The following is a 144,179-nucleotide window of genomic DNA, read 5'->3' on the forward strand; positions in this document are numbered from 1 at the left end:
CAGACCTATCATGGAATAGCAAGCCACTATTCTCAATTTTTTTTTAATATATATTTTGACATTTACAAAAAAAAGCAACATGCATTGGCTATATTGGGCATATGAGCCATGTAGTTATTTGTTTCCTGTTCAAAATTCCCTTCTATAATATGCAATGTCTTATATAAACCCTTTATATACTCTTTAGACTTTTGATGAATTGGCCAATTGAAGGCCATTTCAATTTCATTTACTGAACACTTTGAGTGGATGGATACCAGAAACATTTCTATAGTCTGCACAGGATAGCTTTCCATTAAACTTTAATGGAACTGGATACTTTAAAGTATTGGTAGAAAGCTCTTTTCTGTATAAGCCACTGAGAGGTTTTAATTCCATTGCTCCCTCTCTTGCTCTCAACCACTTTCCTCTCTTGTGTTTCCACCCACTTTCTCCATCCTGGATATCATCCCTTTGAAAAATTTGGTGAAATAAAAGCAAACAATAGCTGCCAAGATTGCTTGAAGCTGTGTGTTCGTGAGTAAGTCAGAGATGGAGAGATAGAGAGAAGGAGAGAGTGTGGGGGGAGAGGGTTGACTGGGTTACAGTGTTGTAGGCGTCTTCTAATATCAAAGCGTTGACTTCATTCTAAGTATAGCGCTCCCATCTAACCCAGTGACATGACAAATGTTGCTGGATTTCAGGCGCTGGACAGTGCAACAAATAAATGTATCTCTATAGGTGTTGCAACTTAAAAGAACTCACGATCGATTGAACTAACACAAGGTCTTTGATTCACCGGTGCAGCCATCTTCTGGGGAAGAAGAGGGGGGGAAAGGAGGAAAAAATAAGTTTGAGCAGCACAAGTTGAAGGTCATGTTTACTAATGGACAGGAGGGGGGAAAAAGCCAGGCACAAACAGTCGGTGTACACAGGGGCAGCACAATATTGAGTCTTGCTGAGTCTTTTGATTGTGATATGAATTGCGATACTCGTACACAGCGTTTTGTAAAATTATGTTTGTAGACTGGGAAGATGCTTGGCATTAGCGTAATTTGAGTAAAGCTGGAGAATTCCTCTGGCATGCAACTTGATTTTTAGGTCAAGGGATTCTGTGCAGCTTCCATATACCTTGTTTAGGAGGCGGTCTGCAACACCTTACCTCTGATGAGAAATTACAGCCCAGAACATATGGCAGATGTGCCTCTTCATATAATATTCTGGCAGGATGGTCTTTCAACACCTATAACTCGACTTACAAAGATCCATGAACATGCCAAAATATTTGAAAAGGATAAAATGCTTGACCCTAATTTTGCCATGTTTTTATTGGCCATATAAGGCTAATGCACTTTGACATAAGTCTTTATTGAGAGAACTTGTCTTTTTGGATGCAACTATTCCCATTTTTTGTTTAATTTTTGGTGAAAAACGATAGCCTTTTCTAATTTGGAAATTGCAATAGTCAGTGTTGCAGCTTCTTTTTCTTATTTTTTTTATTCAATTAAATGTTCGGCCCCAGTGCACACAAAGGCTTCTCCTCTAAGATTTTAGTTGAAGAACTTTTTCCCTGATGGCTCTATAAGTTTGAATGAGAGTCTGTCAAGAGCAGGAATGACTGAGCTGTCTGCCAATACCACAGATTACACCATACATCAGAAAACATTCTGATTTCTGACAAACCATCAGCAAGAAAAATGCATGTAATGGCCACAAAATAAATGCCAAACAACCCGGCTGACCTCGACCCGTTTGCTCCTCCCTGCCGATAACAGATGGTCAAGGTGAACGCGATGCACTTCAACAAAAGAAGCAATAAACAAGATTGATGAAATTGCATGGCAGTAGTGTTATATACGTATGTCTTGTAAGCCCCAAAAATGGTGTAGGAAAGAAACTAACTTGTTGTTCTGAAGGCCACAATGACCAGTAAATCCCCAAACTCTCTCACTTTAACTACTTTACGAGCAAACTATGTTTTAGAATAGATTAGGAAATGAACACCAGCCACCTGCCAATTGCTGCTTAATCTTTGGCTGGAGCAGGTAATTTAAGTCTATTTTATCAGGGACTTTGGCAGGTAACCAGACATCATTTAGAGATCTCATTCTACTCTAAAAAAAAAAAAAAAAAAATCTATTTGGCTGGTGAAAAGGTGGCAGGTGGATGTTGAGACTTACCAGCTATTGTGACCTGCAGACAAAAAAAAAAGATTTGTTTCCATCCCAATTTGTAATCCCGTATGCTATTTGACCAGATCGATAAAGGCTGAGGAGTATACCGTATCTGGGATAGCAGATCTATAAGAATCAACTCTTTATAGTTCCCAGCTGCGGGTCCAGAGGCTAGATAGATGGTAATAGAGTCATTTAACCTAATGGTGACCCCAGTATGGGATTAAAAGTAGGGCTCAGGGGACATTGTGATAATCAGAGTTTTAGTCCCGGTCAGTAGCAGTGTAAACATCTGCTGTATATTTAGTGAGTAGGAGACTGTGTGTGTGTGTGTGTGTGTGTGTGTGTGTGTGTGTGTGCACTAATGTCTAACTTTAATACCAACCATCACATAAAGCTGGGTAGAGTCTGGGTAGAGTGGATGTATAGAAAATTGGAGTTTTACTTCTACAAACATTTCTCAGAGGCAGAGCAGCTCTGGAGGCAGAAATAATCTCATTGGTTGAGGTAAAAGTTTGATGGGCGGAGGCAAAGAACCACAGTTTTTCTGAGTCTAACTAGCTTACCTAGATAGCTATAAGCTAGTATGGTTCGGATGGTCAGCAAGGCTAACTAGTTAACATTTTTTGGCTTGTGACCACTTAAAATGAGGTGATATCTACTCACAACCCCTGTCACAAGCGTGCAGAATTCAGTTGATTGATAGAGGTTGTTTCATTTGATTCATTATCAGAGGAGGCCTAGAGGCTGAAAACTATTCAGTAACTCATTAGAAAAAAAAGCAAAAATTAGAGAAAAAGCAGAACCTAGACAACTTAGAATGACTAGATCACGAGGCAAATTCAGGTCAGGCAGTCAGTCACGTAACGCTTAGTGAGATGATGCGCTTCGTCAGATGGCCTCTAGAGGGCGGTTTTGACTGTGAGATGCAGTGTTTCCCATACAGAGGCACAAAATCAAATCAAAAGTTGCTTACTGTATAGAAATGGATCTAAATCGATCTCTAATGCGCCTGATGTGCTCATCACGTCATGTCTGTAATTTGGAGAAGCACAGACAGCAGACCAGCAGCATTGAACTCAATCCACAGAGTCTCCGGTGTGAAAACAAAAGTGAAACTTAACATTCCACAACTCGTCTTCGCTGCCCTGCAAACTTTAATGGAAGGTGACTTAAACGTTACCTTGTGGTATTTAATTAACGTTAGTGGAATTAGGTAATTTAACCGTGTCGCAGTGCTTCAGTGCATAGAATTGAACACACATGCGCCGTGGGTCTGTAGGATCTGTGCTTCATAATATTAGCTTCCTCCTCTCTGACTCCTTGCCTTTTTCACTGGGCTTCAGTCTAACATGAAAAATGTTTCTATACCTAAACCTCAAGTCTGTCGATGTAGGTGTGTGCTCTACATTATTCCCCGGTCTGTCCACCAGTCTAAATATAGACCTGGAGCGGTGTGTTGATTTGATGTCTGGGCCCTAGGTGTGTTCAACCCCTGGGTCACTGTCCTCTATCATGTCAACAACAAGACCAGCCACCAAAGGAGCCAACTCCATGTAATCAACTCTACAGGGATCAGCTTTGGGAATTCTGCAAAACCCTTTCTGTTGTCTCTTTCTCCTCCTTTTCTTCTTCTCTCTTTCCATCTAGCTGAGTCTGTTTGTCTCTGTCTCTTCCTCTCTCTTTCTCCATCTCACTTGCTCTACCCCCCTGCCCCATCCACACACACACACACACATTCACACACAGAGAAACACACACACAAGCACAGACACAGTGTGTTGTCACTTGCACTGACACACTGCACTCATGAACACAAACAAATCACACCTTTGTCCAGTACACACTGAGCTTTGAGGGGCTCCAGCCTGAGGCATTGATGTTTTGAACTAGTTAAGTCTGTTAAATATACAAAAATAAAATAAATAAACCTCTATACCCATCTGTGGCATGGCTCGCTTATGTATTTACTTACTTAATTGGAGCTCCAGCTGACACTGTTGGTCTCTCATGCTGTCAATACAATGCTGGAGTCAAGATGAGTCATAGGTTTCCCATTCACTGTCATTAAATATGGATGCGTTCCATCAGCACTCACAGCACACAACACACGCACTGTGGCCGGGATCTAACAGAGATAGAACGAAAGCCCGCTAAAGTGAAAGCTGTCTGGTTGGGGTGTATCGTAGGCTTCGGCAGCAGAGGGCAGGGAGGCTGAGATTCTTTAACGAGGAGATTTGGAGGCTCTGAACACCTCCGGAGGCTCCTGTCAGAGCTTGGTAAAGAAGAGGAAGGAGTGGAGAGAGGAGGGGGGGGTTCAAGTCAAGACTCCAGGATGATAATGATCTTCTTCAAGGTGAGAGAGGAGGGGTAGGAAGGGAGGGGTTGGGGGTGAGTGGGGAAGGGGGGGGGGCAATACATCAAAGATAAAGACATGAGGAAGAGCAGTGGTCCCGGAGAAAGATGGGAGGGAGAGTATTACACCCACATCCAGAGAGGAAACAGTGACGGCTGGAGTAGAGAGAGACTGAATGAAGGGAGGTAAACTGTCCGAAGGCGTTACTGCAGACCTACCGAGGTGCCAGGTAGTAGAAAAGCAAAGCTAACTGGCCTAAGAATCAGTATTACCCAGTCACTATTTAGTGTGCATGGATTTGAAACTAAAAACACACCCATGAATTACAAATTCATGACCTGAAAATGGGAATTCAATACAGCAATATAAATGCTCAAATCTTGCTTGATTAAAATCGTTAGATGTTGTTGGTTCCCGTGTGTGATGAATGAGATGGAATGGAGATGGTCTGCTGCTGCACTGGGACACATGTCCAGACAGGGGTGTGGCAAGGATTTCAAGATCACAAATTACTATTTTGAGGTTGCAAATGTGTAAATTGTTGAAATATACAGTATATATTTTTCCAAACTGTGAATAAATTGTAAGGCTGTGTGCATGAAATTATATGTTTTCTGTACTGCGGTATACAACACTGAACTTCAGGCTACCTACTACTTGCTGATGATACTCTATGGGGCCAGTATCACCTGTAGGAGAAGAAGAGGACATTGATCCTGAGGTGGCAACATGTGGACCGCTTAATGTACACATAGGAAAGAGAGTGCAACAACGCATTTTGCTCACACTGCAAAACAAGAGAAAAATTCTGCCAATGAGGTGCAATGCAGTTCCACTTGTTTCAGGAATTGAATGGAAGATTAAATAGAAATGAGTCTCAGTATCTTGAAACAAGTCAGAAAAAGGCAGATCACTGCAGTACTACCAAGAAAATTAAAAATGATTCTACAAAATTTGTGAAACAAGTTGATTTGCATTGGAAACAAGTGAAATTATTTAACTCCACTGGCAGATTCTTTCACTTGTTTTAAGATTTTAAGATCTTTAGGACTCAATAATAGACTAAATGAGATCGAGATTTTTTGCAGTGCAGGGTGTAAAGTTACCATCAGCCACCAGCCAAATGCCTGTAAACTTCAGCTGTGACTGTATCTTTGTCCACTCTAGCAGCCACTTTGGCAGGTAGCTAACCATTATTTGGAGTCCTATTCTATTCTCAGTGGATGGTGAGAACATGGCCTGTCAAATTTAGGACGAACCAGCCACTGTGACTAGTTAGTTTCCCCTTCTTGCATGAAATTAAAAAACAAATTAAGGAAATAGTGAGAATAATTTCTTCTGTCTTAACTCTGTAATCTTGGACAGATGCACACATCATCAAGCATGGATATTAGTCAGAGCCTGCAAGATTTTATTCTAAAACGCAGCAGGAATCCCTTCTCTGTGCATGAGGTCTGCTGTGAGGATTTTTGCAATCGTATCATCCTGGGCAGAGCGGCTGTGAGGAGTCTGCAGACTGCTGCCCAGATATCCATTTCAGATTCAGTCAGGTGTTGCGGCAGTGACACCTCTAGTTGCTCTTAAAGATTGCAATCAGTGACCTCTGATTTGGGTAGCCCAGTTGTCACGCTGTGCCGTCTTGATGTATGGCGGGCAGTGGCAGTACCTGGGGCCCTGGAGAGGGAGATGGAAAAGGTGGAGGAGAGGAGGAGGAGGAGGAGAGGGGGGGCAAAGACGGGACAGTTTCAGCGGAGTTGACTCTAGCTATTCCGCTGAGCCATCTTTTTCGTTACATAAATAAAACAGCAATGCTTTTAAAGGAGTGGTTGGAGGAGGGGGTTCATCCACGATCATGGCCTCAGTGAACAGTCTGTTATTTCTGTCATTTTCCTGAATACATGGTGGCTACTTAGCAGTTCAGTTTCCTTTTTTTCAGCTCTGGCTTCAGCCACATAAAACGATTAGTACAGTGGAGTAACTTGTGCCACCGATGTGCATGTTAAATAACTATTTTGGTAAGTTTTCTTAGCAGTTTCTGGAGTCATACTGAGGGAAGATGCAGCAGAAGTAACTTGAATGATTCTCATGAATGCCATTGCATCTGGCTTTACAGTGATTGCTTATGCATGAGCAGTTTCTCCATGTTGTTTGATAAAGTGTGCATTAGTGACTGAAGATGCCCTGTGCACAGCGGTGCTCTTCTCAGGTGCTTAGAGAGCAGGAATAATTATTCATACAACGTGCAAAGTTTTCCACTGCACACTGAGACCGGTTCCATTCCTTACATATTTCTGTAGAACAACAAGAAATACACTTTAGAGTGAACAATGTTGTTAGCCTTCATGCTTCATCCAGCTTGCTCATCATCATCACAGTGTACCAGCATTTTCCTGTGTGGATGGGAGCTATCCTGCCTAAAAAGAACAGAATTTGTTTTGGTTTTGATGCAGCGGTCCATTGTCACATAGTCTGAATGCTTTTCACCCTGCTGAAAAATAAAAATCTATCTAGTTCTTCAACCTCAAGGTTCTTTTACTGTCTCATAGCCAGGCTGGTGGAATTTGTTTCATTACAGATGAATAATCAATGTGACATGGACAACACAGAATGAACATAAATACAATGGGTAGACAAAGCAAAGTGCAACAGTGTCATACCTATAATATACTGTGCATTCAGCTTCACAGAATCATATGGAAGTGTATATTCAAGTTACGTTACAGGACACAATATATAACCATGAGACTATAGTGTCAATGGAAGTGGGAGTTGGACGGTGGCTTGCTAATGGTAAGAGCCCAGGATTTATACAGCTAGGGGGAAACAGTAGCGTGATTTTTTGTTTTTAACATGGGTAAGCGTGTTAAAGACGTGCAGTTCGTCATCTAGCTGCAGCCCTAATAGTTATTGATTACAGGAACATACAGTATATGGATGGATTTTGGCATACTGAATTGAGCGTTTGCTTGCAGGAAAGCAATTACAGAGGTAATTGTTTTTTTCACATCTTGGTCTTGGTGGTTAAGTCGTGTTTCTCTATTGATTTATTAACTATACCAGTATAGTCTATTAACACTGTAGAGAGTAATAGCAAAAATAGAAATAGCACTATAATTGTACTATGTGAATTTTAATTTACTAGAATACATCTGAACTTTGAGGAGTGATCTTGATGCCTTCTCTGTCTGTAGATAATCTTTACAGAAGTATTTGGGTAATACAAACACAGATGAGAACAGTAATGTGATTCTGATTCAGTGATTTGATGTGACAAAGCCTCTACAAATGTCGTCTAAACATTACAACCTACAGCGGCAACACAGCAGCATATTATAGAAGTCACCCTCCATGTATTTATCCTGCATCAAGATAAGATGATATAGATATAGACTGAAAAGCCTGGATATTTTGGCCACATTTAGGAAATCAAAATGCTGTTTAAACTAGCAGTGTATATTCAATGTAGCCATTATAGAAGTCTCCCTTCATGTATTTATCCTGCAGTTGTACTGCAGATGATTATCTCTTAAATACAGTAGAACCAAATTCAAAACTTTAAACAAAACACTAGTGTCTCTCAACCAATTAGTTAAAAGATGGTTCCTTGCAAAAAGGAGTCCCAAGGAGTTCCAAGGCACTCTTCAAGCACTCTTCATTAAACAACAACTCCAAACCAAAGAGCGGCTTCAGCAAATGCCCTCACACACACCAAAACCCATTAGAAACACTTTCTATCCTCTCTTCTTTCAATTACCATTCCTTGCAACTTCCAGTGGCAGAAACGAGAGCAAAACCTGATATTTCCAAAGTTCCGCTTGGGGACAGAGCCAAAGTGCAGCAGTAATTCAATAAGCATGCTGTAAAAAGTGACACTTCCTCAATGTCTGTATCTGTAGAACTCTTTGATTCTTGTCTGTGTTTTTGATCGCAAAGACCTGGACTCGTGTGTGCACCGCCTTCTGCCATTGCGTTGCTCTTTTCGACAAATGGATTTAATCAAATTCATCACTTGCCCCCAATCGATACAGCGCATGTGAGTGCTCTTGCTCTGCCATGTATTTCCATCATGGTGGGGACTTGACCTGCAAATTATATGACCAGTTCATCGCAATTAATAACCGGCAATGGCTCCTCGCTGTGGAACCTGGCCAGGCACTTAGCCATCTACGGGGCCCGTGTCGCCAGAAACATTTGTCACAAACAAGGTCATCGCGTAGTAAAATAAACTGTGACAAGTCCGCTCCTCCATATCTCACTACCAACAAAATTAAAATTTACACCAGCTACCAGCAAAATTCTAGTAAATTTTGACTAAAAGCCACATTGACAGATAAGCAGCCGCTGTTGAAAAAGAATATCTCCAACTTGCAAAATAATGAAAGTGGATGGTGAATTTTGGAGTATATTAAAAAAAGTTTCCTACCCTGCAATCCCTAGTCTACCCCACACCACCCAAGTCAGCCAATGTCCAACGCTTTCCACAGTACCTTTCGGTCGTATGTTCTTCCATGAATAATGTTGACAAAAGCGGCATTATACTGAAGCACTCCAGAGGGAGTCTTCCTGTTGATGGGTCTATTACAATACTGTTACCTCTCCCTGAAGGGGTGTTTACTCAGTTTGTAATGGGATTTCGCAGAAAGGTCCGCATTGTCATCGGTCTGTGTTATAAATGATCATACCCTGTTGATTTTTCCTCTACCTGACGACTCTAAAAATGAAAATTTTAAGATTACACAGGGGGAAAAAAAGGTAGATTGGGTCATATTTGGTGATTAAGCTGCGGTAATGCAAAGCACATAAAAAGGGGGAGACCGTGCAGAATTGAATGAAAATCATGTCAGTGCTCCACCTCCGTTCTGTTTTGCCATGGGGAGAAGCATTATTACACATAAATTCAAATCTTAGCCATTCCTCCCTGGTCTGACTGACTGGATTGTAGCTGCCTGTAGCAGCAGGCTGACTCTTTTCCATTCAGCTGGCGTGAAGGTCATAGCTGTTCGGAGCGTTGAATGTGTGACAAACTCTCAGCTGCAGGAAAACACTTGGGCATGCTTTTTTCACTATTGTTAAATCACACTCTTCCATCAAGTGTGCTATATCAGTGTGTTAATTGAATTAGCAGGGGTTATGACATGCAAGATAAGAACACTTGAAATGGGAAGCACCCATTACATCGCCTGCTTTCACTATACTGTGAAAATAAAAAAGAGAATGCAAAAACCTCTCTTAGATGAATAGAGATTGAAGATGCATCTGAAAATTAAGTGGTGGTATATATATATATATCTCTACATGATGATTATCCTGAGGAGAATTGCAAATTTACCTCAGTAAAACAGCGGAGGAAAGTGAAATGTGTTTGTCAAAAATGTTTATGGATGAGATAACTGGATGTTTGGAGTGGAGTGATTACCTGCCAATCACATACAGTGGGCAGGCAGATTGCTTTCCAGTGTGTCTGGCTCACAGTAATGTTAGCCGCTCCAAAGCAATTGGGGCATATGAAAACCCTACAGGACGCCTGTCTGGCTTATCCAAGACTGTAACAATCCTGTCAGTGGATCTAGATGCAACTTTATGGAAGAGTTCCAAAATCTATAGAATTTTCCCCTTTGGATCCCTAAAGGACTTTTTTGACTAAGACACATGGGCTGGGTTATTTTGAGAAGAGTAATGGAAGCCATTGTCTAATTAATGCTGACACTCCCCTGTGTAGACATGTACTGTATGGGTACTTGGGGGTGTAGGAGACTCAGTGTGTGTGTGTGTGTGTGTGTGTGTGTGCATGCGTGTGTTTATGCGTTTGTGTGTGTGTGTGTGTGTGTGTGTGTGTGTGTGTGTGTGTGTGTGTGCTCATGTGTGCTAGTGTGTGCTCCTTTGACGACACTGACCTTCATATCCCCTGGGCATGCCAGCAGCCATTTATCTTTTATTCATTCTGCCATTTGTGACCAAGGCAGCGTCTCTGGCACTGATGCTTGTCAAAACAGACCCTGTCCCATGATGTGCGGCATGCTGCAGCCCAAATGGCTCGCTCTGTAACAGGTGATGCAGGGTCCGGGGTAGGAATTTAACTTTTTTGCTCCCATTCCCAAAAATCAGAGGTGGTAGAAGTACACAAATTCCTTACTCAAGTAAAAGTGCAAATACTCATCTAAAAATATACTCTGGTAAAAGTTGAAGTACTATTTCAAATCCTTTACTCAAGTCAAAGTATAAAAGTACATGGTCTTGAATTTAATTAAAGTATAAACATAAAAGTCATCCTCTAAAAAGGCATTTCTAATGTTCTAAGCAGAGTTCGTCCGTTCCTCTGAATCCCAGATGTGAAAGAGTCTGCACCTCAAATCACTAACGCTGATTCTAGCACAGCTGAATTCACTAATGTTAATTCTCTCCTCTCTTGCTGCTCCTCTCTTCTTTGTGTTGCTTCTCTCTCTGTCCCTTTCCCTCCTTTCTGTTGGTGTCGCTTTGGTGTGCAAGCAGCCAATCGCATTTGGCACTCAATCAGCTGCTTCCGGGATGGAAGCTGTCTGATGAAAAAAAAATCAGTTGATGATTTCCCGAGACTATCGAGTCTGTTTTAAAAAATGTAGTGAGTAGAAAGTATAGATTTTTCTTTTGAAATGTAGTGAGTAAAAGTAAAAAGTGAAAGAAAAACTTGACTAAAGTACAGATACTTGAAAATCTTTCTTAATTACAGCAACAAAGTATTTTTACTTTGTTACTTCCCACCTCTGCCAAAAATGCGAGTCACTTTCACACAACGGCCAACTAGATTTTGGGAATCAAATACAACCTCCAACTGATTGCTGGTTACCTGCCAAAGTGGCAGGTAGTGAAGACAAGCTTACCAGCCACTGATGTTCACACCCCACTAGTTTCAGAAAGCCTCAGCCTGAGCCTACAGCTCAAACATCTGTCATGAACTCAGTTTGTCTGCTGCTGACAGAGGCGCCTGCACAAAAACACACAAGTGAAAGCATCTTTCCAAACTTCCTCACCTGTGTTTACTTCTCTCCACTCTGGCTGTGTAAGGGTTTAGTTATTCCAGCAGTTATCAGAGAGTTAGTAGCTATCAGAAAGCAAAGTACAAGAGGAGATTTTCTGGTTAGATGCCATTTCTACATCCCAGAAACAACTGAGAGCTGTTGAACACACAACAAGATAAGGCTGAAAACATTTGTGCCCATGTCTCCAATTCTGCCCCAGAGAAATGACCAGAACAACAATAATAATAATAATAATAATAATAATAATAATAATCTTTATTTATAGAGCACTTTTCAAAATCCACATTATGAATTGCTTCACAAAGGCAGCAAAATAAAACAGACAAGTCATAAAATCAGGTTTTAAAAGAAAACAGATAAAAACAATTTGGTGTATAAAAACCAATGCAGTGTAGGAAAAGATAAGAATAGGAAAAGAAAAACATTTTAAAGGAAATAAAAGACAGTTCAAAGGAAATTAAAACTCAAGTAAAATCAGGAAACAACATCCCAATATTCTCAGTAATCCTCTGTATCTTGAAGAAAGAGGAAAAGCTCTAAGAAAACTGCACAGCTACCTACTGTACACCAGGGTTTCAACTAGAAAAAGACTAACGACTGTGTAGCAGCTCACACCTTTGTCTGTCACAACACTTTCCATTACAATGCCGCTAAAAAAAAAAAAAAAAAAAGAAGTGTCTGCGCCCTGAGACATTACAAGGTCACACAGAATTGAGATGAAAATGAAAAAATTATTTGATAGCATCCCTGGAAGCCCTGTGAGTTCTCAATCACAGTGTCGGGGGGGGGAGAGGGGGGGTAGACTCTTCTTTTTGTCGCTCAGCCTCTCATACCCAATTGACTTCGCTGAGCGTCTCATTTAAACGCTCGCTGATTGCTCAAGTTGTTTCGCTAAAGGAACGCTGGGAGAAATTTACGAGACAAAAATGAGATCTTAGGCGCCCGATAATGAGATGTCATCAGTTTCGGGGGGTCGCTCTGATATATCCAAACTAAACTAGTCATCAGCCCTCAGCGAGCGCCCGGTTGTACTGCGTGGAGATCTCATTACGACACTCACTAACTCATTCTCAGCTGATTGTCCCCAGCAAAGTTCATTTGTCTCGCGGAAGACTCCGTGCAACATTTATTTTTTCCATATTTTCCCAGAGTAGGTGATAACACTGTAAACTGTGGCGGAGATGTCACCGCTCGCTCTCCCCCGAGATTGAGGAGCAGATCTCAGAGAACAACAAAGTTTTTCCTGTGGGCCGGGTTGACATCAGCTAATATAACCGTTATTAAGGCGAGAAACACTTCCAGATCTAACGATGAGAAGTTGATGTGACATGTGTCAACCGCTAGTTCTAGTCATTATTTTCTCTTTGCCTCGACTCTACTCTGCTGCACCTTTCATGTAGTTGACTCTTTTGATCTGCAGCCTTTGATGGTGGATTGTAAATACAACACCGTCATGTTTTCTGTTGCTGTCAGGGGTAGTGCTTGACACCTGTGTGATGGATTTGCTCGTCAGTTGCTTTGTGTTGACAGGGATGCGGCTTTTTTTTTCGGTTGAGGCAGTGAAAGGCTGCAAGATTGTCATTGTTCGCGCTCCCCTCGGGAAAATAATCCTTACCATTTGTTATTGTGATGCAGACAATCACAGACACGCTCAGATTTTGGTCTTGCCATGTGCGAGCGGAAACTCATTGTTTAATAATGCGAGTCTTCATGGGGATTCTAGTTTTTTCAGGTACTAATTGGCTGAGATTTTAAAACATTTTTTCCAATTTAATTCCCGCTGACAGGAAATCATAAGTGCAATGCCTTAATCATGTGCTGTTTTCAGCACCAGGGATTTATTTAGGTATTTAGGAAGTATCTGTTTTTAGACATCTTGTTAACATATAAATGATATTTTCTGTAATCCAAACAAAGCCCAATCACTCTGGTTTCCCAGCAGCTCCTAGTGCCTGTCGTCAGTTTATGGTAAATATTCTCTCCCTCCTCCTAAGCATTCATTCTCCTCTTTTCTTTTCCAGATGATAATTGCAGATTGAGTGACTACCGCAGGCTGAAAACCAAGATTCTGGATCTGCATGACAAAAGATACATGGGGTCTAACATCTATGGGGGCCACAAGGACAACATGGCCGCCAGAAAGCAACTGGTTGACATGATGTTCAAGCGCTTCGACGCGGATGACAGTGGTCATGTGGACGGCAGCGAGCTTTCACAGGTAAGAATACAGAACACAAGATGAGTTTTGTTTCAAAATTAGATATTCCCCACTTGAAAAATGTGACACAGACTCTAATCAATCAGCTGCTGACATGAAAGAAAAATACAGTAATCCAATCTTGACTAAATCTAACATTGATGTTATGAGCTATTTTGAGCATGTTACTTACAAAATAGTATGATGTTAGAGGATGAAATTATTTGTATTTTTTTTTTTAATATTGAGCAGTTATCGTTAGGTAACAATCTTTTTCAGAATGGATGTATAGCATTATGCAGTGAAACCCTACTTCAAGATATTATGCAGCACCTCTCTAAGAGTCTCTGAGAGAGCTATTTTTCCTACTTATCCAGAGTCAGATGAACTTGTAGATGCCATTTTTATGTCTCTTTGTGCAGTTTGAAGGAATGGGAACGGTTAGCTTAGCTCATTTGCTGGAAGTCTACAGGATTAAGTAGCAGTTCAGCTCAAAAGTAGGGGAATAGACCTGCTCAGTATATTACGGCTCAAATACATATGGCTCTGAGACATACTAGTCTTCCTTAAAGTCAGACATGACAGTCTGTGGTAATTTTCGATCGTAAAGAGACTTCCCACTTGGGCGCAGGGAAGAGGCCCCAGTTTCCGACTAGTAATTACAAGTTGGACGGATGTTTAAATGCATTTTTCCTATTTTTTTCCCAGTTCCCAGTTGTCTTCATCGTACCATAAAAGAAGTCTGGCCGGAAATGATAAAGCTGATAGGTTGATATAATCTCATTTCTTTATCATTAGTCGACTTTATAAACACATAAATTACAATGTATAGCTTTTTTATACCAGCCATCCATCTTTGGAGAAGTTAAAAGGTCTATTTCCCTACTTTTGAGAGGAGCTGCTACTTGATCCTGTTGACTTCCAGCAGTTGAGCTTCCCATTTCTTCCCATTCCCATTCCTTCAAACTGCACGCAGACATAAAAAAGTCATCCTTGAGTTCATCTGAGTCTTGTTAAGTAGGAAAAATAGCCAATACCCCCGAAAACCGAACTATCCCTTTAAATATCCATCGAACATTTGACTTGAAATGAACCAACCCATCTGTGTACTCAGGTGTTTAAACTAGACATTTTGATGTCTGTCATATTTGTCCCTTTTCCTCCTCTTTACCCTTTCCTCTTGTAGCTGCTGTGTGTGGCGCTAGTTAAATCTTTTGAAAAGCAATATGGGTCACAGGAGTCTTGTGCTCATGGGAGATTGCAGCCTTTGACCGGTGCTGCCAAGAGGCATGGTCGTAAAAAAGAGCTTTTTGTGGCTGCCATGTGGAAGGAAGATATTCTGTGCATAACAAATAAATGTCTCCCAGTACCTGAGGATTGATTTAATATAGAATGCATTTGAATGATTGAAAGGGTAAGCAGCCCTTGGTGGTTTTATAACCACGCTGTAGTTTGCTGTCCTTGGGTCAGTTTCCTGCTGATCCAGTTTGATATCCAATCCATTTAGGAGTCACACTAGTTCGTCTTTGTCTGCCCCCTCTCCTCCAACGGGGACCACTCTTTTGATTAATTTGATTTGATTTGATTATTTGGAGTTCAAAGCATCCTAAATAATGCCTCTCAAAACTATTGATGTTATTTTGCTATATTTTCATATTATTTACATATTTTTACATGCAGAGCAGCGCCCTGTGCCAGCATGGGAGAAATCAATGCTTAGTGAGTGAAATGCATAATCACCAAACCATGTTGTGCTGTATTTCTTGGAATAATGCTGTCAATATGCTCTGAATATGAATTTGAATATGCCCTTTAAACTTATTGAATATTAGTCTAGGCAGATTTTCAAACCTCTTGGTGATACTCGGAGCCATCTATTCTATTCCAAGCCAAGCTGTACCAGTGGACGCCTCCCCAGGTGTTTGAATGCCACAAGCTGGTCACTAATAATTAACATCCAGATGGAGAAGCTCTTTTCAGGGGTTCCTCAAGGGCTGCTTTTAGCCCTCTTCCCCTTTTTATCCTTGACACATATGGGGATGTTGGCACGTTCCATACAGCACCAACTACACAAGACAAACTCTCTGAGGAAAGAAGAGAAGGGAGCATTACGACTCATGAAATAAAATATCAATGGCTTCTAAGTTGCTCTTAGGTAACAGGATTCTCACTGGAATCCACAAAGCAAAAGGACAAATGCATGATTCATCTTCTAATAAAAATCCCAACCACGGCAAATGTTCAATATTCTCTGCGGTTTGTTTGACTTTTCAGATGCATATTGCTGTTGACAAACACAGTGTGTCTGCAAGAATGATGTTGTTCAGAAATGGAGAAAAGAGTGCTACAATAATGTTCTGACTTGATTAGTTTCTGACTTGGTTGACTTGTAGCTGTAAAATAAGGTTTTTGGATCTTTGTCAACCCATCATAACTCACAATACAGGTCTGTTTTGCTCCAGTGATTGGAAACATCACAAATGTACACAAACATTTACTGCTGAGCTGCTGCTAGTCCTTGTATCGAAAGCTCACACAATAAATTTCAGAGTGAAATAACTTCATCAATCTAATAAAACATTGTATAAACAAAGCTGGTAATGGGTTGACAGGGTCTCAACAGTGGGGCGCCTGATTGTAATTATGGATTGGGTCTTTTATGTTAGTGTATTAATTGTTCTGACTGCAGCATTTCAGAATATAATTTATGAGTAATTCATTGCGCAGAAAAATACAATTTCCCTTTCTCTCCAGAGGATGTGAGCTGTGGTTGATAAAGGTCTAGAGGCAATAATGGTCCAGATTCACTAAGACTGCATTGCGAGGGCAATCTACACTTTTTTTGCACCTCAGTTCAGGGTCAGGACAAAATTGTGAGTGAAGCCTTATTTTTATTTTTTTACTTTTTACTGAAATCTAACAACACTGATTTGTACAGAATGTGGGTTTACGGAGAGGCATGGAGGGACATTTTTAAACCTAAGTGCTAAAATTCAAAACCGCAGTCAATTGACAGCAGCTTGGCCTTTCTTGTGTTAAAGATGAGCAGTGATGTAGATCTGTCTACAGGAGCTCTGCACTCTAGCTCTGCACTGCACCCTTCAACATCCAATTAATCAATGCATTAGATGTTGACAAAGGTTTGAGGACAATTACACACTATACACAGAAAAATACAGAAGGAAGAAATAAATGCAGGTAGACTGGGAGTAAAGAGTTTTACATTGGCAAAAGAAAGTCGAGTCCACATCGAGCAGTGGCCTAGACCAAGGCAAGTCTGAATGAAAATGTAATTGACAAATTCTGGAGCCATTTGCAGTGGGCAGTCAAGTCAGAGAACAGAACAGTTATTTGGCCTTACCTTGTTTGTGCACTTTATTTTGTAATTTCAATTTTTTCCAATCAAAAGAACCTAGTTTGAACTCTCATCCTTTTAGAATCACATGGAAAAGATCACATGTAACAATGTTCTCTTTTCTAAAAACTCAACAACTTTTACTCTGAGTGCATATTAAATTAGCTAGATTTTACTTTTACTTAAGTAGATTTTTACACCAGTGCTTTTCCCTGTACTTAAGTCAAATATGAGCAAAGTAACAGTACTTCTACTTGAGCAGGACATTCTAGTGCTCTTTCCACCGCTGACTGTTATGCAGTGGGACAATCATAGTGTAACCGTTAATTGTGATATAGATGTTCTATCTGATTGACCAGGCAATGTCCCATTGCCTCTGTAAATGAAGCGTTGATTCGACACCGGCAGAAGCTGCGTTCCAAACAAACATTACAGCTGTTTTTTTTCCATCAATGATGCGTCTCAGTTCATTTAGCTCAAAGTGTTCAGTGAAAGCCAGTGAGCGCGTCCGCCTGTTAGCCCTCTTTTAACGCGGCCGAAATTTCACTCGCCGCTGCAGAAAAGTGACTGCAAGAATTCTAAAGTAACCAGAGGAATGGAAAGTTTGCGTGCGGCGAATAAGGCCGTGTCATGAAACATTTAAGAAATAGGGTTTAAGCATCAAAGCCTGTGATTCAAAGACCACTTATAAATCTCTCAAAGGCCACCTACGTTAACCCGAATCAAAGCCAGCCAGAAGGAGGAACCAAGGCGGAAAGAAAATTTTTGAGTTTCAATAAGTTTTGCCCCTGTGAAAAGTGAATTAAGTATTAGGAGTTCACTGTATGCTACAAAGTTGAGATTTAATGATTAAACTTTATCTTAAACTTCTTAAGTTTAGTTTTAGTTTTGTTTTAGTTCGGATGCAGATACTGTATGAATTATAAAACACTGGAAGAAGAGAGAGGAAAAAATATGAATTTGTGCAGACAAGATTAAACAAATCATGATACCAAAGACACACAGGAATTGGATAACAGTGATTCTATTGTACAAGCCACAGTTTTGTATTTGTAATATTTCCAGGATAGACACTAAAGATATGCCATTATCGGTGACTCCTAAAGTTTGGGTAAGTCCCCTGGGAAAGGAAATGCACTGATCCAAGGAAGGAGACATGATGCAGAAAGCTGTCCCATGTGATCAGCTTTCTGACAGCTGATCTAGTGTGATGGATGTTTAACTGCCAGGGCCATGTAGAGGGTGTTGCGACAGATCATGTTTCAGCAGAATGATGATAAAGGCTGCACAGTGTTTGTGGCCTTTTCAACATTTATTGTGACAAAGTTCTTGCGGCAATAAATGGGGAACAGGCAGCGAGTACTGTGTGGGTTTTACCAACTTTCTTCTGCTTCTGCTTCAACTTAGAACTTAGATCTAAACCATACAAAGTATAACAACATGGTCTCCTTTGAAAAAGTGTGTTTTATTATTTTGGATAATGCTGTTTCCTTGAGAGCCATTACACAGCAGCCCAATCATGTTAAAGTTTTTAGTTCTGATTCATTCCCCACTTTTTTTGTTTTTATTGCTTAATATTTTATTGGTCGTTATGTAAACTTGTTTTATAAACTGTAAAGCACTCCAACTGTGTGAAAAGTGTTACAAATAAAGTTTGCTATTATGATATTTTTATTTGCTTAGTTCAATCACTTCTGCAGTACGGTTCAAGCAGAGACTTTTGCCGCTTCCGAGGATGAGTTACTCCCTTCTACTGAGAAAGAGATGTTTCTTTTCATGCAGCACTCAAAGTGAAAACACTGGCATACATTTTTGAAGAATAATTGGCATTTTATATTGTTTTATTCATTACAAAATGTATCTTAGATTTTGTTTTTTCTTTATGGTTTGGAGTCATCAGCGCAAGTCTTTGCTTCATTATAGTTTTGTTGTTTTGCTTCTTTCATTTGATAGCTCTTTGGCAAGCGCTCTACAAATCTAGTTATTTTCGTTATCATTATTATTACCCAGCTTGAAGACATGTACAAATTTGCTTGAGCACACAAGTCAGGATGATGAAAAGAAACGGCAACCATACAAGCAATTTGTATTCTGCTGCTTCCACATGTACAGTACTTCACAAGTCGTCTGTGTACCATCTTCAACATCTAGCAGTACTGACAAAACCCTCAAGTGAAAATCAAATGCAGTCATAACAAAAAATCATATGACTGAACATCTATGCATTCTCACATTGAAGGTCATCAAGCAAGAAGGCCTGTCCAAGGACACCTCCGAGTGCAGCCTGTTTGACCTCCTGAAGTACAGCGATGTCGATGACGACGAGCACCTGACAAAAGAGGAGTTCTACACGGCTTTCGGTGAGTTTGAAGTTTGTTATGGAAGCAGAAGGCTTTGTGTCACATGTCATGAAACATCTTTCCGTACTGTAAAACTACAAACACTGTGTCCATGAAAAAGAGTGAACTGCACCACTTTAGAGTTTAGACCTTAAGTTTTTATGTGTTATGTTCTTGCCCGCATTTCACATTCACATGGATACGGACCAAGGAGTTGCTACTTTCTATTCATTCTCTAGGCTCAATGAGTATCTTTTGTATCTCCTGGTATGGTTTATTTTGATTAAACACTGTGATGAAGATATCCACATAATTTGTTCAACAGTTCATTATAATTTAATTTGAACAGTAATATGGCACATGAGATGAAACTGCAACAAAAACAAAATCTGTTCATGACAGGATTCATTTATATATATATATATTTTTTTTTTTTCAATCCTTACATTCTGTTGGATGCTTCTGTAGAAAATGCCCATGCTCCTCTCCCTCCAGCTTATGTTTTAATAGCATAAAGTGTAGGCCATCTCTGCCATAAACGTGTGAACCTTATGGGCTCCATAAAAATAAATGACATCTAATTAAGTTTGGATTGCATATAACTTTGAAATCTGGAGAGCAACTAATTTAATCATAATCATAACATCTGAACTCTCAATCTGTTGCATTTCTTCGAAAACATGGGCTATTACAAGTTATGATGATGGTAAACTTGGCATAGTGTTATTTGACTTTGATATCTGTCCAAAGGTTTATTCATTGAGAACTCAAGATTGTTGCCAACTGTGTTGTAGGTTGTGAAAAGTTTGGTCTACTGAGGGTAGACGGATAAACAAGGGTTTCACTATGGAGTCTGTGCCAAATGAACCAGGTCACGAGGCAAATACTGAGATAGCTTCAAACCAAATCCCAATTCATTTGGCAACATAATGATGACAGGTGCTCTGCCCTATCTCAGTAACACTAACACATGCGTGCCAGTTTCCTCCTTTTGTTTCCTCCTCTTGCTCTCTTTCATGATTCCTCCCTGTCTGACATTTTCAGTCAGCTCAATATCCTCTGACAGAATATCCTCTGACATTTGGCTGGCTTGACACATCTAGCAATGGGGGAGAATTCATAATCAACCTCCATCTCATCAACCCTTTGTATATAAAGCATTTCTGAGCAGACAAAGGAAAAAAACGTCACGAGAGCAAATGGCAAAGTGGAGGAGTCTCGCCTTGTCTGCTATTCTCCACATCAGGCGTGAATGTGTGGGAGCAAACCCCTTCTGGCAAATCACAGCAAGAAAGGAACCCCAGCCAATCTGTGGAGAGCTGCATTTCCTTGAAGAGTTGAGTTGCACTAACTCCAGCTACTTCCTCCTCAGTTTTCAGGTCTTTTTTCCAGCTCCTTCAAGCTTAGCTCCTCACAAGGAAATGGGATATTTTATGTGACTAAATCTCTCCCCCTGTGACAGGGTTTCTTTTAACCTGTCTCACTCTCTCCCTTCTTCCCTTTTCATCCTTTAGCTTTATGTGCGACTTCTGAATACGTTTATTCTTTAGCAAGAATGGAGAGCCGACCAAATAAATAAATGACTGTGAATGCATAAGCCATTTCATTAAATTTGATGAATTCCTGTGGCTGGTGTATTCAGTGGCTGTATTTCTAAGGGATTCAACCAAGCAATGTGTGCTTGATATGACTTCAGTAGTTTTTATATCTCTCTGTCAACAACTCAGCTTGACTCAACAATATCATGCACAGTATTGGGGCGCTTAAATATATTTTTGCCTCTTTTCCCCCAAAGCTGAATTCAGATAAGAGTGTTTTACACACTTGGAGGCCAGTGTAGTTCTCTGCTAGAGTCTTCTTGACAGTTTATTCATTGCTAACGCTACTTCACATTTCCAACTGCTTATGTGCTTGAAAGATATGCCATCACTGAGACAGTTAAAAAAGAATAGCTGGGGTCACAAATACAGTCCTACGGCCCTTGCGACTACCAAATGCATTGTGCATTTCAATTCAAGTCAGTTCAGTAGAACCTTATTCATTCATCTGACATGGGGCAATTATGTGGGCATGGGGTAAAAGAGCTGAACCATTAAAAACAGCAAGACCTGGATTAATCAAAACATCATCACATCAAGTAAACCTACATGGAGCAGGTTTTGACTGTTGATAATTTAGAAACAATTTATTATACAACAACTTTGATAGCATAGTATAATGGCTGTAGAAAAATGAGATCATAAATGACACCAGCTTTAAAGTGTGCAGAAAGAGGTCAGCAGGTGAATGTTTGTCTTAGCAAATTTGTCCAGTATTACAACGCTTCATTTGGATAGTCTGATGTTAACGCTCAACTAACTATCAGGTGACAAATAGTAGATGTTCAACAAAGTGTCACTTGTCTATTTGGTGCATCTCTACAGATTATGTAACTCTAACCCTGACTTTAACTTAACCCCAACCCTAACCCCGACCCTATTTTTAGAGATAACCCCATCCCTAACTTGACCCTATTTCTAACATTAACCCCGTCCCAAAGATTAACCCTAGCACAGATATTTCACATATAGACTTTTCACACAATTATGAGTATCACTTGAAACTCAGTTGACTTTTTAGGGACACATTATCATCACTTGACAGGATGTTGAGTATCAGCGTTGGACTATCCAAATAAAGTGTGACCCGACGAACGACACTTTATTGATCCCTTTAAGAAAATTCTCTTTTCACTTAATCCACTCCAGGGAGGTCAGAGCACAGAGGGAAATAGAGAACAGCTGGTAGGGATTCAGTGTCTTGCTCAAAGACACTTCAGCAGGGTGGATGCTGGCCAACATGTTACTTGAACCCTGGTCATCCAGTTGAGTAACCACCAGGCCGTATATGAACCTAATATGCGCCTTGCCCTTACATCCATAACACAAATATCATTTACAAGATTTGCGTCAGGAAAAAGCTGTTCATTGTAAAAGCCATTAGTTTTTATTATGTAATTGGATTGACTTAAAACCATACGTATTCTAAACCTGCTCTGATTTGTTAGTGTTGGTATTCTTCCACATACAGACCACAGTTATAGCTATAAATGTATTTATCTGAGTTGACCAGCTGTTCACATAATAAGATTGCAGACAACTTATATAATTTAACTGCAGTCATAGGATTGAATAGGCGTATTGCAAATGTGATTTACAGGATTGGCATTGGCAGAAACTGTACACTGTAAAAACAAGCCATTCGTTCATAAATCATGTGCTATCTGACTTCACTGGTGTTTTAAATCAATTTTATTTTTTAGTGTTTTTTATTTCAGATTTCTTTTTATCTGACTTGTCCAGTGTTTAGACTTAAACGGAATGCAAATAATCCGGAAATCTCAAAATCAGAATAACTTTATTTGACAATGAATAAATGCTCAGTAATTTATCTTGGTGACATTGAAGGAGCACGTCGACAACATACATGTTATCCATACTGTAAAACCAGGCACTAGAACAACAGGACATACAATAGACAGCAGAATATACATATGACTTATACATATACAAAAAAAAGCATTCTATTTGTGCATTCAGGCAGTATGGCATGCAATAGGTTGCAGCCATAGCTGAGCGAACAGCAGTTCAATGGAGCAACATGCCATGAGATAGTGGCACTGAATAGGACAGAAATGCATAGAATAAATTGTGAGCCTTGTGGAGCATGGTCATACTTCCTGAGGCGAAAGTTCATTGCGGAGTTATAGTTTTTCAGTTCATAGCCGGCATAATCTCTGAAAGGCGGCTATAAAAATCTATGCAAATACCTTAAGCACTGTCGTAAACTGAGCACCGCCATAAAGTAAATCCGTTGATCCAGTGTGTCCGGGATTATGGTGCAGTTTTGAAACGAACAGCAGTAAATGCAGAATGACTCCCCATGAAAACAGCACCTGTCCGACTACTCTGCTAATAAGGACCCTTGCACACCTTTGTGGAATATTCAAAGCATGGCAGCGTTGTTTGTCAGGACTGGAGATAAGACTTTAATGTCCATGCATTATTCATTCCTTCCTTGCATAGACTAGAAGGGGGGTGGTAATCAATTTGCTTCAGCTAGCAGTAAGGAAACTGTCTGGCAGAAGTGATGTCTTTTAATTAGATGATGTTACAGATATGAATGATGTCTGCCACACTACCGATAGTCAGCCCATTGTCATCCTTGAATAATTTGGTGAGTGATGGCCCAGTGCATCATGGGTAGTCAGATAAGGTGTCATCTATCATAAAAACTCTCATTAACCCTTGGTTAGGGAATGTTGCAGTACAGTGAAGCTGATGGCACTATCTGATTGTGCTGCCTATCAGACAATAACATCAACAACAGGCAGTATCAAGATAGAGATCTGTAGCACTGGTAACAACTATATAACAGATTGAAAGTCAGGAAACCTGCTATAGTAGGTACAGCAGTGACCCATACTGCACTCTATTACATATAATAGTTTGGTAGGTAAACTACAATGTTTGTAGTGTGCTGCACCATGTACAGCAGTTATCATCTGTAGTCACCAAATATGTGCTTTAACATACACTACCAGTCAAATGTTTGGACACACCTGGTTGAATGTACTATGTTTTTCATTATCTAAAAGCCATTTTGATCTAACGGCTTATGCTTAAATGCTTTAAATTTGTTTTAGACAAATATGAATAGTGAAGTTGATGCCTATATATGAATGTATGAATATGAAAGCAAAGGCAAAGGCTTTGGAAAGAAAGGGTGGTTACTAAGAATGTAAAATATAACACTTTTGTGGTCAGTGCATAATTCCATTTGTGTTATTTCATAGTTTTGATGTCTTTACTATTATTACAAAATGTGACAAACAGTAAAAATAAAGAAAAATATGTGTCCAAACTTTTGACTATACTGTTATAGGTACAATAGTTAAACTTGACCCTCTAGTAGGCACAATAGTTGCCCTGTACTGTATTTACTGCACTCTGAGAACAGAAAACAGAAAACAATAGTTACCCAACAGTGGTAGCCATCTTTGACATCTCTCTACACATGCTGTCATCTTGCATCTATTCTGCTTTAGTACTGCAGACAATACTTTCCTGCATGTTACACAATACAACCAAATATATAATGTAAAGCAAAACTCTAATGCTTTTCAGCCAACTAGTTATCAAACCATTTCATTTCCAACAAGTGAAAAGTGCAAAACTATATTTTTTCCAAACAATTGTACCTCTTAGGAATGGAGCATGCTGTAAAAAGTGATACTTTTACAGTGGCTACATCTGTATATTGAAACACTCTAGTACTGTAGGTGCAGTAGTTACCTTGCTGTAGATGTACTACACTGTAATAAGTACAGTACTTACCCTACAGTATGCAAAGTATAACTGTACAGTATGTAAAGTGTCAAGCATGTAAAGTGTATCTATACAGTACACATAATGTGCCCTAGTAGGTACAGTAATTACCCTAGATGTACTTTTCTAATAAGAACAGTTGTTACTCTGTGTACTGCACTGTAGCTGTTGTTTATCAGAGGGCGAGGTATTGATCTGAACTTTGACCCCCCCCCCCTGACAGATCACACAGCCAGGTGATACAGCACTTTGATTTCTGCTGAGGCAGGAAGCCCTGGGCTGCACATTAGGTTCCTGAGGGACTGGTGGGAAACAAAGATAGATTGAATTGTGATCCAATCATATTTTTTTTGTCGTAGATGTGTGCCTTATGCAGATGGAATGAGATCAAAGTCTTTGGTTTTTACCGATAGGGTTTTTTGAAGTCAGAGACCGATATTTTTGTGTTGAAGCTGTTGATAGCTAAATGACACTAAATAGCTGTATGACACTAAAACTCTCCACTGGAACCAAGACTGATGCTATTATTTTAGTATTAACAGCTGCAGCAGCAGGATAACCCACCACACCTATTCAATGGCAGAGAAACCCGGGGAGAGATTACTACCATTAAATGAAGAATTAATTTACCAATAAAACCATTATTGAATAAATAAAGACATAAAAACTGGTTTAATGTAACTCTAGTCAGGGAGGAACGTCCATTATATCGGTCCTTGTCTGTCCGATATCCAATGTTATTGGCTTAGTATATATCAGCAAACCCATATATCAGTGTAACACTAGTTGAATGTGTTCCTTTTTTTTTTTTTTCTCCGTTGTGGAGGTCCAGTAGTGATTCTCCTTATACTTCCAATGTTTTCCATAATGTGTATATATAACGTTTTCCACATCAAGAGTGAAAAGCAGGTCCTAAGTTATGGTCCTGGTCATTATAAAAAGCAAACTTCAATCTTGCGGGTTTCCAAGGCTCCCCTAATCCCTGGATCTGCAGGAGGTTTGCCAAGCCCGAAAATGAGTTGACTTACACTCTCCACACTTCTGCACAGATCATAATTAGACATCCAAACCAACAGCCTGGTCTCCTCCAGGGAAGGCTACTTCCATTAAGGCAAGTTTGCTGTTATTCAGCGCTCATGGCACAGCAACAATTAATGGATACTCAGGCTCTCACTTGTCAAAACCCCTGCTGAGCATTCCGCTCACAGGCTTCAAGAAGTGGTGTTAAAATGGTTTCATAATACATGGTTCATTTTCCAATGTGTGATTTTTCTATCCGCAGAATGTATTAGTGAGATTTAAAAGAACTTGAATCTCTTTTTTCATTCTGAGTGATCCTCAATTGAAGCACAAGTACAATGGCCAATTTAGTCTCGACAATTCCCATGGGAGGATTGTTCCTCCCTCTTGAACTTAAACTCATTATGGCAAATTGTATTTTGTGACTAACTCAAAGGCGATGTGTATCTTTTTATACTGCTTTCTTTTCTTACAACACAGACAATGCACACATAGTTTTTGATATTCTTGTTTGGAATAGAAAGTAATATTCCATATGGAAGTTCGTTATCATTTTATCAATGTCATGAGAAGGATGAGTCAGTCCCATTTGCCTGGATCAGCTAACTGAGATATTCATTTATGCTGGATAAAACTAAATCATTTTACAATTTAGCACAATTCAGTGAATATTCCAAATTATGAATACTAGGGTTAGGGCTGCTGTGAATATTGGTGAGGATCTGGGTTTGTCTAAATTTTGGTTACTGTAGGGTTAGAGTTAAATATTGTGGCCCTTGTATAGTTATACTGAGTGTAGCACAGTAAATGAATCCCCCCAGCAAGTCTTAGATGCTGTAGTAGAGAAAATGGCTTCATCAAGGAACTAATAATGTTAACTAGACAAATGGGCCATCTTGCCTAGTGGTTCTCATATCTATGGATGGTCATTCATTAGAAGAAATTGTGTGTGTGGTACACTGAAATTGTTATATTTGACATGTGTAGAACATGTCAGCGTACTGTATGTCTGCACATAAACCTAATAAGAAACTATAAGTTTTATTTATATAGCACTTTTAAAAACAGTGTTACAAAGTGATTTTCAAAAACATTAAAATAAAATTTTCTGCAACATTTTAATATAAATAAATGTCCATTTTGCTATACTCTCTATCACCAAACACAACAGAGAATAATCAACCTATATCCAGCTCATGAAAGCTTTTAAATTTGAAAAAGACATCACAGTCCCGCCCACACTGTTTGATTGACAGGTGATCTGTGGGAAGAAACACCACAGCAACAAAGGTGTCACCAGAAACAACAAAAACATGGATCTCGTAGATTTAAAACTTTAAAAATGATACATCCAAAGATAATAAGATAAACTAAAATGGCAGGCATGAATTAACAACAGGGTGACAGACGAATAAATCAGGCAAAGGAGGAAGCCTCTCCAAGAGTGCATCTTAGCCCCTTGTGTTCAGACTGAGAACGGTTCAAAGTGCTTCTCGAGCTGTCAGGATTGCTTAGCTTTTCAGTGTAAACAACTTGCTGCATTCCTCCATTGCTCTCCACATTTAACATCTCTTGTCAACCAGTTGGAGGTGTTGGTGTGCACCGTTTGCTGTAGTGAGGTGCACAGCTATTCAAGTGTGTTGTGATGTTGAGCAGTACGACATTATTAGAATCCCCCAACCCCCTTGGAGTCAGAGAGTGTTTAGTTACACACACACACACACACACACACACACACACACACACACACACACATACGGCTGTGTGCTTGGGGCTTCATCAGGTAAAGTCGATAGACGCACAAACCAAACAAACTTCTCTCTCAACTCCCACACATACACACACATAAGCATGCATTTGTCCATAGACTCCAATGTATGCATCTGCACACACACACATGCACATGCACACACATACATAAAATCTGAACATACACACACATACTCATATACTGTAAATAAATAAATACACACATATGTCTGTACCTATACACACATGACTACACACACACACACACACGCACACACAAACACGTACAGACACGCCCCCACTCAAACCTACATTTAAACACACACACACGTACAGCACATACACAGACACACGCTCATACACTCATACATCGGCACATACACACACCCACACAGAAACACCCAAACAGGCTGTGATATTATTCACAATAGAAACCACACACAGATACAGACTAGGCCTCACTTTAAACAAAATTTTCAGAAGAAATGTCGCAGTCTGATAAGAGCCAGGAACGGGGTTATGTGTGTAAAAAGATGGCACCATCAAAGCATAGCCTCTCTTACGCTATAGCTTAAGTGCTCTGTGATTTACTCATTGCGGTGAGAAAGGGGGAATTTTTCATTAGTTGTTTTCCACAAGGTAGCTGTGATAAAATTAGTCCAATTAGAGCTCCTCTTAGGCTGTGTTGCATACTAATGCACGGCTGTCCCTCAGGATCTCTCCCCAACAGCTGCTCTGGAAGCAGACTTGAGGCAGATCAGCCAGAGGTAATGCACTCACCAAGACCATTTGTTAATGTTTTACAGCCGTCTTCATGTTTATAACCTTTGAGGGAGAGGAGAGGGGTAATTATCATCCTCTTGCCCCTTTGACTAATTTCTCCAATTTCTACATTTTTAGGCTTATAACGACCATATACACAATTTGCTTGTTATTCCTATAATCTTGGACAGGTTAGTCTAGATTAGTGCAAAAGGACAAATCTTTTCCAAATTCAGAATCAGACTGGATCCACTGCTGGATTGACACTGAACAAGAGACTGACATTGTGGTCACTGTAACTGTGCCCAGGGTTTTTTCCTTGGTTTAGAACTGTTCACACCACTATGAAATAAATATTATTTAAGGGTAAAAGCGATCCATGTCAAAGGTGCTTCTGCACTCAAAAGGATGCCAAAATTCCTAGACTAAAATGCAAAAATAACTACTTTCAAGCTATTCTCTGTCTCAGTCAAACATTCACCGAGTCCACCGAGTCAGTCGTCTACGGTATCACAAAGACAGACTCAGTTCTCAGTAGTCTTGCTTTGGGAAAGAGTTTGCACACATCAGCTCAACCATCCAAGATCAGAGAATAGTCACATGAATGTGTATTCTGTGTTTTTTTTTGGGGTGGTTTTCCCCTTTGAGTCTCTATGAGTATGGGTTGTGAATACCCAACATCAGGGAAAATGCTTTTATCTCCACTTCAAAATGTCAACCTCAAAGCAATTGGGGGTACACAACCATTCAGGCTCAGTAATATTGAACATCATTGAGAGAGAGAGAGGGAGTGTTAGAGAGAAATGAGAGACCTGGTGAAGAGAGACGGAGAGAGAGAGAGAGCATGTGTTTGAGAAGGAGAGTGATAGAGCGTGGTAGAGAATGGAGCAAGGGGGTTGGCTAAGCAACCTTGGTGCAATTTGTCTTCATGCAGCCGGCCCATTGCAACGTCCTGCAGGCCCAGGCTATTTTCCCTGACAAGCTCGTTGCTTCCAGTGCAATAGGTGATTTACCTCTCGCCGTGGCACTGACCAACATCCCTTTCTGGGAGCAGTGCAGAGTAAATCAAAAGTCTGGACTTCACCGTTAATCACTAATTACAGGCTGGACGGTGAAGGTTGATCCTTCCCAGGGGGCTGAGACCCACAAGCCTCAAATCAGACCAAAAAGAGGAGCCAAGGCCACTTCCTCCTCTGATAAATCTCCCACAGAGGAGGTGGTGGACTCAAAGCGTTGAGTCTGCTCCAACAGCCCAGCTTCCCATCTCTCAGGAGATTCTCATTCAGGTCGCATACTGGCCCGCCCTCCCTTCCTCCCTCCCTTCCTCCCTCCAATAGCTAAAGCCATGATGGAGCCTGCCTGTCTGCCCACTTTCTTCTTTAAACTCTCCCTATAACTTCACACATTTTCTATCCCCCCAGGGATCGCCGGCAAATCGAGTTTGTTGCTTGCAGCGTATTCCAAAAGCATTAAGATACAAGGGGGCTGTAATTGAATGGTTAGGGAGGACATTATTGAAGGAGATTTTTGTCAGCAAACCCCCACCACCACCTCAACACCACAAAGAGTGCCAAGTGGCTGCGCGGTGTGTTGATCTGGTGGCTATGATGCTATCAGTGTCAGGGGAGGAGGAGGAGGATCATGGGTTTTCCATGCGCGGCTGATGGAAAAAACTTTGCTTAATTCGTCGTTTTCTGCATGAAGGGTCTTTTAATATATTTTATTTTACTTACGCGGTAGTTATGCATTTTATTCTTATACTACTTTCTCGAGTTTTGTTGTCATTTCTGTGTTCTTGCAAACTAATCCTTGATTAGTTTGCATTTACTTTTTTGTTTTGTTTCTTTTCTTTTTTCATTTTGTTTATTTATTTAGTCATCTTTTTTTATAGATACAGTGCAGTTAACATAATTACACTCCACAAATGAAATATAAAAGATGTATGCACATGGAGTTTGTAGATACTATGGAGTTTGTCTCTAGTTGGACTTCTAAATAGACTACACTTACACTTCGTCCACAATTAGAAATACAGGGGGTAATTGCTGCTTTTCTATTAGGGTTGGGTTATGTTACTAGCAGCGAACACAATGGTTGGGTTGATTTTACAATATTAGGACACTGTAGAAGCTAGAACTTACAAGAACAATTCATTAAGACAGAAACCTCCTATTTAAATCTGCACTAAGCAACTTTGCATGTTGGCGGCTCCAAATACAAGCAAGAAATTTGAACGTCAATACTCAGAAATCATGTAAGGTGTTGTCAGTAAACTACACACAGCACACTCATGTTTACCAACTCGGTGATGCTTTATACCAAAGGAAACCGAAGAGACAAGAGAGGAAAAGATCTAACGTTGGTGAGTCAGGCTTTCTCTGGATGAAGCACTCACTGCTGTTTAGAAGACAGTTTGGATTTCAGCTCTTAAGTTTCAATTCATCACCTCCTGTGGCCTGAGGAATGTACATATCTGACACCAGAATTTAATTTGGGCAAATGTGGCGAATCTATTGTGTCTCAATTAGTGGGGATGAGACGCTCTCCTCTATTGCAGCCTCACTTTGTGATGAGGCTGAGAAGAAGGCGGTTGTACTTAAAAAATCTTGACTCATCCATCTTTAAATTATGAAGGTGAGCTTCATGTCTTTGTTGTTTTTGAGATTTGCTTCATTATCACTAAACTTTGTGAGCTAAAGACAATTGCATATCTGTAAGCAATGAAACAACCATTTCACGGAGAGAAGTTCTTTTGAACGTAGCTAAGCTCCACTTGAAGACAACAAGGAAGATGCATTGTAGCCTCATTAGTTAAAATTAAGTTTTAATGAGGCTCTGTAGAAATAGGATGTTGTCGTTCTCCAATGAGGCTCTGTAGAAATAGGATGTTGTCGTTCTCCAGCCTTTTCCATTGTAATTCTATTCAGTCTCTCTCTCCTTAAAGTTTAACTCCCTCTTCTTACCCCATCTGACTGCTGTTGTGATGTCTTTGTCACATACAAACAGCACTTAACTGATCAAACACGTCCCACTACATGATTTTTGTCATATTATAATGTCCACGGGGCAAACGTTTCAATTGCCTTGAAATTGGTTATTGCGTTTCATGTACCATTTAAACCCTCTCTGTTCCCTTCATTCTTTCAAGATCAATAGAAGTGACAGGTTAGGATCATGACAAGAGGAATTTTCCTCTGTGCGGGCCGCCAAACGACGTTTTATCGTCAGCCAATGAAAGAGACTGGCTAATGAATTAGCAGATGTTTGCTTTTTGGGAAGTGAAAGTCTGATGCACTCACTAGTGGATGTTTGAGCCTACTAATGCATGTCTGCATGTTTGTGTGTTGGGGGTTGAGGGTGTTATCACAAAGCATTTCAAATGGGAATGTCATGAAGGGCAAGAAAACAAAGAGCACATACATACATGCATGCATACATACATATATAAAAAAAATCTCTCCTCAAAAAAGTCATGTTTCAACAGACCAAGAAAAGAGGAAATTAAAATTGCGATATACAGTATAGTGATTTATACTTAAGAGTTATACTCCATTCAGTCTCAAAGGAAACGGGTGTTTAATCCTTTAATTTTGATGTAATCCTGGCAATCATTTGCCTGGTGTTAGGCAGGGTTTCAAAGGGCCAAAGGAGAGATTAGAAATCTTTACTCAGAAGTTCCTGATGAAGAAAACGCTTTAAATGTGAGTTATCTCAGAGCTCCAGGTCTGATTGTCTTGGATCTACTGGGTTGGCCAAGTTCACAGTTCAAAGACACAACAAGTGGGGCAAACACAGCAAATGAATGAAGGTTAAAAAAAAAGCATTCAGAAGCCATCGGTAAGAGGGCCACCGGAGTCATGCTGTAATTGAAGGCACTCTCATCCTTATTCTCTGGGCTGTGGCGAGTGAACACTGTCTGCTGGACCTGCTCTTTCATTAGATTTTGTATTTCATGCCCTCAGGAGCAGAACAAATTGAGTCTCTGTTTCCTTTTGCTCCGTTGCTCATTACCCAAGAGGAAGATTAAAAAGCGTTCTCACACAGCGGCCGTTACATAACAACACCAAAGGATGGTTGAATGTACATTGTACTCGTTGTCTCATTGAAGCGCTGGAGACACAGTGGGCGTTAACTGACTGTGCCCATGATGACCACTCACAAACTCGCTCTGTTTTCCCTTTTGTTGGCGATAGTTGTCCTCATTTGTACGCAAAAATCATCTGTAGAGGGCGCAGTCACGTCCTTTAAAAACTTAAAGACCCCATGAAATGACATCTTTACTTGAAACAGGATGTTGGGGCTGGACATAATGCAGTGAGGGATCATTCAAAAGTCTAAATCGATGGAATATGAGTCAGGGAGAGAAAGTGTTTGATGGGAGGGGTGCGGAGGGGCGGGACTGTTCAAAAGTCTGATCGTTTTATTGGTTCAAAATTTGTATTTATGCCTACTGGTGCAGCATGAGGTCACCATGAAAGATGCTGTGTTTTCCAAGAAGTAAAAGTAATGGGAGTTCATGGGGACTTTAACAGTGCATTTAGCTACTGCTGAACAGAATACTGAATTGAACCAAGCAGTGATGGTCTGGATGGTCTCTTCGAGGTCTGCGGCTGTGTGTCCTTGGGGAAACTCTCTTGACAGCGCAGGCTTCTTTTTCTCGTTATTTTCAACGGAAAGGATGCGCTGTTGGGCATTCACAGCAAACACTGAAAGCTTAGCATGTTTTTTAGCTGTCAGAGCACTGAGTGCTAGAAGTTAAAAATATTCCAACTTGTAGCTAAAGAGCAGTGTGCTTTAAATGGGTTTTCAACAGTCAACAGACCAACAGCAGTACCGGTGCTTCCAAAAGTGTCTGTATAGTGCTGCTAGCTAAAAAAAAAGAGGTACAGTATGTGGTGGTGGAACAGGTGCTCAGGTCCTCAGAGAGAACGACTGAGAATTTCTATTGAAGTACCATGACATAAATTATCCAAAGTATTTACTGTACACAGCATCTAATTCCTTCCAATTATTTTGCAAATTGCACTAAATGTGCTGACTCAGTGGATCTTTAACTGAAAAAACAAACCACATTTGCCTCTGTACCACAACAACAGCTAATTGAGACACCCTTGTAGTTAGTGCTCTTGTTTTCAGGCTTCATTAAAACAAAAAATGTGGGCAAACATTTAGTCTCACATAGAGCAGCAACTCACAGTGTTTCTTCTGCGGGATTATAAGTGCTCAGAAGAAAGAATTGCATCGAATTTTGAAATATTGACAGACTCTGACTTGACTGTTTGCCTCCTCTCTTGTCTAAGCCAACAAGCTCAAATTAAAAGTTTTCCAAACAGCTGAAAGTACAGCCACAGTACAGTAGGCTAGTTCAACTTTGTTTCTCAAAACTTAAATTGAGCAAAAGTCCTCCTCCTTTAGTCCGGATGCTCTATCTGACATTCTGGGTTTTTTTTTCTTGTCCCTTTCATCAACAGAAGTGTACCTGCTCACTCTTCCAGATGACCAGAAAGTGAGCGTCACCACGGTAACAGTTGGCCAGAGTGCTGTGTTGACTTGTGCCATCGCAGGGGAGGGGAGGCCTCCTATACTGTGGAAGCGCAACCATCAGCTTCTGAACTCCTTGAACCTGGAGGACATAAATGTAAGTAGAGCAGAACCAAGCCAAGCTACTCATCGCTCTGTTTTATCTCTTTCATTCCCTCGTGCACATTATGTGTAGATAGATAGATAGATGGATAGATAGATAGATAGATAGATAGATAGATAGATAGATAGATAGATAGATAGAGAGACATGAAAGAAATCAGGATGCCTACTTGCTGAGAGTCTGTAGCAGGATCCTTCTAACACATTGCAGTGTAAACAGGTCTAATTGTTGGTTTTTCACAGTTATTTTGAAGTCAGATCAATTTTTAACACTTATTTCGGAGCCTCTGCCTCTTAGCAAGAGCTTTCAGAGAATTTCACCCTGCATTACATCTGTAACTTCAAAGTCGTGTTGTCTGTTGGCAATAATGGAATGATAACATAATGGGAAAAGATGTTGCTAACTTTTTGTGGCAATGCCTCAGATTGTCAGCGCATTTTTTTTTTTTTTTTTGGACTGTTGGCACTGGCTTTGTATTGTAGGTCTGACAGTAATCCAGGGTGTCAGCTTGTGTTCTCAGTGTCTGTGTTTAGAGACTGCTGGGAGGGACAGGGATCTCAGACAAAGAAGGAAGATGAAGGGGGATACCAAAGGGGTTCAGCTCTAGAGGAAGGACCTACTTTTACAACTCGGTGAAACAGTGTGTGTGCGTGCCTGTGTGTGTGTGTGTGTGTGTGTGTGTGTGTTTATCTGCATGCGTGCACGTGTGTGTGCCGCCGCCGTTGCCCCAGACAGCCCTCTGTGTCGCTTTCATCCACATCAAAGGAGCAAGGATACTCAGGTGGCGAGGTGCAGAAAAGGCAGATCTCCCTCGCCCTCCCTCCCCGCTCTTCCCTGCTCTGTGTCAAGGCTGACCAAGATGAGTGTGAAGCCGCTGTGCATAATTAAGTCAACACTGTCGCAGTAGATAAAGGGAGATCCAGCGAAGCCACTAATGTAACATTAAATGTTGATGACCCTTAAAATGAGTAAGAGGCGCCCAGCTGTCGCCAGTCATACTTGGCACCATCAACCGGCGCTAAACTAGCGCACTGTTTCTGAGTGTTGGTGATGTGTGATTTCAGCAAAGAGCAGCGCTAACCCATAAGGTGTTTTTTATTTTTTATTTTTTTGTCATGCATTTCAAAATTAAAGCTTTGCTATTTTTTCCTATTTTGAATAATAAGCAGTTCATAGTCAAATAGACAGTCTGCAAGTGCTGGGTGTAACAAAAAAACAACAACAACAACAACAACAAAAAAAGAAATCTGTCAAGTCTGATTATTTCTTGTACAAGGAGGATTCACAGGAGAAAAAACAGGAACTACTGTAGGTCTTGTAAGGTCAATACAGGCTTTGATCTACCTTTCATATATATTTTTCCAAATCCTGTTTTACTTGTATTTTTTTTTCAGATTCAATAGCAGCAGTGTTCTTTTCATCTCCTGATATTGCCTGAAGACATGGAGTGGAGTTGAGTGTCTCGATCGGGGGTGGTCTTTGTCTCTGCTTCACACACAATCACCGATTTCCCCCGTTGACTAATACCAGAGCTGACACAGGTTTATTTTAAATTCAAATTTCAGCTCGGAAATGAAAGCTGCTGTTGCAAAATGCTGTTCAGGATATTCGTTTTAGCAAAAAAAAAAAAAAAAAAAAAGCAAACATCAATAGCTTTAATATAGTGAGGATACAGGAATCATTTTCACACATCACAAGGACTTGAAATTACCTTTTATCCTTTCAAAATGTCAGAGGTTGTTTTAATTTTGTGTTAAAACCTTTTTTTAAAAAGTGTTTTGCTTTTTATGCATTATGGTTTTTTTTCTTCACTTTGGAAGCATACTGTAAAAGCAAACTCATTTTCTCCCCCCCCCCCCCCCCCCCGTGCTTTATGGAGAAAGTAGAAGCGATTGGATGGATATAGGGGGAGAAAGGAGAGCAGGTTGTGGTGGGAATCGATCGGAGTTTGCTCATGTGTGGTTACCTTCGCTGGAGAAAACATCAAAATTCAATTTCAATCTACCTCTTTGCTTGAGTTATACATGATAGAAGCAGCAGGGCAGAAAGCAGGATGCATTTAACTATTTGCATTTTAATTATGTATATATATTAACTGCATTTAATGATGTTGCATAAAATTACACTTGCTATATCTCTGTGGTACAGTATGTAAAGTGCATGCTGCTGCAGCTGCATGAAGTGAGAATGTTAGCCAAACTAATACAGGGAGTAATCTATCTCTTTAGAGTGAGAAGTCGGTGTACTTTGGCCCTTGGGTCTGTGATTGTCAGTTTTGATTTTCTGTTGGTGCCTAACAAAGATAGGTTGGATGTGTACAGGTTACCTCCAGAGCGGCTACCCCACAAGCAAGTGAATCAACATAAGGGCTAATAGTCTCGTGTGGCTCATCAGAAAACTGTGTGCGGACCGAACAGGACCAAGAGAAACTACCGATGGAGCTTGAGCACCACACCAACGCCGGCTTAATCCAGATTTATTTTTGGCTCTTGGTCTTCCAGTCAATCACTGTTGTTCCTTCCAGGGAGGAGAATGGATTTTGTCTGCACCTGGCATCCGCAGACCCGCTCTAAATTGCCTTGCAGACAATTTCTGTATAATTGCTGGCTGTTAATATTTGTGAGCATCCACTGCCAGCCCTAATTACAGTCGTATCCCTGTGATTGCGCATGGGAGGTTTATGCAGTTTAATCTTACAGGCCCTCCCAGTTTAGAATGTGGTTATTTTGGAAATTTTTGTCGACATTCAGACTCACTGAATCGCGCATTAATCCCAGTGGTGCGCTTGTATCCTGGAGTTCAATAGAGCCCCTCTAAATTTTGACAAAGCAGCTTACTGTAATTCCATGAAGTTGACAGTTGCTGGCTATTGCATCATCATCCAGGGCTGTCGGCATTTCAATCCTTCCAGAGCGGCCGAGCCAAAGTTACAGTTTTGTGTGTGTGTGTGTGTGTGTGTGTGTGTGTGTATGTATGGGGGCGGGGTCTCTAGGGTTCTTGAAATAGTTTGGAAAATGGATTTGATAGTTTCCAGTTCTTGAAAAGTTTGGGAATGTCACAACAAAGTGTACAAAAAGTACTTCAAACAAGGAACAAATGTTTGCCTCACGTTCAGATAGTGGTGCTGTATATCGGGGGAAAACTGTGATGAGTGGTTGTGAAGAGTAATCATCAGCTATAGAGTGATATATGTTCCAGTTCCAACTAGTCTAATTTCCAGGTCAGTATTTCCAGTCAGGAAATGATTGTCTGGAAAACATGGAATTTTGAAATGGAAAACCTGTAGGAAGGCAGAGACTGGAGATTCATCAGGAATGGAAATAACACTCTTCTCTTATCTCAACTGTGGGGATAAGTGTTTTTTTTTTTATCTCTTATAGTGTTCAGTGCCTTGTGCTGGTGGGTATAGCATTATCTTTGTATGGCGGAGACATATGTAACGTTGAAAGTATGTGATTATACTTAATATCTACACTGGGCTTTGATCAATATGTACCACCTGTAGTGATACAATTAGCATTCTTCTGGTGCTCTTTGGACAAAAAAGTCAAGCTGTGCAGCATTACATGGCAGATAACATGCCTTATTGAATTGCAGTACTGTGTTATACCAACACACAGCATATGATGTAACTGTCATTTGTGCTATTTAGAGCGAGCTTCTGTTTATTCAGAAATCTGGATTTGAGCAGAAAACAGGGTTGGGTTAGAGCGGATATGTCATTGCGGTTATCAAAAATCATCACATAATTTTTTTTTTTTTTTCTTTTTTTAAATGACTATCCTGATATTGCACCTACATTTAGGCCAGGCAAGTTTATTTATATAGCACATTTCGTACACAAAGGCAATTCACAGTGAGATAATAAAGTGTATAAAAAGAGATAATAATTAAAATGCATAAAAAGAGAATAAAGATCAAGTTGCATAGGCAGTGCAGAACGAAAAAGGTTTTGAGCGTGGTTTTAAAAGTGGTCAAAGTTGGGGCGCTTCTTAGTCTCACACCTACTCCACAACATCATACTCAAAGATTTCTGACCTCAGCACCATGATCGATTGTATGTAATGGCGGTAATGTAGCCTGTCTGCTTCATAATCCATGTATTAAGCCTCCTCTTAATCCCGTGTTTGAACTAACCCTCTGAATGTTTCACCTCTGCTCTTCTCCCCAACAGATCCCGTCCCAGGTAGGTTTTTTTTTTTTTTTTTTTTCTGAACAGACTGACATTGCTTCACTATGTTGTGAACCATTCACAAAAAAAGCCCGCAAAGATACTGAGTCCCTGCAAGGTGTGACAGATGTGTGATGCTGTAATCAAAAAACAAATAATAAAAAAAAAAGCAGAAAATCCAGCACAGTGAGTTTGAACTCTGAAATGCAGATTATGTGTTGTGGACACTAGGGATGGGACGATATATGGAAATTCAATATATCACAATACAAAAATGTGGCAATACGTATCGTGGGGCAGAAAAAATAATCGTGATGTTAGCTACATTTTTTCTCCTGTAGTAATCACAAACGAGACAGCTTGCCCATCACAATTTCACAAGCTCTCCAAATTATAATATCTGCAAATTGACATTTTTGACATAAATGGTTAACAATGACAATGACATAAATTGTTGTTTACATTCTAGCAAGCCAATGCCATTGCTAGAAAGATTTATGTCTCAAAAATAAACATAATCTGCACAGTCAGACTTTGTTGTCATTTAACTTTTATTTATTACATTGTATCATGAGATAAGAATATTGTCCCATCCCTAATAGACACAAATAGTTGCTCCACCATGAAAGGATTATGTGACAACAGTATGAATAAGAAACGCATTTCTCTCACTTTTCGTACCCGGAGCACATGATTTGCATTTTAAGGCATCATGCTCATTTCATGAAATTTCCAGAGACCAGGCTGCAAAATCCTCCTTCAAGGCCCATTTGCTGAAAGCCACGCCCCCACCTGAGTGTAGGTGGCTGCTCAGTGTCCTTTCAGAGGTGACCTGGCTGTGACAGCTTTATTAATTATAGTTCGTTGAGGGCTATGGCCTATCTGCAGATCCACCCTCTACCTGCCCTTGTCTGTTACACTGAGCAGTCGTGCCCCGGCCTGCTCTGCCTGCGGGGAGCCGGGTGCTGGGTGCTGCTGGGTGCCGCTGATAGCTGAGGTGAGGGTGCTGAGGTGGGGAGAAGAGGTGGAGGAATCGTGTCGACAGGCTCCGCCGTGGCTCGTTCCACCTCTCTGAGTTTCATTTCTCCCCCCATTCATTTTTCATTTAAAAAGGTGACACAATATGCTCTCAGCCCAAAGGGCCAAAACGCACCATCGATTTCCCCTCATATTGTGAAGCTCTGATGCTTCACTCAGCCCGAGCCGCTACCCGGCTCGTCGGCTAGATCGGAGCACACCGGGACCAGCTGATAAACACACTGAATGGCTGTAAACATGATGGCTGGCTCTTCCAGCTCCTCTGTAGATGGAAGTATGTGGAAGACGAATGCCAAGATGTACACAGGTAGCAAAGATGTGGCTGGAATGTTAAAAGCCATTTAATGAGAATAAAAAACCTCTTTTGTCATTTTTCTTTTTACAAGCTCAAAGAGGGCCAGTAATTAGGGCTGAGATATTTCTTGAATAAAGGAATGTTGTGTTCAGCACAAGAAAAAGACATTTTTTAGGAGCATGGGTGCAGACTCATGGACATTCTTAGGTGCAAAAGTTCACACGACTAAAATACATCTCAATGTTTTTTTAATGCATGGCAGCAATCAGGAATGAACACGTTTTGGCACTTGGCCTTTGTCAAGTAAGTGGGCGCTGAAGAAAATCCTAATGAAGGCTGAACGCCGGAACACGTTCATTTCTGAATGCTGCTGTGCATTTGAAAGTGCTGAAACCTATTACTATGAGTAGAAACACTTCTTTTGTTTCTGAGTACTCCCTGAAGAACTATAGCATAATCACTTGAGAGACTGAATGCAGCGCTGCAAAAGATATCCATCTTAACGAGTCATTTAGTCAAGAATTGAATCTTAAAATCTTGTTTTTTTTTGTGAAACAAAATCTGACAATGTTGTGAGATAATTTAATTTGTTTCTAATGCAGTTTCACCTGTTTTGAGAAGTTTGTCGAAACAAATGACATATCATGAAAAAAGGCAGATGACTAGTGTCGAAATAATAAACTCAAGAAAATTCTAGAAATTAGTTAAATTGCATTGGAAACGAATGAAATCATCTCACTCGATTTGCAGATTTTTTCACCTGTTTTAAGAAAAATAATTTAAAAAATCCCAGATAAAATGAGTTGTTAAGTCATGTTGCCATTCTTTTGCAGCATGGTCTTAACAAGGTGGTGGATATTTGCTTTTTGCCAGATGGATTCATCACACCAACACACCGTCAATGGGCTCATTAGCTTTGGGGGCTTCTATCAGTGCTAGAGCTGAATAATTTATTCTTGTGTTTGCTTTCTTTTCTTGTCCGGCACCCGTTTTTTTGTGTTCACTGGCTTAATAATTATAACACAGCATGAATTAATTATGTTTCAGTTGGCTCTTCACAAATTCACATCACGGATGGGTTTTGGTTTAATTACAATTTTTGTTTTGCTTTAAATAGGCCACAAGAGAATTGGAGTGAAACAGGTTTTGTGCATTTGTGTGGCGTGCGTGTTAACAAAAGGGTAACAACTCTCATTTTGGCCTTTTCAGGGACGATGATTCAACATGACATTTGAGATGATTATTCACAGAAGCGGCAATATTCATTCTGATTGACCCTACGTACTCAGCAACCAATTTCCAGTTTCCTTGTTTCTGTTTTGAAAACAGCTCACATTGCATGTTTTCCACTCTGATCAATTGTAGCCCTAGTCCTTCTTTCCTGTCGGATCACTTTCCTCTTATTTGGAAATATGGCATTTGCCAAAACCACTAGAGACTATTTTTCTTAACTGTGATTGCAATAATAATTTTGCACAATTCTTCTTTGTGGCACCACAAGGCTTCAGCCTTTGACTGAGATCGATGGACATTTGCTACACCATGTGCCTTTTTGAGCCATTGCTATATTTTTCATATTTTTCATTTCCTATATGCTGCTATGGAACATGCTTATCTTCTCATCTGGCATTCCCATTTAAACAGCTGATTTCCAGCTCCAAACGCCTTCACATCATCACCGCAGCACTGCTGATCAAAGTCTGCCAATAATTCACACTCTCTCTCTCTCTCTCTCTCTCTCTCTCTCTCTCTCTCTCTCTCTCTCTCTGTCTCTCTCTCTCTCTCTCTCTCTCTCTCTGGTAGGACTTTGGGGATGACGGCTCCCTGTACATCACCAAGGTGACCACAACCCACATGGGCAACTATACCTGTCATGCCGATGGCTACGAGCAACTCTCACAGACACACACTCTCCAAGTGAACGGTAAGACGCGCGCACACACACAACACACACACAAACACACACACACACACAGACACACACACACACACTATGGGACCAGAATGGCTATTCGCTGTATATACTCTACCATCCACTTTGGCATTCTCTATATCATCTTTGGTGGGTAAACTAGTGAAAATGGCTGTTGTGTTTTGAAATCCATCAGCCACTGTGGCTGGCTGATGGGAAATTTAGTTCCCCGCCATGCTGAAGACCTTGAAAGGACACACAGATCTGCTCTTGTTGTGAAGATTTGCTGAGTCTTGTTGTGATCAGCATAGTTTAGAGGAGAAATCATGCTGATTAATTAACCTGCAGGGAGGTTTCACATAATTCCAACATGCACGTGAGGTGCGGCTGATTAGCCCATCACTGGTGAGGGGGGTAAAAGAGACTGAGAGCACTGTTATTATTTTGAATTTCTTGACAAAGGCCGAGGACCAAAACATCAACAGAATAAAGCTGAGTTTATAATTGCGTGTGTGCCGGGAGTTTGTTTTTTTGACAAGGTGATCATCATAGTCTTCTGTCACTGCTCAGAATGATTAGTTCAAAGGACCTTTATATTTAAGAGAAATGTCTAAAGTAGTAATACACAAGACATCTTTGTTGTGCTCATTGCTGAGAGAGAGGTCACCTGTCAATCAAACAGTGTGGGCAGAGCTTGGATTTTCTGTTGATTCAGTTTGAGTTTCTGTAGGTGGCGCTCTTTTCTTTGTCTGGTTAGGGTTAGGTTGGCTATCACTGCTCATGCTAACTACCCAGTTCTTCTTCTGTTTGGTTCAAACAAACCGCTGTTACGGCTTCCGGTAACGTGAAACACATCACTTTCTGTGCGGCAGAGGATTTTTTCCATGGAAAGGTGTTTAGAACAGCAGATATGAAAGCTTTCATGGACTGGGTATAGGTTGAATTGCGATTGAAATTCCTCGAAAATGCCATACATTATTACTTTAACTGTTTATTCTTGAGACACAAGGTGTTTGAACCTATTTTATTTTATTTTCTATGTTAAAATGGTCCATTTCAGCTCTAATGAGCTGAACCAAAATAAACCACAGTGTTGGAATGTAGAAAGCTTGAGGTGGCAAATCCTAATGATATTAAAATCTCCATTACATGTGACAGACAGACATTAACATTCATCTTAAAACATTACTCTCAGCTTAATGGCAATGGTATACTTTTTGCAGCCGGTCCAAATCTGCTGGTCTGATTATACCGGATGTTCCCCGGCTACTGTTTATGGAAAAAGAGTGAATGTCATTACACCAATGGGAGTTACTTTTGGTCCTAATTGTTGCTGAAACTTTCAGATGACCTTTTACTGGAGACTATAAATTTCCCATTCTTAGGCTGGCTAAAGTCTCCCAAGGCCTGCTGTCACCCTGCCGAGGCCACAGGGATTTTTGTAAAACTCAAGTAAGAAACAACTGAAAGAAGGAGGTAACTCTTAGAAACTTGGAGGTTGTATGCTGTGCATCAGTCTGTGGTCACCAGGATGATGAAAGTATTTGCAGTTTTACTGAGAATAGCTGAGTGCAATTTAGTCTAGACATATTTTTTCCATAAAGCAACTCTTTTGATATATCTGCAAAGTAGGCAGAGGGCAGTCAGGTTTCCATACTGTAAGCTATGTGCAGTGAATGGGAGATCATTAAGTGGTTTAGTGCTTTGATCCTTATTGTACTGACTTGAATAAGGCAGAGGGACTGCTTACAATCAGACTGACTCACCAAAATGCCCCAAACTTAAGGCCATATTTTCACTTTTGTGGAAGTCCACTTCTTAGTGTTGGCTGCTCCAGCTTGATGAAGATGCTGTATCTTTTTCCTCGATGTATTCTGTTTGTTATATTATCATCAGTATGTTCCTTTGGTTGGGATTATTTGTTTGTATCTTCAATATGTTCTATTTGATCTGTTGTTTTGTTTTATCTGTACCCTTTTCTTTCCAGCTGTAGTGACCCAATTTTCCGACGGGAATCAATAAAGTTACATCTAATTTGCACTGTGGCTGGAAAGTTTGTCCACTCTCCCAGCCACGTTTGTAGCAAATTAATGAAAGTGGTAGGATGAATTTGTCAAATCCATCAACCACTTTTGCTGCTGAAAAAATAACTTTAGTTTCCCGACCTTATAAATGGCTTTCATTTCAAAAACCTAATCTAAATGTGATGCCTGGCCAGCATCACATTTCAAGAAATAATTTTAGCTGTTTGCAGTTATTAGTGAATATACATGACATACACACTATACACTGTTTACATGCACAGTTCATTAACAATGTCTTCTAATTACTTCCCTTACTCTGGTTCTGATGAGAATAATTTGATTATGTAGTTTCCATGGATAGCGAAAATAATGTTTTGTTAATATTCCTGAGTAGTTTGCAGAGTGATATGGTATGTGTTTATTGCTGTAAACTTGTGAGAATTGATAAACACTGCAAGCCAAGAAAAACAGCTTTAGTGGTACTAAAGTGCCACTAGAGAGACCCAAAAAATTGATTTTGATAACTACCTCCCATTAAGAAAGATTACCAAAGTTGTTTTAGTCATACATAATCACTTTCTATCATAATAGGTATATTACATATTACATAAGCAGCTGGAAATACTTCAGTGCTCATTATTTTTAATAGTTTTCTGAAGAGAAAAAAATATGTCTCCAAGTTACAACAAAGGAAAATATTGTCCTTAGACTATAGTCTTATAAAGTAAAGCTTTAACTCAACATCAGCACAATAAACACCAAATAAAATGTATCCATTTTAATTGTTTTTCTTGAAAATAAAACTCTAGAGTTTCATTTAAAAAGTACTCAATTATGTTTGAGGTACACCAAAGGCTAAGGATAAATGTAAACTATATAAAACAAAAATAGTGCAGGTTAAATTAAAAACCAAATGCATTTCTCATCTTCATACACCTGTAGGATGAATAAAACTCATGAAACCTGTGAAACTACCACTTATTGTCCTTCTCCATCTCCTCCTTCTATAAAGACCCACTGTCAAGTCATTCACTGTAGTATAAAAAGACCAAAGTAAACACAGTTTGTTGACCATTTGATGCAAAAAGTGCAATGATTGGCCAAAATTACAAGTCCTCGCAAATATTGCAGGGATTGGCTGAATTTGCAGGAATTATTGCCATCCCAAAATAACCAATTCCTGGAGGGACTGATTCCTATCTTCATGCTGTGATTATTGACTTTATTCATCAGTCACATCTTCTTCTATAGGTTGCAAGTCAGGTTGCAGGTCAGTCACTTCCCTCCTGTCAAAGCCATCAGTCTTCTCACTGTCTTTGCTTGCCATGTTGCTCCTACTGTATGGAAGCTCCTCTGCAAATTATCCAATACTAAAACCTGAAAAGCTATGTATAGCTGGCTATCTTTGGCAATGTTTTGATACAGGTTCCAATACTCAAATTCAGTGCCAATATTCTAATTTAACATATATATTTAGACATACCTATTAAACATACATATTTTACATCATGTGATAAAGTAATTTGTCTATATTTGTATTTCCCATCTGCTTCTTTAAATAGAAATAGGCCACACTCAACTGATTTCTCCAATAAAAATGAAGAAAAACAAGAGGTTTCATTATCTAACATTCTGAAACTTTTTGATAGCTTTCAATACACTCCGATTCCTCAAAATCAATATTGATACCAAAAATATTATAAGCAATATCATAGCTCTCCATGTGAAGAAAATGAATAATATGATATTTTCTGAGACTGGTGGTTCCTGCATTTCATGATCCTGGTGTACAATTTTGGATTTCCTTTTCTGGGCTCTCTATTCTTTTTGGGCACCAGATCTCCGTTCTAAATTGCTTTAATTTAGATTTTTTTCTATTTGGATCCCCAGCAAGTAAATAATAAAACCAGAAAAACAAAACACCAAAAGCAAGCAAATGAGCACAACCCCCCCCCCCACACACACACACACGTACAAAATGACACCTCTCTGAAGGTAGACAAGAAATGAAAAGACGTTAGAGCATACAAACAAGGCGTAGCGGTATTCCCTGGAGTTCCATTATGCTTGCTAATTTCTGTCCCAGATCTTTCTCATAACAATGGCTCCAGCATTTTTACTTTATTTTTTCTTTTCTTTTTTATATTTGTTTTACCCTTGAAATTTTCTAGTACTTTTCACTATACAGGTTCTGTATTGGATTCAGGCCTTGGACAAAACTGTTGTCTGAGCTGGTTTACTCCCATCTCTCCCCAGGAGGCCTACAGCTAGCTGGGAGAGAATAATCACTGCTGAGAGAGAGAAAGCTTTCGTCATGGTGTGTGTGTTTGTGTGTGTGTATGTGTGTGTGTGTGTGTGTGTCTCAATGAATGTGAATGTGTGTGTGTGTACAGTATGTCATGGCGGTGAATGTGTGTCTGTGTTTGTCTATGCGTGATGGGGAAGAGGCAGTTTTATGTGTGTGTTTGTGAGTGTGAGCGTGTGGGTAGAGGGGGGGTGCATCGGTCAGTTCCCACAATGCAATAGTTATGACCAGCATGTTTTTCAGCAACAGCCACAAGTTCAATTTGATTGAGGAGTTGTAACAAGTCTGCCAGGCTTAGTTGGAAATCGCCCAGCAATGTGATGGGGAAGTGGTCTCCTGCCATGGTGTGTGTGAGTGTGTGTGTGTTTACTTGTGTGTGTGTGTGTGTGTGTCTCTGTCTGTATGCGTGCTCATCTTCTAGAGCACCACAGCCGATGGGAGCCTTGCTGAGTGATTGACGGCTGGCTGGGGAGCTTTATGATGGAGCTGTCAGCCCTGCTGTGTCGCATTCTCCCGGCAGTGGCTCTCCTGACACTCTCAGGAACACATCAGAATACAACTCCTCTCCTATCTTGTCTGAATTGAGTTTTGAGTGGAAAAATCCCACCGACCGGCTAGTTCCTTTCATTTTCGTGTCCGTCCAGGCAAAAGAAATGGTGATTTAAACACAAACCAAGTTTACAAATGCACATGTTGGCAGCGTAACCGAGGTATTTGCAGAAGGCGGGACACCAAGGGAGAACATGCTTTCCTATTTTGTGGAAAAAGGAAAGATGCCTGGCGAAACAAAATAGTTTGATTTTTATTCATAGCTAATAAGGCATTTGGGAATATGGAAAAAGATGCAGAGTGGATGATTAATTGGGAGTGGAGGCGTAAATTTCAATCATAATTTTACCTTTTTATTTTTATTGAGTTCTAGCAGCAAAAAAACTATAAAGGCATATTTTCAAAGCTTTTTGAAATGCTTTATATTATTCCGTTCACACATTATTATATCTTAATTTAAAAATTAAATAAATAAATACATATGATTATTAAAAGAAATGGGTACTGACATAGATTCCATATTCATATCAGTCACAATTTATCATATGCCATAAGTAATTATCTGGGTTTTTTTTGGAACGGCTGATTTCATACACTAGGCTGGCACACTTAACAACCACTTGCTGCATAGTTAATTGCAATTAGTGCTTGTCCTAAACTAATAATTATCCCAATTATTCTGATAATGTCAAGCAAATTATATATTGAACTTAATTCTGTATAACTTTCAACTCATTACAATACAACGATGCAGCATTTTACATTTGCACTCATCCAGAGCCTTCTGAACCCATTTCTCTTTCTCAGCAGACTTCTAATTTAATAGATTTGTACCACTGGCTTGTCAGCTCTTTTATTCTACCTTAAAGGGACATTAAATAATATATGACTTTCATCAACTCCTATCTCTGACCAGAAGGAATTGCAACAAGGATGAATGGATAGCTATAGCTTGACAGGATGAAGTCTTTCTCCCACATTCAAGCATCTTCCCACAGGACAACTTCCCTCAGCTGAGGGGGCATTAAGTGATCTATGATCTGTATTGACCTCTTACAGCAACCAGTAGGAATTGCAACAACATTGATAGAACTTATTTCTTCTTACACAAGTCTCCGGTGCACCTCCTCCCTCCCCTTGATATATGGTGGCCTGTAGTTGACACAAACAATAAAGTCACATTTTCACAATAGAGCAGAGATCCAACAGAAATATCTAGAAGATGCAATGCAAAATACTGTAGTGATAATGATACTGCTCTGTCATTTGCTTTTTTGGCTTGAGAACAAGGCTTTTAGCTTTAGTAGCTGAAATGTGTTTTCTTCCAGTTTTTCTTCAAAAACAGAGATTATAGGTGAGTTTGAAAGCTAAAAATCTCAGCACCTGGCAAAGTAATTGGTGAGTCATTAGTTTTAATCAGCAACCCTATCAACCCCCTGCAGATTTATTACGGCCATGTTATGCCATGCAGTAAAAATTGTACTTATCGCTCCTTTAATTCCACATAATTTGTTGAAAAATCAATTCAAACACCACTCTAGTTAGAACCTTAATCAACTCAAGTAATTGACAAAAATGTAATTAGATGTTAAGCAATGTTTCTGTGTTTACCATTACACAGGATCAGATGCTACATAGTTACCTGTGCCTCATGCTGTTAAACTAGGGCGAATGCCTGCATATACCTAGTTTGGATGTTCGAGGAAACTGGGGTACTGGCAGGCATGGGGTCCCTCCCATCACAGATGTTTGGTTGAATTAGGTCCATGAAACCTACGGAAGGCTCAACTGCAAATTCTGGCGTCCCAGAACCAACCTCCTTTATTCCCGTTCTCAGCACTGATTACACCTGCACTCACCTACGCTACAACTGCACTACACTGGTCCTGTACCCACACTGCGCCTACATCTACACTTTCACTGCAACCCATCTGCCTCCTGTAGCGCTCTTACTGCCTCTGATTGGACCATCGGCGAAGGTGTTCAGCAGAAAGCACCAACCACTTCCATCGTGTCAAATCATAGAAGCATTTCACACAAAAACGTGTGAAGTAGGTGCACTCAGTGTCACGCTATCCATTTTCCATATCAATCTTGGCAACCTCAAGTGATATTTCTATATACTGTATATCATTTCACTGTGTATACAACAGCGGGCAAACATCTACTGTACATCTGTATCTGATTATATGCACACTGCAATTTAAGTGAAGCGTCTTCCCCTGACTGACTGACCTGAATTTGACTCTTAATGACCGCACTGCTGTAGCAGTAATGCCGTGTTTAAAAGAAAAAAAAAAAAAAAAAGGCTTGTGGATGCATTCTAAGTTTTAATTCCAACACCTTAATTAATGTAACCTTGTGAGACTGCCTGAGAGGTTATATTAATGAGGTGCTCAAGGGAACCTGGTCGATCCATGCTTCTACTTTAAGGCTGTTGATTAATGGGGTGTTGTGGTAGCGGGCCAGCAGGCTAAGGTACATGCCATGTATTCCCGAAGTCATGGGTTCAAATCTGACTCACGATCTTTGTCGCATTTCACGCACACACACACAGACAAATACACACACGCCCCCACACACACACTCTTCCTGTCATCCTCCACTGTGTTCTGTCTAACAAATAAGATAAATGGCTTCAGGAAATCTACTGACCTGTAAATCTGTCAATTGTGACAAGTGAGAAGCCAATAAGAGCTTTGTATTAGAATGACAATGAAGATATACCTTTAATGTTCAATATATTATATTTGATGTATCTGTCCTCTATTCTATGCTAATGCCATGACCCCAAATCCCCGCGGGGATCATTCAAGTTTCATCTTGTCTTGTAATATCTCAAAATAAAAAGACTGCTGATAATTTACAATCAATTTACAACACTAGTTTCACTTCCACTTAGTTCAATCCAAGCATGCCTCTGTTCTTCTCACCTTGTAATGACATATGACAAGATATCTGACACAACTGAACTGAGCTCGAATCACTTTATTCCCCATTATAAATATATAGCTGTAGAAATACTCCGCATTCATTCATTATGTGCATTTATAGGCAGCATGGCGTACGCTTGCAGCTGTAGAATCAAGTCACAAGTCAAGTAAAGTTTATTCATAGCGTGCTTTTGACAAACAAGGCTGTCTCAAAGCGATTTACAGAAAAGAAACAACACAAAAACAAGGATAATGAAAAAAAAGAGAGCGCAAATGCAGCACAGATTCCAAGAAACGGGGCCAGAGCTTGTGTATGTGTGTGTGGGCGCGTGTGGGGATAATGAGTGTATATTCCAATCTTCAGTCACCAGACCGTACGAAATGGTGTAATTGTGTTCGTGGCTTCTATTTAATCATACCTTGTTACTGCTAAGGAGCATGACCGTGACTGGAGTGATTCTCATAGTATTGGTAGAGTAACCTGGGTGCCATAAGAGCCGTCGGTGACCCACTGCGGATGGTGTGCTGGCAGTCAGGCTGACGTGAGCTCCAAAGCCCTTGAGTGCCATGTTTACCAGATGGCCATGGCAGCAATCTTTAGTCCTCCACTCACCTGGCTGAGTCAAGACTTCCTCTAACCCAATGCCCACAGGAAATGGTCTCTACAGCATGTCTGCCTTCTCTGCTTCTGCCAAAACCCGCGCTTCCATCCTCTTCTGCCTCGGTACCGCCGCTCTCTCTCTCTGTCTGACTCTGAAGTCTGTTTCAGAAAAGGGGAAAGGAAAAAGAGGACACTGATTTGGGCCACAGAGGCTGTGAGGGAATGCCCGAAACAAGATGGCAAGATAGAGAGATTTGATGTCCCTACTTAAAGCGCTGCCAGGTCGTTATCCTTATATGTGTCAGGCTGTTGTGGGATGATTCATACTGCTTTTTTTATGGCCCCTCTGTAAACTTACAGTTCATTGTCATTACGCAAGTTTCAGTCACCAATTCTGTGGGATGGCATCCTCAGAGAAGAGCTTTTGAAAGGTTTTGTCATTTTAATGCTATTCTGAGGATAGGCTTTTTTCCTTCAACGGATTATTCAAATTCATTCTTTTGATATTTTCCAAGTTTTATGGAGCAAGATTCTAACAAGTTAGCCTACGGGTGCTGAGCAAAACTTGTGCCATATTCTCAGCTAATGCATAAATGCATATTGTTAATGTATTTGTGTGTGTGTGTTTTTTATTGATTTATGTTGATTTATGGACCGTGGAAAATATGTAGGGGATGTTTTTGTTTGTTTTTTGCTCCAGGAATATAGGGTAAAGAAGTGACTCTCCAATATGACAGTCACACATTATGTATAAATGTGTAAAGTCAGCTTTTGCAACAGTTTGTAGAAGAGAGCTACATTTAGTTTGTGCATTTTCTCTTTCTCCACACATTTTGTTTTCTCTGCTTCTATCCCCTCATCTCCTTCCTGACAAAAGGTTACGTAAAATCAATGGCCACCAAGCAAAATCGATAGCGTCCGAACAGAGGTTCTCTCCCTTATTTATCTAGCTGATTTGTTTGACTTCACAGTGCACACTAACCTTATCTAAAGGCATTCAGCGTATGCTGGAAATGCTCTTGAGCCTATTGATAGCATATGCTAATGCCAAACTATAAGTTCATAGGACTTGGCATCCTCTCCAAAAGAAAACTTCTCATTCAATAAGGTTGCCTCAATCCTCAAAAGAGCTATTCATGTAGTGTGGGATGGACCCGTGCATTCATCCCTTCATCTCTCCCATCTTTCTCTTTTCTTTTTCACCACACTCCAGTTCCTCCTGTCATCCGGGTTTACCCAGAGAGCCAAGCCAGGGAGCCGGGGGTGACCGCCAGCCTGCGCTGCCACGCCGAGGGCATCCCCAACCCCCAGCTGGCCTGGCTGAAGAACGGCATGGACATCACAACCAAGCTGTCCAAACAGCTCACCCTGCAAGGTGGGGACCAGCAGCAGCAGCATCTTCAGCAACAGCAGGTTTAGAGAGGAGATAGAGCCTCAAAATCTACTATTAGTAGTAGTAGTAGGAGTAGTTAGAGTAATACTACTAATAGTCTAACTACTCCTACCACTCCTACTACTACCCCTACTCCTACTGCTACTACTACTACTACTAATACTACTAACTGCTATTACTCTAATACTACTAACTGCTATTACTATAACTAATACTACTAACTCTGACAAAGTAAAGTGAAAGTTATTAAGTTGTTCACATTCAGGAAAATAAAAAGTAAATACAAATGTCTTCTTTGTGAAGGACAGTAGGAGAAATACTTCAGCAGACAAACAGCTGTCCCAGTGCTCACACAGAAACACAACGTGCGACACGTGCCTCCTTTGAACCTCTCACTTCTCCTTTTTCGAATTCCCACCCAATCCAATTCAGACCTCTCACTCTCCTCTCCCATCCCATTAGAGGACTATTACGTAACAGTCTAATTTTGTCAGAGGATGGTAGCATAGAAGTCGCCTTTTATCCCTTTCTGGAAGGCAAACTGTCTTTGTGTGTGTTCCCTCTCTTGTTCCCCCCCCAGCTAATGGAAGTGAGGTGCACATCAGCAACGTGCACTTTGAGGACACCGGAGCATACACCTGCATCGCCAAAAATGAGGCTGGCGTGGACGAGGACATTTCTTCACTATTTGTGGAAGACTCGGCGCGCAAAACTCGTATGTATAACTTATGACCTGGGTCTCTTTTTTTTTTTTGTCAAGGGATAATGGAGCCAAGCGAATGGAGCTCTTAAGAATTTATCCAGCCGCTTCTTAATAGTTTATATCCTGTGATGCAATAATAGAGCCTCTGCTAGGGAGATAATGGTGATACTATCTATATTCTCTCTCTGCTGCTTGGAAACAACCAATCATATACGTACGTCTCTACCCACTCATCATGCCATTTTAAATTTATTGTCAGTGGCATATTCTGTGTTAGTAAAACATAGTCTCACAAAAGATAGTCTCACTCGTCTGTCATACTTTCATCTCCTCCAGTACAGCACGCGCCATTTCCACTAACTCACCGTGCCATTTAAAAGTTCTTCTCAGTATCATATTCCATGTCAGTCACTATTTGGAAGAACCTTCATTGATTAAGGTGGTATTTGGAACGGTCAAGATATAACTATATAACATCAGGGCTGTGAAACAAGTAACCTTCTTCTTCAATTTTAAAAGCTTTTTTAGGCACAATAACAATCTCCTCCTGTATAGGATCTCACACGGTAATTAACTTTGGCCTTTTCGGAAATGTCAGGATCTGCTTTTTGGGGTTCAAGACTGATTGTTAGTGTGTAATACTGTTCTGCGGGTAATTAGGGCGCTTAAGCAGCACACGCAGCAACTTTGCAGTCGAGTCACACGGGGCGAGCTCGCTGTCCCCCCCCCACCTCTGCCGGAGTCAGCGGGTTTAGATGTCGTCCCCCCGGCGCCAACACATCCTCCACCCAGTCACGCATCAGAGGATCGCGCTCTCTGAGGTCAGAAGTCAGTCGTGTGCTTTGAAGCTTTTGAAGCTCTAGTGCGGGGCGAAAATTGCGCCAGGAGCTGGATATCGCAGGCCATTTTGGGTGTGCAGCCCCACAGGACAGGAGTTCAAACGGATGCCAGAGCAGATGGCCAAACGTGGCTCCACCTCTACGTTACGAGGGGAAATAAAAACAGATACTACGCCGTGGTAGTCTGGCCTGGATATCTGACTTCATATTTGACCCACTCTAGTTTTCTTATTCGATTGTCGGCTTTATTCAGGAACTAGTTATGTGAGCTAATGGAAGCTGACTCAATCTGTGCTCCCTGGATTGGCTCTCCCTCCGAGCCTGAGGCTAATGTGGACTGTCTGCTCACACCGCCTGCAGCCCGCCACGGTTCTCCACTGACACCCTCACCTACACTCCCAAAAATATCCATCTTTGACAAGTCATTTAGTCTAGCAGGGAGTCTTCAAATCTTATTTTTCTTAAAACAAGTGGAAAAATCTGACATTCTGGTAAGATCATTTCACTTGCAAAGAGTGATCTTCCTTATTTCAAGATATTGTCACTTGTTTCAAGAAAATTCTCAAGACAGAAGTGAAAGAAGTGAAATTATCTCACCCCTAGCCTGAATTACTTGTTAAGATGGAAATTTTTTTTAATACTGTGAGCTGAGTTCTTTAATTAGATGTCTGAACACAGAGAGATCTGGTGTGTCAGGGTGGAGGAGGCGAACGCTCAGAATCAGTGCTAGAAAAAATTGTCCAGTCAAGAATAACCTCTTTTGTACAGATGTGTCATGGTGCATTTGGTTTTCCTTCAGAGTTTAGACCTGGTGCACTGTACATTCATTACATTGGTGTAAAAATATCCACAGTTTGGGTTATGTGCAGTAGCATTTTTCTGGTATTTCCAGGACGACACTATGAAAGGGGCTAATTATTGACTTACAATCAGGTTGAACATCGTTTACAAAGAAAGCCTTTCAAAGAAAAGGAATTCATCTTTTGTGGCTGTGAGCATAATGTTCTGTATCTATCGATCATAAACAAAGGATTTATTAACTCAAGCTCACATCTATTCATTTGTTGTCCATTAGCCAATCTCACCGGTGAGTTATACCCATTTTTACATAGCCATAACCAGGTTGGTCAATTCAGTCAAGGCCAGACATGTTTCATGTATCCATAGCAAACTATGAGCCTCGCCCTCTTCATATAGAAAACAGACAGGCGTGGGATCAGCGAGAGAGAAAGAGGAGTATAAGATTGTTCATCTTTACAAGTGTAATTAGTTTAATAGCTACAAAAGGTCAAGTCAACTCAAGTTTATTTCTAAAGTGCTTTTAACGAACAGATCTGCCACAAAGTGCTTTACAGAGAGCTTCCGTGTGTGCATGTGTGTGTGTGTGTGTGTGAGAGAGATAGAGTGTGTGTGTGTGTGTGTGTGTGTGCGTGTGCGTGTGCGTGTGTGTGTGTGAGGGTGAGATGAGGTATGAGAGCACCGGGCAACACCAGGGCAGGAGCAGAAATTAAGTGACAGACTACAGGGATGAAATGACTGGTATGGTGAGAGTGAAAGTAGATTGTAAACTGTATTAAATAAATGGATTTTTACTTAAATGCTGATGGGTCAAGGTAACCCACTCTCACAATGAGCAGAACTGGGAAGACTCTGATTGTGTTCCAGGGCCATTAATCTGCCTGTGCTGTGCAGCCACTCTGTAAAGCAGCGGTCAGAAGCAACAGTCAGGTTTTCCAATAACAGCATCTCCGTTGTCACACATCATAGCGAAAGTTTATGTTTTTTTTATGTGTCATGAAATATGTAGATTTTTTTCTTTATTCTTTCGCCTACAAAATGCAGCTTTTCGCCGTGAGGCAGCGAAGTGTGATGCTAGTCCCGCCTTTCCTCCCCATCAGCTGGTCAAGTTCCTGCCCCATCACTTGTCACTCATCTTGATGAGCTGTCAACCTTGAAACAGCAGCTAGCCTGAGGCTGAGGTAACTGGCATCCATAAGGCCACCACAGGCGATGAAGAAGCAGACAGAGAAGGCAGGGAATCTGCAATTAAAAAAAAAAAAGCAAAGCCGATGTTCACCGTATTTTTTAAGTCAGTCAGTTATCAAAATCTTTGACCAATCACAGTAGCAAAGCACATTGACGTAATCTGGAAACAATCATGGCGGCGTTCACGTCCGAGCTTTTAAACATGCTTCCTCCTGTTTTAAACATGTTCCTGTTTTAATTCATTGATGCCATTGTCTTACTATCATCCAATTCCTTTGCTGGCGCTGCCATCTTGGTAGTTGTTTTTGCTCTGTAACGCTCGTCATAAGTAGGTTTGTCCCGCCTACACAGACCATCCAATCAGGTATGTCAGACAGTATTTGTGTATAAGTGCTAATGACTGCAATTCATGGCGGCTGGACACCAGGCAAGTGGAATATATCATATTTATTTATTGCTATTGTAATGTGAAAAATGTTGCAACGTACAACTTTAATGAAATGTTACAATTACCTTACGTGCTGCTAATACCCTTCATTGGCACAGTCAACAACAATAGCAGCTAGCAAGCCATTGGAGGGCACAGACGACCAGGCATTACTCCTTCTGGATATCATGTTTTTCTTTCTTTCGTTTCATTCGCCTCGGTGACCTCCGGCGTTCGTTCTCATTGATACTCAGTCAACCTCACTAGTACCTGAAGCTTGGCACTAACTTTGATCTGAGAGCTTTTCACCAGTATCGACTATAGAGGGCAGCCAGTGTGAACAGCCTCCCCAGGCAATAATTGTCAGGTAGGGAAGCTGTGAGTTTCTTGCCTTGGATTGCAGATATGAGAAGACATGCACAGTCATTTAATTAAGCTGGGTTCACATAGGGGATGATATGACATGAAATTATCACATATATTATAACATGAAGGCTAAAGATAACCCTATGAAAAACATTAAACAAACATGAACAGGTACAGTATACGTTTTCTCAGTTGAAATATATGGCTGGAAAGAAAAGTGTCATTGTGTAATTAATCAAGTCTAATTATCATTTATTTCATTGTTACAAGTAATGTTGTACCTACAAGGTTCAGGATGTCAATCAGAGTGCTGGTGTAAACAGATCATTTAATTTTTATGTAAAAATGTAAAGACCAAAAGCATATGTTATTTTTTAAGTAAAAAGTCTAATATAAATGCATGTCATTCTAACAAAAAATTCACAGCTGTCAACTCGTCCATTGTTAGGAGATGAGGCTTAATTTTCTAATTAGTGCATGAAGGAGACCTCTACTGCCATAACCACAAAACAAACATGTAAGTGAGGAAGTACTGACAAGTGAGGAATACAGTGAATCTAGCCATAGTAACCGTGTTACGATGTGGAACCAAGATGACAGGACATCCAAAATCGATGTCTTCAGTTTTTTGCTCAAGTAGCGCTAGCGGGGAGGCTTTGACCAGAGAACCATTCCTAACAGCTCCAAAGAGTGCTGGTGTATGCTATGGCACCCAGATTACCATTAGGATCCTTTAGGTGCAGACCAGACACAGGTTCAGTCAGACATTGCAATAATACTTGGAAATGTTTTTTGAAAATCTGACATTGTGGGTAGTATTGATCCATTCTGGATCAGTGTATTTTGTTTCTAAATGTGTTCAGCTGAAGGAATTACACAAAAGGTAGCTCATAAGTCACACTATTATGATTTTTTGACCTTTTTATTCAAACCCCTGTTAACACAGGACTGAATAAGTGACTATGCCTGTTGTCAAAGGGCTGAATAAGTTATTCAGCAGGAGATGAAGTGAAACACATGATACAATGAGTGAGCCATGAATGATCTGCTTTAGATGAATTCACCACTGAGGAGCTTGAAGGTCAAAACCTTCTCTTCACCGCCACGGCACTAAAGTGAATTGTTTTTCTCTCAAATTTACCCAAGCGCTTCGTTGTTTGGGAAAACCTGAGCAGACACTATTCTGAGATCTCTTTAACCGAGTCTGTCACCAGCAGGCAGAGCACCATCCATCTCTGACAGTCTGCTGCTAAACTGGCATAAATATCTGCCCTTCACAATGTGCCAATTATTTCTGCAGTGTCAGAGGATCTTTGAGGCTGGGGGTGTGTGTGTGTGTGTGTGTGTGTGTGTGTGTGTGGGGGGGGGGGGGGGGGGGGGGGGGGTTGGCTGCTGCTTTAGTCTGCATCTACTTTATTGTGTCTCTACATCATCTACATCATGCTCTGCTTCATGCCCCAAATGCTACTCACCACTCCAGTATCTACTCCATACTCTACTGTCTACCGCATACACTACTCTATGCTCTACTCCAAGCAAAGTACAGGCCGGAAACTGATTTTTGAAAGCCAGACATCTCAGCACCTGGCAAATTAATTATTGAGTTGTAGACGAAAAAAGAACAAAAACTCTCCTCTGTACAAAGTTAAAAAGCCTTTATTATTCTTGGCTATTTCATGTTAAAATGTTAGAAAATGCACCAACACGTTGCAGCCTCCATGTATGTTTCATTGTTCTCTGCAGCCTGAAGAAGGCCGCAATGAGTTGGTGCGTTTTCTAACATTTTAACATGAAACAGCCAAGAATAATAGAGGCTTTTTAAACTTTATACAGAGGAGAGTGCCTTGGATTTTTTCTTATTTTTTTCCTCTACATATGGACTCCCCATATTTCCAGTGAGCACCTCCAGTGAACACGCTTGAAGCCCATGCAGCATTCCTCTTCTGATCAACACTAATGATTGAGTTATTGGAATTTATCAGTAACCCTATCAACCCCCTGCTGATACTGTATATCATGGCCATTTTGCGCTATGGGGCAGCATTTTCAATACACAGGATGTGATGTTACTATCCCTTGTGCCACAATCCAAAGTGAGCATTGATATAGAGGCCCAATTCAGAGTTTAACAGAATGATATACTACCATACCAGTCAAAAAAATCGCACAAAAAATCCCACTTATTGCCCCTTTAAACAATGTTCTACTTCAGTCTTTGTCCCATATACCATGCTGTCTTCTCCATGCTTTAACTTTTACCCTATACTGTAGTCCAGTCTTCTATGCGGTCTACCTTATACTCTACCCCATGCTATCTTTTCCACACTCTACTACAGTCTCTATTCCATACTCTACTGCAGTGGATCTCAGATCGTGTGCCATGAAGGCCCAGGAGTGTGCAGGTTTTTGTTCCAATCAAACACTACTGAGCAGCTGATTAACACCTCTTCTACCAGAGAGAAGGATCTAATCAGTGAAATCTGACGGTGTGGTGATTTGGTCGGGACGAAGACCTGCAGGCTCCGGGGCCTCGACGGCACACGGTCGAGAACCACTGCTCTGCTCCATATAGTCTTCACAATGCTGTGTTCGCTCCACACTCCTCTGCCATCCTGTCTGCTGCATACTGTACTCCATGCTCTGAATAGGCAAGATGAGCCTGTGCCCACATAACGTCTGTGTTTCCGTCGAAGGCGTCCCTCCCATCACAGTGGGCTTTCACACAGTGTTGGACACGCTGTCAGCAACAAGGAGCTCTAACCAGGCAGAGACGCTATCCATGGTGTCAGCAGCCCACTGCCTGTCGACTGAGTTTCATGCTAAGGGTTTTGTGAAATGAATAATGTAAATCTGTGTAAACGCCCATAAGCCATGAGCGCGATGTGACAACGTCCTTTGAATATTTCTGATAATGCGTTCTTGAAACATCTGTGAAAGGCCGATGTAATGATAATAATAATGAAACACAGTTCCAAAGTGCTTCACAAAGGAGTACATTAATACAAAAAGATAACATCAGCAGTAAAATGTAAAGAGCAGTGTTGGCAAAACAGGAACATAGAAGCAACACATAACGAGAGAGTGCAATTAATTAACAAAAAGAACTAATTATTGGACATTATATAAGTTTTCTTCAAGTAAAGTTATTTAAAGGATAATACAGATTTATTCAGCCCATTCTCCTCTGCTTGTAAAGCTAACATGGGGCACCTTGCATTGTTTCCTATCCTGCAATGATATATTGTACATTAGCAAAAAAGTTACAAAACCATATTATGGAAAAGAAGAACATAGCAGCCATTTACATGATAGTAGGTGTTCCAGGTTCATGTCCAATTCTTTATCACTATCATGTCTCGCATAGCAGTTGTTTTTTTTACTGATGAGGCACAAATATGGGTAGTTAGAGAGATGTTTTATTTTTTCCAATGGATATTTCAAGTTCTCTCCAGTAACTTGTACTTTTGAAACTCTCAGGGATTTTTCTCCAAGGATTAAGTCTTTGAATACTTTCCCTCTTAAAGAGATGATATACTTCTTCAGTCCTCCACAGGCTTCCAGCTCTAATTCTAGTGCAGTCACTCCTTTTTTGAAGGCTTCCTTACTCGGCCTCACTTTAAATAGGCTGGGGAGTTTCTATTGAAGTTAGCCCTCAATCTTCAAGCTGTCTCAAATATGCAGCAGGAAGCTGCTAAAAGCAACCACCAAAAAAGCTGTTACAAAATCTGAAGAAATTGGTGTGTAAAGGATGAGTAAAATATATCTATCACAAAGGAGACTTGATCACCAGGTGACACTTCAGATAAAGGGTGTTGAGGGACTAATGCTGGGTATTGAAACTGATACCCATCAGTACCATACTGTTTTGTTTTTTTTGATGAGTATTGACTTTAACATTAGCAAAGCCGAATCATCATCTGTTGGTGGCTGTTTTGAATTAGAATCAATATCTCAGCTTTCATGACATTTCCTAGATCACTTTTCTGTACAAACTAGTTACATAAAAAAAAAAAAAGAAATTCAAAATCACACAGGAAATACGACTTATAATTACACTTAACCCCTTTCAGTTGATGGTTTGTGGAGCTTCTCTTAGACCCCCAAAATCCACTGGCCTTTCTAATGTTAAGGCATTGAAAGGTATCAAAATGATTTAAAGTACTGGATTTTTGAGTTTGCTACTGGCCCTAACAGGAAGGTTTTTTGTTGAGAAAGTCAATTGAGTATGGTCTGGTTTTGATCAGAAAAAGTTAATTGTATGCACCAGTGTTACACAGAGAATAAAGAAAGAGAAAGTACGGTGGCCGAGAGAGCTCAACGCACTGCAACTTAAGAAAACACATGCAAATAGACAAAACACGATATCTGCAATAATATCTGAATCATGCGATCACAATGTTAAAATAAACCAAAAAAAATTACATTTTAGCTCATTTTCCAACACCACGAGTAGCCAACTTCAATAACTTCAAAAGTCACAAAGCATTGAACAACAAGCGTGTCCCAGCCGGGTTCATCACTTTTTTGTGTCCCCTGGAAACAGATCCGTTATCGTCTGTGCTACATGCAGTGCGTTTGTCTATTTGGTTGTGTTGTGAGTGTTTGCAGCGCATTTGTGTATTTGGTTGTGTTGTGTGTATTTGCAGCGCATTTGTTGTTGCATTTTTTCTTAATTTGCTTGTGTTTTGTCTATTTGCATGTGTTTTCTTAAGTTGCAGTGCGTTGAGCTCTCTCGGCCACCGTAAGAAAGGCATTGGAAAGGTAGCATTTTAGAAAGTATTGCAGCTGCTATTGGTGTTGAAAAATTTCTCCTGATGGCCAGATGTACATACAGGATCTGACGGGTCAAGGCAGGGGGTCTTGAGGAGTCTTCATCCAGGCCTGGATGTAAATGGCTGTTGGTACATCTTAAATATTAGTGGTGTACTGTTCTGCAGGTACACCACAAGAAGGAAGAAAGAAAGAAAGAAAGAAAGAAAGAAAGAAAGGCGCTTTTTTTCGCTTTCAGTGGTACTGTACTAACACAATTATTATTGACCACAGCAGTGAGGGGGCACTCAGCTTTGCGCAACTGTTGCAGTTTGTCAACAATAAAGTGTTTGTGTAGTTATAATTACAACATAACTTAAGCGCTATACAGTACGGGCCAGTGTTGCCAAGCAACTCTGTGGATAATCCATAGATAGAGCAGGAGAAAGTTAGACACCCAAGGCAGTCATCCTGAGCTACGTTATTCATTTGCATCTGCTGTGACCCAATTAGTGCCTGGGCCTGAGTCTACTTATAAAATGCAGTCCCTGTCTTCCACCATGTCACTATGCTCACCACCAAGGGCTGTTTGGCCCACTGTCGCAGCAGTGCACTCTTGTAAACAAATTGAGTGTATGTAACCTTGCTGAAGGGAAAGAACTGCAGAGTCCGGGCTGGCCGGTGAATGTGGCACTCTCGATGTTTGGAGCCCATTGGAAACACAGTTATTATGGCCAGAGAGAGTGAACTCACCGCCTAAAGTGGCACACGGCTTGTTTTGTTATATGGATGACGAAGTTGATGTATGGGTCCCTCGTATGCGCAGAACAGCCACAGTCTTTCTGCCAAGTGATGAATAGCATCAATACTGTGGGCTATTGGAAAAGACCGGGGCACACAAGATCTCATCTCACAACTCCTCTTTTCCATTTTCTCCATTTTCCATTTTTTGGCACATCTCAAATAAAGTGTATTGTTTTTCTTTTCTGTTTTTTTTGTCCTTTCTTTCCTTTCTCTTATCCCGCTATCTAGACCACTCCTCTTGTGTAACTTTTTAATGAACTAAAAGGTATGCAAGAGTGCACAGGAAACACTCGACAAAGCATTTTTGAAAGATTAAGGCTGACTAACGGCACTGTGGTGTCTAGTTGTCTTTGTCTCTCTTTCCTTTCTCTCCGTCTCCGTCCACCCCGGCAGAGGCTGAGGGAATGAGCATTGCAATAGAGGCGAGATTAGAATCGGATGTGAATTGGGGTGGAGATTGGTTTGCAGACTGAAAATGCCTGAAAATGGAAGATGGAATGGAAGCAGAGGAAGACTGGGGACAGATGAACAATGAGAGAGAAGGTCACAGTTAAAAGGGGGGGGGGGTATAGTGGGGCTGGCGCTGGGGATGAGGGGGATGGTGGATAAGGATGGTTGAATAGCAGAATTTGGTCTGTTATTTGCATAGAAAATAACTTCCATATCTGTATTATTGCTCTAGGTTTTCGCACTCATCGCGATGCCGCTTTTGTGTTTCTTTTAATCAGCATATAATTTCAAGCGGCACATCTCTCCTCTGAGTGCCCGGTGGATGATTCGAGAGCCCTACAGCGGGTCTGTGTTTTAGGTCACCCATTAAAGCACTCAGGGTGTTATGTGGCTTTCATTTCACATTCCATATCATTAGTCACCTCTAAGTGAATTTAATGAGAAATTACCTCAGTTTCATGAGCCAAAACTGGTTTCACTACTGAAGTGGGAGCACACTAATCCCTCCTAATGACTTATGATAGTCATCTGAGCCTGAAACCTGTGGACTGCTCATGGGTGTCTAAGACGGCTACCTGCTGCTAATCCATAAAACTCCTATCGATGGACGATTACCTAATGTCTAAGGTTTTGTGGGGCTCATTTCAATATTATGCGCATAAATTGCTTGGGCTGCACCAACTAAAAATCACAAACAATTCTCCCACAGTTGTAGTTTGTTGACTGCACTCCTCTCTCCGGTATTTGGTACCAAATTATTTCCAAGCAGAGGGCTCTATTGATTGTTGTTGCACTGGGTGTCAGAGAGACAGTTTCCATAAAACATTCATGCGCTTTGCTTTCCTCTTTGCCTCAATAGGTGTTAGTGTTAGGGTGTTAGCTCTCACAAAGGGACCCTATTGATTCTTGCATTTATTTTCAACCGTGCTCTTCTTTTTTTCTCTTTCACAGTAGCAAACATTTTGTGGCGAGAGGAAGGTACGTGTGGACTGCTTCTGCTATATTACAAGATACATTAAACAGAGTTAATTGAATTTTTTGCAATGTGATTATTGAACTGTGATGTTCGAGAGTGGTGAAATGATTTGATGTTATGAAAATGGCTAACACTGCTGTAGGCTTATTTCTGTTGCAGTTGTTTGTATACTGTACAGTCTCAAAGCCTGTTTCAGGAATGTAACCAGACTGTTTTTGTCCCCCAGGTCTTGGAATTGGCAACATGTTCTATGTGTTTTATGAAGACGGTATAAAAGTCATTCAGCCAGTGGCATGTGAGATACAGCGACACATTAAGCCCAGTGAGAAGCTGCTGGCTCTAGAGGTGAGTGGTCCAGAAAAAGACACATTCAGTCTCAATGATTAAAGGCTAAGTTACACTAGATGATTTTAGCGGCCATTCTAAGTCTGACAAGACCATCCTGACTGTTAGGGTGAGTCGAAGCTGGGGTTGGGTGGGCACTTGGGCCTGACGGTCAGCGTAGATTATCCTGTAGTGTGAATGTGCTTAAGACTGGAGACTCTGACCCTTCCAATGACTCCAGATCAGCCGGAGCCCGACAAGATTTGTTTTACTTTGTTGTGCCCAGTCTGGCTGGGCTCATGTAGTGTGAAGCGGTCCAAAACTCGCCAACAATGAAATATGAGAGTGATCCTGGCAACAGTCAATGGGAGTTTAGTTCATGGGAGGCTTTAGCTTTTCTATCATGAAGTGAGAAACGATACAACACCTATTCTGTAATTGTATTTAAAGTTAGCTGCTCTGGACAAATGGGAAAATGTTTTGGAATGACAAAATGTCGTAGCGTGTGATCCCTCGTCTTCATGTGTATGACACCCCATCTTTTTCATACGTGCATGTGCATTGCCTCCCAACTGGACGGCAAACATTTAATGAAGACCAGTCATTTAATCTAAACCGCCCTTGTCGGGCAAGACTTGAACATGAGTTAGGCTCTAGAGATACTGGAAGCAATCAATATTGATATATATATATATATATATATATATATATATATATATATATATTTTTTTTTTTTTTTTTTTTTTTTCGTTTAGCTGGCATTCTTATTCGTTGTGTCTTACAGTAAGTGAGCAAGTGTCTTGCTCAAGGACATTTGGACAGCACACAAGGCTGTTGTCCCTGTGTCAGTTACAGGTAGGCTAGCAGAGATATGACTGCATTTATGAATGACCAGCTTCATTGTGAATGATCAATATTCAAATCAACCATATATTTTGCACTCAGTTTTACATGTGCACAAACACCTACATGGTAGATATTAGGTCCAATATTAGGTGGATATTAGGCAGTGAATATTAGGTCTAAGACTCTGCCTTCCTCTACCTCAGAGGTCGACTGTTCTGTCCGTAATACTCTTTTGAGTCAATTTAGTCCAGTTTCATTACAAGACCTCATGGACACTGTGTCCCAAATGAGACTTTCCCCCAGTCCCCTTGACATTGTGCCTACTTCCCTCCTTAAAGAGATGCTCGGTGCAATAGGCCAATACCAACTTTCTGTTGTAAATATCTCCCATAGTTCTTATTTTAAACAAGCAGTCATTCAGCTGCTCTTAAAAAACCTGAGCCTTGATCCATCTTTCTCCCAGAATTACACACCTACAATGTATCCAAACTTCCTTTCATATCCAAAATCCTTGAGAAAGTTGCCAAGAAACTCCTAGGGGTGCTGGTAAACAGTAACATTTTTGAGAAATTCTAGTCAAGTTTTCACCAGAAATATAGTACTGAAAATGCTCTTCTCAAGGTCTCTAATGATATTTTGATGGATCTCAGCACTGTTTTTGACACTATTGATCAGTCTATTCTCCTTGATATGAATTTCTTCATATCTGTTCAATAGATCTTTTGGTGAATATGTCCCACTAACCTACGGTGTGCCCCAGGGCTCAATCCTTGGTCCCATCTTGTTCTCTTTGTATATACCTCCCCTCCCCTTAATTGCCCATTTTAAATGTATTTCTTATGATTGCTATGCAGACAATACACAGCTGTATCTGTCAGTCAAGCCAAATGACCTTAGTAGGATGTCCTCCTTGCTGGACTGCTTAACAACTATAAAGGACTGGATGTCAAATAATTTCACTTAACACTGACAAAGCAGAAGTCCTGATTTTAGAAATCATATTTCCAGTTACATCCAGCAGTGTATCAGTCCACAAGCCCACTTCCAAAACTTTAGGAGTCATGTTTGACCAACACATGAACTTTGAGCATCATATTAATACATAATAGATTGTTCCTTTTCAGTCATTGCTGCCACGCTATGGAACTGCCTCCCCCTAGATATTAAAACTGCAGAGACTGTTACAGGTTTTAAGAAGCTTTTAAAAACCCATTTTTATCGTAAGCACTTTATTATTTAATGTTCTTTTGGTCTCTTTGTGTTTTTGTTTGTTCCGTTTGTTCACTATATAAATAAAGTTTACTTACTCACTTACATGACAAATAGCGATGTCATGGTCTCCCCCTGTCACTGGCAATAAGACTATGTTTCTACAAGCTCTTGCCAGTACTGGCTTCTTTTTCTCCTTTTTTTCAATAGAATGGACAAATTGTTCTGCATTCCCGACAGCGCAGAGAACTTGGCAGGTTTTTGGTATTCAGAATCCTGAGTGCTGGAAGTTAAACATATTTCAACTTTTAGCAAAAGAGCACTGCACTTCAAAATGGTTTTCAATAGTCACAAAGCAACAGCAGGAGCCATGCCCAGCACAACCCACATTCGTCTGTTTAGTGTTGCTAGCTAAAAAAAAAAAAGAGAAGCTCGGTGGACACAGGGGCTACCTGACAGTGTTCAGCTAGTCTGACATTTGATTCACTGACAGACCACAGTCTGTCGCAGGGGGTTACAGCTCCCAGCGGACTCCTTAGAACCAGGCTCCTCATTGAATTGCCGTTTATCACTGAAGCTTTCAAGCGACAAAATATTCAAAGCAGGTAGCTGATAGATACCTGTTAGATTTACATGTGTTCTCAAATGGACGCTTTCCTCTGAGCCGCCTTTCATCCAAGACCCTGTGCTGATTGGATGGTTATACATAAAGCAATGCCATGAATGCACAACAATCAGCCAGCATTCCTCTGAGAGGTGTGTTTGTATTAGGATATCAATCATTGTGAGCGCTGTGATGCCTGTACCAATGCCGTGTTGGGGGAATGCTGTGTGTGAACACATGAGCTCAGAGCTCAGCCTGCTCCCAGCATGGCGCTCACGTTTTCTCCATCGCAGATGAGCATTGATTGATTTGTTTATGGTGATGTGTCAGCCAATCCATTATTCTTAACTACAATATAGAGTGTTTTGCTGTGATGCACACAGTATCAGGGAAAACAGTGTGATGCACAATTGCAGTGAGGCCACTCCAGGAAGCATCCCCATTTTTATGAAGCTTCCCTCTTCATCCAAGGACAATTTAAAAGCTAGTCTTTTTCTCCCTGCCAGGAATATTTTGAATAATGCTTTGTCCAGGTAAAATGGACAAAATGCAGTGTCCACAGCACATAAAGCATAATGCTGTGGTGTTTGTGGTTAGACAATTCTTTCATATGAACCTTCCATAAGGAGGGAATTCTGGCTATATGTATATATTTGTTCTGGCTATATATATATGTTTGTTGGTATATATATGGAATGTATTTTGTGTTTGTTTCATCTCTGGTGAGGCAACATTTAAACAACGTGATATTAGTTCTGAAAAGTTTCATTCCAGTTGAGTTATCCACCATGTTAAATATGTGGCACCTACTGCCAAAGTGATTACTGGAATGAATGGAAAACACATTATAGGTTACAAATCAGTTTTGATCACAAAATATGTTTTTGTGGGCAGATTCATCTGTATTGAAATATTGTATTCCTGATGGATTTCAGATTCCAGTTGTTTGTGTGTGCACGTCGTTAACTATCTTGATCCATTTACCTACAAAATTGAAACATTTTATAAGGTGGAACCATCTATGTGTTTTTTACAGCGTAGCCTGGTGTGCTCTGTAGTCACCATTTGTGGGTTAATACTTCATTATTTTGAGATCTAAATTGTGCTTTTGTATGAATGCACACCTTGGATTATGGCATAAAGGATTGCAACATCAAATCCTGCATATTTGTAAATGTTTAAATGCTCAGACATGAACATCAGGTAAAATAAAATATTACAATAACATTTTGTAATGAAACCTTTTATATACACCATGGGAGCATAGAAGTAAGTGAGTCTAGTTTTTCCACTGTTTATAAAGTTCCTCTTTTTGACACTTTGGATGTGGCTGCTTCGCTGTTTTCTACTGCTTTGCTCCCCAAAGACCACTGATGTTGTCTCGCAAATATATTAGCACTACAAATCATCAAGTGGCTTAACCGGAGAATATCAGAAACCTCATATTTCTCAGCACAGGTCTTTAAATGTCATTATTCACAAGTGCCAAGAGTTGAATCCCTTTCAAAAAATATTTCTCTGTAATATTTAAAGTTTCTGTTCAAGATATACTGTAAAGTCAGGCATACTGGCATGGCTCCAGTCCTGTGTATTGCTGTGTGACAGGAGCACTATCAACATGAGATGCAGTAAGGCTGTTTACTGATTCCATGAAAAATATATACAGTACTGCATCTAAAGCTCCTTCCTGGATGACAGTGTAGGCATTTCCATAGAAAAAAAAAACCACATCTTTGCTGTCTTCGGAAGCTGTCAGTTACAACATAAATCACACACATGCTATACACCCACCCACCCACACACACACACACAGATGTAGACACATACACAACACACACAAACACACGGGAAGATTATTGCCTCCTCCATTCACACCCTCAGCTGGGCATCAGATGTTGGATTTCACACCTCTTAAAGGTGCAATAAGTGAGACATTTACTGCCCCATAGCACAAAATGACCATAATATATCTGCTGGGGTTTGATATGGTTGTTGATCAATACCAATGACTTAATGATTGCTTTGCCAGGTGCAGCAATTTCTGGCTTGCAAAACTCACTTTCCAGCCCACACTCAATGGAGGACGGTGCTACGAGCGAGCGTCCGGTGCTGCAACACATTTCAGCCTCATTCTCAAGCCAGAAAATCAAATGACCAAACAGCATTATTACTACATTATTTTGCATCTTGATATATCACTGCCTTACTAGATGTTTCTGCTGGATCTCTGCTCTAATTCGCTAGCCGACTGCACTGCAAAACATCTCCATCTGATTTAGTCTATTCTCCTAAAATCACAATTTCTAAAAAATAAGTGACAAAATCTGCCGATGGGGTTAGATGATTTCACTTGTTTCCAATGCAAATCAACTTGTTTCAAGAATTTTGTAGAATCAAGTGTCATTTACTTGATAGTAGTGCAGTGATCTGCCTTATTCTGACTTGTTTCCAGTTATTGACATTCATTTCTAGAATATTCCTGAAACAAGTGAAACTGCATTGGAAACAAGTGGGGTTATCTCACCTCATTAGTGGAATTTTTGTCTTGGTTTAAGAAAAATAAAATTGAACATTTGAAGGCTGAAGATTAAATGACTTGTTAAGGTGGACTGTTATTGCAGTGTTGTCTGTTGACGGACGGGGGCGCTGTACCAGGGGCTGTAGTAGTTGTTGCTATTCCTACTGTTTGCCAATAGAGGCTGATAAAGGTCATAGATTAATTAATGCCCCTTTAACTGAGAGAAGCTGGCATGTGGGCAGACGCCTGTCACTGCCTCTGTGACGGTGAATGTGGGAGAAAGAGTTCATGCTTCCATGCCGAAGCCCTCCATTCATCCTCGCCAGCCAACAGCTCCCTAAATCGTACCACAGAGTCTGGAACAGACGACTGGGTTGAGCCTGGAGGCTTGGAGGGCTGGGGAGGGGCCAGGGGGGAAGAAAGCTCCGGGGACAGAAGGCCGGTTAAGGCTCCCATGTGCCCAGGATGGCGAGCGCTGCCAGGACTGGAAGCTAAACAGCTACAGATCGTCTGCAGGCTTTGTTCTGTGGATTATGCGCGGACAAATGGGAGCGATTACAGAGATTTTGCAGGACCTAGCAGAGCTCATTTATCTAAGTTGCCAAGATAACACAGCTCACATCAGGATAGGTGATAAGACTACAAGTAGTAAACAACGCAGAATAATGATTGGGGTGGAGATAATTGGTTTTTAATGAGACATATTTCCCTGTGTTATGAAAAACAATCAATTAACGGTGTATTTGTATGTGTGTGTGTGTTTGTGTTTTTCAGGAGGAGGTGTGCCCCAACTCAGCAGGAGAGGCGGTCCAGAGGTGTGTGTGGTCATCAGCGGTCAACGTCAAGGACAAGTTTATTTATGTGACACAGCCAACCTTGGGCCGAGTGCTCATAGTTGACATCCAGTCTCAGAAGGCTGTCCAGGTAATTTTCAGACCAAATTGGAAAACCGAGTTCATGTCCATTTTGACACCCACACAACCATAGTGTGTTCTGTGAAAAGTGTTAACAATTTCGCACACAGACCAGGAAAATAAAGTCAAATAATCTTTAGTTTGTGCCTTTGTAAAAGTGAAGGTTCTCTCCCAGGGAACGGAAAGTCTCATTCCATCTTTCCCAACAAAGCTCAAGGTTGCAATTGTAAAATAGAAATATTTATTTTCTTCTCTTTTTTTTTTTCTATTCTTTTTATTTGAATTATTTCTCCCAGTGTCATGTCAGAAAACCATAATGTCCCTAAGTTGATAGAACATGACATATTTCGCAAGAGCTGTCGATAATTCATCACTAGATATGGGTATTTGCTTTGATTGATTTTGCTGAATGAAGGACACATTCTTTTCATCAAAATGTCCCATTCGACTCAGGATTCATTTTGATACAATACATTGTCCTTCATCCAGAAATTCAATTATCTGAGAGCATTGGGCTTGGACGTGCTCAAACTTTCATCCAAACTTGTGTTTTTGGTTTTTCTTTGTGGAAACAGCTAGTACATAAGGAATGCGTGGACTTTTAATTTTCTACTTGAATAATAATACACTTTGTTGGTGTACTGTGTGATACTTTTTCAAAACAGCGTGACAAAGGGTTTTGCAGACCACGGAGCAATATTATAAAAGTACAAAAAAACAAACAAATAATAAGACAGTAAAATAAAAAAATAAGACATGATAACAAAACCCATACAACAGGATGAAAACTGGTACAGATTTGTTTGATTACAGATTACAGGGCTTTGTCTCATGTGACCCATCTGGGTTGGGTTCTACAGTACTATATGAAGAAATCTGTTTCTCTCTTGTCCGAAGCCCTGGCAGCGTATCACCCCTGCTCTGTTCCACTTGAGCTGACAATCTGTCAGATATAGTTTTTTCAGCTTCAAGATGAGCCTTCTCACCTTCAATTCCACCGCTAACCCCCCACCTGACCTCTTTCATATATACTGCAGCTGGCAAGCCCTAGACTTAGCCTCTTCTCCGATGCGGTAACCTGGTGACCCCTAGACCCACCTCTTCATAGATGCCTTAACCTGCCAAGCTTTCATAGATATTGTAACATGGCAAGTCCTACACTTTTCTTCATAGACAGTGTAAGAGGCAATCCCTAGAAGGCTCTGCCACCCTGCAATTTATTTTTCCTGGGGGAATTTCAGCTTGCAAGGCTGGCCCAGAACACAGCGCACATCTTACACCACAGTGAACAACACAGCCTACAACACATTCGCCAGTGAACAACAATTCAGTTAAATCATCAGTGTCACTGGGTTTCTGGGTGTGTCAGGTTAATCCCGGGTCGCTCAGATCCCTGCAGATGCTCCTGACATCATGGTGGCTGTTTACAGCTCACAAGGCTCTCAGGGACCTGCTGGTAAGCAGGTTGTTGTCCCAGAGACTGTCACATGCTCATTATTCCTTCGCCTGGAGGTTTAGCTTCATTGCATTACATTAGCAGTTGCTAATTAACCACCTGAACCTGTCTGCCATCACAAATAGTAAGCAATGAGAGTGCTGCTCTTGGTTTCCCTGCTTTCCATTTTCACATTGAATTATTAGTTTCAGATTGACATGTATAAAGTAATAATAATGAGCAAACTGCATGTTGATACTTGTAGCCAATTAAATGCACAGTGAACATTTTTTAATAACCAGATTGGTTTTTGGATGTTGTAACCAATTCATTTCAAAGCATGCATGACAAATCCTTGAAATAGCCACAGTGCTTCCTGTTGGTTCATTTCTGACAGATCGACTGTCACTGCTGAAGTTACAAGAGCATATTGGCTGAGGATCTTGTTAATCCACCTCAGCCTGAGAGAAGTTGTTATTTAAAGGAGGAAAAAACAACATGAACACCTGTTTTCTCCGGTGACTACATGCTCAGAGATTAGTTAGGATTCAACAGATATTCTCATCTCGGCTGCAATAAACCTCTCAGGAGCTGTTTACTCTCACAGTAATACTATATATTTTACCCAGGTAAACAATGCTATTAGGATTTCATCAAAACAAACACAACATTATAGAAAGTAAGCTTGCAGTCTACGGGGATTTGGGGGATAAAGGATTGCAACAATTTTCTTGAAAGCAGATGATTGCTTTTTTGGTGCACTTGATGTAAAAGCTACTGCATGCATTGCGTTCCCCTTTCCTTTGAGCTTGCTGTCAATCTGCACTCAGGTGGACATAATGCATGAGAAGCACTTCACTGTCACATGTGACTCATCTGTTGTTCTGACTTGGAATATTGCAGCCAGGTGTCAAGGAATGGATACAGATTGAAAGCAATTACTTCAGTGTGGTATAGCAATTGTGTCTGTCAGCACTTGATTTGAAATGCAGCTCAATACCTAAACACCTCATACATAAAAAACACACCTCCAGTCTGCCTTGTTAAAAGACGACTTTCTCCTGTCAACCCCAATGCATCCGTCTGCAGGAAAGTTTTCAAATGCATTACCACTGCACATCAAAGGGGATCTCTTCAAAAGCGCGGTCTAGATTGACTTGAATTGTTATTCTGTGGCCCTGTCATCTTTAAAGGCTTGGTGTGCTTTGGTTATGTGTGTCCTTCCAGACGGTCAGTACCGACCCTTATCCTGTGAAGCTCCACTATGACAAATCCCACGACCAGGTGTGGGTGCTCAGCTGGGGAGACATGGAGAAGAACTTCCCCACTCTCCAGGTAACGCAATTACAATTACGCCAATTTCAATATAATTCATTGTTTATTGCATTCTAATCTATCTTTATTGAGACAATAGAAAGGCAGAGAAGGAGACAAAGGAGGTTAGACACAGGAGAGATGGTTCTCAGGATTTGATCCCGGGCCAGCAGGGGTTCATGTGTCTCCAGAAATGGGGGTCTTATGTCGTGTTCACATCATGTCGGATTTACAGTAAGTACCAGCTGCCAACTGGGAAAAATGGTTCATATCAATCCTAGTGGTAATTACAAGTAGGATTGTGGGGATTTTTTGGAGGCTCTGATATCTCCAACTGGGCGTCACAAGTTGTGTAAGTTTGTCAAGGCGAATACTCCAGTGAATCTACAGATGTCAGCAGTCATAAAAAGATAGTAAAAGATAATAAAAATCTAAATTATCAGTTATATTCACACTGATACTATCAATTCTACTCACCAAAAGTGAGCAATATCTGCTGCAGTTTGTTTACAGTTGATTTTAAAGCAACTTGTTCATAACAACACAACAATTCACCTTACGATCGGCATCTTGGATGTGGCCGTTTCGAGTAATACAAATGAACGCCTCCAAGTTGTAGCAGCAATGTGTCATCCTGCTCTTCCACTTTTCTCAAATATGATGTGAACGCGACATTAATCACTACATCATCTCTGGGCTTTCATTTTTCTGTAGTTAATTTGTGTGTCACGCCTGATGAGGGGCAATTAATACTCACAGATGTAAATATGACACCCATACATTTTCAAGATCATGTTAATTGCTACAAATGGAATCAAAGGATATGCAGTATAATGGGAATAAAAAAAAAACTACTGTTTGATTACTAGTGTCTGCTGAGAGACGTCTTCAAACCCGTCAATTCTAGTGTTATCAATGTTTTTTCAAATAGAAAAAGTTGAATTACTGCTTGTCATTGGATGTACAGAAATTCAGAATGTGGGGTTGTTAGCTGTGGCAAGTTCCTTTGTGGCCCAATTAAAGCAAACCCTGCCTACACACTCTCATACAAAAACAGGCACATGTCTGCAAGCTTCCATGCATGTGTAAACATACTGCTTTTGTCGGGTGAAAACCTCGTGTCTCCAAAATGTCAACTTTTCAGAACCTAAGAGAAACAGCCTTGTTTTTACCTTAACGACCATGCATTTTTGAGTTTACCTAATTGGCTTTGAACATGATTCATAAACCCAAGGGATGTAGAATTTTCTCAACCCACAGAGGAGCAAGTAATCCTTAAGTTGAAGATAAAACATCAAAATCACAAAAACTGGAGTTAGGAGGTTTTCACCCAGAATGACAATATTTAGAGAGCCCCAACATCAGCTCACACTTCCCCCTCCCACTGTGATTCTGTCAGAAATGATGCAGGCAAGCAGGTTGAAAGATTGAAGGGTTTCATTTCAAAACAATGTATCCACTTTGGAAGAATAAATGCTACCTGAAATCCATCAGTCAATCAATATTTTATATTAATAGAAGCCTGTAAAGTGCTTTATTTTTATGCCAGCAATCATTTTGTCTGAGTAGGTGCTATTGACCAGTGGATATTGCATTTTGGATTGAAACTCTTCATATCAAACCTCAACTAAAGCAATTTTTTTTATACATGTATGTATTTACATATATACTGTACATATACTGTCTATAGCCAACTGTATACTTATAATTCCTTGTGGTAAGGTTATATGGGATATGAAATATGGAGTTACAAGCTGTGCTCACAGGGCTCATGTTAAATTCCCCCCCCCCCCTCCCCCCTCTTGGTACGCACTAGGTGATCAATCAGGCCAGTGGAAGAGTTTCCCACCACACCGTTCACACCCAGCCGGTCGGCAGGCGCTTCGACAGGGTGGACGACTTCTTCATTCCTGCCTCCAGCCTCATCATTAACCACATCAGGTATGTATGTCTTATTGTATATACAGTATGTGTCAGTATGTGTGTGTCTGGAAAATGTTCATCCAAGAAAAATCACCCCATTGGCAGATTTAATTAAATCGTTGTCTGAAAAATAAGATTTTAAGACTTAATACTAGTTTAAATTACTTGGATATTTGAGCGGATATGTTTTGCATTGTGTTTGTGAGAGCGTGTGTGCGTGTGTGTGTGTGTGTTTAAAGGAATACACCAAGTTTTTGGAAGATTGGCCCGTTGAGAACATAGAAACCAAAATCATCCATATGTCCCTGGTTGATCATTTGCTCTGGTGCTCCATGCTAACTCTTCGCTGAGTGATAGTAGGTGAAAAGCATCTTTATCTGACAAATGAGAAAATGAGAACTTGTATCAGCAAAAAGCAAAATGGTAAGTAATTGTTGATGATACGCAGGCAAGTCTGGATGTTTTGAGTAGGAGATTGGTCAAATTTACCAAATTTACACAAAATGATGATTATGAAAATATGATATGATGAAGCAATTACTGTTTTGAACTAGCAGGGGCTACTTTCCCTGTGGAAAGTCTCTCATCCCAAATCTGGTGGGTGATGAGAGACTGTACAGCTAAAAATCACTGAGCAGCAGATGAATATGTGGATGCTAAACTGAAATAGCACATAATAAATAATAAACTGTGGCTACATCAGCTATATTAAGTTAATTAAATTTCATTTTAAAAATGTATTAAGCTAAAGACCATATAATAATAACCACTGACAGCTTTTTATAACTAAAAGGTCAGTCTTCTTAGTCCAGTGAGCTAGACTTCCCATCCAGCTGTAGCTGGAGGGAGACGGTCTAGAAACCGGATGGAGCTGAGCAATGTGCTGTAATCAGAATGCACTCAACCTTTGAGCAGTAAGTTTTAATGGTTGCCAGATATGTCATTCAAACGAGGGTAGGCAACGTCATTAATTTGCTAAGCACCAGGAATTTAGCTGATGTACCGCAACACAGTGAATGATTTGATGCCTGTCATGTGGACCAAGCAGTGAAGGCAGCTGTACGCCAGCTTGGCCTTGTTTTGAAAGCCGAGCAGGTTGTTTATGTTGCTTCTAAAAAGACGTGTACACACACAGTGTACATGAACTGTTACAAATTGAATCAGCTGTAACATTTGCACCTGTTGACATTTTCTCTCTCTCGACAATGACAAGACGGATCAGAAAGAAAATGTTCCTATCACAACAACACCTGCCTCCTCAATACCAACAGTCAAACAGTCAAAGAGTCTGGTTAGGACCAGGCAACAGTCTCCTTATTTTGGATACAACTAATCACGTGCAAAGTGTATGTTAAAGTGTTAGCATGGAGCACCAGAGGGAGAGATCTCTTGGGGACACATGGATGACTTTGGTGACAATGCTCTCTCCACTTGACCAAAAAACTCTGTGTATTCCTTTAGAGAGGAATGTGGGGGGGGGGGGGGGGGGGGGGGGGGGGGGGGGGCAATTGTCCGACTCTAGAGAATCTTTATGCTCAATAGCAGCAGCTCACCTCCTCTGTAACGTTTTAGCTCATCAGCAACAAAGCACGGACATATGCAGAGCGTATCGACTCGGCCCCCGTGGTTTTGACGAGTCATGAGTAGTTGACACATTCAGGCTTATCTTGGATAGAGAAAGCTGGCATCCTCCCAAACGCTTGGCTGGAGTCATGGAAAAGCCAAGTGCAAGCAGGAGGGCTGGAGGATTTGAGGATGTTAACGGTCTCCTGCAGAGGAGGAGGAGCGGGGGCTTGCTGGCACAGCTGTAATTAGATCCACCTAGACCTGCCGGGAAGATCTCAGGAAACTGTGGCCACTGTTGTTTTGCAATTTTGTGTTTGAAAATTGCACCTTTTACCAGTTGGTTGCTTGCAATTTTTGTTGAATTTAAGCTTATGCTACTGCTGAACTCACTGTAAATTACGCTCATTCTGAGCATTAGCAATTTCCTAAAATATGAAAGAAAAATATATAAACATAATTACCTTTTTTACATGGAGATGTCACCAGAAAGCTGAAAACAAGTATTTGATGTGTAATTCTATCTGAGAAACGTACCATTTGATGTCGTACACCTCACTAGTTATGCAAGATGCCATACTGATGGTTGTGACTCTTGCCAGTAACGCTCTCTTGTTGCAAAGCTGCTAGTCTCTTGACAGGCTGCTAACTGGAATCGGTATGGCTGGGTGGTAATTACAGTGTAAGAAAAAAACATGTCATACTTTTTCAAAATGAAGCATAATTTCAGCTTCGGTCTTACACACTAGGATATTTTTGTAAACGAACATTTAATGGCCTGCTTTAGATTTCTTGTTCCTGCTCAGTGGGTAGAGCAAAGCATTAACACTGCAAGGGTCAGGAGCTCAGTTCGCTCTGACCAGACTGACTGGAGATTTCTGAGTGCACTGAATTAAAGGGTAGCCTTTATATGGCATGGCTTATAACAACTGATAATGTAATAAATGCCAGACAATGTAATAATTTGTCAAAAAAGTAATACAAATTTTGCTCTAAATGGGTCAAAAATGTAATAAAACCTGTTAATTCAGCTACATTAACCGGCAATTATTACTTTATTGGGGCAGTAACATGTTTTTAACTGATGATGTAATACACTGCAAAAAATGGAAAGCTGTCCAGTGATTTTATCCTGTTTCCAGACCTATCAAGCCTATTTCATGATATTTTTAGTCAAATTATCTCACTGCACTGGCAGATAATCTTGCTGGTTTCAATAAATTTCACTTGATTCATGCGAAAATGACTGACAAAATAATGACATTTGTTGAAACTGGTAAAATTATCTGCCAGTACAGTAAGATGATTTCTTATGTGCTTATGTGTCCTGTCAAAGAGTCTGTGAGCAAGACAGTGAACCGATACTTACTCACTCGTAAGTTGCTTTGGATAGGAGTGTCAGGTAAATATTTGAACTGTGGAATGTAAAGCCAAGCCAGTCTTAAGCCAGGCTTAACTCATTATTTGAGAGAGGGAAGACATGGCACTACTGTAGAGACTCTGCTGTCCCTCCATGAAGTTTTATTACAAACCCAAAGTTTAACCGTGTAAAGGAAACCATCATCTGTGTGTAAGACAATGGATCAGTATGCTTCTAAAGTACACAAAAAAGCTTGAGCTATACTTGGTATGTGTGTGTGTTGAATCTGTGTGTGTGTGTATTTATATTTCGACAATTATTGTTTGTTATCGCAGATATTGGGAAATTTAAAAAAATAACTGCTGTCTAGGGGCCTGTGATATATTGTTCTAGTATCCTCACAGCCGCTGTTTGTCTGTTGGCAGAAATACAGCATAGATGAGTTCATTTAACAGCTAAACAGTATGAGCAGTGTGAACACTAACACATTCTGCAATTTCCTGGGATTGTTTAATGACAGGGGATTCCCCCAGTAGCCACATTATAGCATGCAGGAACTTCTGGGGGCTGACATTCATTAAAAACATTGACTTACAGTCAAGCAGCTCTGCAAGTCAGCAAAAAACACAGTTATTTCTTATTTTTACCACTGCTACCCTGCAGCTTGAGCTGCCCTCGCCTATTTTTCACAAATTTCTAATCATTGCACAGACTGCCTTTTGGCAAAACAAGCAGAGTTAGATGTTGATTTCATGTTTAGGTGCTGGAGGATAGGTGAACAAGAATTGCTGTGTTATAGATATCTTTCACTGTGCAGCGTTCATTGTTTTGTTTTCTGTTCACGAGTTTTGCCCTGAGGATCTTTAACTGAACTGCAGAGCAAACATTACTTTGGGGTTAAGTGTTCAGACGTAGTCATTTCTAAGCTGAGCATACTGACAAAGATAAGATGATAAAACTTGAAATGGCTTTAGTTCTACAGAACCTTGTACTGTAGCATCAGTGAGAATCTTTAATGCATTAATCATGGGTAGAAACAACAAAAGGCAGCTGTCAGTTTGGCTGAGAGCATTGCAGGTCTGCTGATGATGCAACCCAGCTGTGATCATATCGCAGTGAGAGTCAAACAATGTTTGATTATCATTTTATCACACGTCAAAAAATTCTAGCTGTTGGTGAAAATAATATTTTCATAGTGGGATAAATGCACAATTGACCTTTAGCTCCCAAGCATGTTACCAATACATCACAGTTGGTGTACGCTGCCCACAGATCTGTCAAAACAGACACAAAATTGAATAAAATCCATGGCAAAAACAGTTTCAGTGATGTTGGACAGGATAGAGTGGTAACACTAGTCTAAGTCATTCAGCCCGGTCTCCCTACTGATGAGAAAAAGGCAATCTGTGGTCCTAGAAGTGAGTTTTAATATTTTATTTTCCTTAAGATATGTTAAAAAAAATCTGATAGCCAGTGGGTTGAGAAAATTTCACCTTTTCTCCAGTAGAGTTGAAACAAGTCTTGAAACAAGCGACAGTATCTTCAGAAAAGCCATTGTGTCAAGATAACTTCATTTGATTTAAGAAAATTCTTGAAACAAAGTGATTTGCATTGGAAACAAGTGAAATAATCTCAGCCCTTTATCATTTTGTTTCACTTGTTTTAAGAAAAATAAGATTCTCAGACTCAATTTGAGTTTCAAGAGAAATTATTGATAAATATGGACATGTTTTTCAGTGAGCTCCATACAACCCCATGCTGCTTTTGTCATTCTTCTCCTCTTTTATGACCTAAGTCCCCTGCCTAGCCTCCAATGGACAGCACAATCTCTGGATCAATGATTCCCTTCACAGCGCTGATAATGTGCTCCATGGCTTTCAAACAGCCATTTTCTGTTCACATGAACAGACAGCTTGGTGTTCAAATGGCATAAAAGAAGATGAATGATAGCGAGATTGAAGTGCCTGTCAGCATCGATCAGCTGGTATTCACATTTAATTGAGGCTTGTCAGCTCCTTGCATATTCCCCTTCTCCCCTGCTGAACTGTCGGAATGCAATGTGCCATTATCAGACTCTTTAGGTTTTTGTAATGAGTAGTATCTCCACTGATTCATGGTCGCATACAAAACTGTTATCATTCTATTAGAGGGAAAGTGCTGGGTAGATGACGTTCGACTGCCATGCTAAGATTGTCTGGGTGCTGAAGATGGCCTTTTAATTGGTTAAATTCAACCTCCCTTCCCTCTTAAAACCCTGTATTCACTCTTTCTCAAAAGTGCCAACATTTTACAGCTAATAGACACTCTTATCTGTGAAATCTATTGAGCACTTCTAATGTAACATATACACTGCAAAAATGCCCATCTGAACTACTTATTTCATCTCGTATGACGCTTTAGTCTTTGGTCCTTTTTTTGTTTTCTCAACACGAATGACAAATTCTGCCAATGAAATGATTTCCCAGTGCAAATCAGCTTGTGGTTTCTTATTTCAGGTGACTTTATCTTGATATGAGTGGATTGTGCTGCTTTATTTGTAGTTATTGTCACTTGTTGGAAGAAATTTATTCAGCCTACTAACAAAAGGAATCACCACAGTTCATTGGCAGATTTTTGTGCTCGCTTTGAGAAAAAGAAGATTTTAAGACTCAGTACAAGATGAAATGACTTTTTTTTAATATGGAGAATGCATTGTTATCATCTGCATCTGGCTATCATTTAATCTCCGTGATAACAGATTTAATATTTATGAAATTTCCTCTTGCTCTTTCTTAATCAGCCAAAAACGCTGGGAAGCTAGTGCAGACGGTCTCAATATTTGTTATCTACTATCAGGTCAGAGGTTGCTGTTGCTCTGACACTTGCACTATTGGCTGCTTATAATTTTGGAAGCTTAGGAAATTAAGCTTCCTCTACTGTTGCACTCATCAGCTAAATGCCTCAAATGTCATTCAATTCAATATTCCCATGAATGGAAAATGAATTATTATATAATTTCGACTTACATCTCTTTTTTATCGCCCACAGATTTGGCATCATCCTCCATCGAAATGAGCCTGTTCTCCACAAAATTGACCTGGAGACTACATCGTATGTGAAGAACATCAGTTTGCGGGAGTATAACTGCATCCCCAAGTCTGTGGCCTACACCCACCTTGGCGGCTACTACTTTGTTAACTGCAGGCCTGACTCCACTGGCGCCACCCAGCCTCAGCTCATCTTGGACAGTGTGACAGATGCTGTGATCGGCCAAAATGGCGACGTCACCGGCACGCCGTACGTGTCTCCAGACGGCCACTACCTGGTCACCGTGGACGACGGCGACGGCCTGATGAGGATCCAGAAGATCTCGGTGCGGGGGGAGATCCAGGCGCCGTTCGACATCCACACCAACCTGCACCTTTCGGATCTGGCCTTCCAGCGCTCCTTCACGGAGGTCCATCAGTACAACGTGTTCGGAAGCTCCAGCCGCCAAACCGACGCTCTGTTCGTGGAGCTGAGCACCGGCAACGTCAAGATGATCAAGAGCTTGAAAGAGGCCACCAAGTCGTTCGAGTGGCCGTGGAGCAGGAGGAACAGGGTGATGGCCGGCAGCGGACTGTTCGGACAGTACCTCATGACCCCGTCCAGAGAGTCCCTCTTCATCCTGGACGGACGCCTCAACAAGCTCAACTGTGAGATCACCGATGTCCTCAAAGGCAACGTCGTGGTGTGGGTTGGGGAATCCTAGGTCATACATCAAGACCCAATGATCGTTTTTTCTTAAAAGGTACTGTTGCACTGAATTTCGTTGCAGATTTTTAATTTTGTGGGGGCGTGATAGAAAATACCACTGATTCCAAAACCAAATTGACCATTGGATGAGGGACCGTCATCCAAAAAAAAAAAAAAAAAAAAAAAAGAGATGGAGTCATTTATTGGCATTGTCTTCAAGCCAAGTCAAAGTCTGTTTTTCCACTGGGTGGTTTGACTCGTAGTCAACCTGAAGTTGCTTGCCGGTATCATTTTTTAGGGCATATGATGTGCCGCAATTGATATGAAACCGTAAATAGGTGCAACTTAGCATTGTTAATCACAAGTTTGTTGCAAACTAGGTTGCATTTAGTGTTTGGGTCTACTGTAGATAATCTCTGAAAACAATTAATTACAGCATTTCAGTGAATTGGCAAAAATATATATACATATGTCTTGATTATCCCTTGTTGGTTAAGTTTCCCCATTCCCAACTTTTTCCTGTGCCTTCAAGGAAAACTCCCCCCCCTATCAGAGGAATTAGTGTAATTATTCCCGGTGTGACTGCAGATTACACCTCTTCCTTTGACCCTGCATTTGTGGTGCGAGAGGTTCCTCACAAATCCACGTCTCTCGTCTATCTGTCTGTCCGACGCTGAGCCGTCTAAGTCTAATTAAAACGAGCCCTTGCTGTGATCCCATCCCTTTTGAAGTGGAGACGGAGAGATTGAGTGGTTTATTATGGTTGTGCGCTCGGCAACCTTTGATCCGAAAATATAACCAATGCTGGAAGGTTTTGAATGTGAATTTCTTTATTTTTAGTCGAAGATGAAAAAAAAATGGAAGTCAATGACAATGTTAGTTAAATTGTGCAAGCTTTATACACTGCATTGTGAAATGAAAACTATTCAAATGTCCCTTAGCAACGAGTCAATAGGGCACTCGTGTGTGAAGAAAATCCCATCCTAATTCCAATATCCCTGGACCAAAAAAGCATTGTAGAATACAATAGAATGTACTGTGGAAAACATGCATTGTCTGCTCTGTTTGACAGTGTGTTTCTAATGGGTGTTTTAATGAGAAGTAATGACGAGCTAGCTCAGTGGGGAGTGGGGTAGTTGTGGTGGTTGTAGTGTGTAGAGGGTCTTTGAAGATAAGCTTTGAATATGAGACACTCACAGTTCTTTTTGAATGCTACTACAGTAGATACATAGCTGGAAGAAGAATCTGTCATACATGATAGCTGGCGAGCACATTAAACTGTTTCCTAGCTGGACACATTCTATGCATTTTCACCCTAGCACTCTATGACAAACACAATGAGGAATTGTATTTCAATTGATCTCAAATTTAGTATGGACTTTTGATGTATACAGATTATATACAGTCACTCTGTTTTTCCTGTTAAGACTTATTTGTATATTTTGGTTTAGTTTCATTTCTTTTTTTCTTCTATCACATTGTTGTTTGCCCACCTTTAAAACCCACTGTCCTGCTGATGACCTCTGACCTTTTCTCTATTGTGTTTTGTACATAGCGGCTAACTGTGAGTCCATTACCATAGTAGGTTCCATTCATGTACAGATTTTCAAGGGTTCTGTTCACTTTCCGAGCGATTAATCAGCACACTCCTTTTTAAGAAATGAAAACAACACCACTGTCATTTTCAACATCCTGTGCCCAGCGCATTGTGACCACCTGCACCGCTTTCACCTCCATATAGCCATGTCTTGTATGTTCATTCATGTGATCGTTATTTATGTAGAGAAAACACGCTTGTCATTTTACCCAACAATAAAACCTATACCATTAAAATCAGCTTCTTCTGTTCCTTTCCTTATTAGTATAACCTGCTGTAGCTTCTGGTACATTGAGAAATATGAACTGAGATGAAGCAGCCTGTTGACAATTGTCATGCTTAGAGATGCTACAAGTTCAACCTTTTGGTAAATTTAGCTTGCAGCAAAGCATACACCACAATTTATAACCGTAATTAACAAAAAAATTAACTACAGAAACTCTCAAAACATTAAAGAAAGACATTAAATTATTCTACAGAAAAAGAAGATAGAAGGTAGATTGGATGACCAGGAAAGTAAGGGAGCATGGATTGAAGAGTCTTTAATTAAGTAGACTTATGGCAAATGTGATAAAAGAGAATTTCAATCTGTTTGATTTAGCCTGTGGTTGCCTGAATGTACGGTCTGAAGGGAGCAGCTCCAATCCTGCCCATGAAGGGTGACTGAGAAAGTCTATGATGCTCTGGACTTTGTGTAAAACATGTCTTACATGGACATCATGTGGGATAAATGTGACCTTCAATCAGTTTGATTCAGCCTGTGATTGCCTGAAGGCTAAGTGAAACAGATTTAAGGGAAAAATCCACCTTGAAACACTTTAACAGTGTTTAAAAAACAGCTACTGGTGACATACCTTGCATTTCTGATGATTTCTTACATGTTGATGTTTGGTGTTGTATTTTTTTCCTATCCCTGCCGATTAGTAAGACACATTTCCAACGCAGCTACAGTGGAGTAAGAGGACATTTTTTCAGCTATCTAAAAACATCAACGGGTAAACATCAGGTTTTGGTGTCAGTCCCCCAGAATCAAAGAGCGAGGGCTTCTTTCTAGAGCCACCACTTTGCACCAAGCGCACAGGCAGAAATCCATCGTAGACGAGGTAGAGACCAATTTCTTCACAGTAGCCTCAATAGACCAGAATGCAATGCAGCCACAAGACATGTCATGTTTAGATTTTTCATGACTGGAAAAACTCTCACTCTCTCGCTCATACTATGCTATTGCTATTGCTCTCTCCACTTACACGTATACAGCTTCACTGAATTTCTATCAAACTGATGTCTTTGGAAGACAAACAGGTTCAGTGGTTCACCAGCGAAATCTTTTCATCGTATTTTTTGCCAGCGATCCGTGTCCAGCGAGACTCCAGCGAGGCTGCATTCAACATGTTTGTATAGCTTCACGGGTAACACCGTCAGGGTTTGTGGGTTGTTTTTTTCCCCCCACTGGACCCATTCATGCTTAAAATATATCCACTCCAGGTACTGTCAGGTGCTTTGGATAAAAGAGCCCGCCAAATTGCATATGGCTATATGCTTATCTTTCAAATCCATATTGAGAGGTACTTCCATCGGAACAACCCTTAGAGCAGATAAGCCTTTTCCACTTGTAATGAAAGTCTACCCCATTCAACCATGTCTGCTACACAGTGGAACAGCTTCTCACATTCTGAGCTTACGTATATATACAGTATGAGTCATTTGATGTGTATTGATAAAACAAGTGGACCTCCTGCTTACTCTCAATTTGCTCTGTGGGTAGTAATTACTGTATATCATCAACTGTGTTATAAAAGCGGAAAAACTTGAATCATTTTGTCTTGGTGACACTGGTCCAGAGAAATATTGACATGTTTCACAGTACATGCATAGCAGGACCTCACATATAACGCAAAGCAACAGTGCATGTACAGTAGCTTGTACATTTCACTACATACTTATACATTCTACATTCTGTGTGCATTCACTGCACAATACGGTGTGGTTGACAGAGGATCATTTTTCACATGCAGGAACTATTGAAACATTTATGCAACGTCGATATGTGATGCAAGACTCACTTGAGAATGAAAGGAAAAGGGGGCTATATGAATTTGTGCTACAAAATGTGTTTGCGCTGGAGCCTGGATTTGATTAGTTCAGTACAAATTACCATCAAATCAAGAATGAACAAAACTGTATCAGTATCTTCCTAAGGTAGGAAACTACCTCTGGGATGATACGGTTGATGGCATCATTATTTAATAACAATGTGGTCATGTCAAAATGAAAGAAAGAAATGTTAATTTCCTAGTTAATGGGCATGGATCTTTTGAAATTATACAATGTGGTTTTAACAGATTTGGATCGTGAAATGCACTTGACATAAATGGCCATGTGCACTCTAAATTCAAGTAAGAAAAATGAGTTTTTCTGCAAAAGCAGTGTAAAGATACATACATATAATTATGACCCAAAGCTTTTGAATGGAGTCTTGTGCTGCTGCCTTGGTTTGGTTGATCTCAGCTGATGAACCATGCCGAAGTCAGCCTCATCAAAGTCTGCACCCAACTCTCATGATCACCATGCCCCACTGTGCTGCTGATAAACGCTCCCTAATGCATTCTTCTCCCCACCGGTTCCAATTTATATTCATCTCTGAGTCACACAGGCTGATAGTTTATATTAATATTCTTCCTTACTGAATTCCCTTTAATAAAACAGCCGTGTGAATAGAAAAGAGGTCCTGGCAGTTCCTTAATTATCTATTGTCAGTCCTTTATCTTCCCTCGGTCACATGGGAGGGGTGCGAACTCCCCCCAACTCTGCTGTCTCGCCTCCATCTCCTGCCCAGGAGGAGAATTTAGTACCAGCCCCCCTCTCTCTATTACTCCATTCATAAGGCGAGCACCGTAATCATGTTGGTGGCTCCTTAATCATGTTGCTAGAGCCTGCCAACCGTACAACCTCTCTACTCCGTCCATACCAAGGCACCTGATGACTGATTGAGGCCACCGGTAGAGCTGCACTTTGTGCCAGCCGTAGGTCCTCATCCTGCATTCCCGTGCCTGCTCTCTCTCTCTCTCTCTCTCTCTCTCTGTCTCTCTGTCTATCTCTCTCTCTCTCTCTCTCTGCATCTAGAACAATCAATGTACCTCCTTATGGCTGTAGATGGTAGGAGTTAAACGATGGATTTTCTATCAGGCAATGAAGCCCTCCAAAACCACAAAATGGACTTTCCAAGACAATGCAGTGAGCAAAACGTAAATATATATCAGAGTGTAAATTGGACTGACAAACATACAACTTGGACTAAGCATATCTACATTTTGTTTCTCTGCAAAGAACTCCTTCTGAGTCATAATCATAAGGACCTGTACTGTTCTGTAACAGTTTTGTTCCATTTTTAAAAAAATGTCAAAGTGACACCTACGCTTACAAAACAACTGATAGCACAAAATTAAAAACTCTCCCTCCGTCTCTCCTTCCATCCCGTCTGGACCTCCTCTCGGGTCTTGGTTCCCTTCAGCAGATGGGAGTTTTAGGCTTTCTGCTCATCTAGCCAGTATGTAGCTGTCCTGCAGGGAGCCTGGGGATCTGCAAACCATCGTGAGTTTACTTTCTTCACAAATTAGTAGAATTAGTACTTTTTAAAGGTCACTAGGTAAGTTTTTGGTTGTCAAAATGCTAACACTTTTACACTCTAAATAATCTACAGTCTAGACATGCTGAATGATGAATTTAAGATGATTATTTTTGTCTTCTTCAAACTGGATGCTCATCAGTTTGGAAATGAGCTCTCTTTATGTAGATGTCGGGACATCTGGCAGCGGCAGCAGCCCGCGATGTGCGTGATAAGATGCTGACAGCAGATGCCTCGTCCCCTTTAGCTGTCCCGTTGTCATGCCGAGCCGGCTGCCATGACACCGAGGCCGGAGGACAGCGGCGAGCGCGCAGCGGTGACAGGGACGCGGGCAGAGTCCTGTCATCCAGACACACCCGACCGATCCCGCTGTGATAGCGCCCAGGCCGACCGTGACAGAAGCCACCGCCTCCGCTTAACATGCACCTTGTCTACCCTTTTGCTGTTAAGTGTGCTCCGAAAGGCAGCAGAGCGAAGGCCTCTCAAGGTCGAGCCAAGCGGGAGGAACTTTGGGGAAATTGCTGGAAGTTTACACTTTTGCAGCGTTTTGTCATAAAGTGACACAGCAGTGCTTTAAGACTATGAATGTGCAACTTGGCAGTGAGTTTATGTGGGTTATGCTGTATTTAGCACATTTGTGGTAATACAGTTTTTCACAATTGATTCCAAGCATTTCTCAATACTAAGTTCAATTTTTCAAAACTCTTAATGCATCTCGACTAAAACGCTGTTAATTTTATCCACAAAATCCAATCAAACTCTCAAAACAATGAACATATGTCCCACAATTTAAAAAGTCAACCAAAACAGCTGCACCCAGATGCTTCTGTGGGTTTCTTATGAGAAATTAGCTCTACTACTTGAGAGACTTGAGCTGATATAAAATGCTAGTCCGTAGGTCTGAAACATCATGAAAAAAAGAATTTTTTCTATGGGTGTGCAACTTTTTCTTGTTTTCTGCCTACTTCCAGTGGTCAGCACCTCTCAACATGTTTTGGTGTGCGTTACCTTTCTATTATAAATTGCTATAGATTACCTACAGTGCTTTGATGTTCAATACGAGCAGGTAGACCTTGTCTGTGACCCAGTGTTAAATAAATCTGTGTGGGATTACAAAATATATGTGATTTGCCGGTAATGTGTTAGGATAGTATAGCTTATAAGGGTCGAACTACAGTACACAACACTGAGGAAAATCACTGTTCATTCAATGGTGAAATTCAGTGGATTGTCTTATATCAATCAGCAATAGAGAGTAAAACAGACATTTATTAATATAAACATGTTCCAGATTACTTTAAAGCCTTCCTTATTTAATCTATCCATCTATCTATCTATCTATCTATCTATCTATCTGGACACAATAGCTTTCAGACCACAGCAGTTTGTAACTTAGAGATAATACCCAGCTGAGATATATGCAAGACAATGGAAATGTCTGTATTGTTTCAAGCCTTCCTCATTTCCATTCAGGCACTGGGTGAAAACCCCTGTAATGTGTTCACGGTTTCACAAATCAAGGAAGGTCGCCATCTTCAGATGTCTGTCTCCACTAGAGCAGGAGGCCAGCTTTACATCCAGGCCCTGGCAGATCGGGCCGCTGGCCAGCCAGTCATCATTAGGAGAATTTCATTCTCGCTGCCTGCCGCTGCAGAGCGGAGGACCAGATGTGAAGCCAGTCTCCTGGGTTGCCAAATACAGCGAGACGCATCCTACACCAGGGGAAACCATTCTGGAGAGCAGCTATATCACTGCCAGGAGGAAACATCACACAGCTCTCTCCAGCTTTACGGCTCTTAGCCAAAGAGCCAGCTGTTAAGAGAGGAAGTTGGAGTGCACAGAGAAGAAGTCCTGTGGTTTCACCCGGGAGAAAATCCTCCAATATGCAGCGCTCTCGACTGGAGCGTGAAACATGCAGAACCGAATGAGGACATTCACTGCAGTTTAGCTTGTTGCTTTATATTTACAACCAATGATTTACACTCTATGAACTCATGATTTACATACTATGAACTGACTCATTGGATCTACAGTATCTATCTATCTATCTATCTATCTATCTATCTATCTGGTTAGTTAATTATATAGTTACTTGCTGCTCACTTTTGGCTGTATATGGCTAATATAGCAGCCACTTTGACAGGTAGCCAACAATCATCTGGAGTTTTTTGTTTTTTTTTCTGCTACGTTTAGCATTTTTAATCATCAATTTATCATTGTCAAATGAACTACAATACCTTGGTATAATACCTTGGACCATGGTAAAATATTCCTTGGTAAAATAACTTTTTAAGTCCCCATGAAATTAACTCCCATTACTTTTACTTCCTGGAAAACAGAGTATCTTTCATGGTGACATCATGCTGCACTAGTAGGCGTAAATACAAATTTCTAACCAATAAAACCATCAGATTTTTGAACAGTCCTGCCCCTCTGCACCCCTCCCATCAAATACAACTGCCTTTCTCTCCTTGACTCATATTATATTCCATTGGTTTAGACTTGAGAGACAGTTGGTAGTCTGTATCTCATGCCAGTGGTGCTGTTAGTGCTAGTGTTTGTCAAAATTAAGACCACATTTCCCATGAACCCCATTGCTTCCTTTTGCAAAAAAAAGATGTTTCTTTGTTTGTCGAAGGTTTTCTCTCTTTCACTTTACTGAAGAGGATCAACATGTTGGAAGTGATTTCTTTATCGGCATTTCACTTGTTCCACCATCTGCCGTTGTGAAAGTTTTAGCTTCAGCGGCCTCTTCTTATTTTGTACCGTATAGTAATCCAGCAGATTTCCCACTAAATCCAATACAATGTAAAATGCAGTCTAGAGACCAGCAACGGCTGCCAACCTTCCCTGTGATGTCTTGTTTGTTTACGATAATTGTACTCATGTCTCAAAATTCATGTGGTAATGATTTATTGATTGCTACATAGTGGGATTGACCACCCACTGTAGCCATGTGACAAAAAAAATTATTCCTGCACTTGTTGGACAGAAGCAGGCCTATTTCACACTGGACAGCTCTTGCTTTGTGACAGTGGCTGACATCTAGCCTATATATATATATATATTCATCTAGATTTGGCTGTGTTCTATTTTGCACCTGCTGTGTTTTGAAGCTTCTCACAGAATTCACAGCGCAACTGTCAGTCCATTTTTTCTTGGTGAGTATATTCATTTCAAATCTTTAATGTCTCATAAGGGAAATTTAGTTTGCAGACGGGGTTTTAAAATAACACACATAACGAACCACCACATCATAAACCACAAACCACAAAGAGACAAACCTCAGAAATGTGCAAGTCGATAAGACCAGAGAGGGAGTCAATAGGTCCATACAGTGATGAATACAAGTTTTTATATAGTCACAAGAGGCAAAATCATTATATGTGCAAATTAACCAATCTCATTACAAAGGGGATAAATGAGTCCCTGGTTCAGCAATATTGCGATAGTCCCACTACCCCCCCTCTCTTATTTATCCAGGGAAAGTTCACTGATTATGCTTGCTGTTGTGCTTCACATTCATACACTTACACACATTCACACCTGTTGGGCAGTGACCAGCTTTGCTGTAGCTGCTGGAAGTTAAATGCCTTGCTTAAGGGCAAGGATCAAATGCAGTAGGCCTCTAATCTTATTCTGGGCAGAAAGCCATGACAAATGTATCACTGTTGTTGGGCAAAAACTCTGCCTCGGCTGAAAGTGTGTTTTTCAGTAATGAAGAAAAGAATGTATATTTTCCTCATTGCCACCCATGTGATTTTGGAATGCAATGGGTTTGTAACGCATACAGATGTAATGAATCACTCACTCAGCACATAAATGACTGTGTAATTTTCACAGCTATACTTGGCAACCGCGTACATTGGCGGATCCAAAAGGCAGCGGGAGGTAATTGTTTGAAATTTTTGAATTTTACTACCCAGAAATCGGCATCAGTGAAATACACACAGCACACTCATGTTCACCAACCCAGTAAGTCTGTGATGCTTTATACCAAAGGACACCAAATGGATGAGAGACATTGGTTTCAGTGGAAGGTGCGTTCACTCACTATTTAGGAGACAGTTTGGATTTCACTTCTGTGACTGTATACCAGAATTTCATGGGTGAAATGGGTGAATATGTGGCATCAGTGTTTGGAGGGATGGGACCACAGAATTTGAATGGATAGAACGGTCCCTCCCATTCAAATCAACACTGCTGGATGGTCGGAGCGGAGGCCATTTTTATGTGTACCGTTCCATAATATAAAACCTCCTTGGTGCTGCTGGCCTAGCTTCCGTATAAACCGTCTTATGGCAAGTAGCAGCAAGGACCAAGCAGTGGAAAACTGGCATTGCGCTATCTCCGTCGGCTTTGCTGTCGGGGGGGGGCAGGGTTCATCACATTTCATTAATTTAACGTTAGTCTTGTAACATTACAAAGCTTACCCACTCATGCAACTTTCATTGTCACCATAGAAACTAACCATAGATGTCATTTTTTGGTGTACTGGTCAAAATACCATAGAAAACAGTGGAAAGGCCGTTCTATCCATTCAAATTCTGTGGATGGGACACTCTTCACTCTCTTCCCACTTTGTGATTTAGGCTGATGAGTGTATTTTTACATAAAATCTCCCTTAGAGTAGCTTTAAATTCAAGTAAAGAAAAACTCCAGTATTGCAGTTAGATGTTATTTCAAAAACCGCAGTAATATATAGCTGCTTTTTAAAACTATTATCTAAAACTGTTATCTAAATCAGGACACATGCTCCACGCCAACAATCCCCAAGGAAGTTTGCGTTTGCGCTAATATCAGCTGCATCATTACTGCTGCAGTGGACCTCAAAAAATAACACCAGAGACATAAATTAACCTAACATATACCATGAGAATAATGTACAGTGTCTTTAAAAGAATAATATCTGAACAATACACTATGTTCACATCCATCAAAGCTATTCTGAGACGTAGCCTGTAGCCCCGGTGGTTCGTCTATCTCTGCTGTAGGCTGCCGTTCACAGTCTACCTGGCAGTAACAGCTGATGAAACAACTCACTGATCATTTATGGATGTCATATCAATATTAACAAAATGCGTGAATGCTAGCTTGACGCAACCACGCTGTGTCTAAAACAATATCTCTCATAATTGGGAGCCATAAGCTTACAGAGCTCATCTAGTCTAGCTCTCTGTTGCCTCTGTCTCCCCTCTGGGATTTTGCCCTCAGCTGCATGCTCTGCTTCGTTTAACTGAGAAATTCAAAATAAAATCTTTTCTTGACTTATCACACACACAGACACAGACACACACATGTACACACACATGCCCTCACCCACACATACATATAGTACATCTGGTAATGAAATACTACTGACCTTTTAATGTGTGTCACTTGCCTGAGAAGTTCTCAATAACTTTCACACACGCACACACACACTACCGAAATTCCTCTGACCTTTTTTTTGTGTATCTAAGCGAAACTTGACTCCTTAAATCCTCAGTCATTTTTGTTGATCCCTCTCGGCTCCATCTCAGACGCCCTGCTCTGCCCACTCCAAATCCAATCAAATTTAGTGGACCAGAATGTTGAAACAAAATTAACTCTTTGTGGAGCAGAAATAAATTAAAGGTGCTACGTGTAGAATTTTTTAAACATTAATATATCATTGTCAAATTAATTGGGAAACCTTGGTATAATTAGAGTAAACAAATTAGATCATGATCGAGGCTGTTGGTGTCTATCTATCTATCTATATATCTATCTATCTATCTATCTATCTGTATATACTGTATATACCTACCTATACCCATACCTATATCTATGGATGCACTTTCCATTTGTCATCTTTCTATTTCGTTAGATAGGAGGATAGAAAGAAAACAGAAAACCAAATGCCATGGGTGAGACGGGTCACACTGATCTGCACCATGTATCAGGCAATGAAAACTCAGATATGTTTTTTTTAATCTGCTCTTCCTACATGGAAGAGCAGATTAAAAAAAACATATATATGATGGGATGCATTTCTTCTTCTGAGCTTTCATTGCCTGTAGCTGCTCGTTGTTGACTCACAGTAAATGCTATTGCTTTTGTGCACACAGTGACCTGCTGTCGTGTTCTTTCCCCAAAGGTAAAGTGAACCTAACATTGCACACTATTGTGCAATAAAGTGGTGAGATTGAGTGTGTTTGACATTTAAATCTTTGGGGGGGGAGGTTTTGATTTGCATTCTCAGCGATGAAGCTGTCAGATGCTTCACTGATGTTTGACACTGTAACAAGGTTTTAATCTTCTTCCTCAGAAGTCCCTTGACCAAAGTAATAGTTCTTATATTGGGAGGAGAATAGGAATACTTTACATGGCACTTCACTACAAATTTGTTTTTGTTATGGCAAAAACAAAAAAACATATGGCACAAGTATAAACAGTTATTCCCTCCAGGAGGACGCTATACGCAGGTGAGTTGGAGGCAATTCAAATGCAATGGAGCGAGCAAGCTTATATTTCCCCAAATAATGTAGCGCCAGCCAATACTTGTAGCACTTTCTCAGCATACTGCCTGCCTGCGACCCACCACACTCCCCTCACTTGGGATTTGGGACTTTTCTTGGGTATGTATTAAACACAGGGATACCTTTCTCAAGGCTTCACGTTCATTTTTTATTATGGCCAAGTGCTACAGTGCTACAGGGCCGATAACAGACTTGAGGAAGGAACTATTTGGAGGCCGGTTCTAAGGAACTCAATCAATTCTGAGCGTTTTTGTACATTTGCACGTACATTAATACTCTTGTGCTCAGGTGTGTTTATGTGGGACAGATGTAAAGGAAGGTGTGCATATGTAAGTGCGTGTGGATATTTGTGTGTGTTAATGTGTGTATACGTGTGTGAGAGTGTGTGAGAGAGAGAGTGCATGCACAGGATAGATTGAAGTGAGGGTGTTTATGTGTGTGTGGGAGTCTGTGGTATATGAGAAAGGATGGTTAGTGTGATAGGTTGCCTTTATTTTCATGCACTCTTTGGTGTGTGTATTTTTATGACCTTCGATTAAAATGGGACTATGAAAAATAATTTCTCTGCACTGGTTATATGCATAACTGTGCCCAGCATGTCAAGTAGTGTACAAGAGATGAGAAGCCTAATTGATGCGGCATCGAGAAATCTTGAACCCAGACACTGAATAAGATTTGATTATTATCTGTTTATTCCGGCTGGCTCTTCAGACTGTCTTTGAACAGAGTTTTCATATCAAGCAGACACTGCAGAGCGTATAGTATTCTTGAAATCGCACATTTTTGCTGTGACAATCAGACCTTTTAGCCGCTCAGTAGAAACGTATTGCTCAATTTCCCTCAAAGCCTGACTTGTTTGCTAATGCAGGATGTCAAAGGCCCACATTGTACAAAACAAAGTGAAGTAATTCTGTTTATGTTCTGCAACAACAGAGCAGCCAACAAAGAAATGCTATTCTCTTGGTATCACAAGGGGAGCTGTTTCCTTTCTTGCCTCTGAATCACTTCCTGGTTTGGCATGTCCATAGGGAAATACCAAGCCTTGTTGCTCTGTTTGTCCTATTCATTTGCATTTCTCTGCTGTAGAATTGCGTTTAATTATCACACCGAGAGCCCATTTACAGAGATAATGAGAGAGAGAGCGAAAATAAGCAAAACTTCCCATTACATAGTTAAACACCCTATACAAGAATGCAAATCCCTTATTACACCCATTCATTTTCCCTCCATATGTTCTCCATGAAGAGAGATAAAAACGGAGCGTTCCCATATAGCTCTACACTTCAGTGCTAGGAGCCATTATTGGTCGCCATAGGCAAAAACATGGATTAATGAGGGCATATAAAGAGCTCTGCCCAAATTAAAGTTATATTTCAAGGTCCTTCCTTTGCAGCATCTTGTTTGAAGGGAAAAACACACCCTGACTGTAAATTTACAGCCACAAACATCATTCCACAAAATTATGGTTTCACAATGGTCAAAGATGCCTGTGGATGACAGCAACATGGCACAAATTACGGTCTGTAAGTTGGAACAAATTGTTTAGCTGTAAGCTGCGTGGCTTTTGGAGACAGAGTGATCTAATAAATAGTATCAACATGACAGCATCACTGTTAGCTGATGAAACATGTCTTCTTCTCCCTTCTCCCTGTTATGAGTAGGTGACACTGGCTATAGGCTGTGTGTGGTACAAGTCCCACTTCACCCATCTATCCTGCATCAATACTGCAGACAGTTCATTATATTGTAACACAAATCACCAGCGTCCCCCGACCAACTAGTTAACAGAAGAGAGCAAAACTTAATCAAGCAATTCCTCGAGGGGTTGGAGTCGAAACGGAGCAGTCTTTCAGCAAGTATGCAGTAAAAAATGAGACTTCTACAACGGCTACATCTGTATGTATTTGAGAATATTGTAGTCATTCTGCAAGTTTACTACCGTTGCTGCAGACTCCCTATTGTATTTTGAATACTGTAAACAGTTTTATTGGCATATGAAAGCAAGAATAAGTGAGGGAAAAATAAGCAAATGTGAATCTTTGCATACATGTATAAGTGTATATGATTTTATTGTACTCAAAGATCAAGTGGGAGAGACTAGCCAGAGGGAAGCAAGGAGGAATAAAAGTATTGCATTTTGGCTCATGAAAACCTTCAATAAGTTCATTAATAATATAATAATATCTGTGACATAAAGGAAACATTGGAGTACATGGGGAATACATTGAAGTAAGGAGTTTTTTGAAAGCCCTAAGTGCTTGTTTCCATGGTGGGTGGCTCTGTTGGGAGTGTTGTGTTGTGGTGTGGGTTAGAGTTAGGGTTAGGGTTAGGGTTATCTAGGGTTAGGGTTAGCTAGGGTTAGGGTTAGGTTTGTAAAGGGTATTTTCCTGGCATTGTCTACTGTATCTACCTCCATCCAATGGTGATATAGTTGTATTTCTGTTCTTCCAGATTGGCATGAGGACGGCTGGGCACCACTAGTTACAGAATGGGTTGATTTGAACAAAAACCATCTGAAGACTACAGCTGTTTCAGTCACTAGATCTAAACCCAGTTAAACACTTGTGGTAGATCTTGGAGCAGTGCCTTAGACAAATACAAAACATGAGAATTTCTCACTGCAGTGAGGCTGTTGCATCCCTCCAATAGAGTCTAGACACCAGTGGAATCGATGCCAAGGTGCAGAGAGTCTCCTCCTGGCAGCTTGCAGTGACTCAATCCCCTTTTAAAACCTTGTCATGGCAGTTTTCTTTTTTTTTTTGGTGATTACCTGGACTTGTTCACTTCATTAAACTAATATGAAGTGTATAACCTTTGGTTGAAATGGCTCCACTCAGACCTGAATGTAAAACAGGGCTTTGCCAACTCTGTCTCCTGACACTTGACAGTGTACTGAGGCATGGGATTCTGCTGCTACGTCGGCTCTGTCTATTTCCTCAGCCAATTTTATTCACTGTATCAGGAAATTTGCATGCAAATAATGCATATCTATACTGTTCACATAGGGTAACAGGCGTACATTCAAGGACTACATTTGTCTGAACTTCAAGCCTCTGGACTGGCAGAAAATGAAGAGAAGATTGCAGCAATATGAAAAATGTTAAATCCTTTCAGCTGGTTTTGACTTGCTTTGTGAAAACCCACTTTCTTTTTCATACTTCAGTGTTTCTGGAAATGAGGTGACGCTGTAAATCTTTTCGCTCCTGAAAAGGATGTCGTTTGCAATCCAATAAATGCTAAAAATACTTTTAATAGCAACATATGCTGTTTTGTTATTAACATATATTGTTTAGAAAAGGACCGCAAATGTGTGTGCTGTCTCAAATACACACAAGGGTGTGTTGAAAATGACACAACCTTTTTAAGAGTGCCAAAAAAAAACATTCTACTCACCCTCTTTGTTCTTTTATTGTTTTGTTGGACATGCCAACCATACAGAACGATGCTGAGTCTTTGGTGCTGCCTGCCAGACATTGAGCTGTCTACCAAATGCCTAATTACTCATACACAGTGAGTACAACTATGTGGTTTTGTCTTCCTAAGACATTTCAGACTATGTAAAATTAATAGAGGACCGTGAAACAGGAAGAGTAAGGTCAGCGCACATTCGTTTAGACACTTTTCTGGTTGTTCTTCACACCTTTAAACCACGCTTGAGGAAGATAAAGAATGCCAACATTTTCACACATTCTCTCCCTTTGTGTTCAGCCTTTGAAATCATCCAAAATGATTCTGTCGTTTTTTTTTACAATGAATGCGCATCACACCTTCCCCCACCCATCCACTCTGCTCGCCTAAAAAGGAAAGGAAAAAGTGAATCCTTTTGTCAGTGGGACACTAATAGCTCTACTTTATACAGGATCTATTCATATGTGAGATTGGCTAGTAAGAGTGCTGTGGAGATGAATAAGGCATAGGAGAACTATGCATGATTTAAGAATTCAAAATGAGAGTGAAAGAGGCTGCAGCCGTGACAGATCTGTTGGCCTCTGGCTGCTGGATCCTTTTTCTAAATTGTGTCACGGAACACAGGTGGATTTTGTTTTCATGCATGTATCTCCAGCCTCACAAGAAAACTTGCAGCCCTATATTAATGAGTTACGAGAATATTGCATTGTATTTACTGAATGGTATTTGCTAAATTAATTGAATTTGAGCTTTATGAATTAAAGAGGAGCCATGTAAATTATAATCCTCAATTCACTTGACGACTCAGGCATGAAATCCATTTTCATCTTTTTATTTAACTCGTAACTGTAATTTCTGAGAGCGCCTGATCATGTCTCAGTCTATTAGTGGAACTGGATTTGACTGCAGATAAAATGGAAGGGAGCGGAAGCCAAAAGGCAGAAGAGGATGGTAGAATCCATTCATTAAGAGTTTAATCTATGGTTTCAGATGGCTGCACAAACTTATGCATGTGGGTACACACACACACACACACACACACACACACACACACACACTCACAGATGCAGACAGATACACACATGTGCATGTGCACAAAGTTCCAGTACATACAGTACATGCAAACACAGGGGACTCAGTAGTAATTATCCTCATGATGAAATCAGGGGAGGGACAGTCTGTCTGTCTTTCACGCACAATAGTGTAGAAATTGCACTTCTCTGAAATCCATGAAATTATGTTTTAATAATTTGGATGTTGCCTGGAAAGCAAGCGTTGCACCATTTGTGTATCTAACCTGCCATACTATAATAATAGTGCTGAGAGAGTCTTTGAATTGAATCTGAGCTGTGCACCATTAATGTGAGGGAAATTCATTACTTCAGAAAACACCATTTGTAGTAAAGATGTGTACTGTCCTACAACCTGTAATTTCATAAATTTTGTGTAATAGCTTTGTCATTTTTTACTATGATTGCAGTGTTATCAAGAACATAATATCATTACATAATATAGTTATAGCGTATACATACAGTAATATGCTTGTGAAAATGTTTGTTGATGATGTTTGGCCTCTACCGCCGTGCTGTGCGTGCTTGTGCTCCCTGTTTTACAGATGGATCACAGGCTACATCCTGCATCCCAATATTGAGGAAATCTTGACCAAAATATGTTTTTTTTATTTGGCTTGAAAGTAACACAATAAATTGCCCAGAAAGTAAAAGCTTGCAGTGTTACACAGCACTGTAATGTTTTGGTCTTTTTTTCTGCTGCTGTTGCCTCTTGTCCTGTAGGAAATATCGATGGTGCTGCATCTGCTTTTAAACTTTTACCTGGCTTTTCATCCCGTTGCTTCAGACTTCATGCGTCTTTTATAATTCTCCGGTCTGAAGTGCTGGCTGCACACTCTGATGCTGTTGTATTTGCTGGCCGGTGTATTCTTGTTGTAGCCTACAACTGCCTGCCGTGTTCGGTTTTCAACAAAGTGAAGTGAAAGTGTGAGATGACAAAGTGGCAAAGTAAGTTATTCATACACTGTTTGCATTAGCAAGATCGCAACTAGCTACCATGACATTACACTCAAACTACAACATATAGCTACATATTTCTTCACTCTCCTTGCCATGCTAGCTAGCTAACATTGGACTACTCTTAGTCATTTAAGTTTAAAAAATTTGGATTATGTGTTAGCTAGCCAGTTCACAAAATTGCCAAGGAAAATGACAAATTTGCCTGTCTACAGATTGTGTATGTATATGACCAAATGTCTAGTTTCTCTTTCTCAGCATTTTCACAACACAACCTGGCAGCTCGGCATCTCAGACTGAACTGTCTGCACCTGTCATTTGATTGTGCGTTTGTATAATCTTGCCCTGTTTTCTGGCTGGGTGGAATTTTCCGTTTTTAAACACTGTGATTGACCCAAAGTCTAAACACTGCCCAGGAAATACAGACTTTTACTCAAACCGTCTTTCATTCTCTCCCTGCCTACCTGAGCAATGAAGACAATACCAGAGATGCTCACTATGTTGATCTGGCAGGGCTGTAAAAACTGTAATTTCACTGGCTGACTGGGTTGGTGTGTGTCCATAGTGCTTGTTGTTAAGGTCCTGAATGTTGTACAACCACCGTAAAAAAAAAAAAAAAGAACCAGACCGGTGTGTTCCAGTCCAGTGACAGCCCTGGCTGTGGCACATACTGTAGCTGAGTAAGCCCATATGTGATTATTTTAAAGTATGTTGCATGTATGTTTGACAGCTGATCACTTTTCCTGTACAGATGGGATAGTTGAAGGAGGCAAATATGATGGCAGCACATCTGTTTTTCTATCGGGCAATCTGGAATCCACTCTATCACTGAAACTCATTACACAGAGTGGAGGGAACAGCCATTGGTTAAACTCTGCTGAGTTCATCTATTCTCCAAGCACATTCAATTAAAATTTTCATTTGTCTGAGGGACTTTACATTAATGTGTAATGATACTGTGATATTCATGAAACATCAATGTCTATGACCTTGTCCCTTACAAAGAAAGTGTCATGTGATTTTTTCCCCGGGTAAGTGAACCATATAGCGTGCAATATGTTTTTCCAACTGTGTTTGTATTTGCATAGTTTTGTTCAATAAAGTTATATATTATATTTGGTAAATATGAAAAATGAAATAGAAGGTTAAAGGTTAAAGCTACACTATGCAATTTTGGACACTGGAGGCCTCAAATGTCAGAGAGAGGTAACTGTTTGAAAACTTTGAACTTCAATACCCAGAGACCGTGTTAAGGCGACGTCAGTAAACTGCACACAGCTCGCTCAAGTTTATCGACCCGGCCGGTCTGTGATGCTTTATACCAAAGGAAACCAAAGAGACGAGAGAGGAAAAGATCTAACGCTGGTGAGTTCAGATTTCTCTTTTGCTCTTAAGTTTCGAATCGTCACTTCCTGTGGGCGGAGCTGTGTACCCGACGCCAGAATTTCAGTTAGGCAATAGGGCAAATCTTGCTTAGTGCAGCTTTAAAGGATAAGTTTTGCGATTTTGGACTTATATATAATTTGTCTCTTATATACCTGTAATACTTGGACCCTCAGACAGTATTGGCTCCAGGGTCAGCTGTCGGTTGTGACGGCGAGCTCCCATTGCCTCTTGCTACTAACAATGAGTCCAAATGGTCAAAATGTCAAAATATCTCAAAAAAAGCCAGTCTGTGAAAACAATACAGTGACAAACCGCTGTATTTGTATTCAGACTTTCCACTCAGTTGATAGTCTTCTACTAGACTCTACCAGGTTCCATGTGCAATTGTTTACAATCTGACCTGACCATCCACAAAACTAAATCATGCCGCCAGTAACGCACTTTCACCCCACAGCAGCAGCAGCAGCAGAGAAAAAAACTTCCATGATTTCCTGATTAGTGAAATTATGCGTAATGGCGGAATTGTTTCAGCCAACAACTAACTATACGCACATCGACAGTGGGTGCTGGGTTAAGTGCCGATCGTCAGTTGAGAAGTAGAACCTGCGCACCGAAGTAATCTTTAACTCTTTATTTCATGACAACGTTTCGATCCATGATGGATCTTCGTCAGGTCAAATTACAATTACACACACCTGTTTATTCAGCCTATAAATAGGCTTTTCATCCTATAAATAGGCTTCACTGTCATCTGATATGTGACGTCACCACAAATCAGGCAGATGCTTAATCATATCTGTTTCAATGGGTAGGCATATAATGGCGGAATTGTGTCATGAGATCAGAGCTAATTTTAATTTATGTACTTTGCAACTTTTCTGTTTACCCTCAACTCCCATGTGGAGCCTACAAATGGCTTTTTTGGAGATATTTTGACAAATCCTGTTTAGACTCACTGTTAGCAGGCTTAGCAACAGCTCGCCGTTTGGACCAACAGCTGACTCTGGAGTCAATATTCTCTGTGGGAATATATATATATATACTGTATATATGTATATAAATATATATATCGGCCAAAATCGCCGAACTTATCCTTTAAGTTACAGGTTGCAGCATGATTTTCAACAGCAATTTGCTGGCAAGAGCACAGCCTGTGCGATGAAAACAAAGTACAAAGTCAAGTAGGGTGCTGTGTGAAATGCCTCACTATTAGAATAATCAAATAATAAGCAGATGAAAAGGATAAACCTGTCTTTTCATCATCGCTGTAGATTTTGTCTCTCACCTTAGTTGAGATGGATCTCAGCATCCCAGCACCTCCCACGGTTGTCTCAGCTGCTCAAGTAGCTCCCAGGTCCAAGAGGGGATTTGGCAGCGCTACAATAGCAGGGCAGCCGTCCAAAATTTCCTGTGCCCCCCCCACACAGCTCCTCCTCCCCTCGCCTCTCCTGTCCTTTCCTCCCACCTCCTCTTCTCTTTCCCCCTCCCATCCTGACTCATTTCCTCCCCTCTCCTCTCCTTACTTTCTTACTTCTCTCTTCTTTCTTCCTCTCCACTTCTCTCCTTTGTTCTGCTCTCCTTACCTTCGGTCATCTCCTCTCCTCTTTCCTTCTCTCCTCTTCCCTCCTCTCATCTTATCTCCTTTCCTTCCCTCTTCTCTCATTACCTCCTGTCTCTTCTTCTCTTGTCTGCTCTCATCCCATTTATTTTCCTCCACTCCCAATACCTCTCATCCCACTTTTATTTTTCACCTCCATTCTCCTCCTCTTCTCTCCTCTCCTCTCCTCTAGGTAAGTGTTGGCCCACAGAAAACTGGGATGCAGAGTCCAACTGGCAGGTACCGTTGTGTAGCTGGTCTGCTCTTACTATTGTTTATTCAATTAACCCGTTGGAAAGGCTTTAATATACTGCACATCCTTTCATGTCCAGTGAAAATCACAGGGAAGCAAACAGCGAACTGATTCTCAGATGGGATCCTTATCATTTATTTTACCGCTTAGCACACTGCACTGTTAATTGGGACAACTTTCAACTAAATTAACATAGGGCGTTCCTCAGCCAAATTAATAAAAAGGCTTCTTGTGGGAGTCAGCTTTCTATATTCCTGTTTATTTTAAGTGCTTGATCCCAAAATGAGACACCTCCTCTTACAAAATGACTGATGGCACAAAATGAAAACCCTCCCTCCGTCTCTCCTTCCATCTCGCCTGGACCTCCTCTTGGTCTTGGTTCCCCTCAGCAGATGGGGGTTTTAGGCGTTTTTTACTCATCTAGCCAGCATTTAGCTGTTCTTCGGGGAGCCTGGAAGCCATGGTAAGTTCACTTTCGCTTCCCTTTGATGCTCATAACGATAGATCTGCTACGCAGGTGAACAGGATAGTGGAGAATGATGAGATGAGGGGGAGAGGAGGGATGATCTTAGCCCTCTGAACTCTCTGTCTTTTTGTCTCGTCTCTCCTTGGTGGCAAGCGAGCATCTGGCAGAGCTAAGCTCCTCGGCCTCTCCCTCCATGTTTCTCTCTCTCCCTCTCCCTTTCTCTCTCTCTCTCCCTCTCTCTCTCTCGCTTTCTGTGGAGCTCTGACAAAGGCGAGCTGGCAGACAAATCCAGTCAAGCAGAACACCATGCTCAGATGTAAGACTATTCGTTTTATCAGGAGAGAGTCAGGAAAGTAGTCTCCTCTCCTTTTCTGCTTCTCTGGTCAATTCTGTACGGGGTGTCAAAGTAATAGCAGCATCAGGGTAATGGATACAGATGTTAACTGAGAGAAAAGTGATTTGCACTGGTTTCAGACGTGCACACACACGCACAGAATCTTGCGTTAAAATCAGGATCTTTTGAAAGTCAACACATTACACATTCCGGTAGTGGCAGAGATTAGTTCCTTGTAAATATTCACAGCACGTCACTGGATTGTTTTCAGGTGTCCTGCCCCATGAAATGGCTCTAAGTCAGACGGAAACATTGTTGATGATTAGTGACAAACATGACTCATCTGTATTTTGAGGAGGCACATCATCAACCATGGCCGCCTGGTGTTGGAGTGAACAATCGGGGCTGGATATTGGTTCACATTCAGGTCGGACACCTAATCAGAAAGCTGATAGGACTCCGTCAGGTAACTGGGGCTGTAATTTTGCGCTTCAATGATTTCTGCAAAGCACTTTGATATATACGTTTCAAAGCCGAAACAGCCACGGTTATCTGATCAGCAAGCGCTTTTTATGATAAATTACGTACAAGGTAAGGTCAAAATAATGGAAACACCCAAATGTCAACATTAAGTCTCGCCACAGTGAAGGATTATGGGAGTTGTGTTCTGGGGCAGGGCTTCATTTCCTGGCACATTATCTGTCCTTAGGGAGCTGGATTAATTCTAATAACGACTAACACAACAATTTGTGCTGAATACTGTCATTCTGGGATCCAGCTTTCCCCCATGATGTCTACTCCACAGTGTTAATCATGCCATTGACGAGAGAGAGAGAGAGAGAGAGAGAGAGAGAGAGAGAGAGAGAGAGAGAGAGAGAGAGAGAGGGTTATAAATATAACAGAAACATAACATAACATAACCTATGCCATTTTGTGTATGTTTTTTTTTTAATCCAAAACACCCTACAGTACCATGAGTACAATAATTTTCAAGTGGAAATATTTCATACTCTCCCCCAAGCATCATTCCTGAGAGGTTTGGAAAAATGAAGTTTTACAGTGTTTACTTCATTGAAGCATCAGGCAGCAATGTTTATGGCAGGCCTCTAGCATGGTTAACCTAATATACCAGAGGTAGCTCAGAGTTTCTACTTTCTCCTCTGGCTCTCTGTTTATATTTATCTCTATTCTTATTCCCTTACGCTCCATGCTACACAGATTACCCAAAGCACTTCAGTTCATACTTTGTACACTGTAAAACATGGTTGTTAAATATCAGTAAAACAAGGTATTAAACACAGTTCAGTAAACCAGTTCAGGTGTTTGAATTCACAATGCTTCGTTTTGACATTATGGCTGCTTCTTTATTTGTAAGAAGGACTCAGCATTTACTGAAGTCACCAACTCACAGATCAAGTTTAAGCTTTTAAGGGCTTTTGTCTTCTCTCAAAGTTCTTAGGTCTTTCATGTCTTTTCTTTTATGTATCCTCTTTTTATCTTCACTATTGTAAACTGTGTGTTTTATAAAGCTTTACTTACTTTCTTGCTAAAATGTCTTGCGATGGTACTAAAGATAGATAGATACTTTATTGTCCTACAAGAGGAAATTTGGTTCCACCCTTTGTACAAAGCCACCACACAATATTCATACAAAACAGGAAGACAACAATACATTAACAATACACTGACACAAGACATTCAATGCAATGAATTCAGAGGCAGTGGCAGAGGGGATAAAGTAAAGCTCTTTTTAAAGCGGGCCCGTCTCCAGGTGAGGGACCTGCACCTGCGACCAGATGGAAGCAATGTGAAGAAAGGATTAAGGGGGTGAGTGAAGTCCTGAGTTATGGTTAGTGCTCTGCATATTATGGCTTTGTTATTGAGGTCTGAGAGATTGGGGCCGGGAAGGCCAATGATCTGGATGCGTTGTCTGCGATGCGGGTGAGCTGGTTCCTATTAGTGACTGTTACTTGACTTATTCAAGTATACCTTTGATAGCTACAAAATGAAATTTAATAATTCACACTAAAACTCTTTAACACTGTTAAAAACAAGGGGCACTTGAGCTGCCTAATGCTCTTCCATAATTATAACCATAACCAGTTATGCTAATGATCTCATTAATTAAGCTAATTAATGCATCCAGTAGCAAATATTTCTATGTCAACATACTTGTCTTCACATAACACTATTCCTACGTTATAGTGAGAGGGGGCAGCAAGATCACAGGTGTTAAACTGCCTGAATTGTCTCGCATTTTAAACAGCAAGTGTCCACTCCATCCTCTTTATGGGGAGTTTGAGTTTCTCCCCTCTGGATTTAAGCTATGAAGGACCAGGTCCAAAAGGGTGAGAAACTCTTTCATCTCCTTGACGTGCCAGTTGATGATGACTGTTCCATATATGAAAAGGTTTAGGCTTTGCACTAGTGATGAGGTTGATGTTCATGCTGGCTGGGATGATGATGTGATGTGATGGAGTTTGGTAGTGACAGTTGGATGTATTTCATGTTTTATGCTACGTGGAAGGTTTTATGTATTTTGTATTTTATGAATTTTCACCTGGCTGCAAGAGGAATTTGCCCTCAGGGACAATGAAGTTGAATTGAATTGAATTGGACACATGGGCAGAATGAATATGAACTCCATATTGTATCTTAACGCATTAAAGAATAACAGTAATTTCAAGATAATCAGTTTTTCTTCATTATTAAGCAAATTTATGCAGCAAGGCGGGCCAAAATCTAATCAGATCAGATCATCAACTCTATAGGGGGAACCTGTGGTGTAAGTATGAAGTTTCTGTCATGTATTCTTCTTGAGTTAATGTATTACAAGATGCTGTCTACACACAGATAGACAAACAGACACACACACACACACAATGACAAAATAATGTCCTGCATACCATGTACCATGGTGGCAGAACAAAAAACAGTGATGTACAATGAATTTTTTTTTTTTTCCTTCTAAATTTTCAACTATCTAAAACATCATTTTTGCTGTCAGTCCCTCAGAATCAAAGAGCGAGGGCTTCTTTCTAGATCACCATTTTGCACCGCCGTTCAACAACCATACAGGGAGAAATCCATCATAGAAGAGGCAGAGAGACCAATTTCTCCACCCACAGTAGCCTCAGTTGACCAGAATGCAATGCAGCCACAAGACATGTGGCGGATTGAGTAATGGGCGCGACTATCACTTTTTCTCTACTGGAAAAACTTTTACTGCGCTCTTTACTGTGCTATCACTATTGCTTCTGTTATCTCCACCTCAATACATACAGCACATACATAACACATTTCATGTCCAACTGACTTGAGCATTTTATAATCCAATTGATTTGGTAATCATCCTTGCAACAGTGGAGAAATTTACTTGGAAACAACTTGAAATGCTCTTTGCTGTGACAAAACTTTTTGAGGTAAGTTGCGGCAACTCAAATCAACAGCAGAACTCTTTAAACCCCATGTCGAATTAAGTAAACGTCAAGCAATACTTTAAGATATGGCGTAGTATGACATGCAAATAAATTTACATATTTCCCAGAATATATTATGATTCAGTTTAATTTATGCAATCTAAACACCGGGACTTGTTGATGTAACTTTACAGAAGCGAGAGAGGTGTTAAAAGATACTTTGCGCGGTTTTGGAGATTCCGCCTACATTTCTTTGTTCTGGAGACAGGGCCCATGATAAGACAGAGAGACACATGAGGATACCTCTCTCAACTACTTTAATAACTAGCAAATGTAATGATAAAGTTTTAGAATAACGCGTTTGGATTTTACATACTCAACCAATTACTGTTGTCAATCGGTGAACATTATGAAACTTGTAAACAAACACTTATGGATTGCATAAAACCATTACATGAAACATGATTAGACAATACAACACTGTTCAAACTTTGCTGTGAACTGAGTTGTTTTAGCAGAATAGCCTGGATACATACTTTATAATCTTAATATTTAAATCACGAATACATAGTAACTTTGGTGGTTGATATAGGGAAACAATGAAATAGAACATAATTATCGATGTGGGGGCCAAGAATGGGTAAATATAATCAGACCTTAGGTGGTCCCAGGGGAATAACTGGGTCCAACTATTGGGAGGATAATTAAAACACTTAAGCATAATTAATCAATTTAGTATATAATTCACACTATTCTAAAAACGCATTGGAGACATTAGAAAATACAAAGTAGAGAAGGACTAAATCAAGAATGAAAATAATTTATAGATTTAGCACTTTTATAGCTCTATCCAGAAAGGTGGGGGTTTCCTACAGAACTAAAAAGAGAAGGAAGAAAGCAATTCCTGATCCTTTTGGTAACATGATACAAAATGTATTTAATTATCTAATGTGACTAATTGTCCAACATCAATTCAATAGAACTCAGTCTTCTGGTCCAGATAAAAAGAAATCTTCTTATTTTAATTTGTGTGAGTCTGTGTGTGTGTGTGAGGGAGATCCTGGTCTGCAGTCTGATGTGGCTTGTAGATAAACTTGTAAATTTCAGAAGAGTTGTCTGATTGGTGGAGGAGATCCCCCCTTAGTCTTGGTCACCGTCAAGGTGACACTTTTGTAGCTTTAAAGGTGAAGGCTCATTTTTGTTCCTGGGAAAGAATGTTACCCAGGGATCCATTTTGTGCTGTGGAGACCTGGTTCTGCTACAATATTGAGCTTTGAATTTCACCGCTTGTCACATTTATGCCACATAAATCACCTCTGTAGAATAGAGCCATACTTTTCAGCAACCCTCCGCCTACTTCCATGGCGTGGATCCGCCCATTCTCACCTGACCTCACTCACTCCTAATCAATGGCCTACTCAATATATCCCGCCCATTTCCTTTGTTCTGGCTGGCAGGAACACGAACCACATGTGAGGGCCCTCTGTCTCTGTGATTCAGATACACACCTATGGTTGTGCGTGATAAAGTGAGTTTACCACTTTCTTCATATGTTGTTGTACTTTAATGTTTTTTTGTAGATTGGATGTGATTGAATGCTTGACCATTATATATTGGTAAATGCTATAATCGTCACCTTGCCTGTTTGCCTTGAGACTACAGGTATAATATTGTGTGTAAGTGCGCAGTGCAGTGATTTTTTAATTGTAGCTCTTAAGGAAATGCAAGAATCCTTATAACCTAATTTAGAATGTTGAATTTCTTATGTTATGTAACTGTTAAATTAATGTTTCTCTGTTATGTAGTACTTTATAATTTCAGCAGTGGTAGGCCTACCCCCCACCCCCTTGGTTAGAGTACTAATATTCATTGTTTGTTAGGTGCCTAATTGTTAAGTGTGATGTTATACATTGGTTAACTGTATTGTAATTCTAGAAAACCATAACCGTCAAGCCTCATCATCATATTGTTGTACATGTGTGCATAGTGGCAATAAATGGCTTAAACAGAACATCAGTTGTCCCTCCTACTTTCTTACCGATGTACCACGGTGATGCTCAATCTCCTGTGAACCAATCCAAGAGATAGATTCTACAACCTCACATACTTGAAAATATGTCAGACCGCAATTTTAACAAATCATAGTAATTTGAACTAATGATAGTGTTTTTACTCCAATCAACAACAGCGTAATCAAAAGCACTTGGCAAGAAGCTGAGCACAGCAGCTTAGAGTGACTAGCAGTTTTTTGTCGTTCCTCACAAATGTTCTCTGTATTATTGTCTGTCATATTTTTTATGCTGTTTTAACTCACATGCTGTACAGCACTTTGGTCAACTCTGGTTGTTTTTAAATGTGCTTTATAAATAAACTGACTTGACTTGACAATTTTGCTACAACACATAGAACAAGTTGAGTATTTTGTTTTTCATGAAAGGTATCACAGGAAAACTATCTACTAATACTATCTAAAACTAATAAGATTCAGATTCAGAAAAAGGTTTATTGGTAGGAATCAAGTAGTGTTGAGTGTTGCAAAAGCATATTACAATAGTACAGGATAAAATATGGTACAATATAGATGAATATATGGATTACAGGCAATATATGAATTAAAAATGTAAATTAAAATGTGATTCTATGCAATGCTCATAGGCAATGCATCCTAGACAATTTCACAAATTATCAACCCTGAGATTATAACACCATGAAACATATCTGGCAGTAAGAATTATTATTTTCTCCTCCTCCCTAAGAACCGCTGGGTGTTTGAGTGGGTTTGGGAGGGAATAGAACTTAAGAAATGCACTTTCAGATTTTGGGAAGTATATTTTTCATATAATCATCAACTAATCATGTGGGCCCTATTTGCACACCCATTGCCCTTTTCCTATTGTCTTCCTTGCAGCCTTCCCAGACTGCATTTTCATTTGCTTCACATCACATTTAGAGTACAACAGGACATCTGGCTGGTGATGGACATATTAGCGACAGTGGGGGATTGAATCAGTGACCTTCCAGTTACAAAACCGCCTCTCTAACCACTGGGCCATCCTGCCGACTTCACAGATAATAGAGTTGATCTGATCGCTGACTTAATTTCTATGAGACAAAATGTCGAGCGAGGTAGAGACAGTTGATTCGGATGCAAATGGCTATTCAGACTGCAGCATCAATAGAGGTCACACCTTGCACAGGCTAAGTATTCGCAGCAGCGCCACAGTAGGAAAGCAAATGCTAAGTGCTCAGAGTAGGCAATCTTCCTCCAAATACTGACAGGTCTCCCTCTGTTTGCAGGACGATTCTGCAGCCTTTATCTCGCCCAAGGCTCAGCGGAGACTCACACTGACACATTCCAGCTGCTTCTCTCCACTAGCTGCAGACAAAATAACAAACTGCTGATCAGCGAGGATGTGTGAGGGATGCACACTGTGCCCTTAAGGATTTATGCCCCGGTCTCTTTGAAGTGTTGCTGCAGCCTTCGTAATTGTCTGGCCTTTGTGGACTAATTGCTTGTCTGCTGCACCATGGCATGCTGCAATAGCTGAAAGGAGGACTCACTTAAGTATAGAGGGTGGTTCCTTCGAGAGCTGCTTGGTTGAGCTCCTGAAATAGAGATATCATGGGCAATGTGGAGCTTAGACTACCTGAACATACCTGAGAAATGCCAACAGAACATACTGCCACAAGCATATAGTATGTTCTGCAACACTGGAACAGCATGGAAATCTGAACTACCACTACTACTACTACTACTAGTACTACTACCACCGTACAATCACCACTACAGCTACTACTACTAATGCTACTACTCCTATTTATACTACTGCAGCTACCACTACTACTACTGTTATTACAATCACCACTACTGCTACTACTATTCCTATTTCTTCTACTACTACCACTACTACTACTACAATCACCACTATTGCTACTGCTACTAACACTACCTCTATTTCTACTATTATTACTACTACTACTACTACTACTACTACTACTACTACTACTACAACAATCACCACTACTTCTACTTTACTAGTGCTACTACAGTCTACTACACTCCTGCTAATACTCCTATTTCTACTGCTGCTACTACTACTACTACAGTCACCAGTACTACTACTACTACTACGACTGCTGCTGCTGCTGTTACTGTTACTACTACTACTATATTCACCACTACTGCTACTACTATTGCTATTATTATCTTGACAAATACTATTATTTCCACCACTCCTACTACAACTACTACTACTAATGATAATAATAATAATTCTAATAGTATTATTTGTACAACTCTTTTCTTACAAAGTTATAGAGCACTTTGAAATAATAAAAAGGTACAAAATGTACAAAACACATCCACAAAAAATCAGCTTGAGGCTTGCACTGCTGACTCCATTAGCACTCATAGCTTGTTAGGGTCAACTCAGCAAAAAGGCAAGCGCTTGATTGGACCACACATGAAGTGACAAGTCACATTATTTCCAACACTCTTCTATCTGCCAGATGCTGACTGTCGGCAGTACAGTGTGTGACTTTTGTGATAAGGTTGCCATGACATTTTCCAGACGGCGGCTGAAAAATGTCGGAAACAAAAGGCTGGTTAAACGGATTCTATCCTTTGCTGCGGGTTTGATGCTTCCTTATGGACAGGCTAATTCCCTGTAGGAATAGGATGTGCCAGGGGAGGAGACTAATGGAACAAACGGGGACTTGTATTCTCCAGACACCTTGTCTGAGTCCAGCTCGCCCGCTGATAGACTGCAGTGCTGTCCAGCTCCTTTTTCCTTCTCGCTTTCACTATCTTTTGCTTTACATCAAACCTCGGGGCAGGGTTGAAAGGTCAAATCCAGATCAGATTTGTCTTCATGATGTTTCAAAACGTTGTATTATTCTCTGTCCCTGACCAAATGTGGAAAAGAAAGATAAGATGTTTCTACTGGCGAGATATGTATTGAGACTCAGCATGTAGAGCTAGAATGACAATGACACACAGCAATGACAACTCTTTTGGCGCTCAGACTCCTGGTGAGATTGGATCCACTGTGACAGTACAGCACTATAAATAACTCTAGTAGTGGATTAGAGGAGGGAGCTCATAGCAGGCTGTTCATACCATTTAGATGGAAGGGAATAAACACAGGCAGTAGGTGACACTGGCTCCAAAAGAGCTATTGCATTGTTGAAATACAAAACTCCTGTGGCAGCATGGTGAACTCTGTGGAGGGGAATGGCCTTAATGCTGGCCTGCTACCAAGTTTGAATGTCAAACAATTCAACAGTAATATCAGGGATAACAAAAGGATGGATACATATTTCTATATGTTGTCTTGTCAGACACAAGGTGCCCGGTTCTTCTCAAATCTTCATTAAAAAGCCCAGCAGCAGATATTGTCTTCGATCCAACATCACAGTAATGGATGGAAGATTCACAGAGCAGGTGGTGCTGTTCCACAACAGTAGAACCTCGGCAGTGGGAGCAGTTTGAGCGTGTTGTAGATGATACAACAGGGTGTGGTGTCTGCTGAGCTGTTCATTTGTGAAATGAGTAGTGCTGCAGTTGTAATCAAGGCTCGGCAACAAAACTCCATCTAAATCCAGTCATAAAACAACTGGGGCTGACAACAATGGCATCAAAACCAAGGCCGCTGAAGGGATTCCCAAGCGTGATCATACTTGCCTTTGATACAAAGAGAGAGATGGCACAGTAAATCCAAGCTTAATGTTCAATCACGGTAGAATCTAAACTGTGATTATATTTCAGTTTGCTGGGTAGTTACTGTGTGTTCAAGTGGAGCCAAAGTGTACACTTTTTTTTTCTAAATCAGATTGCGTTTATGTCACAATATTGTTTGCTGAACTTTACTGAACTCAACAGAAGTTATTACAAGGCTGCTCCCATGTGACGGGGGAGGGTGAAAAAAAACTGATGAGAGTGATTTTGTGGTCACTGCCTCAGTAGACAAAGCTATCTGTACATCTTAATTTTACAATTTTCCTTGGCTGAATTTTATAATTGCACCATGCTAGTGATTTCTAATTAAGACGTGTTTTAACTTTTTGACCAATCCGTTTGGGATAATTCAGTGAAATACAAAATTTCAGCATGTGTTTCAAGATAGAATTATTGTATTGATTATAATTTGGACAAAGCATCAACTTTGCACAAATAAACTACACTGAAATCGATGGTATCATTAGTAAAACGTTCAGCACCATAAAGTACAAGCAGCCTCTGAAAGTAAAGTAAGATAAGAGGTTTTGTTTTTGAAACAATGTTCTATACGTACGCATGTCACAGAGGAAGAAATGTTTGCCGTGTGATGTGATGAAAGTGAATCCTGCTGGAAGATAATCTCTCAACACAGTGCAGCTGCTGAGGACGTCTTTGTGCAGCGAAGACAAAGATGTCCTGCAGGACGCCACGGTGTGGGGGAACATCAAAGAGCTGAGGAACGCTTAATCTCAAACCAAGAGCTTTGGTGAGCGAGATATGTGTCAGAGAGAGAGTGAGAGAGAGACAGAGAGAGAGCAACAGAGGGAGAGAGAGAGCATCAACATAAAGAGGTTTAGAGAGTGTTTTCCTGTGTGCGTGCATGTGGATGCATGAACGCTTTTGTGTTTCCTTCTGTACTGCGATGCCACGCTGTCAGTATAAATATCTTGCCAAAGAGAATGGATATAAATGATTTAGAGAGGGGAAAAAAGAAATTAATAAGAGAACATTTTATGATAATCCTACATCTTAGGTAACCTGGAGAAATGGCATTTGGTGGACAATTTAATCCCAAGGTCTATACAGCATCATCATTACATAATATTTTTAGCATGGGTAGCCTCAATGTCCAATATACCCCTAATCCTTGCAGTGTTAGGTCCCTGCTTAGCCCATCAAGCTACACAGGACATGTTACCCATAATCCTGGAAGTATTAGGGCCATACTCCATTGAGCTGTATTGCACCACAACCAAAACGCCATCAGAACTGACACATCCCTAAAGCAGGAGGAGAGGGAGGAGAGGCTAAGGAGACAATGTCAAGGCCAAGAGCAAACTACAAAGCCACAGTTCTCCTTGCGAGACATAAAGCATCCCACTACCAAAAACCAGATGAAAATGTTCTCTTTTCACAGTTTGATTTCACACGCATACAAGTGGAAAAGTGTGTCATAAGCCATTTCAAACCATTTTTTCAAGGCTAGAGCACCATTTCCAAACCCTCTTTTGTAAGCCAATTTTCCTCATTCTGGGAAATTTGGAGCTGTAAGTATTGAAAATGACTGAAAAATGCTGTATTGGTGCCCTGGTGGAGTGGGAGTGTGGCCCAGTGGTTACAAAGACTGTCCTGGAATCAGAAATTCACAGGTTAAATCCCCCAAAAACAGCCAAGATGTCCATCTGCAGCCATTTATCCTGTTGAAATGTCCTTGAACAAGACACTGAAGCCCTAGCTGGAGTCCCATCCACAGACGGAACAGATAGAACCCCCTCAGTCTCTGACTACATAGATTACATCTAATACATGGGAAAGAAATTATCATCCCAAGAGTAATTTGTGCAATCTTCTCTAAATAACCTGACAAATAACCTGATGTTACATACAGGATGTGAAATTAACACCCGCGGTAAAATTTGTCTTTGGTGGATAAATCAATAAGGGTTTTTGAGACGATAACATTTAAATGCCTCAGTGATATACAATCTTTCCACTTTCCCCCTTCTCAAACTTTGTCCCTGCTGAACACCATAGACTCTCTCCGACCACAAGCCAATCAAATCGAAGCAAAACAACGGCTGTATCAAACAGGCTCATTATTGGCTGCCTGTTGCGCTGGCTGACTATCGTCAGCCATCGACTAACGCTATCTTGACTAATGATTGGAGCCTGATGTTGCCTGATCTTTGATTGACAAAGGGACATTTTCCATTAATTTAGGATGCTGCTGTATAAGGGGCGCATGACAACCCTGTGTGTGTGTGTGTGTGTGTGTGTGTGTGTGTGTGTGTGTGTGTGCATATGTCTGTGTGAGAGAGAGGGAGAGAGAGGGAGAGAGAGAGAAATACAATATGCTGTTGCCACTCACTGTAGTGGTTGTTGACAATAATGGTATATACCTATTCTGTTTAGGGAGGTAATTGTACAAAGCCAGGCCATAAACATGGAATATGGCTTCCTGCCTTGTGCCATTTTAAATCAAAACAAAATCAATCTGAAGCATTGTGAACAAACATGAGGCAGATACTTATAAATCAAATTGTAGACTTTGCACATGCAGTGAAACAGATGTGTTAACAGATCGCAACATTATTCACATATGGCTCTGTAGTACAGTGGTGTGTGGGGCAAATTTGTAATCTAGAGATTCAGGGTTTGAATCTTGGTGTTAACAGCCCCTCTTATAGTTTAACAGCCTTTTATAGGTGAGCCAAAAAGTTACTTTTGGACACTGGTTTTGGACACAGGATATTTTTTCAGTGCAAGGTTTCATAATATTAGGTTCCTTTTAAATCCTTGCCTTTTTCACTGGGTTTCACGCTAATGTTATTTAGCCAGGAAAACTGTGGGTCTTTGGCTCCACCCACTAAGGTTTAACTCAAATCAATGAGATTATTTCTAGAGCCTCTAGAGCAGCTCTGCCTCCCAGATGGGGTTTTATAACTAAAACTCCAATCAGTGTTTATTGAAGTCAAGTGCTACAAGCCAAAAAGTTTATAATTCTTAAAAATTGTTGCATTAGCTCATTATAATCTATTTATATTCTATTAACTGATTAACTGAATCAAGAGCAAAGAGTCCTACCATTCAAAATATGTGCAATATCAGCATTTTATTTGATATCACAGGAACATGCATGAATAAAATGTGTAACTCATAGCCTATTTCATTAGATTCCAGTATTATAGATTATTATTACGAGATTCCAACAAAATAGTTTCAAATGTAATCAATGTCAAATTTTCCACTTCTAGAGTAAACTCAAAATTGGAAGTTTGTTTTACAAGTTGTGACGTTCCTGTTATTAAAAAGATTTGTTGTTGGGATCCTGTGTAGCTGTAAATGTATGCATTCATGGTACAGTAAGGTACTTTGATTAAAAGCATCCACCAAATGGTATAAGGTTTGTGAATTTCACGGGCTCTTAGTTTCATAGTTGGGACTTTGGCAACTGAGACAAGTCCAACTGTTTGGGGCATCAATAGTGCTGACCTTAACGCTCCATTGTGTTTTCTATTAGGGATGCCTCCCGAAATTTTTCATTACCGCTCCTTTCCTCCCTCAATCACAAGGACTCATCAGCTACCTGGCAGTGATTTCGAGGAGAGGAGCGAAGGCGGCGAGAAGGAGAAAATTGAGTAAGCTTCGATCCATCAGCATCAGAGATGAACTGACAATTGATGATGATCTGAGGCCAACAGTAGCTGACGCCCCCATCCAGAGCAACTGAGAATGAAGACAACAACTCTTTAGACAATGCACTAAGAAAATAAGCAGTCACCTTTCAAGTGATTCAGTTTTGAAGTGAAGATAGCTCTCATTCTAATAACTGTGGTTTCCTCCTTTCAGCTAACTGAGGAGTGTGGCATTTGATTGGTCAATGCTGGACACAGGAGGAGAGCATACACTTATTCATCCTCTTCCAAATGAAACCTCAGGAAATATTTTAAACAATTTCTCTGGTCTCCATGTGAGTGACTCTTCTTAGTTCCTGAGGTTTTGAGCAGCATTAGTGTTCAGGCAACGCTGCAAAGCTCAACTCACTTGACGCTAACGGTGGCAGGGTTAGAGGTTTGATTCCCACTGGGCCTGCCCACAGTAAAAATATATACACTTAAGTTATTGTGAGGATGGATGAACGCATCCACCAAACAGAATATATTATAATATAAACAGAATATATTATGCGGCGGTATATTTACAGCGAAGTCAAACTTACCGGAAATAGAACCACAGGCGAACATGTTGCCGCATTTACATTTTTGTACACTCGCTGTGGCTTCGCATTGTTCATTTATTAACAGTCAAGGTCAGTGCGGAAATGTATGAGACGTGTTTCCACAAGGCAACACAACCAATCATGTGATATTTTAGACCAATTGCAGATGGTCACACAGTAGGGGCTGGTGTGCAAAGTATTCGATTAGCTCGGCCACCAAGTCTGTGCACAGTGCGGAGTCCAAATTCAATTTAGTGCTACGTTTTCCCCACAAATGTCTCCTTTTGTTCATACAAATGCCAAAATTCAAGTAAAGGCCGTTAGTGAGCATGACAACAAGCCTACCTGCAACAAACAAAGAAACAACCAAAAAATACACACACTCACACAAACAAGTCAGCAGTATTGTCCTGACAGTTTAAGACAATCTGTTTCCTCTGAGAACTTGGGGGCATTTCCACTCTGATATCCTTCCTGACCTCATCAACCTGGCCCAACACCATCATCCATCAATGTATCCATTAAAACTAATGACCTCTGTAAAGCTGCCTCATGATTTAATGACCAACAATCCTCTGAGAGAACTTGTTTGAAGGTATTGTTTAGAGATGAAGAAAAATCTGCCAGGGTAATGAATTTTTACACTATCAACTCCCCCTATTTTTTCTGTTTGGGGTACTAAGTAATCCTGATATATGGATGCTATTGCAGTGATAATGATACTGGGGTAAAATGGACTTGCATATTGTTGTTGTAAGTTATTGCTGACATGCAGACAAAATAAACATAGACTATAAAACAAATTACCAAAATGAACTCTATCACCGTATGTAACAGAAACTGATGTGACAAAGCGAGGAGAGGAAGGAGCGAGGTTTTACCTGATGCAAGAGAAACCTGTGTAGCCGGCTCCTAAGACAAAATATCTGCCTAGACTATGTGGCTTAATGAGGCAAAACACCATTAGCACAGTGACAAACACACCAATAAATTACTCAACCGATGGCGACTTCATTACCAGTCAACTGACTGAAGTGACTGTAGATAACTCAATGTTACACAACTCTTTCCTCTGCAGTAATATTGCTGTCTGCATAAAACACATCAAGATGTGGTAATATGTGTGAAGGCGCTTGGAAATCCATTTACTCTTGCAATGCAATATTGCGGTGTGGAATTCGACTCCCAGAGATGCGCCATGTAAATGAGATTGTTGCATCTTGAGGAGATGAGAATGCAGTTTGGTAATGATGATGCTCTGCCGCTCAAGGTTACCAAGCCTGCATAAAGGGCAGAGGGGAAGTACAAAAGTCTGAACTCACTTCGCAGCAAAGCCGACAGGCAAATGTTGGTACATTTTGGCTGTGGCTTTTTTCTATTCTACTAGTCACTTTGTCACATGACCAACCATTATTTGGAGCTCTTTTAGTTTCTTAAAATTAAGTTCAGTTGGGTGGATTGTGGAATTGACCACCTACTGTGGCCAGTGGGTGCTTTGGAGATGTCTGTCCCAAGTGGCCAAAACCACGGGTGAATTTTGAAGCCAATACAGAAGTGGCGGAAGCGGCAATTCCTGTAACATCCACTAGAGGCCAGCTCCTAAAAGACTCCAAATCTGGCCCAACTCCATGCAAGACAATGGGGACCACGAGACAATTTCTCGCTAAAAATATAAAGTTAATATTTTACAAAAGGTTATGGCCTCAGTAGTTAATTTCACTTCGTCCTTATGGTGTCCTTATGGTGATTTTCAAAATGATTGTGTCATTAACTGAATATAATGGATATAAAACGGGGTTGCTTTCCTAGTGATTGACAGGTCGCCTATCCAGTGATTGACAGGTCCCTGATTACAGGTAGTAGTATAGCAGGCGGAGCTGCGGCTCTGCAGACAGCCCAAATTCCACCCTTTCCCTCGCTTTGGCTGCTCTGGCTCCAAAAAATTTCAACATGGCAGCAACTGTAAACTCAATCTCCAGGCTTCAAAACGGCCCTTCAGAAGCCAGTGGGTGACGTCACACTCACTACGTCCATTTTTTTTTTTACTACTGTCTGGGGTTTATCCTTATAGGAGCCAAGGAGGTTTATCCATACAGGATGAATATGTCTGTCATAACGCTTTTTAAACAATGTTTTATGATGTCATTATAGGCAATAAAAATGGGAGAACATAAGCCTCAGACGCTGCTGGGTCCTTGTCAGATGCCTCATATTACTCAAAATGACTGTTTTTCACATCCCATTTGTCATGTTTACACGTGTTTATTTCGCCTGATGACGCAACCTTGCCACTGTGCTGATGAACAGCCAAAGTGTTGAAATAAACACATGGAGGACGCCTTCTGGCAAAACCATGGCATATCTCTATGTTTGCATTTAACAGAGGGATGGTTGCCGCGTTTATCAAACCATGGCCATTTCCTCCTTATCCGCGACAGGAAGGGATGGATGACGGTGGTTTGTAACCCCCGGGGTGTGCAGCACGCATCAATTCCAATCAGCACTCCTCACATGATCATATGTCACTTCTCATTATAAAAACAGAAACGTGACCTTAGGTAAACAGAAAAGTGCCCTTATTGAGCTTACTGTGTTGAATACTGAATAGAATTATCTCTCAGTATGGTAAATTTGATCACAGCCCCCATTTTTCAAACAGCAGTTCAACGGCCTCTGTTGTCACTGCTATTATTACTTTGTAAATGCCATTATTGAAAGTGCAGGATTCTTTTGAGGCATACTTAGGCAGGAAAATTATTCTCTCTCGCTCCCTCTCTCTAATGTAAACTAGGAAAACTGTGTTCAAAGAGGAGTATTTGGTCCCTGCATGCATGGCTCAGCACGTTTTGATAGATGAACTAAGCACTCAAAGGATTAAATAAAACCCCAGACAGTTCATTCCATTTACTTGTGTGTCTTGGTCAACATGTTTCTTAAAACATCTTGCTTAGGCCGATTATGGCTATTATTACTATTATTAGGTATTACTATTATGCTATGAAAAGGACATTCTGCAAAAACACAGCAATTATATTTTCATTTACTACTTTTTTCCTTAAAAGCAGTCTTTATTTTCACTTCAGACCTTTAAAACGTGGAAACACATGTTCAATTGGTCAATAAGGGTTTTATTTTGAAAATTATTTAATAAATCCTACTTTCTATTCTAGCTGGCTTGACACTGGTGCCTGGGTGCAGCAGAATGGACTACATACAAGATGTGTCAGATAGGCAGAGAAAGCTAAAAGAAAAATCCCCAGCAGAAGTCTGTATTTTAAGAGAAGCAGTGGCGGCACATATTGTTTGGGAAACACACAAGGGGCTAGTGTGACCATATGAGCAGAGACCTAAGGGCGTCAAGTCACTGCACTATGGCAATGTCGCTGCATGATTTACCAGCAAAACTTCCCAACCTGCTTATATCGACTACATTTCTGGGGACTAAGTGGAGCAATGACTGAAGACAGACAAGATATTCTTGTTTGGTCTATGTGATACATTATTAGAAACACAGCTCAGAGGGAACATGGGTTCATTTCTTGCAATTTTTGCTTGATATTTGCTTAGAATGATAAAAACTCACTTAGGCTAAGATAGAAGTGTCACTCATTCCCACACCCAATTGATGCCCATGCTGACACTGTCACGGCAGCAGTGTTTTCTTATTCATAAACGTGAAATACCTGGTCGTCTAAATATACTGTCTGACTAGAGCAGGTGGTATTTTTTGCACTGCGGTGTGCTTTTAAGAATCGCTGACGGGACACGCAGGTAATCAAAAGCGGGTGGTGGTTGCACAAAAACACAAATGGTAAAACTGATATGGTAATGAATAAGAAAACACTCTACCATGCCAGTCTCAGCCCATAATGTCACACTAAGTTTTAATTAACTCCCTATGTCTTTTCTGCAAGAAAATGGTTGCTATGGGTTAGGGTTAGGTTTGGTTTGGTTAGGGCAACAAGGGGTGGGGTGGGGTGGGAGTGGGAGGCAAAAGCTTAGTGTTAGCCCCTTGCCTATTACCATAGGAGGGCCACTGGGTCCCTCTGTGATTCCATTTTCCATTTTCAGTAGAAGTAAAAGGTAAAAGCAAAGCAAAATTTTCTGATATGAATAAGTGCAAAGATATTGTCCCACATATGACTGTACCATGTGGCCAAAGGTAGTCATTTTAGCAGTAATTCTCAAAAACCCTCTTCCTCTCCAAACCCCACAGCTGGGCTGGTGTCCCTATTTAATTCAACTGCAGCAGAGAAAAGGAGCAAACCGGTAGACCATGAATCTCTTAGGGAGCGATGTAAGGAACAAGAAAATGTGAAATAGTAGTACAGAATATCAAAATGGAGGATTGAGACGTCGGCAAATGAAAGCCTTTCTTGTCTTGTCTGGAAGCCCGGTGGTACATTAGAGGCCTCAGACTAGCAGAGGTGCTTGGAGCTGTGCTTCAAAGGCCAGCTACTGGGAGAGGTGTGTGGCAGCATTGTGCCCAAAAGAGCCTCTGCGATATGAAAATCAAGCAGCCCTAGAAAAGCCCATCAAAGTGAAACGAAAAAGTGGATATACTGAAGCACAATTTGTACCCACATTGCTCTGCCTTGCCACATACTGAGTTGAAGTGTGAAAACCAGAGCAGGTGGATTTCTTAAAAATCGATGACATTATCTATTGATGTTTCAAAATATTCTGTGGCTTAAAGACAAAACAATAACTTCAGGAATGGGGATGCGTTTTCCCATCGGAAAGCAAAGACGAATAAATCTAATAGCTTTGGAAAGTTGATGGAAAGGATTCTGGGAACAAAATGTATTTACCACTATTGTATCATTTAATCAGGGGATGCGATGGTCTCCTAATAGTATCGGATCTATCATTATTCAGATTGCTCAGTGCCATGCTGGATATTTGCCGAGTTGCACTGGGAATACTCTGATAAACAGAGTAGTGTACTTTCTGCCAGTGGATGTGTTTTTTTCCACTTTTCCTTCACTGTTTTAATGGAGCATGTAATTCTAAAGCAGTTGTTCCAAGATGGAAATCGTTCAGTGATAAGACATTAATCATTTACTGGCACACAAAGCACTAATTTCATTATTTAATGATTTGCATTGGAAATATCGTTAAAATTAGATTAGGAAGGCAACCAAGTGTAGGTACCACACAATTGTTATGAATGCCTGTATATTTTACTAAGCAAACCTTTTAAATCATGTATGTTTCCAAAATATTACGAAGCATTATGCCCTACCGCAAGATACTGGACGTTCAACTCTGAGCCACATATTCCAATTAAAGCAAATTTTGTGAGAAAAATATCAATTTTTTATCTGGCTCTCACTCTTATCTGGCTGCTTTTTAAGATGAAATAATAATCATTCATCAAACTTTAAAAGACATACTTGAAGTAAACAAATGGGACGCACACAGCACATTACAGTCATTGTGATGGAGGATGTGATTAAGACAGCACAAGCCTTTGTTTTTACTTATCAGCTTCACCTAACAGCTCTTTAATACACACACACACACACACACACACACACACGGAAAGCTCAGTGACAGATACCACGTTTGAGAAAATCACAGTCAAGATGCCTGAGGCAGTTCAAATGTTCGTAATGTAAATGACAGCCAGCAAACATGACCTTTACAACCACCCTCCTGAGTTTATTTACCTCTCCGTTTCATTCCTTTGTTGTTTTTTTTGCCTGACTTTCCAAACTTATTTTAAGCATTTTGTTTGAAAGCAACTTTAAGGTACAGATTGAAAACATTACAGACATTATCACTATTTCAACCAACTTCTCTGAATAACTGCTTCAGATAAATACCTGAAATATAAGCGAGCAAAGAAAAATGTACTATAATGTAAATGCTGAGAGTTTCTCAGTGTGAAGCAGCCTCACCTCTCATACAGTTTCTCCAATCAAACTGCAAACATTGGCTAGCCAAGCAGCTCGGCCCTGAAATTTACATACACAGGATGTGCTGACAATGTAAACTGTATAATTCCATTCCTTGGGCGATGAGAAGTGTCTTTACAATATACATTTCTAAAGGACTAATTCTAAAACTAATTTAACTTCAACATAACAAATCCTCTAAATAAGTGTTCTGACAGCATACAGTATGTTCTTCTAAAGCCATAAGAGAATGGTAGGGAGAATTACTGCCCAAATGATTTCATAAGTTGTAAGAATGAGTAGTGATGCAGATAATTGTGTGCTATAAAAGAAAAGAAAAAAACATCTTGGCAAATATGAAAATTAATATTGAGGTGGATGTCAGGCAACTATGACAACACAGCTCACCATTTGAAATCTAAAACAGTTTTCCCGGCATAGCATTTGACGGTTCAGTGGTCTTGTAAACATTAGATTCTTTGATATTTTGATATTTGGTGTGCATTTATTAGACACTTACTTCACTTGGCCCACAATGTTCAACGCTATCTTGGCACAGCAATAAACCAGTGTCCTCTAACTATTAGGATGTGCCAAGGATCATGGCGAGGCTCCCTTTGGTGCAAGAAATCAATTTCCATGCACATGTCTTTTATCTGTCATTAATATGGAAGAGACATGCAAGCACATTTTCTTTCTTTTCCTCCTCAGTAAGTGATTCATAGGCCCACAAACCTTTGATATGATTCTACCTCTGCCACCTTGATCAGCAAGGAAAGTTCATTGTCAATGCCTTACTAAACCAAGTGGGATTTTTCTTTTTTCACATGTCTAGTGTGTTGTTGTGGAATGAGCTGCCAATACTAAAGGAATGAAAGAAGTGGTTGAAGGGAATTAAGGATGCCAAAGTTTAAAGGGGTAAAAAGTAAGATATTTCCTTACCCTGTGTGATAGGGTTGTTGATCAATACCAATGAGTGCTTCAACGGGTGCTGAGATTTCTGGGTTTCAAAACTCGCTTTCCACCCAGTACTCTGTTTTGAAACTAGAATTTCAAGACACTCCAAACCCCAATGTCATTTCCAACTACTCAATGATGGACGATGGAGCTATGAACAAGCAAACAAACAAGACATCTCAGCTACGATGGCTAAAAAGCCTCATTCTCAAGCCAAAAAAAGCAAATGACCAAGCAGTGTTATCTATTGTTCTAGTATTTTGCATCATGAAATATTACCTCTTGAGGATCTCTGCTCCAATAAGCTAGCTTACTTGTGAAAATGGGACTTTATTGTTTGTGTCAATTACAGGCCACCATATCAAGGGTACGGGGGGGCCCTTTAAAACAATATGTAACATAATTTGATCATCACTGGCTACACAGCCCACATCACAAGCAATTCATTTTTAATACCAGTTCATATGATATACCCCAGCTTAGCATGTGGCAGGTGTTTGGCCAAATATTTAAAGAGTAACCAAACCAAACTGGTGTAAAGCCTGACATCTGTGGTACCAGGTGATGTCACCACCTGGTACCATAGATCAGCCAATAGCAGAAAGCCAGCATACTTTTTACCATTAGATGGCAGGCTTTATACAGATTCAGGTTTGGGGTTTAGTTACTCTTTAACAAGTACATTCTTTCCAGTGGTGTACAGGAAGTTAGGGAAATATAGAGTTACAGGTTAAAAGCCTTACTCAATGGTACTTCAACACTAGTTGTTGAAGGGAAGACATGCATTACCCATTAACTTTCTCCCCCATAGACTTTCCCAGCCAGGACTTTGTAGTTGTAAGCCTCTTTCGGCGGCCACTGCCCTCTTATTTCCACTACATGGAACTAAAAGAGACAAGCTGAGGCAGGGCATCAACTTTTAGTTTTTTCTCTCATTCTTCCCTCCCCCTGTTTCTTACCATGCACCCCTCTGTCCATCAACCACTTTCATATTCCTCTCAGTGACAGCTACAGTGTCATCATACCGCACAGTGTCATCAAGTTGTCAGCCGTCCGCTTCACTAAGGAAGAGGAAGAAGGGCGCTAGTGCCTGTAGTCTTCAGGGTGATTCTTAACCTTTTCCCAGAAAAGTAGTGGCTCCTCTGGGGAGAGGGTCTTTGATGCTGACTGCAGTTTTAGGAGAATGTCATCTCTAATTACCTCTGAAATCCATTTCTATCTCCCAGCAGCCCCGCCCCCCTCTGCCAAACCTGCAACCTGTATGGAGTCCAGGTGTTTGTCAGCTGAAGCTCTGTCCCCAGCGATTGTGAGCAGTTAAACTCATGTAATGTCCAGGAACTGTAGAGTAAGCTGCTGGGCATTCAGGTGATGTAACACACCCTCTGGCAGCCATACTGGAGGATCTAGAGGTACGGCTGTGAACAGCTTCTAAACATACAACTTTTTGAAAAGACATGGTTAATTGTGTTTTTGACCGGGAACTAGGGTTGCAAAGGGGTGGAAAATTTCCGGTAAATTTCCGGAAAGTTTCCGGTAAATTTCCATGGGAAGTTAAGCTGGGGAATTTTGGAAATATTCCAAATTGGAAACTTTCCATGGGAATTATGGGAATTTATGGGAATTTATGGGAATTAACTGGGAATTGAGGGTAATTTAATGGAAAGGTATCATATCCAAGCATAAATATTTGTTTTGTTATAAGCAGACATCCATCCAAAATAATTAATAAATAAATAATTTATTATTATCATTATTATTATTATTTATTAATAAATAATTTGTTAAATATATTACCACATAATATCATCAAAACTTACTTCACTTTGTGCAGTCCACAGGCTCAAATGTGTGGCTTCAATAGTCTTGTGCTCTGGGCTCAAAAGTGTGGTCCAGGATTCTAGAAATCATCTATGCATGTGATGGAGGAATGCACAGTGCATGTAGGGGGCGTGGCCTCAACAGCCCTGCAGTAAGCAGTGTGCTATGTGTGCATGTGATTGAGGAATAGCATAGATATTCAACTGTACTTGCATGATATCTGGTTGTTTTAGTCAGGATTATGCTAAAATATATTTTCCCCAACTATATTTAAGTTCCCTATTAAGAGCATACCTTCAATTTAGTAAATTCCTGGTTTATTCCCGTTTATTCCCATAAATTCCCGTTAATTCCCATAAATTCCCGTTAATTCCCATGGAAAGTTTCCAACTTTGAAAATTCCCGGAATTTTGCAACCCTACCGGGAACTGATCATTTCCTCACTGATATATCTGATCGATTTTGTGTTCAGATAATGTCACAACACATCAGTTTTGCACATTAGTTACTGTAACATATCTAGTGGAAGCAAACGTTAGCACTTATCATGGCTAGTAGTTGCATTTTAACATTAACATCTTTCAACAGCTTTGCTATATGAGCCTGCTGGCTAGTTAGCAGTTAACAGTTTGTTCAGGGTAAGTGAGCCGACACTTCTCCAGCTGTTTTGGAGTACAGACGGCTAAAGATGAGACAGTTTACTTTGTCACAGTAACCTACATTAGGAAACAAATCCACCTGATCAGACTATTCACAAGAAATTTGATTTACAACAATGCAATGATCATATTCTTGAGTTGCAATGATCTGTTTTTGGTTTGTGGTCCTAAATTACTTTGCGTTAGTGAGTGAACAAAGTGACCAAGTGAACAAAATTCCCACCATAAACTGCTGCCAATCAGTTATTAACATCTGTCTCTTTATACCCATAAAACCTTGCGTTTTGGGATTTTTTTCATTTGTTAAGATTACGTTCTCACTCCTAACCAAGCGGCCCAAACCACAGGTGAATTTTGAAGCCAATAAGGAAGTGGCTGAAAGCTGCAATTCCTCTAACGTCAGCTAGGAGCCGGCTCCAAAAAGACTCTAAATCCCGCCCAACTCCATTCAAGTCAATGGGACCACAACCCAACTTCTCACTCAAAATATAAAGTCAATACATTTTTTCGACAAGAGATTATGGTCTCAGTAGCTAATTTCACTTCTTCCATATGGCGATTTTCAAAATAATTGCGTCATTAACAGGATATAAACTATAAAAAAAAAAGTCAACATGGCGGCGCTCGTAAACCCCAACTTTTGGTTCAAAACGACCTTTCGGAAACCTATGGGTGACGTCACACTCACTACATCCATCTTTTTTTACAGTATATGCTCCTAACGAACCGCATCACACTTTACTTGGAAGAGGACCGACTGATGACTTCAACGAACAATGTACAGTCAGAATGCATTGTGTGCACAGGCAGTGGAACTCACTCATTACTGTTGACACACAAGATGACTTTTTAATGAAAACGTAATTTGTGCAGTAATTAAAAAGTATGTAAGAAGAATTGAAGATCAGCCGAGGAAATTAAGTTCACCATCTAATAGGCTACACAGCGATCTATTTTCAATCCCTATTATTAAATGGAATATTTTTTTTTTTTAGAAAGAACAGATGTATGACAACTAATTAACATTTAATGAAAAGGATCATCTATGAAGCCTTTCTTTATTCTGAAATGCAATTATGACACCCCCACATCACCCTCCTGCCCCAGCAGAAAATCCAACTGAACCTCACGACAGAGAAAAAAGCATCATGTTAATTCAAACGCAATCTGTCACTATATCATAATTACATCAGTATAATGGACTCCATATTGTGTTACTTCCATTGAAAACAGTCATCACAACTTTGTGAGGAAGCAGTTTCTTTTGTTCAACTTTCTCTCTCCTAACTTAATTTACAGAATTTTATCGATGTGTGAAGGGAGGTGGGAGTGACAAACTCGCTAACACCTTTGTCTGTCAGTTGAATTTAATTCCCCATTAAATTGAGTGAGTGTGAATCGCCCTGCCATGGACCCCAACGGCTCATTGTTCGCAGCCAGTCTCATTAAATCTGTCAAATGCCCATTTCCGTGCACGGTTTCCTGCCCTCATATTTTAATGAATAGCTGAAAGATTACAATAGCTTATAGTTATAAATGGTTGTGGTATGAGGTTGAAGCAGGGGTCCGTACAACTATCTTGATCATATGGTGACTGCATGGAAAAAAATAAAAATTTTCAAAGCGGGAAATAATACAAAATGAAACAACAATAGCTAGCATGGGAGCCTTTACTTTGCCTCTATATTTTTGAATACCCGTGCTTGACTGAGCAAAATTTTAAAACTGCGGGAATACTCCACACTGTTTTTCAAGAAGCTGATCACACATTCATCATCTGTGTCTGAACAAAAACATTTTTTTTTTGTCCACTACACACAGTAGCTGATGGATTCCAAAGCTCACCTACGTCTTTTATTATTTTATAAGCAGAATTGACTTTTAGATAGAAAATAACCGCCAAACGGTGATTGGATACCTGCCAAAGTGGCAGGTGGCGTGGACAAACTTACCAATTACAGTCTAAATGTGACTGGTGCCTGGTGTTAATTTCCCCTCTCTGCTCAGATGTGACGTTACGGTTTTGTCGTTCCCCGCTGCCTTTAATATGGAGTTAGCTAGTTTCCCACCGTGACTGTAAAAAGCCTCCAGTTTCACCTGCAACCACAACTCTTCAGTCTGTCTAAGACCCTCCTGGGACAAGTGGCGGAGCCTGGAAGACTGTTGCCACATGGCTTGGAGTTTCTTTAAGCTTAACAATCAATTGGAAAACTAGAGGGCATCAATTTCTTTTTAAGCCATTTAAAAAACAAATTCACTTCCTGTTTTTCCTCGTCTCCACGCTCCATTAACTTTATATATACAAGGCTCCCGGCCCAAGGAATCCTATCTACGACCTTAGGCACAGTGTTCAGGATTTGCATTCTCAATGTAATCTTCAAACAAGGGAATTGCTAATAAATATTCTTACAGCTATAGTACAGAATCCTCAACCAAGCTTATTCAGTGCTGTAGCCCCATAAATGTATTTCTTCCTGAAGACACACTCGGTGGAATGCCACATTTTTGGAGCAGTATCAATAAACGGCACCGGCCTTGTGCAGAGGGCAGAGTTACAGTTTATTTGTTGACTTCCCACAACAAATACGAGGTTTCACTCCCTTTCATAAGTGAGACATAAATCTAACAGACACATTAAGGTCAGAACTGGAGATCATTAACAAATCTCTCAGAGTTTCAAGTTTACCCTGGGAAATCTTCACCTCTAAGGGAGACTTGGCCACACTGAGCCTTTATGTTGAAGACAATTTGTACCCTGGTGAAGCTGGTAGGGGACTAATATCTCATTCTTGGCACTGCTGCTTCCAGATTTTTATGGGGTCTTCAGCCTGCGTTGGCAACATCCAGCTGAACCGACACAATTACCTGCTAATGCACATTGGCTAATTTGGATCTAGGGGGGAGGGAATTTGCAGCAATCAGCTTCAATCTAAAACCATGCTACATGTATAAAATGATGGTACAGTATGGGTAGCTGATGGCATCTCACTGCACTGCCGGCAAATACGATTTCATTTTTGGTAATAGCCCCTTATTACAGCCTTAAAGTGACAGTCTCTTTAACAGGGATGGCAGCAGTGTGTGTGTGTGTGTGTGTGTGTGTGTGTAGGGTAGGGGTGGGTGTCACAGAATATTGAATTTACAAGAACGTCTGGCAATCAAAATGTGGAACATTCAATATTTCCAAGTAATTAATATTTTTCCACCTGATGTTATACAAATAAGCAGAATATATGAGTTACCTATTCAATATGCATAAATTTGGTAGCAAATATTCAGACGATCTGGAAGTTCCTCCTGTGATACTGTGTGCAGTTTGCATACATCATCAAAACACAGAAGATGTGGCAGGTATTCTTTGCATATTATTGAAAAGCATTTTCATAAAAAAAGACAATGTACTCAAGCTTTTTCTTTTTTTTTAAATCACATGCATTTTGAAAGGGAATATGCTCAAAAAGTCAAGAGGGTGAACACTGCACTTGTCTAAAACTACTGTAGCTTTGAGATTTGTGTATTTTTCACCCTTGCAGTGCCCCTGGATAGAGGGATTACGAATGTGAAAGTGACAGACAGATTGCTATAATGCACCGTAGCAGATTAAGATGAGAATAGATAATGCAAAGTTAATGCAAAGTAATTACGCTGCACTTACAAGACATACAGTATCAAATCTCATTGTCAGCACCGTGGCTGACAAGGATAATTACATAAAGCATTATCAGCCTGGATTTGTTTTTATAGTTATAAAATATTTGATAAAAAATTCAATCATTTGTTGTTAGTCTTTTGTTCCAGGCGTATACTGCATGCATGAGACACAATACAGTTTATCTACTGCAATCTATACTGGAGGACTCCAGCTGAAGTCTCTCTGAAGACACACTAGATATGATGCAGCCACACAGGAGATGGAGATTGTTATATTACCAGGAGTCTTTGGTGCTCCTCTCAAAACACAATGAAGAGGTGATGAAAAGCCGATGAAATGTGTGTCAGATCTATACTGTGTCCAACCACACAACAAGATCTGATCAACAGTACAAGACTGTGGTTGTGCTGTACAGTTCCCAGTGTGAAGTCTTTCCTTGGATAAATATGCCTTAGAAATTTAAAGGGGAATTAAATGATCTAAGACCTTTGTCAACCTCTGTCGGTGACCAGTGGGAATTCTCTGGAAGTCTCTGGGACAGCCCCGCTCCTTTTTATCCTTCCTAGCTGAAATGTTTAAGCCAGAGAACTTGAATATAGGATGGTCCATCCACTGTTTGCCATGGTAATTTGGCTGGTACAGCATAAAATGGCAACTGGAATTTTGGAATTTTAAGGGTTAGTTGCTATGGTTACAACGCAGATCTGGCCATTAAGGCTTGTTGCACTTGCTATAGAACTGTACAGATGTGTCTGTTAGCAAACTGTCAAAACTCAACTGAACGCTAACGTTAGCTGTTACAGATCGTTAGAGAATGATAGAGATGTTTTTTTTCGCATCAGTGTCGACTTAAAATGACGTTAGATTCAGGCGGATACGTTGGTCTCTAGTGATTGGTTAGGGAAAACCGAATCCCCCTCACGAGTTGACAATTCTGTCTGATATCAAGCAAGGTGGGGAGTGTTTTTGTACTTAACTACAAAAAAAAAAAAAAGCAAAATATCTGCCAGAGAGTGAGTTCTGAAAGCCAGACATATCGGCACCTGGTGAAGGAATTGTTGAGTCATCGGTATTGATCAACCCCTGCAGGTATATTATGGTTATTTTATGTTATGGGGCAGTAAAAATCTTACTTAGTGCCCCTTTAATCTACTAAATCAATTAAAGTGAAGCTCTATAAAGCTCCAACAGCCCTCCATGAATCATTCTTGGTATTTATATGCAGGCAAATACAAAAAACGCATTTGCTTCTGATATTTACAATAGGATGACTTGAAAATCATTCTAACATCTGGCATCATGCTGTAAGTACTTTCATATTTGATGCAAGGATGTCTAAGAAAGTAATTAATAAAATGATTAACATCAGGCAGAATAGGCTACTCTATTTAAACCTTCTCATAATATTTTTCTTTTTTTTATATTCATATGTTTACCAGTCAAAAAGGAGAAGTAATTACTGTGAAATCACTATCTTAATGAATTTCATCACTGTGACTCTAACAGGCATTCACTCTATATGCAGATTTTATGCATGAGGACCCATATTTTGACAGCTATTAGCCAAGGTGATGTATTTTTCCCTGTAACTACAGATGACTTGTGAGAATTCTCTTCATTAAGGTAAATCAGGGAAGGAAACACTGCTGGCCCGGCTGGTCATTACGTGCCCGGAGTTGTTCTGAGTGAATACAAAATATTCTTATTTTTCACAATATTGTACTCAATTTATGTTGTGAGATATATCAAAATTAGTCACCTTATCATTTCTCTGCATTACTTTGACATTCCTATGTGTAGTGTTGTAAACCACTGTGGAAATACTGTTGTTTTTGACAGTCATGCCAGTAAAAACGTCTTTGAACTGAACTGAATTGCATCCGATTTGGCTTTATCAAATAGAACAGAATAAAATTGAATGAGTCTTCATAATAAGCTTTGGTGTGTGTGTGTGTGTGTGTGTGTGTGTGTGTAGGTTTTGCAAATATTCTGATTTGAGATTCAGAGCACTGTCCAGATCAGATCAGCTAATTTAAGATCAAAGTGATGTCATCGTGAACTGTTCTCAGGTTGCTGGATGCTGTTAGCATGAGCAATGATCATTTCATTGCCTTGGTCTTCCCTTGCATCATCTGACTTTTTTTTTTTTTTCCAAAGCACATTTTAAGTAGGGTAGGTTTTTGGAACTTTAGGGAGAGATGATTGTGTTTACCCGAGGATATGAACAGCTTCTCAAATAACCCTTTGAAGTGTCGGAGCTTCTGCATGAGGTATTGGTTGGATCTCTGGTGAAAACTAATCTTCTCACTAATCTGCCGCCCCAAACGTATGTCCTGCATTCACCCAAACATCTCTGGTTCAACTTTCGCTTAAATGACTCACGTTTACGACAACAAGCGGAAAACAATGCCTCCCAGCACGCATAGTTTGACAAAGAGAAATGACTCAATTAAAATCTATTGTTTGTGCACTATAGAGCTTTTAATGTCTGATGACCTGAAATTTTCCACGGGGTTAAGTGAATGTTTGTTAAATTGGGACGCAGTTCAAAGAGGGTGTCAGTGCCTTTGAAGAGTGTAATTATAGTAATGAACTGTTGCTCAACATTATTACTGATTAAATATACAGCTGGCCAATCTGATCCCGCGTGATTATGTTATGCAATAAAGGTGCATATTTGATTCTAATAATGAACAATAATTACACCAGTGATGCTCTACTAACTCCTGTAGGGAAATTCTTATCTTGGTTGCCGTCCTTCAGAGAGGTCAGAGGTCAGGGCTACAGAGCAGTCAGTAGTGCGTTCGGCATAGTTCACTCGTTCACTCACTCACTCTATTCCCAATGGAGTGTCAACTACATTAAACATGATTGCATCAAAAAAAATTGATGATATTCATGTGATGCACCTGGACACTCCCAATATCTTATAAACAACCAAAGCACTCATGACAGCAGGTTGAAATGTATTCAGGTAGTGTCGATTTTGCGAAGTTTTGAACATTAAATTACAAATAAATTAAACTGTAATCATATGGAAGTGTGGTTTTGTCAACTAAGGTGCTGTCTCCTAATGGTAGCAAGCTGTTTGGTAAATAATATGCTCATGAGCTAACGTTAGCTAGCTCACCAGCTAGCGACTAGCACAAGCTTTCATATTACCTCCCGTATTGATGGCTAAAGTAGTTAGCTAGCTGACCTGCAACAATGATTCCTGTAGCTGTTCTGCTGCTTGACTCTTCTTGTTTGGTAAGAGACAACCCCATTGCATTGTGGTATACAGGATAAATTGTTGGGTACATCATCTGTTCACTACAGTTTTCTGTGCATTGTGGGTATTTTATAGTGAACTATATCGTGAATCAAATTATCTGTTGAGAATTTGGACTCTAGTACAAAATGGCGGATACACGATATAGTGCACTTTTTTACATTTCTGTAAAAGGGAATGGTTTCGAACAAAGATAGTGGCTTGCTCATGGACACTTCAGTGGGACAATGCTTACCGACAAAAGGCTTGAAGAACGAAGGACAGGAAGAAGAACAATCTCTCTAAATGAATTTCCTCCTTGAAGACAAAAGCTTTAAATTAATGTAACTGTAAGGCAGTTGCCTAAACTGAACCGCTAGGTGGTGCTCTTGTCTTATGTTTTTCTTTTGTACTGTGCAGTACGCTGTGATTCTCAATTAAGTTCCTTGCAGGGCACCGTAGTTCTCAAATCTGTTTTTACTATCCTGTAAGGTAAGCCGTGTTAAATGGCAGAATCAAATATTAAATATTAGAACTAAAACAACTCACCCACTTTATCTATTCATACCGTTTTGTTGTTAAATGTGTTTGGTTAGATATGGATGCCGGTGTGAGCAGCAGATTGATTTATCAATGCTGAAAAAATAGTAATTGTTGCCATCATTTTGGCTAGCGTGTAGCACAGTAGTTTCATTTCTACTTAGTTATTTATTTGTGTATTATATCTAGAAGGCTGTATTTGATTTGATTTTAATGGAAGAAATACTGAACGAACCATCTTATTTTGCAAGTAACCTGCAAGTTCTCAAATCCATTTTTTACTATCCTGCAAGGTTGCCGTACCTGATGACTGATACAGAAGAGTCCATGACAAGAAAATAAAAGTCTCACCGCAATCATAGAACCACGACTCTGTTTCTCTCCTGCAAGACACTCATCCATCACCACACAACGCAGAAACTAACTCAAACCGGGTGTGTGGGAGAGGTGCCTGCCGACTAGGGGGCACAGAGCTAGACTCATTGGGTTACATAACCACTAGACCAAGGGTTCTCAAATGTTTTAATTTCACAGTATCCCAAATAGGCACAAATTAGGCCAAGAACCCCCATTTGATAAAAAAATGTGTCCCAGGGACCCATATGGAAAAAAAATGTTTTGTATATATTGTATTTAGTATTGAACTGTCCACATTGTACATGAGGAGATAATAGTGGTGAGATTGAAATCTATGATGAGAACAGTCATTCTTGTACATTCTCTAATTGGGACAATGTCTAGTAAATTAAATTATAGTGAATTTAAACTACTCATTTTGCTCGGGACCCCCTAGAACCTCACTTTGAGAACCGCCGCATTAGACCACCCTGCTACTTGTCCGTTTTTATGGCATCTGATATGGCATATGGCCCAACGAGATTTCAGAGCAAGCTCAGAGAAAAAAAAAAAAGAAAGAGGCCGCTGGATTTTATGCACAGCTCTATCAACATGATCTGTATTTATTTAGATAAAATCAGAGGAGAGGAGACGAGGGCAGAGGAGATGAGAAGAAGAAAAAAAGTGGTGAAAAGAGAAGAAATGAAAACAGTTTCCATTGTCCCTGAGAGAACAGCTCAGCAAATCTAACTGAAGCTGAAGGTTCAGTGGAGACTAAAGCAGAGGCTTATCTGTTAGATGATAGGGCTTTTCAGCATACTGCCTGTCTGTTTCACTTCTAATAGGTTTGCTGTGTCACATATGGCCCAAAGTAATAACCTCATGGCAGGTAGTTAGCACTGATTGATAAAAGGCCTTCTAGAGGGCAATGCACCCTCTTCTGGTATTTTATTGCTTTTTTGTGACCATGGTGAAGAGAGACGGGAAAAGAAGTAGATATGAGAGAGAGAGATATGACAGTATTAGCTCCTTAGATGTGGTTTGAACCCACGCAGCAGCACATGGTATGTGGACCAACCAGGAATCACCTATCAATAGTCATAAGCTAGTCATAAGCCTTTGCAGTGGCATTGAAAATGAGCCTTTATTCTGTGAGGAGTCGTATGTGTCTATTATGTGGAATGGCTCTCAAGTAGCCTAATGTTGCTGTTAGCAAGTGTTTGACATATTCACCACACTGTCCACAATGTTGGCATAAGGGCAATTTTAAAAGCAACAGACTCTATTGAGCATAATGAGCTTTAATGGTCCGGTGTATAATTTCAGCACTAGTAAATGTCATCCAAATATTTTAATTACATCCTGTGCTTAATGCAGTACAGCTTAACGACAACTGCAATGCTAACTGCAATAATCTCTGTTTAGAAAGCCTTATACTTCAGCATGCCCTCCCCACGCTCCTCCTTTAACAATGCCCATCTATTTTCAATATCATTTGGAAACAGGTATAAAAGCCAATGCCAGAGTAGTTTGAACAGAGCCAAAAGAGAAAGAGAATGTTACCGCTAAATCAATGGACAGGGCTTTACTGCTTCAACATATGGGAATTTGGGAGTTAAATCTTGCTTGGTTGCTGATTGAATTTACAGCCAGAGCCTTCAGGAGAGTGCTGAATGGTAATTACCTCAATGTAGGAACAACCAGACTGGAAAGAAGTGCTAAAAAAGAGAATGAGAATGAATAGCAGCGGGCCAATCCTTGGGTGTAACCCATCTGCTTTGAAATGTGGCAAGATTAAAAAAGGACAAGGGAAGCTATAAAGGACAAAATTGCTACAGAAGATGCATTGTGGCTTTGGTTCTCAATGGAGTTTAGAGTCTATGCAGGGAAGGAAACTAACTTTTTTGGCCACAGGTCACAGTGGCTGATGGATTCCTAAATTCCCCAACAACCTTTACTACTGTACCAGCCAAATATGATATTAGAATGTAATCGGACCTCTGAATGATGTCTGGTAGAGCAGACAAACCTGACAGCCAATATCAGAACTCACTGCAGCCTGGTCTATGTGACATACAGAAGAAAAGAGGGGAAGAGGGGAAATAAGTTTCTAGCAAACTAATCCTCTGTGGCTAGAGGACCTTTCTTGGGAATGGGTGCATGTTATGGTGGTGCATGGTAAGCTGCAGCACAGAAAAAAACCTCATTAAATAAAATGAGAACTATCTTGTTAGGCAGAAATGTTTGACACAAAAACTTCAAAAGGCTTGGGCCTAAGCCGTGTTAATTGCTTACCTGCGTGTCCAATACCAAGTCTTAGAACGTCCCATGTCTGCTTCAGCTGTGTAGCTTATCAAATTCATACTAATTTTATTTAACATATTAACCAACAGTCATTCTGTAAAAATGACATGCCCATGACAGAGTCACACCTTACACTGTTTATCTCCACTGATTCCTGTACCATCAGGAGTAGAAAGGTAGAAAGTAGAAAGGGTAAAGATGTATGTATGTGGGTACTGTGGAGAAGATTTACAAAAAGTAAGTTTGAAAAGGAAGATTTAAAAAGTCAGACTGAGTGGACTAACAGCTTGAAAACTTTGAACAAGCATATCCCACCTTGATTGAGCTACAGACCCGGCTGGCTGGCAGCAGACATAGGTCAGGTCTTATACTGCTGCTGATGAGCTCTGCGGAGACGGAGGTGCTTACACACATCTTGCATTACCCAGTTCCTAGCCTCCCTTGTGTTCTAGCTGAACTTTTGGTGAGATTTCTTTCCTGCATCGCTCCCCTTCAAAGAGAAAGACAATTTGCCACATGGATTTCTCTTTACTGGCAGGAAAGCAATTGTTAGCTATCCGCTTACTCTCAATTGCTGTGGCCTGCCACTCCAGCACTTGCTGACAGCATGTTATGCTGCCAAGTCTATCGACTCACTTTGGATCCAGACAGGATATGACTGGTACTGTCGTGTCTGAACACATGGTGAATGGGTCACTTGACAGATAAGATCACACTTTGAACTACTATCATGAGACCATCGCAACCATTAATTTGTGTCAACTGTCACTAATTGGCGGCAAGGAGGCGTTGCATGACTTGTCAGGGATGCCATGTTTACTGTGGGCTTGTTTTATTCTTTTTGGCCAATTTATTCTATGTCATGGATATACGCATATAGGACTGAGAAATTTGTCATTTATTCATATTATATCAGAAACTGCCACTTCACTGCTTTGGCCTTTGTTGCAGCCATGCTAATAAAGGATATGTGGCCATTGTAGCAGGCCCACTTTTTACTGCATTGTTGAACTACTGGTGAACTTTGGCCTTGTTCCCAAGAGACATTGTAAAATATCAAGTTTTGCTCTTTCAGCTGGTGGAGGTTACATGGTAAGGTTTGGTGACTAGTCCTTTGAGAGGCACTTGAGTTTTGTATTTCAATATATTGATTTGGCTCTACTGTATGACATTCAAGAAACAATTCTCTGCAGCACTAAGGCAGGATAATGCAGGATAAATGGATAAAGGGGGACTTTAACAATGGATACCACTGCAAGACAGAGGATTCTATTCAACACAGAGACAAGTCTATATATATATATACTGTATATATAGGGGGGATAAAGAAGTCTGTAACAAACCCAAAATGTTTATGTAACATATAGAAGTCTATGTAACATTTACAAGTGTATGTAAAATGCAAAAGTTTCTGTAAGATTCAGAAGTCTATGTAACAAACAGAAGACAGAAGCAAGGAAGAACATACTATCAAACAAACGCTCTGTAGATAATGAGGCTTCTTGGCCTTGCCAGAGAGGGATATTTGAATTGAACTCAAGCTGAATTTTCAGAATAAAAAGGACTTACAACAATGGGTCTTATCACAGCACAGCATCCAAGGTCTCACCACGTGATACCATGCAACTCAAGGTCCTAAAATATGGCCATAGCCTTCATTTTTGGACAACTTGTGCAGAAAGAACTGATTAACATCTCTATGATTACTCTACAATAGAGCCCCATATAACGCACATCCACAGTCACAGGGAATATGAGTGGTCCCCAATCTGCAATTTTCCCATGATCCTTATCTTTATTAGCTCATTATTTTCGGTGGAGCCAGCAGTGGCTGCTGATCTGTGGCATTTATCCAGGCGAGCAGAAACAGCCAATTAGTGAGTGCTTATCTCATAGCAGATATGGAGGTGCAATAAGCATTAAATAGCATGGCAAATTTTGCAGATAGAGTTGGATTTAAATTAGGCCAAAGTTTAGGTTTCTACATAGTTAGAACTTGGTCTTGTACTAGACAGTGGAATCTAAATAAAAACATAAATAAATATTAATGTGATCAGTCTCAATAGCCATATACTTTATGGATTTCTGACAGTGCTGGCTTCAAAGAAATTGATCAGTGGTTTAGAAACAGCATTGTGCCAGCAATTAGAGCCTAAAGAAAACTGACCAGGCTGGCTGTCAGCAGTCTGGTCTTACAAAGGTCAAGTCTAATTGTGCATTCATGTGCTATTGGATATATCGGAAAAATGATTTTCCTGCTCAGAAATTTCACATGAACACTTCTCAAGTCAGATGATGAAGTTGGAAACTCTGAGAAAATTTTGCTACCTGAGTTTCTGAGTTATGATGCAATGGTGACCTTTAGCCTTTTGTAGTAACTGCACCCACACCATCATTGTCATCTCACATCTGGAAAGGCCCTGTGCATTTTGTGTGAGCCTCCTCCCTGATAACAGATCAGTATGGTGGGGGAAGACCCCTAAAAGCTGGTATCAAGGAACAGTTAATCCCCAAAGAGACAGAGAGTCTGAAAGGAGACATATTGGAATGTATCCGAAATGAGGAGAAATCTTTGATACAGACTCATGAAACCTTGGGTATCACATTGTGGTGGACTCTAATGTATATGTCTAATTTTATGTGTAACTGGGATGTTTTATATAATAGTTATTTGCATTATTCAATTTCTTTAACTTTACATGGATAGATCCGGGAACCAAAATCAGGGTTTCATGCATATGTAATGAACCGTAACACTAGACATGCCAGCCCACGCACACACACCCCTCAACTGATCACAACAAAACCAAACACACACATTTCCAATGCGGATTTAATGCACTTTACGTGGTCGCGACATGTGTGCTAACGGAGTCTGACAACAACTTTGTTCCAAAGTTTGTCTCCAAAGACAGACTCAACTGCATCATCATCACAAGCCAAGTAGAAAGCCTGTTTCATCCAAAACAGTGAAGAGAGCCTTGTTGCCTTGCCTATCTGCCTTACAAATACACACACGCACCAGCACGTGTGTCTGTGTGTCCTGCCTGCTGCTACCGCCGCTATCAGCTATCCTGCTGAGTTTAACTCTGAAGAATCATTGGAACCTCCAGAGTGGGTCGGCGTTAGCCTTGAGAGACCCACAGCCCTGTCCAGCAGCCTGTGTGCTCCAGCCTGCGTGCTTCACTCTGTTGCGGCCTGCTGAGATCAACTGAACAGACATCGGATCTTCATCCTCCAGCACCTCGTCGAGCCGAGACTCCTCACAGACTCCCAGCCTCAACGTGCTTCATCTCCCTCCGGACCTCTGCTGGTGTCGTATGTACTGATCATTGTCCGCTGGGCCATCATAGCTATTCCATTACATTCACACTTCACACACATATCACACACTTTATTACGGCTCCCTATATTTATAGTAACCATTCAGTTATTCATGGATTCATTTAAGTCAGTTTTCCAGATAGTTATACGGTCGCCCCTTTATTGCTATCGTTGCTGACTCATGTTTTCCACTGCTCATCTTCCATGATTGTGTCTGCTGAAATGTTGGTTTAATTATCAGTATTGCATATTCACATGATCATCTATTCCTATTGCCATTGATTCATCACAATTCATAGGTATACCTCTGGTATATACTGTACTATATTCACTTGTATTTACCTGATTATTGAGTGTGCTTTAGTTTAGTAATAAATATATTATTTTGCATAAAGTCACATCCTGTGCTCATTGTATGGGTTTAAATTCAAACATGCCGAGAACCTGCTCCTTCAGATGAGACCTGTTGATGCTGTCTGTTATCTGGTGCCCCGTTCTTAATTCTCATTGAAGCTAACTCTACACTATATTGACATCAGACACCATCAATACCTATCACCACTACACTTTCCAACAAGGCAAAAAATTGTTTTGTGAGTCAGCAGTAAGAAAACACATAGATTAATCTTTATTGCGAGTTTGCAGTTAGCCAGACTAACCTAACATTTGTTTGAATGAAGTTCGTCAAATTTGCTTGTTAAGCTGCAGGACGTCCACGTTTGTTTATTGTTTGTCTTCTGGATTTGATTTCCTGACAAAACAGCACATGACTGCAACGCTGTTTAGCAGCTGACTTGGAAGTCCTGGATGTCAGACTTTCCCACCAGCACATGAACGCACAACAACACGAGTGCTGATGATCTGTGCTGAGACTACCCCATAGTCTACATTGATCATTTCAAGTCAGCCACACGTGAGAGCTCCTTTTATGTCCTCACTGATTTCATTTTAGCTGTATTTTAGCCATGCATTCAAAGTGTGAAATCAAGCACATAGCCTCAAAATACACAAGCAAAAATGGAAATACAGCACTGATACAGGAATGTATGCCTAATTTGTAAATTTTTCGGACCCATGGAACGAGACAAACTCTCACCAGCATGCAACAAATACAACAGAGCTCTCACATAAGAGTTACATAGCCTACCATTCATACAAGTGATTATTTCTTTTACTTAGGGAATTGCTATTTCAGTTATTTTTTTGTTTCATCGTTCTGTATTGGAAAAAATGACATTGCAAAAGCTACCACTGTAACAGGAATGTAATTAAAGTTAAAATAGATATAAAAATATAAATAGGAATGTTCACTCATCAGTCCATGATGAATATGTAATTGAAAGCAAAAGGATTTTGCAACAGAAACCATTTTCGAGAGGGTGACCAGGGAGAGATGGGATCATTCTCAGCTACCGTCTGGTAAATAGAGAAAATACACCAAAATATTGGTATTTAAATGGTTTAAAAGCCTGTCCAATTGATTTTAAATGGTGTGTTTATGTACGTAGGTAGAAACAAAATTAAATGTTGGAATGTAAAAAGGTGGAGCAGGTCGGAGCTGAAAATGTATGCCAGTGTAGACAGAGAGTAAAAAAGCGAGAGACGGATGATAAAAAAATGCAGCTGACTTCTGGTGTAGAATGGCTGTAACATACTTACCCACTTCTTGCATCACCTGTACCTAGTTTAAGCTTTGGCAAAATTTCCTTCTTGCTTTGCCCCCCTTCATAGATAAAGACAATTTGCTGCATGCATTTTTCTCCAAAGAAATGCAAGCAATTGTTAGTTATCTGCTTACATTCAATTGCTGCTGCCAGTCACTCCAGCACTTGCTTATGGCATGCTGTGCCGCCAAGTCTATCACCTCTCTTTGCATCCAGACAGATAATACTGTGCATTGTCCTGTCTGAACACAGGGCGCCGTGAGGTCATTCAGCTGCTGGCTGAGGATTTATATGGAGCCCTGCAAGGCACCACCTGGAAGAAAAAACTCAGTTGCCATGGTATTATGGTCTGTAGTATAGTTACTGTTTTGTTTGTAAGCTTTGTAATTTAATTTGTATGGTTTTAAAAGATGTGACAATGAATTGTAGCCTATCCAAAACAATGGAGGCTAAATCTTAGGGGATTACACACTGTCCAATTTATCCTCAACAGAAAAAGAGTGTGCAAAAAACACTTTTTACAGGCACAGCCTGGTACCCACCAACCAGAAGAACACTAACAATAGCTAACAGAACATTACATTTCCCTTAAAACACAAGCAGTGAATTCCAGTCTTTTCATATTGTTGCTACAATACTTTTGCTTAAGTGGAAATATTTTCTAGCCCTTGTTCCAAACCAAAAGGAACTACTAAGAGAAAACAGAGTTTGAAGATGCAGATGAGCTCAGGAATTTTTACACTTAATAGAAGGGCAAGCAGACATGTGCTGATGTCACTAATGTAGGATTTTCTTTAGGTCTTTGTTGAACTACGCATGTCAGAAATGCCTATGGTAGTATAACCTACGATTTGCTCAGATGCAGAATTATTAGACCAGAACATGGAAAGATTTACAAGGATTTTGTATATTATATTGATTTGTACATTTTCTGTCCTTCATATGTCAAGCTACTTCCTTACTATATTCAATGGCCAATTTTTAAGTAATTTGTAAGCCAACCATGTTAGAATAAAACATATATATGAATCTTTTAAGTTGTATGGAGCTTATAAGTTTCATACTATGAAATTGGCCACTTTCATGCTGTTAAACTTATAGGTATCATACATATAAACTCAAAATATATACAAAATCATAGAAGGCAGACCTTATAACATTTTTTTATGGGTAGCCTATTTCTGTGCGTCGTCCAGCAGCCACACACAGAGGAGAAATACCCCTTAAAAATAAGCTGCAGTTACATTGGCCTCCAACAGATGAAGCAACAAGCCTTATCTGTTTTAATGTTGTCTTTGTAGAAACAATGCTGATAGCTCACTGTACTTTTCCACTTTGGGGATTAACTTTATATCATCCATCTTCTTTACTTTCTCCCCTTCCTCCACAGACTCTTGCATCAAAGCAGTCACGTTTATTTGCTGAGGATCTTTCTCAGCCAGTGTTGTGACTTCTGATTAGGCAATCTTTGGGCAAGCCTATGGGACCTATACGTGTCTCTCTCGCGCGCTCTCTCTCGTCCAAATATTTACAAAACATCTAATCTTATTTATTTTGGTGATAATTCAACAGCAGACCCCATTTGGCATGTGATATTTCAAAAGCAGATAAGATGTTCATCATTGGAAGATTGTTGTTGCTATTTCACATTTCTCTACAATTCAAATGTCTTGTGGAAGTGTTTCAGTAGAAGATTAATTTACCTAGTTTCCAGTGATTTTACAACATTAGATTGTTGGTTTTGCATATTGTTTGTTGGACTTGAGGATGGAACAATACCATAGTAGGCCTAGCTAAGTGTTAGCAGTAGTGTTAGTTGTTAAATTACGATATTTGCTGGTTGCTTATCAAAATTTGAAACTGCTGTCCTGCATGCTTTTGTTTGACAGTGTTCAGCTTGGTTACCATCAGCTGTAGCCAGTTAACTTGGCTTTGTAATAATCTAGATTAGACACTCACAGATGGTAAGCGTGTAACTAGCACTAAGATATTTTTCACTTGTTTACTAGCCTATAGTAAGTTGCTAAGGCTCGGTAGCTTTGGGCTTATGGCAGCACATTATAAGGCTGATGCTGAGGCCAACCGGAGTTGCTTCTGTATTGCATTGCTAATTCCTCTCCATACTTTATAGTTCATCCTCTGTCACTGCTTGGCTAGATAAACTGCTTGCGTCCATCTCTCCCCCTCTCCTCCTGTCTTATCTGCTCCACTAATAACTTGAAATTCTCCAACGCTGTTGCTTTGTTCCATTAAGGTTTGCTTCTGCAAACAAGACGAAGGCCTCCATAACCCCATTGTATTCACTGTACAACAACAATGTCCCCACATCGAGGGCCGATTATGCTTGCTGAACCACTTCCTTTAGAATTAATTTCTATTCTGTGGTACGGGTACATGCTGTACTTTTTGCTAATGCATTTCCACACTCTTAATGTCATATTTAGTTTTGCTTGTGTACATTTAAATTAGCCCAGATAGGGGTAACCTAAGGACTTTCCAAACTGCCTCGCTACTGGGACAATTTGGGATTTTGAGCCATTTGCAAGTGACAAGTGACAATCCCTCAAGCAAAAGATGTATGTATGCGCCATTTTCTCAAAGGCAAAATAACTCTCCAAGCTGTAGAAATTGGCATTCACCTTGCTACATATTTGGCAGCAAGTGTGTCAGTTTCCTTGACATCTGTTCCTTTGAGGGATTCTCTGCCCAAACTGCCCACAGGGCCAAAACAAATCAAACTAAACATGCGCTTAATAAGTTGATCTCGATGAGATGATTGTCTAAAGTTAAATGCTCTGTCCTCCTTAGAAAACCCTGCCAACCGTTGCAAGCCACATGATCTACAAAAAAGTGAGTCTTAAAGTGCAATACATTAACATTCAGAGGCACACTATATTTCATCAACCTAAGCTTAAGTTGCCAGATACATGTGTGATTTATTTGTTATAAGAACGCATACAACCACAATGACACATTGCAAGCAAATGCTTGCTACATGAAACCACAGTATTTAGCTAATGTTAGCCTAGCTAGTTTTCACTACCCTTCCTCGGAGCACTTTGTTACCATAGTCTGTAAAAAAAGATGGACGTAGTGAGTGTGACGTCACCCATAGGTTTCTGAAGGGCTTTTTTGAAGCCTGGAAATTGGGTCCACGATCGCCACCATGTTGACATTTTGTGGAGCCAGCTCAGCCAAAGCGAGGCCAAAGGTTGTCCAAAGAGGCGCAGCACCGCCTACCACTGGCCCATAATCAACAACCTGTCGATCACTAGAGAAGCGACCTGTCGATCACTAGGAAAACAACCCCGTTTTATATTTGTTATATCCCGTTAATGACACAACTATTTTGAAAATCGCCATAAGGACACACATTAGAAGAAGTGAAATTACTGAAGCCATAACCTCCTGTTGACAAACTTTATTTTTTGAGTGAGAAGTTGAGTTGTGGTCCCATTGACTTGCATGGAGTTGGGCGGTTTGGAGTCTTTTTGGAGCCGGCCTCTAGGAGACGTTGGAGGAACTGCTACCTGCCGCCACTTCCTTATTAGCTTAAAAAGTCACGAGTGGTTTTGGCCACTTGATTGGTACAAATGTCCATGAGGGGGTAGGTGGAATCGCCCTTGGGTCTCTTCAGCTATCAGCACAGGGGTTCAAACTTCCTAACCAACCTGCCAACCTGGAAGACAGGTGTAGCTGGTCAGTTTAGTGCAGCTGGATTTGTATGAGTTTTGCATATCTGTTGACGACCGCAGCAGTGGTTGCCAACTAGTGTTGGATATGAATATATTCATTAGGGGGACACAGTGTCCCTGTGTTTTGCCTCTGAATGGCTGGCATCAGTTGACATGTCTTATTACTGGCACATCTGGGGAACTGGCAGTAGTGGCGCAGTGCCCAAACACTGCAAACAGATTACCGTAAACAGATCTGTGAGCCAGAATAGCGCCATAACTGTATACAGCATGTGGATGGGTTTACTTTTAGGGGATTAATCAATGCCAATTGAACACACGGACAAGCTCTTACACACACACAGGCACACATATTCAGTGGATGTAATTTGTCAAACTTTTGAACAAACAAAATCATAAATCCCTTGTCAAGATTACCTTTTTCAGAAAAAATGTAGAGATGTCAGTGCTTCATGGCTGAAATTTTCACATAATTATGCATTTCTTTTATCTCTGGTATGTATATGAGTTGAAGGCTGCTTTTAGTAATTGGACAGCTTATATAAATGCCTTTTACAAACAATTGGGAGGTACAATTTTGGAAATGAATATGAATGAGGCCAGTGTTTTCCAGATTCATCATTTGGATGATACAGGAGGAATGTTCGACAATAGCTACCTAAGCAGAGCCTCCATCATCCCAGTCTCTCATGGAATGACTGCTGTACAGAATATATAGGATGAACAAAAACATTGAAAGGGGAAATTCCATTAAACTAATAGTGTGCAATCATTTGCTTTTCCTACTGTAGCTGATGCATGAAGTTAAAGGCATTTCGAAAGTAGGCCATACCTGCCATTTTGGGGATAGATGTGCATTGTATCAGCTTCACTGGAGCCTTCGAGCATCAGGCATTACTGGCATCAGGTGTCAGCCATCATGTGAACGATCCCCTAAAAGTCAATGGAGTCTGCTACGCTGGCTGTGTTGTGTCCGATGGCAGAAACCAGAGAGCATCCAGCATCAAGATTTGGCTAGATCCAATTCCGCTAGTGTTCATTCCATTTCGTGAATGGGAAAAGGCGACAACAACACATTGTTTCTAGTGGCATACTACATTCTTTAGCATATAGCCTACATACAAATCCTATGAAATGTAGATATATATTGTTTCTGGTGATTTGGTGAATATAACATGAATTAGATGTCCACTCAAATAGCCAAGCACAACATACAGACTGGCAAAATGGTGCTTTGTAGCAAGGTTTATGGTAACTAAATAGTTAAATGTTATATAACCTGTTGCCCATATTATGATGATTTAAGATGACTGAAACAATATTCCTTA

At 40.4% G+C, this 144,179-nt stretch overlaps 1 protein-coding gene across 1 annotated transcript; it reads left to right on the top strand.

Annotated features, from left to right (window-relative positions):
* Positions 1-13,546: 13,546 nt before the first annotated feature.
* fstl5 (follistatin-like 5) lies at positions 13,547-80,255 on the top strand (the record flags this gene model as incomplete). The annotated part of the gene is made up of 13 exons (XM_071542184.1): positions 13,547-13,743; positions 19,317-19,437; positions 33,785-33,951; positions 38,132-38,143; positions 41,265-41,385; positions 50,999-51,160; positions 51,759-51,893; positions 62,454-62,480; positions 62,705-62,823; positions 68,754-68,903; positions 71,556-71,663; positions 73,459-73,583; positions 79,516-80,255. Coding segments are annotated over 13 exons (2,147 nt in total), but the record flags the coding sequence as incomplete, so codon positions are not given.
* Between the last annotated feature and the right edge of the window lie 63,924 nt (positions 80,256-144,179).

Source organism: Centroberyx affinis, unplaced genomic scaffold (assembly GCF_046629955.1).
Source record: "Centroberyx affinis isolate AG114_WGS23_722 - 3 ecotype Tasmania unplaced genomic scaffold, CSIRO-AGI_Caff_v1 ptg000226l_1, whole genome shotgun sequence".
Lineage (NCBI taxonomy): Eukaryota > Metazoa > Chordata > Actinopteri > Beryciformes > Berycidae > Centroberyx > Centroberyx affinis.